Source organism: Eurosta solidaginis, chromosome 1 (genome assembly GCF_040869045.1).
Source record: "Eurosta solidaginis isolate ZX-2024a chromosome 1, ASM4086904v1, whole genome shotgun sequence".
NCBI lineage: Eukaryota > Metazoa > Arthropoda > Insecta > Diptera > Tephritidae > Eurosta > Eurosta solidaginis.
The window spans coordinates 92,298,768-92,442,946 of NC_090319.1; the positions used below are offsets into that span (position 1 = coordinate 92,298,768).

General features: G+C 39.2%; 3 protein-coding genes and 1 long non-coding RNA gene across 9 annotated transcripts in view; 2 read left to right on the forward strand and 2 right to left on the reverse strand.

Moving 5' to 3' along the window:
* The window catches only part of LOC137236477 (mitochondrial pyruvate carrier 2-like), a 12,510-nt gene extending 10,997 nt beyond the window's left edge, over positions 1-1,513 (forward strand). For both annotated transcript variants that reach the window (XR_010948440.1, XM_067759120.1), the window contains one exon: positions 1-1,513. This exon is cut by the window's left edge and continues 1,690 nt beyond it. The gene's annotated coding sequence lies outside the window, so the exon portion shown is untranslated.
* Positions 1,514-7,952: 6,439 nt separating this feature from the next.
* Positions 7,953-46,497, reverse strand: LOC137236485 (uncharacterized). Of its 2 annotated transcripts, none has more exons than XM_067759134.1 (2): positions 46,342-46,497; positions 7,953-10,099 (listed from the first exon to the last, which is right to left on the reverse strand). In XM_067759134.1, the coding sequence occupies exon 2, from the start codon at positions 9,932-9,934 to the stop codon at positions 9,524-9,526; it is 411 nt and encodes a 136-aa protein (XP_067615235.1). In that variant the 5' UTR covers positions 9,935-10,099; positions 46,342-46,497; the 3' UTR covers positions 7,953-9,523. The 2 variants fall into 2 exon arrangements, with proteins under 2 accessions (XP_067615235.1, XP_067615234.1); XM_067759133.1 differs by having other exon boundaries at positions 46,290-46,447.
* A 4,769-nt stretch (positions 46,498-51,266) lies between these two features.
* On the forward strand, positions 51,267-103,371 carry LOC137236478 (uncharacterized). Of its 4 annotated transcripts, none has more exons than XM_067759124.1 (9): positions 51,267-51,743; positions 68,877-68,938; positions 75,643-75,897; positions 78,684-78,748; positions 78,974-79,554; positions 87,199-91,324; positions 91,384-91,554; positions 91,629-91,753; positions 95,052-103,371. In XM_067759124.1, exons 3-9 carry the CDS (start codon positions 75,804-75,806, stop codon positions 95,185-95,187), a joined length of 5,298 nt encoding a protein of 1,765 aa, XP_067615225.1. In that variant the 5' UTR covers positions 51,267-51,743; positions 68,877-68,938; positions 75,643-75,803; the 3' UTR covers positions 95,188-103,371. The 4 variants fall into 4 exon arrangements, with proteins under 4 accessions (XP_067615225.1, XP_067615226.1, XP_067615222.1 ...); XM_067759125.1 differs by having other exon boundaries at positions 51,267-51,707; XM_067759121.1 differs by lacking the exon at positions 68,877-68,938.
* Positions 102,891-104,162, reverse strand: LOC137236479 (uncharacterized). The gene is made up of 2 exons (XR_010948441.1): positions 104,038-104,162; positions 102,891-103,972 (listed from the first exon to the last, which is right to left on the reverse strand). It is a non-coding gene; the product is annotated as an uncharacterized lncRNA (long non-coding RNA).
* Positions 104,163-144,179: the final 40,017 nt, after the last annotated feature.

A 144,179-nucleotide genomic window follows, 5' to 3' on the forward strand; every position in this document is an offset into this window, starting at 1 on the left:
AGATCCGGTAGGTTCCGGTAACAAAGCACCATTAAGTTACTAGCCCAACCATCTCGGAAACGATTAATATTACCACCATTAATCTAGGCCATCCCGCCCCACCTCCTAGTTCCATAAGGAACTTGGGGTCGCCACAGCCTCGCCTGCTAAATATGTGTATGATACATTCATATTTGTAACAGGAGTTCCCTCGCATAGGTGAAGTTGACAATTGGGTTGCGGAAGCTTTGAAGCTATTAAGCTTTGTATTGCGCTTATCAACCCTTTGAGTCGCGTTAAGTTTTTATCGGGATCTTTATCACTGTCCATTGGAACGCAGGGAGTTTGTCAAATGCTGAAATTTTCAAAAGGATAAATATTTACTGAGCTGTTAAAAAGTGTGAACCGATGAAATGCAACTTAATTAAACAAGCAAAATCTATATGCTACTTTTATAAGAGCACTGCTTTTAAAATCTTATTTCCTAACAGGGGAAATCACCCTGCAAAGCACTGCTAAAAAGTTTATCCAAAAATATCGATAGAATCAAAAATCTTTCTTTGAATAACTGTACGAATACAATTTAAATGCATAAACCTTCCCATGAGATCAGAGCCATGGCTACTGTACTATTAGAATCACACCTCGGTGCTACTTTACTGTGTTGGAGGTTCATCTTAAAGACTCGCCGAAACATTGATTCGTTAGCCCGCCTCCAACATTTCGGGTATTGCGACTGCATCTTTTTGCTATGGATGCAACATATACTCCGCCTCCTTGTGTATTTGGAGGAAGGATATATGCGAAGCACTTACTCCTGTCGGTATATTAATGCTACTGCTTTGATGCTGGGACAGTCTGTGCGCGTCCTCCGAGTTCACCAGACATGAGATTTAGCCCTGGTTTTGGAAGCTGGGAAAAACTGCCTTTAATTATTTAAAAGTGTTAATATTCTTGACCCGAAACTTTCTCATCATGACATTAAGCATCTTTATATATTCAGATTTCCAAGTTTCGATAGATATCTGCCCTTAGGAAAACCTTTGATTTAGTATCGTCAAATTAAGGAGCTGAGGAACTGCCGCGTACCTGCTGTTATTTTATTGGTGACAATCGAAGTCGCAGCGTTTGCTTCTTTTATAATTTATGAGTATACCGGAATCTCTTTGTTACCTCCCTTTAATCACTTCGTGACAGCAGCACCCCTTGCTGTGGTAAGATTACTTCGCATGATGTCCAAGGGAGAGAAGGCTGTGTTCAAACAAATATGGAGATGAGAATACAAAAAATGTATATATGTATAAGAGGGCCTTTTAAAAATAGTCATTGAGTATAAATAATGGTACCTCATTAGCATATGACATTGAAATTATTATTTGTTTTACTTTAAATAACTAAAAAATCACGTTATAGATTTAACAAATTATGCAACTGTATGTAAATTCGTAGTTACGCACGTAAAATAAATGGATAAATAAAGCAGCTGGAATACACATATATATGTTTAAATTTTCAATAAAGATACCTAACTATACACCCTGTAGTTATTATGATTAACGACCTCAGCAGCTCAGGTATGAGACATTAATTTGTTTAGATTATTAATCGTTTGAACGAGAAGCAAAGATCCATATATTCTTCGTAAACTGACACACCAATTGGAAACAGAAAGTGAGGATTCAAAGGGCACGTAAGTACAATACATAGATAGCTTCACAGCTTCTCCAAACCTACTGTGACTTCATTTACGTTAGGCGCATGTTAAATATTGTAACGAATTTAGGGAAATTCCGCTTATTCCAAACCTAACTAAACTGTTGAATAAATAACTCCAATATTCAATAATGCAAAATGGTCTTAATTAGACTACTTTGAAAATACTTCACAATAATACATAACCAATTGCGTGTTAAAATCAAACTGATTACAGACTACTCAGCTTCTGCTGCTTTTATACTCTCTGCCCAAATGTCTAGACGTTTCTTCTTGTAGAATTTTCTAGCTGGTCACCAGCCATACGCGCGTGGATTTGTAGTGTGTAACCATATGTGTGTGTATTTGTAGTGTTTAACCATATGCGTGTGTATATGTGAGTACTACTTCGGCTGATGATGACATGCGTTTCTGAGTATCTCTCTGCTGCTTGTATGGATGTGTGTACATGATGATTACTTAATGTGTTTATGTAGCTTGCTTTAAGGTTTTTGTTGTTGTGCATTTATTTAGTGATGTGCATATTCGTCACAATATGAATACAAACGCAACTATATTAAGCAAGCCATCCTCTGGGACTCCAGGTCCCTTACGAAAGGAATGGGTGATCTGATTTAAAGTGGTCATACCAAATCGCTGCCAATACAGTCAGGCTAGTACAAAAAGCGTACCGTATTTATGTCTATATAAAGGACTATCAACACCACCCCCCCCCCCCCCCCCCCCCACCAACTGGGAGTGTATTTATTGCCTCTTCAACAGCACCCAGTAAACATTTGGTCTTGAGTCATATAAGAGTTCAAGTTGAGAACTAAGGACTGGTACAAAAAGTTCTGCAAATTGAAAAATGTTCATAAAGTGATAACAGCTACTTTGTACTTTTTTTTGTGAAAGTCTAGAACAGGAGTCCGCTAATAGGCGTCCAAAAATATCGAGAGAGGTGTCAAAAGACGCGTATTGACTTCGACAACAATAATCCGAGGGCGGAAAAGAAAAATTTTGTCTCTGTCCGGAGATATTTGCAGTTGAAGTTGGCGATTTTCATGTGTTGCTGTAATGTTGTTGTGCACTGAAAAAAATTTTGTATACAAAGAGATTTTGCACGCATTTAATTTTGATCCCACCCCATTGGTGGACCGCCCAGGTTAATCTTTTATAAGCAGAAAGGTGTTCTGCGCAAAAATACTATGGATCCCACCCCCGGTTTCGGAGGGACCCCGGGTTATTTTTCGAGTTTTCCGCCTTCGGATTATTAATACTGATTTCAAGACGCGTCGTTTCACACTTCTATCCATATATTTGGTAGCATTTGGTGTTAGCAGTCGAACCCAGTTCTAGACTATTACCCTTTTTTGTAGCATATAAATATATATTTATTTCAATGACATGCACCTGAGCTCAATATCGCTTAATTTGCCACAACTAAGGCACGTTGGGTGGATTCAAGTTTTTCTTAAGATAATGTACATTGTTATAGTCGAAACACTTTTGGGTGACACGAGCGTTATGTTCTCGAGGCAAGTCCGTCCAAAATATAGATTAAATATTGTGGCGAATGTTGACATCACTAGGCTGTTAGTAAATAATCACGCAACAACAAAAACATGAAGAAAGCCACACTGGTGTACATGAATACATCAGTCATCATTTACACACATACATACAAGGCGACGAAGAGATATTTTACACATACACCTGTTGGCGTCAGTCGAAGTAGTTATTCACGCATACCCACGCATATGGCTATGCGAGAGGCTATACACTACAAATACACACGCATATAGCTAGTAACCAAGCAGGGGATTCTAGAAGGAGAAACGTCTGGACCTTTGGAGAAATATGCGGACAAGGCAACAGAGGGTATAAAAGGAGCGCAAACTGAGGAATGACTAATCAGTTTAATTTAAACACGCTATCAGTTGCGAAGTGAAGTATAATTGTACTACTTCGAAAATAGTCTAATAAGGATAATTTTGCAATACAGAATATTGTAGTGATTCAACAGTTGAACGTTAGCAGGTTTCAAATAAGCGGAATGTCCAAAAATTCGTTACTTATATATACTATGGCGACGTAAGAACGGCAGCAGGCGTTTTTGAAGACACTATTTCACGTAAATTTCTGCGTCAATGGTTCCCAGCGTAGAAAACGGTGCGAACTTATGCTGACATTCACAAACAGCTTGCCAAATCAGATCTTTCTGTCAAACCCCGACTGCAAGCAGTACAATTATGTACCTCGCAACTTTCCAAGGTCCATTTTCAAAGGCGTAATTTGTTCTCATACCGCTTACATGTGAGGGAAATGCTTTTTGACGTCTGTTTTTCACTTGTTGTAGATTTAATGTTCGTGTGACTCGCATAAGTGTGGTTTTGGCTATTTTGGCAACATCTCTTCTTGATATGGATCGGTTTTTCCTAAAAACCCGTTCTTGGGGCAGTGTCATAGTATAATTCTCTGAGTTTTGTCAACTTTTTGTAAATAACATTGGGATTATTCTTCCAAATGTACAGCATATTTACATATTTACTCATGTTCGTTGCAAAGGCTAGACTTCAGATGCTAATACATTTAAAAGAAAATTTTATGAATCAAAAATTCAGAAATAATTAATTCAAAGCCTATATCCTTACTAAACCACTTATAGGGAGTTCTAAATTTGCAGAACTTTCTGTACCAGTCCTTAGTATACTTTTCAAATATCAAGCATTGTTTCGATACAGTGGCTCAACTTGGGAGTAATCACGTTTTAAACAAAAGGGGCATACTGCTGTTTCTCAAGTTGTGAAAACGATAGTTCTCAACTTGTAGCCTTTATTGTGAAAATAAAATAAAATTTGTATAAATGATTCCCTTGGTATTACCAATTGGCGCCAGCAAGCCCAGCGAAGAAGCGACTAGCGCGCTTTTTGGACATCCATAACCATTTATGGTTTTTAGTTTATAACTCTCTTGTTTTTCTCTGCGTTGATAAAGAAGTTCCGATAAGATACCGTCTGAACAGGAGCGAATATGGCCTAGTAACGCAGCTGCTGGGTCTTTTGTCTTTGTAAAAGTCTGCGTAAAGCTATTTTTGCACACTTTTTCGATAACTGTAGCCAACTGATGGAGGTCCATAAATCTTACGAAGAACTTTTCTCTCGAATATCTAAACCGTCCGGATCCGTCTGGATACGATACGTCATTTGCGTTTTACTATTTCAAAATTATGGCTTCCAGCAGGGACGTGATTAACAGGACATATATTCACTAAATCTTTGCTTGTGCCCACGCGTTTAAATTTTTTAACATTTCAACATAGCATATTATGTAATGCCAATTTCACACCGAGGCTTGATGAAATAATTAGTCCAGTTTTCTACATTAAAGCCCTAATTGAACTCAATCTTCCATACAAAATACAAATTGTTAATTATTTCATTATTGATTTATCGAGTGAAAAAACCAGTCGGCTTTGCTTGGTGCTTCGAATTTTATTGTCAATGTAACAATCAAAAATAAATTATTTTCAATAATTTACGAAAAATAGAAAAACACGAAAAAATTTCAAAATTTAATTTTCGATTCATTTGCTGCAAAAGATATGGCTTTTTAGAAAATAGGCACATATTTGGTTAGGTGCAACATCTATGGGTAGTTCGCATGCATTTTATTTTGATTGTATTTATAGTTAAGAAGGAAATGGCTGCTTTCCATTTTAACTATTTTTTGTAAACACGAAATATTTTTTGGGGCTGCTGACAGATGTTCGATTAATGAAGCAAAAGGCCCTGTATGAAAAGGGAAACTTAATTATTTCATTAAATAGAATTGTGATTCGATTAAGTTTATGTAAGAAAACGGATAATACTCCTGTATTGCTACCAAAGGCTAGGTACATTCCCAAACATCAGAGTGCCGATATATTGCTGTTTAAAAGTTTTTTTTTTTTTTATTCAATAACCGAATGTACCTAAATTTAAATTTTTTCTTGTCACACTTATGCTGCTACAAGGAGTCTTCTTGGACATTGCCGGGGCTTTCAATAATGCAACATGGGGGATTATGGATGGTCTTAATTACATTAAAGTACATCCTGCCTTAATCAGATGGATCGGCTGCATGCTAAATTGCAGAAATATTTATATCACAATGGGGATTGTACGAGGCCACGAAATCAGTGGACAGGGGCACGCCGCAGGGAGGGGTGCTATCATCTCTGCTGTGGACGCTGGTCATCAACCAACTGCTCAGGCAATTCGATGAGGGACCCGTAAAACTTACGGCTTACGCAGATGACGTTGCAATTGTCATAAGTGGAAAGTGCCTTCCAACGATTAGTTCTTTGATGGATCGGGCGCTTCGGGATATTCATACCTGGGCATCTAATGTCGGGTTGAAAGTCAATGCGGAGAGGGCGGATATGGTCTTGTTTACAAAGAGGTACAAGGTCCCAAATCGGACCAGGCCTAAGCTAGGAGGGGTGACCTTACAGGAGAAACCTTGCACAAAATATCTAGGAATCATCCTAGAGAGTAAGCTGTCATGGAAGCTCAACGTGGAGGAGAGGGTCAAGAAGGCCTCAACGGCACTCTATGCATGTAAAAGAATGCTGGGGTGTACGTGGGGCCTATCGCTCTCTCTTTCTCATTGGGGTTTTACAGCGATTGTAAGCCCTATTCTATACTATGGAGTTCTTGTTTGGTGGAAAGCCACACAAAAAACAACAAACTTCAAAAAATTAGAGGAGGTATGCAGACTATCGATGCTTAGCATTACGGGAGCCCTGAAAACAACCCCGACGGCTGCACTGTATGCAATTCTGCACATTCCACATGTAGACGTGGTAGCAAAGAACAAAGCATTAACGACCGCAACCAGGCTCGGTGCTTCGGGGCAGCTTGAGAGCCGACCATATGGCCATAGTAGTATAGCATCATCAATCACAAGACGAACAGACTACCTGATTCCCTATCTGCGCTTCGAGGGAGATCTTAAGGCCACAATAGAGGTGGACGGTTGGCGCAAGGGTGCGCAAATGGCGGACGAGGCGATACATGTGTACACCGATGGTTCCAAAGTAATGCAAGGAGTAGGGTCTGCGGTATACTGCGCTGATCCGGAAATAACCAGATCCTACAGGCTGCCAGATTACTGTAGCGTTTTCCAAGCGGAAATATTAGCCGTAACCAAAGCAGTAGAAACCCTGGAAGAGAATAGCTCAAGCTGCAACCGTGTTAACTTTTATATTGACAGTCAAGCGGCAATTAAGGCAATAATCTCGCATAGCACAGCATTTAAATGCGTGTTAGAGTGTAAGCAGTCTCTGCAGAGAATCGGGACAGGGAGAAGCATACATCTATATTGGGTCCCAGGGCACATGGGAATAGATGGGAATGAAAAAGCGGACGAACTAGCTAAAAACGGCGCATCCCTTGAAGCTTGCTCCGTAGACGTCCCAATTAGATTGGGCGACATTAAGCGAATGCGAGAGGTGCACATGATCGACCAAGCGGGAAAGGCGTGGGTTCAAGCGCGGGGCTGTAAAGTGTCGAAGATTATGTGTAGGTCTTACAACCTTAGACTAATACAGTTGCTTCTATCATTAAAAAGATAGGACTGTAGACTCATGACGGGTATTATGACTGGACACTGCCTTCTGGCGTCACATGCCTTTAAATTAGGCTTGGTCAGTGATAGCAGATTAAGAAGTGCGGGTTGGAGGAGGAAACGATCGAGCACGTTCTGTGCTCGTGCCCTGCACTTGCCAGGCTAAGACTCCAGCTATTAGGAGTGATACAGCTGTCAGATCTAGAAGCAGCAAGTGGCTTAAGTCCTAGAAAGCTTCTAGTATTTGCCAAGAGGACGGAGTTATTTTATAACATAGGTCCTGGTTTTTGATAGGGTTTTTCAGTTTGGTCGTTAAAACAAACTTCTGGTAACACTACGGACTCAATCAATGTGAGGTCCTCATAGACCGGCCAGTTCAACCTAACCTAACCTATGCTGCTACAATCACAAAAATCTTGTAGACTGTCTTGTTTTGTTTTCAAATTCAAAACTCATTGCGATCATTTTCTATTAGCAATATAGGAGTATTACATATATGCAACATAGCCATTTTTTTAGTACGTGATTTATCCGGCGCATACCATGTAATTTCCAAATATTTGTTACCGAGGATTGCTCTTTTCCTGTCGTGACTCAATGACGCATCTTGCACAACCACTTCCCATTTCACTCCAAGACAAGGCTTTACTTTTGAATAAGAAACGAAAACATTTTATTTTTAGGATATAAAAAACAAACTTATATTTGTCTTATAAATTTTTAGAAAAAAATTAATTACTACATACATATTTTAAGCAATAGGTATTTCATTTTTCAAACGTGTAATCTCTTATTTTTTTCTTATATTTATACCAAAAAATGTAATAAGTATCCAAATTTTATATAGAAATTGGTTTGTTCACGTATATATAACATACAGAATACATACATATAGTAGATATAGTAATACAAATAATAAAAAAAAACAAAAACAAATCAGTTAAATATAAATGTTAAGTACAAAAGAACTCGAGTGAGAGCGTGCGAAGGCATCATAGCTGAAAATTTACATACAGCTGTCGAGGAATATAAGTAAAATCTTGGTACAAAAATATAAATATTCGAAAGAAATGTAGGTGAAGCGAGCAAATTATAGCTTAGACACTTGTTCCATTTTTAAAGCATATCTAAATTTATGGGTTATGCTGCACAGTGGTGAATTTTCAACAAAACTACAAAGGCAAATATCTATGAAAAGAAGAGTGCAAGAGCGAGAACATCATTTAAGCTATGCGTTTTAGCCACCATGAGATAAAACAAATTTTCGAATTTTTTCGAAAACATTTTCGAATTTTTTCGAAAACACTTGAATATTACCGGAAGCATAGTTGACATAGTTTTCGTTATAATTCATTAAAATTTACCGAACAGATTGAAAGAGGAAAATAACCGATCAGATTTGGTGTTAGAGGCGTAGGTTTCTCATTACAATTGATCTAGGCTTAAATCAGCCTTCAATGGAAGTTTTTTTGAGTTACTTCAAGGCAATTTGAAGATCCTACCCGAACAAGGCATTTGAGATGTGTTTGTATTGGCTTTAGTACATTTTCTTTCGGTGTGTGGCTGAATCGGTTAGACGGGATTGGCATTGAAACTTGTCGTGTGTTTTTTTTTTTGCCTATTCTAATCCTCAAAATTAAAGAATGCTCTCTTTTTTTGCTTGCTATTTAATTAAAAAAAAAAATAAAACAATTCAACGAAATTATTCGTGCTTTCCTTTTATTTCAAGAGAGCTGAATTTGCTTAAAATTTCTGAGTTGTGTAGTTAATGTTTGTTCTTTTTTTGTTATGCTAATAATTATAATAATTTAGTCACATAAAAGGCCATACATAAATATACATATATTTTATATATAGAGTATAAGTAGGAAGGAAGTAAGTATGTATGTATATATTTGAAATTTCTGTTTTATTTTTTGTTGTTGTTGTGGTTCACACTGTTTAACAGCGCTGTTGTAACTAAACAGTTTCTTGTATATGTTGTTGGTATATTTGCAGTTAATACATATGTAGAAGCAGCAAATACTTGATAGAAGTAAATGCATTTTTTTGTTGTTGTTACAATTACTTTTTTCGAATGCGTTAGAAATAAACTTTTACTTGTTTTTTTTTTTTTTAATATCTTAGTTTTGTTATTTGCAATTTTGTATGCATGTAAGTATGTATGTAAATTTATAAGCGCTGTTATCGCCTCATATTGTAATTGTTGTCATGCTTTTGGTGTTGAGCGGCAACCGGCACTTTACCAGAATCCACCCGATGAAAAACCACCTGGGGGCACACGCCCACGCGTAGGTTGATCATTACCGTTTCCACCACCATTACCGGGCTTACTAACCGTCTCACCACCAGTGGGTGTGGTTGCGCCACCGCCTGCCGTTTTATACTTTTGTGGATCTGCTTCTTGTTGTGGTGCTTGCTTATGATGTATAATTTCTTCACGTAATTTTTCAACTTTTTGATTGGGATCCGTTGAGTTCATGCAAGCGTTCATATTCGAAGAGTTTTGTTGATTATATTTGGGACGTGGCGCATTAACGGCAACGTCAGGCTCAGAAAAGATATTCGAATGACCGCCACCAGGTGGTTTTAGGACACGACTTGATGGACGAGTGCTGCAGGTGAGGCCACAACGTGTTTCGGTGGAAGTCATTTCTGTTTTTTTTTTTTTTTCAGTCAGTACGGTGTTTTTATGTATGTAGAGATGTATTAACAAAGGTTAATCACAATGTTTGTATGTCTGGCGCGTCTTGCAGCTAATAAAAATCCCAAAAATTCGATTTGGCTACAATGAACACAATGGTTGCTCGTTTCGATACTGAAATGGAAAATAAGACAAAAAAGAAAGGGAGTTGAATGTATCCGCATAATATCAGCTAAGAGTAATTTTATTTTAAGAAAAAAAAAAGTAGAAATATAATTAATAATACTCAAACGCACACACGCACACGCGAAACACACGTCTGCGACTAATGGATGAAGTTAGAATGAGAAACGTTTTGTGTGCAAACTGTAAAACTTACTAAAAACCTAACCATAGAAACAAAACACTCCAAAGCACAACCACTAACGCCAAGCAAATGACTCTCACTTTACTGACTGCCAAACTGTCTGAGTGCCTAAGTGGCTAACTACTGGCCTCACTCAAGCGTTCAAAGTTTTAGTTGCCACAACGGCGCGTCTACTCTAATCGTCATAATAACAAAAACAACGGCAATAGCAACGCTAATAACAGTTAGAACCTGATCGAATATTTAATCCAAGTCGATGGTTAACGTTCGATGTACAAATCCTTCTATGAAAAATTGAACTTAATCACTTAATTTAAATTGAATTTTGCTATATTTGGAGCCGACTGAAAATGCCACGTGAACTAAAGTCTTTACAGCAGGGCTTGTATAGCTCTTTGTGCGAAGTGGATTAAAACCCAAACAGCCTTTGGCCGCGATTTGTAAAAATAACCCTGGGTGGGTCCAACGCCTTTCTGCATTAGTGTGTACAAAAAATCTGGCAAAATAAAACCACATGGAAATTTGAACCGAAATGACATGACAGAAATTAAATTTTTAATTTTTGTTTTCGGATTCTTAAATCGGAGGTCGAAATGTGTCTTTTGATACCAACTTTGAAAATTTTTGTTAAAAATTACGTGGTGAACCGTCTTCTAAAACGTTACATTTTTTCAAACCAACTGCACAATTGTATGAGACAACTGCTAGTAATCAGTTGTAAGATTTTGACGTCTTTGACAGCTACACCAACACAAGGCTGTAAACGGTAATGCCACAAAAAGTTGTTAGACTAGACAACTCAACCGACATTTTTTTGACAGGTTGAGTTGTAATCTGTAATACCAAATTGCGAAATTTCAACACAACCAGAGTTGAGTTGTAAACGGTAATAGGGGCAGTAATTCCTTTCACACCAGGAGTTAACTCTCTCGAGATCAGATTGCAGAGAAATAGAGTCCTCAGTTCTGGAAACAACCTAGTAAATTTTGAGATTATCAGCATAAAGCAGAAATTTTGCTGATAAGAAACACGAGCTTATATCATTTAAAATAATTATAAATAAAAGCGGTCCTAGGATGCTACCTTGAGGAACTCCTGAACTTGCATGAAATTCCCGAGATATTACATTATCTAGCTGGACTCTACAGTACCCTCCACTTAGATACGATCTGATCCAATCGACAAATATGGAATTAAAACCCATTAATGCTAACTTTTTTAGTAAAATTTTATGCGACACCCTATCAAATGCTTTGGAAAAATCAGTATAAACTGCATCAATTTGAAACCCACCAACAAAACTCTGGATGCAATCTTCTTTAAAAAACGCAAGATTAGATACAGTTGATCTACCATTGATGAAACCATGCTGGTTCGGACAAATCAGTTTTCGAATATCAAAACTAATTTTAATTTTACAATACTTTCAAACAATTTAGCTATTGTTGACAGTTTGGCAATTGGTCTGTAGTTCGAAACATCATTTTTATTACCATTTTTGTAAATAGGCATTATGTTAGCACTTTTACAATCAAGGGCAATGATGTCGTCAGCATACGCCAGTAATTGCATGCTCTTATAAAAGGTTAATCCAGAACGGATTACACCTGCTACTAGTATTTAATTCAATTAAATTGTCGTTATCAGACTTGACAAGCTCAGCAGGAAATCCATCAACGCCCGTGGCTGTTGTTTTGTTATCTGGATATAAATATTCGAACCCGGCCTTAGTCAAGTGGTGGATCATCAATTTAATCTTCTAATTATGGTCGGGTTCATCATCCTCCTTATGCGTTTCAACGCTACATATGTTTAAGTGCGCAAAGAAAATATTCCTCCATAACCCAAGCTAACTCTCAGGCCATCCGAATCTATATCACCGCTCCTGTTTCATAATACATCAAGCTCTTCGCACTTACACTTTTCTGTCCTTACTTGTTTCTTTATAAAAATGAATCTCGCTTTCTGCTTCAATAACAGCAGCGCTGTAATGGAAATACTTCCTTCTCGGTGATTCGAAGTGGTCTAGAAATGCCATTCCACAGAACATGCGCTTCGTCGGCTTCACTTGTAATGTTTTTGTGTTTTTGCATGCTCGGTTTTAGTAGGGGAGTAGAGGGAGTGCATTTTTGCAGCGGTCTATAATATGAGAGAGCACGCCTTCCGTCTATCAAAACAACATCGTCATGCTTTTCAATTGGGAAATAAATAAAGTTGTTAGATCTTTTTATGTTCAACCCTAGTGCTGAATATGTTCCCCGTAGGAAAAATATTCGACGAATATCACCAATCATAGACGGTAGAAGAAAAAGAAGAATCAATCCACGCAGTGCTTTGTTTTGGTAACTAGCCTGACTGCCTCGAGAACGAGTTTTATTAACCACTCGAACCTTTAGTTCTGTATTACATTGCATTACCGATTTAAATGTTAGTGTAAACAACTGAATTGCCATTCTGGTAAGTTTAGCATTTAAATTGTGTTTTTTTTTTTTAACCAGCTCTCAATTCAATATAACGTCCCATTTATTCGTTAACCACGTAACGACACTTTGCGAGAAAATCTGAAATTGGTATAAGGCCGATTGTGCATTTCTTTTTTTATAGAAAAAAATATTAATTTAACGAGTTGCTTCGTCCCACAGCTATTCCTGCATAGAAAGTGGGGGGAAAGTCCCCCAAAACGAGTTTCGCGCTACTGGTGCTAATCGGACGCTGAGCGGGACAGTTGCTAGCCGCACTTGTACCCACAATGCTTTTGTTTGAGCTATATGTGTTTTCATTAATTAATTTTAGGCTGCGACTGTTTCTGAACCACCTTCGAGCGAACCAGTTAAGAATGCCTTCAAAAGGTCTGCAAAGGAGGACAGTTGCCATTCTATAGTACATGGGACAGAATGCGAGGGGACAGAATTAGAACTAGAAACGTCGCTTTATATGATAATTCTGCGCATTTTCAGAACTAGTGCGATTCGCTGCCAGGTTTTTTTATACGCTTGACTGGATTTTACTAGCAATGATAGTAATAAAATAAAACCGCAAATAGCGAAACGTAAATGCAACAGTAAAAACCTTCACAATTTTCAAGATTTTATTTTCAAACGTACAGTGCAAACTCATGACCACGCGTAGAATATTGTGGCGAATTTTAGCATCACTAAGCTGTTAGTAAATAAAGGCACAACAACAATAAAGCAAGCTGCCACTCTTGTGTACATGAACACATAAATTTAATCCATTTACACACGTCCATAAAAGGCGACGAAGAATAACTCACGCACACACATGTATGTAGTCATCAGCCGAAGTTGGGTCTCACACATACAAACGCATATATGTAGCTCAATTACCAAGCAGGATATGCAGCAGTTCTGGAAGGCGAAACGTCTAGACTTTAGTAAAAATATGCGAATGAAGCGACGGAGAGTATAAAAGCAGCGCAAACTGAATAGTAAGTAATCAGTTTGATTTAAACATGCTATTAGTTGCGAAGTATTACTCCCAAATTGTACTCCCCAATAAAGACCATATTGCAATACTGAATATTGGAGTGATTTATTCAACAGTTTAGCGATTCGAACGTTAGCAGAAGGTTTGGAATAAGCGGAATTTCCCAAAATTCGTTACAATATGTATGTACACATATTTATGTACGCATTAGGGATTATATGATTACTCGTATTGGGAAAAATGAAAGCTTAAGTTTTGAAAAGATTATGACTTTTATTTTATTCAGCACTGTGGGCGCTGCCTTCATCAAATATATAGAAGCAGAAGAACGCGTAGAAGCGTTATACCGAACAATATTTTCATAGCACTTGACATCCTTATTTGCATTCGTAACATCCCTGGTAGACATCCATATAGCAAACATATGCCAACATTGATGATTCATTTGCATATATTCTCAAAGTGTATGCTTATACATACATATTTATTGATGTATGTAAAAAGGCAGGTATAGAAAGTATATGAAGAGGATTAGCTTAAAATTTCAAAGAATTGGGAACAAAAAATCGTATCCTCATATCAATTTGCGTACCAGGCAAGCCGGTTGGGTTCATATCTACGCGTAAGCCTCATGATTTAGACTGTTACTATACTAGGGTTTTCAGATGCCCGAGATATGAATCGGGGACACTTCCAACAAAAAAGGTAATCAAATTTAAATAATAAAAAACCAAGTTTAACCTTCTAAACGCAGTCGAAGACGGGCAATTGCACCCAGACAACTGCAAAAAAATGTATAAAGGGTAGGGGAATATTGTAAATAATTTAACAATTCGCACAAACGTGTTTATTCCAGATAATTATTTATACATTTTTTTTCTTACTTCTAATTTCAAGAATCTCGTGCTCTTTTTCTGTCAGCACTTCCCGACATATTTCTGGGCATTGCTGATTTTTTCAAAAGTTCAGTATTCTCAGGAAGGGTTAAAATTTTTTGGAATTCGAGACATGTAAAATCTGAAAAATTAAACATTTTCAGTCAAACGATTTCTTTCTTTTGTCCATTGCGAGCTCATTAAGGAGAAAATTCTTTCGCAGTTCGCATTGTGACATGGTATCGAATAGAAAAATTAGGCAATTTTGAGCACTTGCGAATATCCTTCGACACTTTATTAGCTGAACGCAGCCATTTTGGCGCTTGCAGATTTTTGTGCAAAAAAATCGTGATCATCGGCCTTGGATTCCAAAAATTTTCTCAAATTTATTATTTGATCATTGATGGTCACGTTTTTTCAAGCAAATAAAAGAGGCATGGTTCTACTTCTCTATATTGCTGGTTTTGTTGTTTTGAAATCCAACCATTTGAAAACTCTGAATTCCGAAAATCCTGACGTCCAAGTTTCAGTTATTCTAATGTTTAACAATAAACAATATCGATTTTTGCCAAAAATTCCCATGGTCCTTTCCATCTTTTCTTAAGTGTGCCAAATTCGCCCTTACAGCTAATGGAATAAAATTCGATTTTTGTCGTTCATCCACTTTTGATAGGAGATCATCGTAAACTGAAATTATATCTAGAATGGTATTGTCTTTTTTTCAATAGAAACGATTTTTGAATGGAACAATGCCATAAAACAAATAATAGATAACTTTCGCTGAGGTCATTATAAAAAAAAAAATCAATCATTGCAGCTGGTTTGTTTTGAGATAAAAAATAAGATTTCAAGGCCTAAAACATTTTCAAAGTCCTCTCCACTGCAGGGAAAAGGCTTTACCAGCGCGTTTTACAATGATTGAGCAGATTTTTTAATCTCTCTCAACGAATTCGCAAAAGGATTTCAATTCCGTTGTTCGATCAGTGCAAATAGAGAAGTATTCGTACAATTTGTACACAATAAAATTGATATCAAATAGAACAAAGTGCTCCAATCCATGATGGGCCGAATTGTGTATAATATGTGCGGAACATCCGATCCCAATCAATTCAGCATTATTGAGATTTTGTAGTCTGTGAAAAATGTTATTTTTTCCATTGCGATTGACTCCTCCGAAATTCGTATTCTCGTGTTGTCAGCAACAAAACCCCATATATGCGTGTATGTAAGTATAAGCAAACATGTACTCTACAAGACAGATGAGAATTACATGAGTGCTGGTAAATCGTAAAAGCAGGGACATTTAGAGTATAAGCGGGGACGCTGGAACAAATCGTCGAAATCGGGGACAAATCACCGAAAGTGGGGACGTCTGGCAACCATAACTATACTCAATTTTTTTTCGATACGGTCAAATGCACACAAAACATTAAATAGTACAAAGGTATTGCTAGTAGAAATTTGTTGGTTGCTATCGTTAACACTTTCGATATTATATATAGCGCCCGTCAGCAAAACTTTGGCAGCTGGTTTAACGACTAAATAAACAAGTAAGAAAGGCTAATTTCTGGTGTAACCGCACATTACATACTCAGCTGAGAGCTTTGGAGACAAAATAAGGGAAAATCACCATGTAGGAAGATGAGCCTAGGGTAACCCTGGAATGGAAGTTATTAAAAAGTATTTTAAAAGGGAGTGGGCCATAGTTCTATAGGTGGACGCCTTTTCGAGAAATCGCCATAAAGGTGGACCAAGGATGACTCTAGAATGTGTTTGTACGATATGGGTATGAAATGAAAGGTGGTAATGAGTGTTTTAAAAGGGAGTGGGCCTAGTTCTATAGGTGGACGCCTTTTCGAGAAATCGCCATAAAGGTGGAGCAGGGGTGACTCTAGAATGTGTTTGTACGATATGGGTATCAAATGAAAGGTGAGTGTTTTAAAAGGGAGTGGGCCATATTTCTATAGGTGGACGCCTTTTCGAGAAATCGCCATAAAGGTGGACCAGGGGTGACTCTAGAATGTATTTGTACGATATAGGTATCAAATTAAAGGTATTAATGAGGGTTTTAAAAGGGAGTGGCACTTAGTTGTATATGTGAAGACGTTTTCGAGATATCGACCAAAATGTGGACCAGGGTGACCAGAACATCATCTGTCGGGTACCGCTAATTTATTTATATATGTAATACCACGAAGGGCTTTTGATTTCGCCCTGCAGAACTTTTCCATTTTCTTCTACTTAATATGGTAGGTGTAACACCCATTTTACAAAGTTTTTTCTAAAGTCATGTATATATTGCGTCAAAAAACTAATCCAATCGCCATGTTTCATCCCTTTTTTCGTATTTGGTATAGATTTATGGCATTTTTTTCATTTTTCGAAATTTTCGATATCGCAAAAGTGGGCGTGGTCATAGTCGGATTTCGCCCATTTTTAATACCAAGATAAAGTGAGTTCAGATAAGTACGTGAACTAAGTTTAGTAAAGATACATCGATTTGTGCTCAAGTTATCGGGTTAACGGCCGAGCGGAAGGACAGACGGTCCACTGTGTATAAAAACTGGGCGTGGCTTCAACCGATTTCGCCTATTTTCACAGAAAACAGTTATCGTCATAGAAGCTATGCCCTTACCAAATTTCACAAGGATAGGTAAATTGTTGTTCGACTTATGGCAATAAAAGTATTCTAGACAAATTAAATGAAAAAAGGCGGAGCCACGCCCATTTTGAAATTTTCTTTTATTTTTGTATTTTGTTGAACCATATCATTACTGGAGTGGATTGTTGACGTAATTTACTTATATACTGTAAAGATATTCAATTTTTTGTTAAAATTTGACTTTTAAAATTTTTTTTTTAAGTGGGCGTGTTCGTCATCCGATTTTGCTAATTTTTATTTAGCACAAATATAGTAATAAAAGTAACGTTCCTGCCAAGGTTAGGTTGAACTGGCCGGTCCACGAGGACCTCACATAGACTGAATAAGTCCGTAGTGTTACCAGAAGTTTGTTTTAACGACCAAACTGAAAAACCCTATCAAAAACCAGGACCTATGTTATAAAATAACTCCGTCCTCTTGGCAAATACTAGAAGCTTCCTAGGATTTAAGCCACTTGCTGCTTCTAAATCTGACAGCTGTATCACTCCTAATAGCTGGAGTCTTAGCCTGGCAAGCGCAGGGCAAGAGCACAGAACGTGCTCCATCGTTTCCTCCTCCAACCCGCACTTCCTACATCGCAAAATTACCTTCTTTTAAAAGTGGGCGGTGCCACGCCCTTTGCCCAAAATTTTACTAATTTTCTATTCTGCGTCATAAGTTCAACTCACCTACCAAGTTTCATCGCTTTATCCATCTTTGGTAATGAATTATCGCACTTTTTCGGTTTTTCGATATCGAAAAAGTGGGCGTGGTTATAGGCCGATATCGTTCATTTTAAATAGCGATCTGATATGAGTGCCCAGGAACCTACATACCAAACTTCATCAAGATACCTCAAAATTTACTCAAGTTATCGAGTTAACGGACTGAGGGACGGACGGACATGGGTCAATCAAATTTTTTTTCGATACTGATGATTTTGATATATGGAAGTCTATATCTATCTCGATTCCTTTATACCTGTACAACCAACCGTTATCCAATCAAAGTTAATATACTCTGTGAGCTCTGCTCAACTGAGTATAAAAAGCTAACAATATGATAAACTTTGATTACAAAACAATTAGTGCATAGCCATAACTTAATCCAAAATAGCGGATATATTAATATTGGATATAACAAAATTGGCTAGAATTAAGGATGAGACCATAGAGGATCATTATTATATTTTGCAGCAAATTATGCACATGTGTATATACTAATATGTTTAAATCAACGCTCATATACTATTCACCTAGATAAGCGCTTACGATTTACTATTGCGTCCTAAAATGTACTTGTATGCATGATGAAATAATAAAGGTGATGTCAACAACACAACCTCACTTTTTCGGCAGCTCTATTTGCCAGTATTTACATGTACTCAAAAAGTACTAAACTTTTATTGCTAAATTTTTCGTGCAAATTTCCTCAAAAAATTAAGTTTTCTGCAAAATTGTGTCTATAATCTATTGGGGAATACAAAGTTACGTTTATGTTTATGTCTAAAAAATCCTGGCAGCGGCTTACATAGTTATTATATTTCTAAACGTATAGAAAACTCTACTCCGATCGTAGTAAAATTCAAAGGCAGTTATGTATGATAGACAACCGTCTAAATTATGCAGAATAAGGGAAAACGTCAACGGGATGAGAACACCTGAATATTCATCATGCTCGTATGTAATAATTATCCCGTACATGCAACAAAAGAGAATTTTTCTTTCAACAAAGCGGAAAAATAATCAAAAAAAAAAAATATATACAAAATAAACAGAAATATTAAAAAAAAAGGCTTTTATGATTACTTTTGATTTTTTTCAATACTCGTAAAAAAAATCATACAGTGTAGTCTGGATATAGTGAACTAATTTCTGCAAGGTCTTGTCACAGTATCTAGGTTGTTCACTATATTTAGTTTGACATCTTTTTTTTAACTTGGTTTATTAGCTTTAAATTCATGTTTGGTTATGTAAACAAAACAGATTATTTGTATAAAATAATATTTTGAAAAATACATACATATTATTGAAAGAATTTACGAATTTGCTTTTTGTTTTCGGAAATTGACTTTTGAACAGCTTTTTCGCGTAGGCTTTTCAGTACTAGCATGCCAGCATAGTCAGTGGTGTTAGCTTCAGCCCATGCGATAGCTATATCGAAGCTTTTAATGGCTTCAGTAGCTTTTATTGAATTTCCGATCTGTTCTTCGCCTTGGCTGACGTCACCAGTTTCTTCAGTATCCATGTCTTCCGCTTAGATGCTCAGACTGCCTGGTGGGATATGATACTACGAGCATGTTTTTATTCCCGAAACTGTTGGTTTGGCCACACCATAAATCTTTGCAAAGGATGAAACACTAGCACATTTCTAGATTTTTTGAGCAATTTCTAGTTTTTCTTTAATGGAAGGAATTTCCTCACAGGCATGATAACACTTAATGTATTAGCACATAAACACTACTAAAAACACACAAAACAGGGCATATTCACTCAGAAGCGTTTTGCACCCGACAAGAGACAAATAAAGACCGGTACCAAATACCTACATAGCAGCAGCTTTTCAAGTAAAAAACATAAAATGAGCAATTTTGGGGAATACCCGACTTTATTTCTGTTAAAGTTTTGTTTTTTTTTAACAGTTTATGCTTGCTGTTGCGTTTAGAACTTTGTTCACTATTTCGAGTTTTCGATAGTTCACTCTTTAGAGTACTCAATGTATCGAGGTGTTCATTATACCGGGGGTTCACTATACCCAGACTTCACGGTATTATGTTTTTCTAAGAGAAAACTGAAAAGAAAGAAAGAAACATTTACTGGCATATTGCGATGGTACCATTTCGAAAATCGCCAACGTAATCAGCATCAGGCAATTTCGTAAGGTTATCAAAGGTTTCACCAAGATTCCCACCGCCAATCACACGGTGATACTGCAGTTGCCTTAACCACTAGGCTATATATCCACTAGGATCAACTAGCACTTCACATCATAATAAGAAAATGGACGATAATAGAAAAGCATACGAAACTACCAAAGAAAATGTTTATAGAAATGTTAAAATTTTGCATCGAAGAAAATCGATATTTCAAATTTAATGATAAAATTTACACCCAGCTGAAATGGTTGCCAATGGGATCACCGACCTCACCAGTGATTGCAGATATCGTGATGGAGGAGTTGTTGGAGAATACAATGAAAGTTAACACTAGTACCAAGATTAGTCACAAAGTACGTGGACGACCTATTCGCGGGTTAGGGGATCAGAATATACCCGCGGTTGGTATGCCTGTCGTAAGAGGCGACTAAAATACCAGATTCAAGGGGCTGTGTAGCGCAACCTTTCAGGTTGCCAGCGCAAAATATAGCTTCTCCAAACCCAATTGTCAACCTCACCTATCCGCGGCGAATGCTGTTTCACTAACAGACGAGGCTCTGGCGACCCCAAGCTCCTCATGGAACTTGGAGGTAGGGAGGGAGGGAATGGCCTGAAGGTTTAATGTGGCCACATAAATCGTTCCCGAGATGGTCGGGCTAGCACCTTAATGGTGCTATGGCACCGGAGCGTACCGGATTTGTATCCGGCAAAGGACCATCACATCGATAACACTCCCCAAGCCTTCGGGGAGCAACCTTATCGCTACAACAACAACAACAACAACAACGACCTATTCGCCATAATAAATGAAGATGAGGTACAAAACACCATTGACGCATTAAATTCCTTTGACAAACATATAAATTTCACAACGGAAGTCGAAGACGACGGAAAATTGCCATATCTTGACTCAATTATTATTCGACGAGACAACCAACTGAAGTTAAAGTGGTATAAGAAATCCACATCTACAGGACGAATCATTAACTTTTATTCGAAACACACAAATACGATGATAATGAATACAGCAATGGGCTGTATACGACGTATGTTAAATATATCAGATGACGCTTACCACGAAGAGATCAAAGAAGAAGCAAAAGTATTATTAAAAAGTAACGGGTTTCCTGAAAATATTACAAATACCCTAATTAAAAGATGTACATCACAAGCTCGTCAACGGGAATCACAAAAACCAGACATTTTCAAATCATTATCTTATGTACCAAATTTATCAGAGCGCTTAGCAAACTCGTTATAATCAGGAAAAAGTTAGAATAGCGCACAAGCCAATTAACACATTAAAAAATGTATTTAACAGAAGAAAATCTAAGGTACCTCAGGCGGAATCTATATATATAAAAAGTGTACATTTTGATTGTCACTCCATAACTCGAGAACGGCTCGACAGATTGCCATGAAATTTTTAGGAAAGATACAGGAAGGAGAGATGATGGTTAGTTGATTTTGACATCCCAAATCGGTTTAGCCATATATATTAAAATCAAGTTCTGTGTGTGTGTTCGCTATGGAAACGTATTTCCCACACATCAATCATCACCAAATTTTGGTTATGGGTTCCTTCGATCAACGGGAAGGTTTTAGGCTAAAAATAATTTCGATATATAAAAGGGGCGTGGCACCTCCCATAGAAATGGAATCTTTGGTACTGCATAACTTTGAAGGTATACATGCCAGAACATTGAAATTCAGTAGAGTTATATGAGGTCAATCCCTAACACCACCAAGAAAATGCGGAATTGGGAAAAAGGGGGCGTGGAACCTCCCATTCAAATGGAATCTTTGGTACTGCATAACTTTGAAGGTATGCATGCCAGAACATTGAAACTCAGTAAGGAGTTATTTGAGGCCAATCCTGAACACCACCAAGAAAATATGGAATTGGGAAAAAGGGGGCGTGGCACCTCCCATACAAATGGAATATATTATACTGCATATATCTGGATGTCGTAATGGTAGGATAATTAAAATTGGTAAGGAGCTATGTGACGTTAAGTCCAAAACCTCCAGTAAAATGTAGAATGGGGAAAAACTATGGCTGCCGTACAAACTTAAGTTATTTTAACACCTAAAGTTTGACTGCATTGTTGAGTTTAGCTGTTATGCCTTTTGGACGTTTAGTAATCTGCCGCTGTTAAAAAAATTGTTTAGCTACAGTCTATCTACATCTTCTATAAAAATCAAATTCTGTGTGTGTTCCCTATGAAAACGTGTTTGCTATACTTCGATCACCAAATTTTGGCTCGAGGTTCCTTCGATCAAGACGAAAGTTTTTCATATTTCAGAATTAAGAATTTTAAATTTAAATGTTTTTGTTTTTTGGCTATGCGAAAGAACTATCTTAGCTCCCAAAAATGATCATGTTAACAAAATCAATGATCGCTTTTAAAATCAATTTACTGGTGAAGTGACGAAATATAAATCGATCGACACAGTTACAGATGAAGATAAAATTGTGAATTACCCAAATGAATTTCTATACTCCTTAGAACCAAAAGGAATGCCTGCGCATATATCAACTTTGAAAATTGGCTCACCAGTCATGCTTCTTCGGGATGTAATCAAAGCAACAATCATCAGCGGTAAAAGCAATACAATAATATAAAATAAGATACAATAAGATACAAGAATAAAATGTTTTAACAGAAAATTTCACCAAATATGCGTACAAAATTCAATTCAATTTACAGAACAATAAATTAAATTATCAACAAACAAAACAGAAAAAATAACGCAATATCCATTTGATCTCGGGCGTTACAACGTGCGCCTGGTAAAGCTAGTGTGGTATATAAAATACCATATAATGGAAATGACATGGAATCGTGCAATAATATATATGTGGGTACAGGGCCGTAGAGAGAAAATCCGGGACCGGGACTAAACAATTTACGGGCCCCTATAAAAATCCACTAATACATTTAATACTTGAATTAATGACGTCTCATTCATGAATCATTATTGAGGGATTACATCAAAAAAATGTAAAATTTTCCACATCAACTAAATGATTTTTGGACTAAGAGCTGAAAATAAAATTAACACAGAATATTTACTATTGTAACGAATTTAGGGAAATTCCACTTATTCCAAACCTTCTGCTAACGTTCGAATCGCTAAACTGTTGTATAAATAACTCCAATGTTCAATAATGCAAAATGGTCTTTATTAGACTACTTTGAAAGTACTTGACAATAACACTTATACTTCACAACCAATAGCGTGCTTAAATCAAAACTGATTAGTCATGCCTCAGCTTGCGCTGCTTTTATACTCTCGGTTTCCTAGTTCATCAATTTCTCCAAAGGTCTAGTAATTTCGTGAACTTCATGGTTGGTTACCAGCTATATACATGTATATTTCTAGTTTGTAGCCATATGCGGGTGTATTTGTGAGTACTACTTCGGCTGATGATGACATGCGTTTGTGAGTATCTCTCTATTACCTTGTATGGATGTGTGTACATGATTACTGATTTGTTTACGTACATACGAGTGGCTGCTTAGTGTCGGCTTAGTGATGATAGTATCGCTTAGTGATGATAATATTCGTCACACGTTTTATTGTAACGTAGAAATAAAATTCTCTTTTAACAGCCACATATTGTTTCGAACAATCTTTTCTAGTTATTTGGTGACATTTAAATACATTTATTATAAATTAAATAATGATTATAAATTTTAATTATTCAATATAGAAGGTTCGGATATCAAAGAGTGGCTTCTCTTGCTTTTTTCGCTGAAAATTTTTTTATAATAATATCAAAATTTAACTGTCTTGCCCAAAGGGATTGAACACAAAGCGTGACAAGTCCTGAAACTCGCTCTGGAGATGGACACGATCTATGAAAGTTTTTGATTCTTGAAAGGACGCTGAAGGAACGTTCTGCACTAGATAAAGTGACAGGTATAAAATAAAAAAAAAATAAATGTAAGGCGCGATAACCTCCGAAGAGATCTAAGGCCGAGCTTCTCTTCCAATTTGCGTCGTGCTCCTCTTGATTTTCCCTACAAATTGGCCGGACGGGACCTACATGTTTTATGCCGACTCCGAACGGCATCTGCAAGGCAGATGAGTTTTCACTGAGAGCTTTTCATGGCAGAAAATACACCCGGAGCGCTTGCCAAACACTGCCGAGGGGCGACCCCGCTTAGAAAAATTTTCTTCTAATTGAAAAACCTTATTTCTAAAATTTTGATGTTGCTTTGCCCGGGAGTTGAACCCAGGGCATACGGTGTGATAGGCGGAGCACGCTACCATCACACCACGGTGGCCGCCAGGTGACAGGTATAGTGCAAAAAAATACGTAAAGCAACACAGATGTTGGGGAAAATTTTATACAGATTTTGAACATAGATGGCATTTAGCAATTCCAATGGTGACAGACCTTTATCAAAATTTGCTTCGTAAATGTGTTTCAAGTGAATTAGTTCGCATTCTTATCTTTGAGAAATGTCCGACTTCTATTTTTCGCACATTTTTCTGCGCTCACTAGAACAGTAGTTTCATCCATGTCTTCAAATTGCCACAAAAAGGAAAACGTCTCGCTCAAATCTCTCATAGCTGCAGTCGTTCAGTAATGCCAGTGATTACCGAATCAACGATCACCAGGAATGTATTCAAAATCAGACTCTGATTGATCCGTAATCATCTCATTTAAATTATCTTCAGAACGTTGTTGTTGTTGTTGTAGCAATGTTTCGCCCCACATAATAGCTGCGACCGATCACAAATTGTCATCAATATACTCTAACGGGAGTCCAAAGAAACTTGCTGTTTCGACAGGGGTGGACCATAATGAAAGGTGTGTTAGAGGCGTTGGTTCCACATTACAATTAAAGAGATGGCTGGTGTCATGTGGGACACATTGCAAGCGGGGCATACATTTTGTATGTCGGGGTTGATTCTGAATATGTAAGAGTTTAACCTGTAACACTATCCAGAACGAAGTTGAGCCAGAGTAACTCGCGTTTCCCTGGGGAGTATGCGTTCCTCTTCCGCAAGTTTTGGGTACTGTTCCCCGAGTACTGGATTCACCGGGCAATTCCCGGCATAAAGGTCCGACGCCTGTTTGTGGAGTTCACCAAGGTCCTTCTTGTGTTTTTTTGCTTCATACGGCTGAGTTCTCAGGTGCCGTATTTCCTCAAAATGCTTACGGAGATGACTCCTGAAGTCCCTAGGCGGTGCTGGCTCATCAATCAGATGTCTGTTGGGATGCTCAGGTTTCTGGGTATTCAACAGGAACTGTTTGGTTAGCATCTCATTTCTCTCCCTGGTGGGGAGTATTCTCGCCTCATTATGTAGATGGTGTTCTGGGGACATAATAAGACAGCCCGTGGCGGTTCTGAGCGCAGTATTTTGGCAGGCCTGTAGCTTCTTCCAGTGGGTAGTTTTTAGGCTTGGCGACCATATAGGAGACGCGTAGCACGCAAACGGCTCGCCAATTGCTTTGTATGTGGTAGCGTTTCTTTGTCTTTTCCCCAAGTACTGCCAGCAAGGGATTTGAGGATTTTATTACGGCTCTGGATTTTCGGAACAATTGCGGCTCACCAAAATGTAGATCCTGATCAAACGTCACACCCAAGATTTTGGGGTGTAGGACAGTCGGTAGCGTAGCGCCATCGACGTGGATGTTCAAAATGGTCGACATTTGGGACGTCCAAGTTGTAAATAGGGTCGCGGATGATTTAGTCGGTGATAATGCCAGGTTTCGCGAGGCGAAAAAACTGAACAGATCAGGGAGGTAGCCGTTTATTCTGTTGCAAAGCTCATCGATCTTTGGGCCCGGGCCTGTGGTCATTATTGTGCAGTCATTGGCGTAAGAAACGATAGTAACTCCTTCTGGTGGCGAAGGTAGTTTTGATATGTAAAAATTAAACAAAAGTGGGGATAGGACACCACCCTGAGGCACCCCTTGTTTAATTTTTCTTGACTTTGATATTTCGTTTCTGAATTGCACCTATGACTGCCGACCACCCAGATAATTTGCGGTCCACCTTTTAAGACATGGGGGAAGGGTAGACCCTTCCAAGTCTTGCAGTAACGTGCCATGGTTGACCGTATCAAAAGCTTCTGATAGGTCTAGCGCCACGAGTACTGTTCTATGGTGGGGCTTCTGATTTAAACCACAATTTATCTGGGTGCCAATGGCATTTAGCGCGGTGGTGGTGCTATGGAGTTTTCTAAAGCCATGCTGATGACAGGCTAGCTGCAAATTTGCTTTGAAGAGGGGGAGCAAAATGGCTTCAAGCGTCTTGGCTACTGGTGATAGGAGAGATATCGGGCGATATGACTCTCCTATGTTAGCTGGTTTCCCAGGCTTTAGTAGCGGGACCATCTTGGCCATTTTCCATTTTTCGGGTATGACAAAGGTGGAAAGAGACAGGTTGAAGACATGTGCTAAATATTTGAAACCCTCTTTCCCTAGGCTTTTAAGCATCGGTATGGCTATGCCGTCTGGACCCACTGCTTTGGATCTTCAGAACGTCTTTTGGGCTTGCTCTTTCGAATGTCCGGAAACTTTGGCGCGATGTTCAATTGAATAGCAACTGTTTTGCATTCGTTTAAAATTGTTTCCCATTGGTTCCTGATCAACTTCAAATAAGCTAATAAGGCATCAAGATGTCGGACCTTGCTGTTGTTGTTGTTGTTGTTGTAGCGATAAGGTTACTCCCCGAAGGCTTTGGGGAGTGTTATCGATGTGATGGTCCTTTGCCAGATACAGATCCGGTACGCTCCGGTAACACAGCACCATAAAGGTGCTAGCCCGACCATCTCGGGAACGATTTATATGGCCACATAAACCTTCAGGCCATCCCTCCCTCCCCACCCCAAATTTCCATGAGGAGCTTCCCATTCCCCGGGTATATTCTGACCCCTTAACCCGCTGGGGAGATGTCGGACGTTTCTCTCTCTCTCATCTGTCAGATGTCGGACCTCAACATCTATACTGGCGTATCTAGACCACTTTTCTTTCATTAATGGTAGTCAGTATTTTGAACCAAATTGAGGACAGCGAGATACATTCGAACTTGTTACGTACTTGAGAATGCGGGTAACATCGCCGTATACTTGCGCAGTCAAATTTGGCTTTGTCTGAAAGACTATGAAGAGAGCACGGTACATTTTTTTTGAGGATGTCCCATTGTTAGCGCGCAACAAACCAGTACACCCTTGAGTACCTAAAGTTACAAATTTATTCTACTTCAAAATGCAACCTTGTGTCTGTATGTCAAGTAAATCGCCTACACGAGTTCAACTGACGTTAAGGCATTGCATTGGATCCTTTGCTTTTGCTTTTCGTTGGCGGCGTTGAAGAAGGAGGACAAGCAGCACAAGTATTTTAGCGATCACGATCACGATCACGATCACGACCACGACCATGCTTATAATTAGATTTACAATCATATAATTGCAATATAAGTTAATCATTTCCTTTGTGCAGAATTACACCTGAATTAAATGAATTTTACAAGGTAATACAGCTTAAAATACGTGTTATTTCTCCACCCGCCAACATTCTAAAATACTTGTGGAAAACGACAAACGAAAGCACGTTGTGGAAAATATATTGTTTCTACGCATCCGCCATTTGCTAACACGCCATGAATGACTTGCAAAATTCCGAAGTTTCCCTTGTTAGTGATGCACCTCCGCTTATTGGTGCATGCAGCAGTAATCCACAATCACATGTTTCGGCGGGTAATTTATCAATTGGAACACCTGCTACCACAATGCCAGGGAGTGTGTCCGCAATATTTTCCACGAATAGTGCTTACCAAATGTCACCATACACATCGCTACATGCCGGGCTCGGAGGCCTGGGTGTACCCATAAGTCAACAGCCATGTTATACTAGCACACATATGTTGCATAACCAATATCTTTATAATGGTGTACCCTCTTATATTGGTAAACCTCAGCTAAACTCAACGTTTGCTCACCCATCTGGATGCGTGTACGGTCAGAGCCGTCACGGACCGAATAGTACCATTTTCACATCCATTCAAAGGGGTAACGACCAGCATGCATCGCAATTGCCATTCGATACATCACAGGCTAACGTGGGCACTGCATATATAGGAACATATGGCGCTGCCGCACCATACCAACCCGTCTCACCAGTGCACGGCTGTTCCGGGCAACCACATGGAGGTTTAGCGCCCGTCAGCGACAGCACGTGGGGTGGTCTATACACGCAGCCTCGGTACAATCTGGACGTAAGCCTGACACCATCGCAAGCGGCAGCACGACACGTGCTTAGTAAAGATCTGCCACTCTTCTCTGGAAAAGCAGAGGAGTGGCCGCTCTTCATCACGAACTACGAGCAATCAACTGAACGCTGTGGGTTTACTGAACAGGAAAATCTAATTCGACTTCAAAAGTCACTACGCGGGGCGGCTCTAGAAGCTGTGAGAGGGAAACTAATGATGCCCTCCACCGTTCACCTTGCCATTGCTACATTGCGCATGCTTTTCGGGCGACCCGATGTAATCCACGATACACTTCAGCGCAAGTTGAGACAAATGCCAACAGTAAAAACTGATCGGTTGCACACCCTAATCGATCTCGCTCTGGCCGTTCAAAATTATAGGGCAACGATGCAGGCGTTGGGTCTTAGCGACTATCTTAATGATCCAATGTTGATAAATGAGTTGCTGGCCAAACTTCCAGGGGATATGAAACTAGATTGGGGTCGCCGTCGAATGACCACGGCTCGCGTCGACATTATAGCATTTGATGATTGGCTTTTCGGCCTAGCATCGTGCGCCAGCCAAGTGACACCACTTAGCTCTCCCACTTATACGACTGGGGAAGAAAAAGCGGGACGAAGGGGCAACAAAGAAAGAGTCCTCATTCACGACAGTAATTCCAAAGGGCATGCTAGAACAAAACCTCTCTGTCATCTGTGTGGCAACGACCATAATCTCTCCGAGTGTCAAAACTTCAAGGCAAAGAGCAGAAATGAACGTTGGCAGGTGGTGAAGGACAAAAAACTATGCATCCGTTGCTTCGAAACGCATTTGCTTCGGCGCTGTGCATCCAAGAAAGAGTGCGGAATTGACGGTTGTAGAATGGCCCACAACCCACTATTACATAGTCGATCATTTGGAGCTGACAACAGCAAGGTGAACAATAATGACGGGCCCACAGTCCTATTCCATCAGCGCAAATTCAAGAGAACGATCTTCCGCTACATTCCGGTGACTCTTTATGGACCGAAATCAACTTTAGAGACGTTTGCCCTCATCGACGAAGGAGCATCGTGCACACTGATGGATAATAGCTTGGCCGAGCACTTGGGGCTTGACGGTCCCAGCGAAGAACTTTGTTTGAGATGGACAGGCGATATCACTCAACAAGAGGCTAACTCGAAGTTTGTAGGCTGCGAAATATCTGGCAGAGGAGAAAACTCAACGCGATACCGTATGCGTAACGTGCGCACCATCACTAACCTAGAACTACCGCAACAATCTCTAAACGCCGAAGAGCTGGCAGAGCACCATCACTTGAGACCACTGCCTATTGTACCATACACTAATTGCAGAGCACGTTTGTTGATAGGTTTGGATAACACAAAGCTCTCCATTCCGATAGAGGTACACGAAGTCGAGGGTGATGATCTAGTAGCTGCGCGTTGCAAGTTAGGCTGGTCGGTATATGGCCGTAAAAATTCTGATCATCCAGTAGAGGAAAGCTTGTTGCACGTATGCCCCTGTACGCGAGATAATCAAGTGGACAGCTTGATGAGAACATATTTTTCCATAGAATCGATAGGTACCAGTCCCACCGTCAAACCGCTCAGGTCAAAGGCAGACGAACGCGCATATACCATAATGCAGAATACAGTCAAATATAAACCATGCGAGAAGAAGTGGGAGACTGGCCTCTTATGGAGATACGACATAATTGATTTACCCGACTCCTTCCAAATGGCTTATCATCGACTTCAATGTCTTGAAAGAAAGATGGAAAAGTGCACCGAGTTGAAAGAATTCGTCATTGAGAAAATGAATCACTACATCGACAAGGGGTACGCTCGAAAGCTTTCCGCCGACGAAGTCACTAAAGGAGGTAAGTCCTGGTTTATACCAATGTTCACCGTCATGAATGTTAACAAAAATAAGGGACGAATCGTATGGGATGCGGCGGCCAAGGTGCAAAACACAAGCCTGAACGACGTATTGCTTACAGGCCCTGACCTCTTACGATCGATGGTGGGTGTTTTAATGAGGTTTCGTGAACGACCGGTGGCTATATGCGGGGACATCCGTGAAATGTTCCACCAAATACATGTAAGGAAAGAGGACCAGGTGGCGCAACAGTTTCTTTGGAGGGATGGCGATACCAGCCGGCGGCCTGATGTATTGACTATGACCGTTATGACGTTTGGAGCGTCTTGCTCCCCATCTTTAGCCAACTATATAAAAGACAAAAATGCGCAACGTTTCGAGAAAGAGCTTCCTCAAGCAGTGGCAGCAATCGTTCAAAATACATTTGTAGACGATTGGCTGCATAGCGTAGACGACGAAGATGAGATGATTCGCTTAGCTAATGATGTCCGCCACATCCACGGTGAAGGCGGGTTCGAGATGCGGAGTTGGCTGTCAAATTCTGCGCGAGTTGTGCAGGCACTCATGGGAGGATCAGAGTCTATAAACAAGTGCTTTGACGAGCCAAGTTCGGAATTCCAAAAGGTTCTCGGCATGTGGTGGCTGCCGAACAGTGACGAGTTAACCTTCAAACATAATTTCAAGCCGGATGTTTTTGATGAATCAAGCATACCAACGAAGAGGCAAATGCTCCGAGTGGTGATGACGATATTCGATCCCTTGGGTCTGCTAGGCTTTTTTGTGATCGAGGCTAAGGCAGTTCTGCAAGATGTTTGGCGGTCAGGGGTGGCCTGGGACGAGCCCGTGCATAACAAAGAACGATCGGCGTGGTGGCAGTGGGTGCGTAAGCTGAAATACATTAACGACATCCGAATTCCACGCTGCTATGTCTTGGCGAACCGTAGTGACGATAACCAGCTGCATGTTTTTGTAGACGCCGGTGTATCAGCATATGCGGCTGTAGCATTCCTGCGTTCCAACGTAATCGGCGAAGTTCAGTGCAGCCTAGTAGCATCAAAAACCAGAGTCGCCCCATTGAAGCCGCTGTCTATTCCGAGGCTTCAGCTGATGGCTGCAATTCTTGGGCTTCGGCTCGCTAAATTTATACAACAAAAGATCTCTATACATATTAGCCGTCGTATCTTCTGGTCCGATTCGAAGGACGTGTTATGCTGGATAAGGTCTGACACCAGAAAGTTCCACCAATTTGTGGCCGTACGCGTCGGCGAAATCTTAGAAGAATCACAAGTCAATGAATGGCGGTGGGTGCCATCAAAGCACAACGTCGCGGACGACGCCACTAAGTGGAATCCCAAACTCGACGTTAACAGCGCCGACAGATGGTTTACGGGACCGGAGTTTCTGAGACTCCCGGACACTTCCTGGCACACATCCGAAATACAACAATCGCAATCCACCCTGGAAACGATACAGCACATAGCAGCTGACATCTCGGTTGAAGAGGGTGCATCACCAGATCCTAAAAGATTCAGCAAATGGGAGACACTACGTTCAGCACAGATGTGCGTTCTCCGATTTCTTCGATTGACTATAAGAGCTCCGATTAAAAACCCTATAACTCAGATGCTGCTGTACGATACGACTTGCACAAGTGCCGAGCTTCTGATATTTCGTATGTGCCAGCGCGAATGTTACAGCGAAGAACTCAATCAACTGAAAACCAACGGGGTAAGTCGTAAAAGCTCAATTTACAAACTTTCTCCATTCACAGATAAGTACGGTCTGCTGCGCGTAAAGGGACGAATCGCCGAAGCAAGGGGAGTGCCATCAGATCTAAAACAACCGATAATTCTCCCGCGGCATCACAGCGTTACAAATCTCATCGGAGACTTCTACCACCGCAAATTCCATCACCATCACAACGAGATAGTGGTAAATGAGATGAGGCAGCGATTCTGCATTCCGGGATTACGTGCATTAGTGAGAGCGGTTGCAAAGGTCTGTCAACAATGTCGCAACCAACGGGCCACGCCAAATCCACCAGAAATGGGCAGACTTCCGGTAGATCGTCTTGCAGCATTTACTCACCCCTTCGCATACACAGGGGTTGACTATTTTGGACCCTTTGACGTGATGGCAGGAAGAAGGCATGAGAGACGGTGGGGCGTTATATTTACGTGTATGACCATTCGAGCTGTTCACATTGAGCTTGCGCCATCACTCTCGACTGACTCATTTCTACTCATTCTGAAATTGTTTATTGCCAGAAGAGGCGTTCCCAGGCGAATTCTATCCGACAACGGGACCAATTTTAGAGGCGCCAGTCGAATACTGGCGGAAGAGATCGAGAAAATATCGTCTGACGCTATTATACAAAAATATCCTGAAATCGAATGGTCCTTTATACCACCAGCAGCGCCACATATGGGTGGGGCATGGGAGCGCATGGTTCGCTCGGTGAAATCAGTCTTGATGGACATATTACCAAAAGGTGGTTTGCGCGAAGAAGTGCTGAGAGCTGCCCTAGCTGACGTTGAGAGCATCATCAATATGCGACCACTAACATATATTCCGCTTGACTCACACGAAAGCGAGGCTCTGACGCCAAATCATTTCCTTCTCGGCAATTCCAGCGGCATAAGAGAAAAGGATGACATCGACGTAGGTCTTCCTACACAGCTGAACGAAAGCTTTCGCAATGCCGGCGACTTAGCGGACCGATTTTGGAGAAGATGGCTCCGTGAATACTTACCGGGTCTAACCAGACGCGCAAAATGGTTCGATACGCCCGAAATACCAATCGCTCCAGATGACATCGTCATAATCGTAGACGAGAACACAAAGCGGAACACATGGGTAAGAGGAAGGGTACTAGATGTCATACGCAGCGCTGACGGGCAAGTCAGGAGTGCAGTGGTCAAAACCTCCAGCAGCTTGGTCACCCGCCCAGTGGTGAAACTTGCGCGCCTCGATCTGAAATCGGTGAACCCCACGCCAGAGCATGAAGTTCACGGAAGGGGGAATGTTAGCGCGCAACAAACCAGTACACCCTTGAGTACCTAAAGTTACAAATTTATTCTACTTCAAAATGCAACCTTGTGTCTGTATGTCAAGTAAATCGCCTACACGAGTTCAACTGACGTTAAGGCATTGCATTGGATCCTTTGCTTTTGCTTTTCGTTGGCGGCGTTGAAGAAGGAGGACAAGCAGCACAAGTATTTTAGCGATCACGATCACGATCACGATCACGATCACGACCACGACCATGCTTATAATTAGATTTACAATCATATAATTGCAATATAAGTTAATCATTTCCTTTGTGCAGAATTACACCTGAATTAAATGAATTTTACAAGGTAATACAGCTTAAAATACGTGTTATTTCTCCACCCGCCAACACCCATCGTTGTGGACTGCTGCTGAAAATAGTAAAACATTTTTGTACAACTCCGAAGAAAGTAATTGCAGCCGTACAACATTCTGCAGCATCAAAACCACATAAATTGAGACTGTGGGTTGCACAAAGCGAGTAATCAGCATTCGAGTTTTTGTCCGAGAATGTGACCTGGTACTCCGTTGTAAGCTTCTTTCACATTGGCGCCGTTATCGTACCCTTATGCACGACAATCTTCAATCAAGCATGGCAAATTAGATCAGCGATTTTCTGCTCAGTTTTTTTGTTACAATTCACGAAAGCCAAAAACCGTTCTTGAATTGTAAAATTTGTTGCTTTCGAACTGAAATAGAGTTAGCGCAAAATGAACGTAGTCCACGTGACTACTATCAGGCATAGCATCAACGATAATAGCAAAATACTTGCATTTCTTGCCTTGATCTAATATAGTTTCCCTCACGTGCTTTGCACAAATTTCTATAAACTCGTTCTGAATGTCTGGGGAAAGATAGTGAACTTGTAAACGTTTGTGCTGCTGTTGTGAAATTCTAACTTTCTCCAAATGATCTCTAAGTATCGGATCATAATGGCTTATTACATCTTAGATGCCCAAAAAATGTCCATTGGTGCGTTCACCAAGATATGTTCTTTCGCCTTTGAAAGCTAGGCTAGGATTTCACCAAAAATAAAATAGTGTCCTAAATTCTATATAAAATTTCTTTCCACTTTTGAGTTTCAATGATTAGCTGTTCATTGATGTGTATCAATTGTAGCCTCCTTTTGAATTAGATTTTGAAAAGATCGCCATTGAATATAACATTTAATGTGATCTTGAGTATTTTCGTGTGATGGCAGTTTATCGTATAGCTTCTTCCATACCTGGAGTTTCGAATATCTGCCAGGACAACAAATTTTAGGTCGATTTAAAGTATCGTTGCTTAACAGACGACAGGTAGGCAATAAAACGCATTGCTACTGGCCCTCCACACTAACCAGTCAAGCTCCACTTTCTCTCAATTTGGCAAGATTCTGTTTAACAACGAGGTAGGAAATGCCTCGTCATGACAATCACGTGGAAAAATAACAGGACACTTTTGATGACCTCGAAGAATTATTTCGTTGACTTCTTCAGATCGAAAAACTCATTATTCACGGTACCGATATCGAAGTCGTTTAAATAATCTGGACTTTGATACAGAGTTGGTGATATTGTTGGAAAACTTTACGATTTCGGATTCATGTAAACATACATTTGTGTTTGATGTTCTTATTGTCTCCTCACTGTTCGAAGGCCCAGGCAAAAAATCATTATCAATATTCGTTGCTTTTGTAATTCGGCCTAAATTTGCACATGGAACAACTAAAGACTCTCCTAAATTAAATAAAATGTCTTAGTACCTCTAAATCGCGGGCCCTGTGAGAAACCCCGGGCCCGGGGGAATCCCCCCCATTCCCCCTCCCCCTCGCCGGCCTGTTGGCACAACCAAAGCCAAATTAAAAACTCGACTAGCCCATAAATCAGACTTTAAACATTGCCACGAAACAAATCACCAAAAAACAGCACTTATGACACACTGTTCGACAAAAAACCACTCTCCGAACTTTAACCAAACAACAATACTTCAGGAAGAGAAACAATATAATAAGAGATTGACTTTAGAAGTACTTCATATTTTAAACACACCGACTAACATTCGAATAAATTACAAACTGGACATTGATAACTGCGCGAGCTACTACAAACATTCGATAAATAAAATGCGGACAGTGACTAACTCCACGTTAAATAGTGAAGACGTGTAAAATAATGTATGTTAAGAAATATTCATGTTTGCTTAATTTTTATGTAAATTGTATTTTTATTTTATGTTTCTCTGTAATTTGTTTATAGTTGAAAGCCCTGAAGACGGTTACCGTGTGTAACCGAAATATATTGTTAAACTGAAGGAGAAACAATTTTTGGTGTTTTAATACTAAAAAAATTGGACCTAAAGCCAACAAAACAAATACCATATTAAAAGAGAAAGGTCGCCAAAGAATTTCAATATAATTTTTTTTTTTTTCATTATTTTTTTAATAAATTGGAAAGTAATCATTAAAAATAGAAAACATTCGCAAGTAATCATGAAATGGCTTTTAAAGAAAGTAATCAATTGAATGGGTAATCATTATTTAACAGGTCTGATTAAAAAAAATTTTTATGTTACTCGTCTAACTCTTTACTGGTAACAACATTGCTCTGTAACAATCAGAAAAGATACTTTACCGTTGAACTAAGTTCATTGTTCTTACATCGAAGTCATAGCGTTGTTATTTGTGACATGCAGGTACATAAACCATGTAAAAGGGTTCTATTGTAATCTTACATGCGTATCTAGGTCGATATATACATATTTATTTATATTTATATTTTATTTATATTTATGTATATTTTTTATATTTATTGTTTGCACGAGCTATTTGTAGTAGGGATTGAATGACATTTTGCTAGCCATAAGCTCTTATTTATAACAATAAAATTGAGAACATTTTCAGTTTAAAAAAACTTCTAGAAGCGCTTTTCGAGGTCTTTAAAGCCTGCCTTACACGACTCGATTGTTTGAGGAGCAAACCATCAATTTTGTTCGAATCTCAAAGAGTTAACTAGAAAACCGATTCGCTTAAAAAATATTACCATGATTATTACTTTTGTTTTCATACTCCTGACTAATGCGTATTCCAAGACAATATTAAAAATTTTTCGTTTTAGTAGTACAGGTACTAAATTAGATGCCATTTCATTATGTATGTATGTATTTATTTGAAAATTTGTTCCCAGCACAACAATTTTGACAAATTATTTAACAGTGCTAGTCATGAATAGCATGAGCTATAAAAAATTGAACATTTATAATAACAATAAATTAGATTAATCAAAATTAAATTAAATATAACGGATAATAGTGAAATATTTATGTATGTAAATGTAAATCTTAAAACTAAATAAAAGTAATTAATAAATATTAAAAGACAGCAGTAGTGATGATAACCTTTGGCTGGTTGCAGATCGAATAGTATTTAACAAATGAAGAAAGAAGACACAGAGAAGGAAAAGGACTTAGAAATGAACATTTTAACAACAATTTGAGATCCAGTTTAAGAGTCGTTAAAAAATGATGTTAGCTCTTTTTTGAAGTGCAGAGCATTACTTAAGAGTCGAAGACTTGTAGGTAGGGAGTTCTAAAGACGTATTGCAGTAAAAAAGAATTGGCGCTCAGAGGTTAGCGTGCGGTATCTAATGTGCTTAAGAAGAAGCACCGATCTTGATGATTGCAGAAAAATAAGCTTACGATATAGTCAGGTTCCTTCGTATGTAGCAACTTATGGAGGAAGGGCAGTGTTTTGACTTTTAAAAGATTTTCGAAAGAAATGTTTAGCAACCTTTCAGCGTGTTGAGATACGTGGTAAAGTCTTTTCAACGCATAAACATATCTAGCAATGTTGTTGTAAACAACATTTAGTTTGTTCCTGCACAGATAGTCACAGTTTGAGTAAATCACACAACCATGGAGTAGCGTAGGTATTAAGTACGCTTTAGCGAGAAGTAGTCTTATGTGCAAAGGCGTGAAATACTGTGTTAACCATAGTGTACGAAGCATTCCATACACTTTTCCAACCGTTCTAAAAATATGGTCTTTCCATGTCAATGTTTTGTTAAAAATTACACCTAAGTTTTTCGCCGTATCTACGTATTCTATAACGGAATTGTCGAACACTACATTCTCTAAATCATTAGTGGGAAAAAACCTTCTATGAATAACAATACATTTTGACTTATTCGGGTTTATTCATAAGCCATTCATAGCAGCCCCTGAAAATATTTGATTCAAATCGTGGTTTAAGTTACTTATGCACAAGCTAGTTTGATCACGAGGACAACACGTAAACAACTGCACATCATCAGCGTAGATATGAACATTACAATACTTAAGGACATCGGGTAAGTCATTGATGTACAGAACAAATAACAGAGGACCCAGGATAGAGCCTTGAGGGACGCCTCTTAAGACATGTAGGAAGTCAGACTTTTCACCATCTATACATACTGCTTGAGTCCTATCGCCAAGATATGATCTTATAAGGGCAACTGCATGACCAGAGAAGTTAAATAGGTTTTCCAGCTCCCTACAGAGCAGAGTGTGGTCTAGAGAATCGAAAGCTTTGGAGTGGTCAAGAAGTGTTAAGAAGGCAATGTAATTTTCATCCACTCGCTCACGAATTTCGTCTGTCACAGATAATAGTGCCGTTGTACAGCTCCGTTTTGACCTGAAACCGGACTGACTGTCTGACAGGAGCTTGTATTCATGTACATATGATACGATTTGCCCATGTAGAATACGTTCAACGACCTTAGAGAGGAAAGGGAGTATGGCTATTGGTCGATACTCATTATTTTGTTTACGGATTGGAATAACTTTTGCAGCTTTCCAGTATATTGGGAAGACACCGGTCGTCGAAATTGAGTTGATCAAGTAATGTGGGGAACGATTTTTGGAAGAATGACTTTTAAAAACTTTGAACATATACCATCAAGCCCCATTGCGTTAGACTTCACAGAAAGTATGGCTTGGACAACATCACAATTATCGACACAAACTCGAAAGGGCTAGTATCAACATTAGCACGCGCGGAGTAGTTATCAATGCACACATTGTCGGCTGAGTTTGGTAGTCTTACAAAAGTATTATTTATTTCGTTGATGTCGACATCAGGGCGGTGAGACAGGTCACTTTTGGGCTTACCAATTCCTATTTGTTTGATTTTGTTCCACTTTTCTTTTGTATCCAAAGCAGAACTAAACTTATACTTAAAATAATTTGCCTTGGCCTTATGGCTTTGTTTGCAGTAAGCCGAGCTGTTTTAAAGCAACTATGCGCTTCCACTGTTTTGTACCTTTTCCATCGTGAGTAGGGTTGGTTAAGAAGGTGGATAAGGTGTTTTAATGTAGCATTGAACCAAGGGCTATTCGTGTATTTAGGTATTTTTATTCTTAGTGGAACGTGATCATCGAATAACTTATTTATGTTATCCTGCAGAAACTTTGTCTGGTCATCAACCGATGTCAACGTACGAATCAAGCTCCATTCAACCTGCTCAACGAACTCAGAAAGAGAATAATAATCTGTACTTCTGTAATCGCGATACGCGAACGAACTTGGTCTACATGATGTTTGGAAGTTGTAGTTTGGGAATATCAGGTCGTGTTTTGAGAAGCAGGAGGCGGATAGTTGCGTGTAGTGAATCATTTTATGAAGATCATTGACAAAAAATAAATCTAATAGAGAAGAGTTGGTATTTGTGAAATGCGTTGGTATAGCACAGTTTGTGCCGATTTTTGTAGTCGCTTAAATTTTATTCGATACACGTGGTTCAACAAGGTCCCCCCCACATACACCGCGAGTTAACTCATCTGCCTGTATCAGAATGAATTCAACCGAGCCATACATCACCACATACATATACGATGAGACTGTTGTTGTTGTTGTAGCCCTGCTTTGATCCTCGTTTTGGTTTGAATGGCACGGTTCATAATCATTTCACAAACCAGAATTGGCTGTTGATTTACAGGTACTACCGCTGTAAGTGGTGTGTTGATCAACCTTATTTTTGCCTAGTCGTATAAGCTATAAAGCTGGCATAGGGATTACCGCATCGATTCCCCTGTTCTGCGCTTTCTTCTGAGGCTAACGTATTTATGGTGCTTTGTATATTGCCTTTTGTACGTATTCCTTCATACTCACTTCTCAAATATAGAAATTAGTACAGAAATATGTGAACATGTACATGGACACCAAGCTCGTGCGCAGAAACTTTACATATGGGGGTTTACCATACGAACAACTTTCATATGTCCTGCATAGATATTGTTGTTATTGTAGCGGTAAGTGTTTTCGATATGATGGTCCTTTGCCGGATACAGATCCGCTACGCTCCGGTAACACAGCTCCATTAAGGTGCTAGCCCGACCATCTCGGGAACGATTTATATGGCCACATTAAACCTTTAGGCCTTCCCTCCCTCCCCACCGACAAGTTCCATGAGGAGCTTGGGGTCGCCAGAGCCTCGTCTGTTAGTGAAACGGGATTCGCCGCTCGAAGGTGAGGTTGCAGAAACAAGTCTGCATAGATATTCCAATCGTTTGTTAGTTTTTTATGTTTTTTTTAGTTCTCGAAAATTTATAGGGCTATCAAGATCGATAAAACTGCCCAAAACCTTGGAGGACCTCTTTATCACTGCAAGAAGAAGAGGATACCGAAAGTCTAAGGCTATTTCGACTATTTCTTAAACAATTTAGCAAAACAAAATTAAAAATTAAGTATTTCTGTCATGAAAAGTTTCTAGACAAAGATGCATTTGCATAAAAAACCGAAATTAATTGGTCAGTAGATTTGTGATTTTTTACTTTATTTTCCTCTTTGAAATCAATATTCCGGTCCTGATGTATGATGGACAATGACAACGTCAGATGAAGCGGCTCTGGTAGTGTTCGCGGGAAAAGTTCTTCGAAAGATTTGTGGACCTTTACGCGTTGGCGGGTACCGAAGAAGATTTATTGATGAGTTGTTTAATGATGAGCTGTATGCAGCGGCTACGCTGGTTAGGCCATGTTATGCGAATGAAAGATGACGCTCCGGCTAAGAAAGTATTTTTATCGAAACCCGCCTATGGAAGGAAAGGAAGAAGGCGGCACCACTCCGCTGGAAGGACCATGTGGAAAACGATTTAAACTCCCTTGGCATAACCAATTTGCGCCATTTGGCAAAGCAAAGAATCGACTGGCAAGCCGTTGGACGGCCATAACCGTTTAAACGGTTAAGCGCCAATTAAGTAACAACAACATAATTTATGATAGGTCGCACCTATTGGATGGGGCGAAGCACTGCTCTACCCACATACATACAATACATGTAAGAATTGCTCTGGCAAAATGTCACTTGAGTGCAAAAAATTGGTAGCAAAGAATGTTGTTGACTGAAGATAAATATTTTGCCAAGAAAAAAACTTTAAAGTGCTTTATGTTGTTGTTGTTGTTGTAGCGATAAGGGCACTCCCCGAAGGGCTTGGGGAGTGTTATCGAGTTGATGGTCCTTTGCCGGATGCAGATCCGGTATGTTCCGATACCAAGCCAGACCTTTTGGGGAACGATTTGTTATGACCACAAACAACCTTCTAGGCCATCACGCCCTCCCACTCCCTAGATCCACGAGGAGTTCGGGGTCGCCAGATCCTCGGCTGCCAATGAAACAGGATTCGCCACGGATATGTGAGGTTGACAATTTGGTTTGGAGAAGCTATATATAGCGCTGGCAAGCTGAAAAAGTTGCGCTAGACAACCCCTTGGATCTGTTATATTAGTCGCCTCTTACGACAGGCATACCTACCGCGGGTATATTCTAACCCCCTAACCCGTGGGGGCAAGTGCTTTATGTCACATTGTCTGCTGCTGTTAACTATATACAATTTGTTGTTGGTGTTGATGTGACCGGGTTGTATTGCCACTAGTGTTGCCATTTTTGAATCTATGTAATAATAATAATAATTAACCCAACGGATTATTACCATCCAAACACCGCCTAACCGACAAGTTTGTTAGGCGTCGAGATCTAAAACTACTCAGCTACAGAATAAAAATCATCAGCTGAGTATTATACATAACATTATTATAAATTATACAAACAGTACATTGCTAAATAAGTGAACAAGTGAACACTTTTAGTATATAAAGATTTTTTTTTTAATTTTTTTACGAGTTAAGACAGGATAGGAGAGTAAAAAGTGAATCCTTTATATCAAATGAATTCGGGTAAGAGATAAAATCATACCAAAAAGACCGGAAAGGTTCATTCTATTCGAAATTAGTCCTGCACTGCATCAATAGATGAGGTTTCTAATGTCTGGACGCTTTTGATGGGACATTGAAGTTTACTTGGTTCAAAAGAAAGAGGCTAAAAATCAGTCCATTGAGTAATTTTGCCATGAATAATACGCCTAGCATTTCTCTACGACTTGCGAGAGTTGGAAGATTGATAAGCTTTAACCGAATAGTATAAGGTGGAAGATTATACGCCGAGTTCCAATGAAAATTCCTTAAAGAGAAAAGTAAAAATTGCTTCTGTGTTGTCAATAGTCTATCTGCATAAACTGGATATCGCGGGCTCCAGACTATTGAATGATAGAACACATCTAGCCTTATTGACAGAAGTCATAATATCAAAGTTGAAACTAAGTTTAGAATCCATCGTGACTGCCAAGTCAACAATATAATTTACTGATACAAGATAAAAATCATTAATTACATAAGAGGCTACTGGCAAAGATCTCCGAGAGAGGCACATGAATTTACATTGATTGAGGTTCAGCTGCATTGAATTTGCATTGCACTAAGCAACTAAGCATGGGTCGAATCGTCACATACGATCCGTGCTCGAATGTCGTTTTTAAATCGCAATAGCTCCAAATGGTACAGCGGATGAATGAAATATGTGAACTAAGCACCACGCATACTCACTAGATACACAATATAATTTTTTTAAATAGTTGAATAGCCTAATTTTTATCGGTTGAGTGAAAATAGTTTTCGATTCGTTATCATATGTTACGATTACAAAGCAGGTCAAATCCGCTTGAAGCAAGGGGCGTTCTGCAATAGACGCATAGGACCTAAAAAGTTTTACATTAGCATGCATTAAAATTTTGGAATGTTTTATTGTGATACAGATATTATTAATAAATAGCAAGAACAGAATTTGACCGAGATGACTGCCCTGCGTGTGAGAGTAGGTTGGAAGCCAAGTCGATCCAGCTTGTGGATAAGCAAGGAGTGAAAATGATTTACTGAAATCAGTGTAAATAACATCTCTGTGAAGATTTTCTCTAAATCCATTAGAAACATGAGTTGTGAATTCAAGTAGGTTGGTAATGGTAGACTTGTCTTTGCACAATCTGTGTTGGGAATCTGCAATCAACGTAGAAATGGAAAATGTTAGCTGATTGGTAACAATGGCTTCAAATACCTTTGTATGTATTATGTACTTAGAAAGTCTTATTTTATATATGAATATTGCAGAATTTGTTCCATATTAAACTCTAACGGCTAGTTTGTCATTTTCGGTTTAGCACTTAACACACCTTTCAGGAGAATAAATGGATAAGAAACGCCTGACAGGGTTCGAAGGATTGATAAGCGCAATTCACAGCTTCCGCAACCCAATTGTAAACCTCACCTACGCGAATCCTTTTAAAAATATATATAGGTCATACACATCTATAGCATGTGAGGGTCCTGCGACCCCAAGTTCCTCGTGGAACTAGGGGTTGTGGGTGGGATGACATAGAAGGTTCAATGTCGTCCTATTAAAACGTTTCGGATATGGTTGGGCTAATACCCTAAATGTGCTTGTTACCGGAACGTACTGGATCTCCATCCGGCAAAGGATCATCAAAATCGATAACACTACCCAAAACCTTCAAGGAGTGTCCTTATCGCGGCAATACAACCAAGGATTGTCATTTTAAAATAATTAGCAGATTCCCGTGATTCCTAACGCAATCCTTTTACTTGGTTGCCAACGAAATCTGTATCTTCTCCAAACCACATGTAAGCCTCACCTACAAGTCATTAATCTAGATCTAGAAGGCTCAAAGGAGAGGAGTGTCTTCTTGAACATCCACGTCAATGGCACTACGCTACCGACTGTCAGCCACCCCAAAATCTTGGGTGTGACGGTCGATCAGGATCTACATTTTGGTGAGCATGCAACCGCAATTGTACCAAAAATCCAGAGCCGCAATATCCTCAAATCTCTTGCTGGCAGTACTTGGGGTAAAGATAAGGAAACGCTCATTACCACTTACAAAGCAATTGGCTAGCCGACTGCATGCTACGTGTCCCCGATATGGTCGCCAAGCCTAAAGAGTACTCACTGGAAGAAGCTACAGACCTGCAAAAATACCGCCCTCAGAACCGCCACTTGCTGTCTTCTTATGTCCCCAAAACACCATCTACATAATGAGGCGAGTATACTCCCCATTAGAGAGAGAAATGAAATGCTAACCAAACAGTTTCTGTTGAATACCCAGAAACCTGGGCATCCAAACAGACATCTGATTGATGAGCCTACACCGCCCAGGGCCTTAAGGAGTCATACCCGTAAGCATTATGAGGAAATACACAAGCAGGTCCCCAGTGAGATCCACAATCAGGCGTCGGACCTCTATGCCAGGAATAGCGCGGTGAATCCTGTAATCAAAGAACAATAACCAAAACGCGCGTCACTCTAGCTCAACTTCTATCTGGGTACTGTATCTGGTTAAACTCTTACCTATCCAGAATCAGCCCCGACATACAAAATATATGTCCTGCTTGTAATGTGTCCTCACTTAACACGAACCATCTCTTAAACTGTATTGTGGAACCAACGCCTCTGTCCCTCTGTCTATGGCCCACCCCTGTTGAAACAGCATGTTTCCTGGGACTCCCGTTAGAGGACATTGATGACAATTTGTGATTGGTCGCAACTATTGGATGGGGCGAAGCACTGCTACAAAAACCACAACAGAGGAGTGTCTTTACCGTTAATACAACAACATACCTAGAGAAGCCCTTATGAGCAATGAAGAAAAGCTAATAACAGCTACAACAACAACAGGAGCCGGGAAAGTAAAAGAAAAACTGACCGGCAAGTGTATACATAACATACTATGCATAACAATACATATACATACATAAATATAACAAAAAGTGATTCAGCCGAAAATTAATAATGTAGGTACCTGCGCAAAAAGCAGTCTAACAAAATATGGTAATAGCCTAGTTGAGGGGTCGACAGCTAATACGCTACCAAGAATATCGAGAGAGGTGTCAAAAGACGCGTATTAATATCGAGAACAATAATCCGATGGCGGGAGCGAAAAATTTTATCTCTGTCCGGAGATATTTGCAATTGAAGTTGGCATATTCCATGTGGTTGTTGTTCTGTTGTACCCACAAAAAAAATTGTGCATCACCGTGGCGGTAGCCACGCAGAAAGGTGTTCTGAGCAAAAATACTATGGATCCGACCCCCGGTTTCGGAGGTACCCGCGGGTCTTTTTTCGGTTTTTCGTTAATATCTTTTGAGCGCGTTAAAATTTTTATTTTCCGCCTTCGGATTATTAATACTGATCTCAAGACGCGCTTTTGACACCTCTCTCGTTGGTAGCGTATTAGCAGTCGACCCCTCAACTAGACTATTACCCAAAATATAAATGGTAATAGTCTAGTTGAGGGGTCGACTGCTAATACGCTACCAAAAATATCGAGTGTGGTGTCAAAAGACGCGTATTAATCTCGAGAACAATAATCCGAAGGCGGAAAAGAAAAATTTTATCCCTGTCCGGAGATATTTGCAGTTGAAGTTGGCGATTTCAATGTGGTTGTTGTTGTGTTCATACCCACAAAAAAAATTGTGCATCACCGTAGCGGTAGCCACGGTTATACCACACACCCGGACTTGGCATGGCGTAGCCCAGGGTTATTTTTTATAATCGCGGCCGAAGGCCGCCAACGCAGAAAGGTGTTCTGCGCAAAAATACTATGGATCGGACCCCCGGTTTCGGAGGTACCCGTGGGTCTTTTTTCGGTTTTTCGTTAATATCTTTTGAACGCGTTAAAATTTTTATTTTCCGCCATCGGATTATTAATACTGATGTCAAGACGCGTCGTTTGACACCTCTCTCGATATTTTTGGTAGCGTATTAGCAGTCGACCCCTCAACTAGACTATTACCATATAAATCCACCTCTACCCCTGCGTTACAGTACCCACTTCGTTTAAGGCCATTGTGCGCTTGTGCCCACCTTTTTACCAAAACCTTAAACTGCATGAAGTTGTGCTTGGTAGCTTCCCCACATCATACTGAGCTTAACTTGACCAAACCGATTATTTCTGGTTAAAAGCTAATTTAACAACCAAACCAACAACAATCTTCTTTGACTCACTCACTCCATGTCGTATTGACTCACTGACGAAATTCAACTACATATATATTTGTATCTCACTGCTCCCCCTCGTCGTTTTGGCAGCTGCCGTTAGTGTACATAACAACAGATGGAGATCGTTACCAAAAAAAAAAGTAGGCAGGTTAAAGCAGCCATTCGAAAAAACTAAAATGAAAATCCACCGAGAACGGCATACCGACGTTCAAATATGAAACACACGCAGCATATAATAGAACCAGCATTCTACCTTGGTATTTTAGTTCGGCGATCCCCATAATGCTGTATTTTTTATTCTCATATACGCATTTCCCACATAGTTATTTACTACACATCCATTTATACATACACAGCTCAATCTATTTTTATTACTTTAGTCTGATCAACATCACCGCAAAATATGCAAAACTCAACGGGAGTCACACTGAATACATTTTTAGCGCAACATACCCGCTCCCTGTACCGAAACTATGCTAGTTGATGCACCAAACCACAACTTATCGAATTCATTTATATATGTATGCAGCTCCAACTTTCTCTGCCTTAAAATTTCAAGACAATCGATTTTTCACAAGCATGCAAAAAGTTTTCCACCTAATCCACAGCATTAAAGCATAAATTATTTCCTTCGCAGCAATTTAAATTTACGTTTACCTGCTTTTATTTGGATATAAAAATTGCCTTAGATTATTTAGTTTAACCACACCTATTTCACAAATATTGATGCTTGGAACTCGCGCAGATGCTTTGCCTTGCGTATGCTTTCGTTTTCCGCTTTCCGTTAATAAAATACGACAAAGGAATGCATGAAATTCGAATGCACATGAATTTCGATCCCACATCGTTTCTTTGACAATCGGAGGTCACCCGTGAACGACCGAAAAAATTTTCTACGTGGTCTTTTGATAAACGTGACGGACACGTGCAATCGTATTTATGCCCAAATTATATGTGTAAGATTTCGCCTGCAGTGTCTAATACGCATCTATGACGCTTATGCCCTTTTACCGTTTACAACTCAACTTAGTTGGGTTGTAATTAAAACAACTCAACTTTAAGACAAATCAACTCCTGTTTCGTATTACGAATTACAACTTATTTCAGTTGAAGTTGAATTGAGTTGCCAACTTCAGAAAGTGATGATTTGACAGATAAATGAACAGCTGATCAATTTGTGGCGGAAATTTAAGCATTTGCAAAAGTGATTTTGTTATAAAAAGCAAAACGGATATTTTATGAAATTTATTTTATAATGGCGATTGATATGTCGCGAATACGAAAAACATTAGCGTGATCACTTCAATCCCTGGGAACTAACAAGCACCAAGTAAGAAAATGTTTAAGTGACAAATGATGAGCATCAAATGAAGTTATTTTGCAGCTTTGAAAGGAAGCATTTTGCTCATTACTAAACACAATTGACTATTTCCGCAAACGCGTTCGAGGGAATGCTTTATCTCTATTTTAAAATAATGCGCCACACTCAGATTCCTTGCTGATGGCAGCTATCAAATATGCTGTGGAAATGATTTTGGTGTAGGACTGGTTTTAGATATTATTGAGGAACATATTTGTGCGAAGTGGATTAAAAGCCAAACAGCAAAAATTTTATTTTACTATGAAACAGGACTCCCAGGAATAGTGGGTAGTATCGATTGGACTCACATTCGCATAATTTCACCTATTTTGGCTACATCCGAACTGCGGCCAGCCTCGTCCAACTTCGGAATGTTGCTCCATAAAGTCAAAAAGTTATTCAATGTAATCCTTCGTTTAAACCAGGGATGCACCTTAACGTTAAGATAATCGTTTATCAAAAAATGTCCACCGTTTCCGTTGAAACACTTCGAAATATTATCGATAAAGAAATTATCAAGATAAATTGTATTTGGTTGTTAACCGAAACGAAAAGCTTTCGTCAACGTTAAAAACGTTAACAAAAACGTGATACTTTATGTTTGAATTGTGCTGGCAATGCTATAGCCATGGTGAAACTGTAAGGGGGTAACAGCGAGCGGACATACACACACAAACTCCATGTAATTTGTTTGTCTAATTCGTTGGTGGTAATGTCAAAAATACTCTGAGAAATGTCCGTACTGTCAAAATTCATGAGAAAAGTTGCAATCAGCGTAGCTAATGCTTTCACCTTTAATGACTCCGCCATCAATCAGCTTTGCCAGCATAGTTTGAAATTAATAATCAACACAAACGATTTGATTTCGTTTTGATATGGCAGAAAACGAAACAAAATCATTTCGTTAATTTGACGTTCTTAACGTTAATTATCGTAACGAAATGACATCGGTTCGTTGGTTAAGCATGCCTGGTTTAAACGTTGTCTTTTCTATAAATCTGTACAAAATTGTTGATTATTGTTTGATTAAAAAAGGTTTAACTACCGGCTTCCAATTTTTTGTTTTTATTCGGTAACGTTTTATGAGCCCGTGCACCACCTAACTCTTATCAAAGGTGGTATCGAAAGACGTTTTCGATCGCCGTTTTTAGGATTTGAAAGAGGAAATTAAAAATTTTATTTATGTCGCAAAATATTTACAAAAACCCACAAAATGGCCCCGAGAGGGTCCGAAATATGAGACCCGATCCATAGTTTTTTTTTGCACAGAACATTTTTCTGCGTTGGCGGCCTTCGGCCACGATTTGTAAAAATAACCCTGGGCGAATCCAACTCCTTTCTGCAATAGTGTGTACAAAAAATTTGGAAAAATTCAACAACCACATGAAAATTTGAACCGAAATGATATGACAGAAATTAAATTTTTAATTTTTGTTTTCGGATTCTAAAATCGGAGATCGAAACGTGTCTTTTGATACCAACTTTGAAAATTGTTATTAAACTTTGGGTGATGAATCGTCTTGTAAAACGTTACCTTTTTTTCAAAACAACTGCAAAATTGTATGAGACAACTGCTAGTAATCAGTTGTAAGATTTTGACGTCTTTGACAACTACACCAACACAAGGTTGTAAACGGTAATGCCACAGAAAGTTGTTAACTCAACCGACATTTTTTTGACAGGTTGAATTGTAATCTGTAATACCAAATTGCGAAATTTCAACCCAACCAGAGTTGAGTTGTAAACGGTAATAGGGACATTAGCCTCGTGTGCACCTTGCCTAAAGCGCCCATTACTGATACTTAGCATAGACTTGACTTGACTTGAGAACTGTCACTTAAAGTTCTGTTAAATGAAAATTGCATGTTACTGATTACTCAAAACTTAGCAACACTTTACTTGACTTAGAAGTCGAATTTTGATTTTCTATCTAAGTGACGTTTACATTTTGAGATGCCATTTGTTTGTTTCCATTTCATTTTGACATTTTGTCATACAAATTGACATTTATGATTATGATGCCAGATTGTATGCGCTAAGTGGAGTATAATCGTGGCTAAGTTGCCAAGTTTACGCCAAGTCAAGTCAAGTCTTTGCTAAGTATCAGTAAAGGGCCCTTAAGTCTACATAAACCAAATGTATTCCAAGAATGTTGTATTCAATTCCAAATAATTGTAGGTAAATGATGATATAAGTACAACGTGAAAAAACGTGAGTACTCCATAAATAGTGTAAGGAATACTCCTTTGGGGGTAGGAGTGTTCCAAAACTAATCTGTATTCATAAAAAAATGTGCTCCAATTAACATTGCGATGTCCTAGGAGAGGAGTACGTGATCCCACTCTCGCTTTGTTTGTGAGTATTCCATAGAGTACATACGTGCGAGTATTTTCCGAAGTACCTTCACTGTAGTACTCCATGGAGCACCCACAGAGGATCATATGCCAAAGTACTAAAGAAGAATTGTGTTATCGGAAAGAATTATTGGAGTGAATTTAATTTAAAATGAAAGTAAATGAAAGGGGGCAATACAACTTTTATATTTTATACCACGAATATTCTTATGTTATTTAGCATTTGCGTGAATAAAGAAACAAATATTGCCCTCTACTATAGTATGTATACATAAAGCCAGTGCGCTGATGCTTTTTATCAGAGTTGCCATAGTAAAATTTTATCATCACTTATTTGTATGCAATATTTTACTTTTGGCAACTCTGTTCGATCGTCATCGTGTTGTGATCACGGTCGTTAAAAAACGAGCAATGGTCGGCTGATGGTGGTCCGCAAACGCATTGCAAAGGAGCATTGTTAGAGTACTCCAACATGAAGAAAATGGAACACGTAATCCAACAATTTTTGCAGGGTGGTAGTGATATAGAAGTATTACATATATGAGCGAAAAGTCTATTGATGTAAAAAAAAACACAGCTAATGTTAGGAGCAAAGTAATATCAAAGAGGATAAATACAATAAGAGCCGTCACTCGTTATTTTGTGGCGAGTATCTCGCTGGAAATTGAAGAAATTGATGCCCAATGTTTTCTGAGAGAGACATTTTTAATTGTCTTGCATTTATCCATGCCGTGCAGGCCCCTTGTGCAATTGTGCTTTTTGGAAAGAGAATTAAATACAGTCGAGAAATAAACAAAAATACCCCAGGAAAATGCATAGAAGACATTTATAAACATCTCGCCCAAAAAAAAAGTAGCGACTACCTCTCAGTATACATCGAGTAAATGCCAAAAAAATAACGAGTGACGGCTCTTATTGTATTTATCCTCTTTGGTAATATCAAAGAGGATAAATACAATGAGAGCCGTCACTCGTTATTTTGTGGCGAGTATCTCGCTGGAAATTGAAAAAATGGATGCCCAATGTTTTCTGAGAAGGACATTTGTAATTGTCTCGCATTTATCCATGCCGTGTAGGCCCCTTGTGCAATTGTGATTTTTGGAAAGAGAATTAAATAAGTTAATTAAATACAGTCGAGAAATAAACAAAAATACCCCAGGAAAATGTATAGAAGACATTTATAAACATCTCGCCCAAAAAAAAAAGGAGCGAGTAAATGCCAAAAAATAACGAGTGACGGCTCTTGTTGTATTTATCCTCTTTGGTAATATTCAAAACCAACCATTAAAAATCACGTAAAGCGGAGCCATAGAGCATCCTGCGATTTACAACCAGATTGACTGAATTTTTGTATGTGTGCGTGTCGGGTATTTGACGCTTGCCCCGCGACCATTAAATAAAAATCAATCAACATTTGCATTGAGAAACCGTAGCGTTCGGACGTTAATATGCCGTCATCGGATGATGACTTTTTTTACTTGCAACTACAACAGTTTTATTAAATAATAAAAATATTATTAAATAATAATAAAGGCTTTACATTCCATAAAGCTGCTAAACATTGATAATTTTCAATAAATTTTAATATGAATTGCTGTTCTTCCGCGCATTTATTCATTTTGAATGTCGACACAAACTAAATACAACACTGCTGTTTTGTGAATCACACCCCGCGACTATCAAATAAGCAAGCGTCAAATGAAAAAATCAAAAATTTTTGATTTTCATCAACGTGTAGCCGACAACAAATATGTGTCACGAAGCCACCAGACTGCACTAACCCACACAAAATTCAGTCAATCTGGTTGTAAATCGCAGGAGGTTTATGACGTTTGACGTTTGACATTAACATCTACTCTTTTTGTTTATACTCTACTCTGGTAGCACTGTGTTTTGTCTTTTTTCTGGTGCCATTCTGATTCTAACTCAAGTTTTATAGTTTGTCTGGCCTTTGTGAAAATTTGTTAAACTAATTTGTGATAATTAATGTGAATTAATCAAAAAACATATGCAGAAATCAAATAATGAGAAGAAAAGTGTAAATGAAAACTTCTGATTTGTTAAATAAGCAGATAATGCAGATAGTGATTGAAAGAATTCTGCAGCTCTTTTGGGGTGGAAATTGAATAAAGATAGTAGTAAAAAAAAGAAGAATAAATAAGGAAAGATGAATAACTAAGAGGAGATGGGTGAAGGAGCTGGTGGGGTTCAATATTAACTGCGGTTTATTGCAAAGTAAACGGAAGTGTGTACGGTGTGCGAGAATGCAAATTCAGCATTATATCAATACTTTATTTTGCATTGATCAAGCAAATAAAGCTATATAAACTAAATGTGGCGGGCTTATTTTTAAGACATGACGTGAGTAGACATTTATACACTCAATTCCATACATAGGTAAGTACATTAGCAAAAAGGGGTAAAATTACAGCCATATGTAATGCAAAAACAAAATGCCATGTAATGTATAATTTAGATAATATATGTATGTATACATGTATTAGGGGTGATAACATACGGACCCGGGTAAATTAATCGGTAAATTCCCGGAAAATATGTGGGTAATTCGACGATTAGGTAATAATTTAGATATAAGCAAATACGGGTCGACTGCTAATGCTCGTCCAAAAATAAAAGGGTGTCAAACAACGCGTCTTGACCTCAGTATTTTATAACAACAACAACAACAACCTCAGTATTTTTGGTAAAAGTCTAGAACAAGGGTCGCTTGTTAATACGCGTCAAAAAATATCGGAAGATGTGTCAAAACGTGTATTTACCTCGACTACAATAATCCGAAGGTGAAAAAGAAAATTTTTCTCATTCCGGAGATATTTGCAGTTAAAGTTGTAAATTTTCATGTGGTTGTTGTAATGTTGTTGTCTAAAATAGCGGTTGTTGTTGATGTTGATGTTGTTGTAGAGATAAGGGCACTCACCCAAAATCCTTGGGGAGTGTTACCGATGTTGATAGTCCTTTGCCCGATGCTGATCCGGTACGTTCCGGTACAAAGCCCGACCATCTCGGGAACGATTTGGTATGACCACATGCGACGTTCTTGACCATACCGCCCTCCCACCACCTAGAGGGATTCAAGGGGTTGTGTAGCGCAATATATAGCTTCTCCAACCCAATTGTCAACCTCACCTTCGAGCGGCGAATCCCGTTTCACTAACAGACGAGGCTCTGGCGACCCCAAGCTCCTCATGGAGTTCCATGAGGAGTTCGGAGTCGCCAGAGCCACGGCTGTTAATGAAACAGGATTCGCCAGGGATAGGTGAGGTTAACAATTGGGTCTGGAGAAAATGTATATTGCGCTGGCAACCTGAAAGGATTGCGCTACACAAACCCTCGAATCTGTTTTTTTAGTCGCCTCTTACAACACGCATACCTACCACGGGTATATTCTGACCCCCATACACGTTGGTCGACTGTTAATACGCTTCCAAAAGTATCAAAAGTGTAAAAAGACGCGTTTCACGTCTGTATCATCAAACGTCTTCGGATTATTGTTGTCGAGGTCAATTCCCGTCGGCATCTCTTCCGATATATTTAAACTCGTATTAGCAGCCGAGCGCTCTTTTTTATCTTGCTGTTGTAGTTTGATGCTTTTGGCACATTTACATATGTTGAAATGCGTTCTGTGTCGAAGTAATTTTGAACATAGACCCAGTTTTGGAACCCCCAAGAGTCTTTTGGAGCATTACCAAAGAACGACTATGCAGAAAGTGTGCTTAGCCAGAATACTGTAAATCTCATCCCCGGTTTCGGAGCGGTCCCAGTTGATTTTTCGTTTTATTGGGAAATCATTTGACAAACATTTTAAATTTTTGCTTTTGGGCTCGTGACTCCGGGTCTAAAACGCGTTTATTGGCGTATATTAGCAGTTGTCAGCTAGAGTAAAGAATATTCTATTTTTTTAATAGTTAACACTAATATCCTGTGAAGAAATTGGAACACAAGAATTTAGCTATTTAAATAACAGCTACAGGAAGAGGACAGCCTGCTGATGACAGGCTAGCTGCAAATTTGCTTGGAAGTAGGGAAGTAAAATGGCTTCAAGCGTCTTTGCTACTGGCGATAGGAGAGATATCGGACGATACGACTCTCCTATGTTAGCTGGTTTCCCAGGCTTTAGTAGCGGGACCACCTTGGCCATTTTCCATTTTTCGGGTATGACAAAGGTGGAAAGAGACAGGTTGAAGACATGTGCTAATTATTTGAAACCCTCTTTACCTAGGCTTTAAGCATCGGCATGGCTATGCCGTCTGGGCCCACTGCTTTGGATGGTTTGGCGTGACCAATGGCATCTTCAACCTCTGTGGCAATGATGGTAATTGGTGACGCGCTGAATTTATGTTTATGTGCGTGTCTGTTGGCCCTCCGTCTATCTTTGTCGACCGTAGAATGCATTACATATTGACGGCAGAAAGCGCTCGCGCATTTTTTCGAATCCGACAGCACTTTATCGCCGAAGGCGATGGAAACTTTGTCATTGTACTTAGACGGATTCGATAGGGACTTTATGGTGGACCAAAGTTTACCCACACCGGCAGAGAGATTACAACCTCTTAGGTGCTCCTCCCATTTCGCTCGCTTGTGTTCATCCACAAGCAATCTGATGCGTTGGTTTATGTCCCTTAGTTGGGGGTCGCCTGGGTCGAGCTGTCTTATAAGGTCACGTTCTCTCGCTAATTTTGCGGCCTCCGCCGGGAAGTGAGACCGAATATCGGGAATTCTCCCGGCGGGAATGAAACATGCCGAGGGGGATTCAATGACCTTGCGGAAAGCACGCTCCCCTTGGCGGGCATCAGTGGGGATAGGGAGGGCAGCAAAAAGGTTGTCTGTAAAAGATTCGTATTCCTCCCACTTTCCTTTTTTAAAGTTTATGAAAGTGCGTTTTTCTGTAACGATGAAGTCGGCGGTACGCTCGGAACGAAATAAATATAGGCAAGGGGTCGGATGCCAATGTTACCATCGGTTGCCAGTTTACGAGTTCTGCGCTCACGATTGAGATATCCGGCGAACTGTGACAGCTTCCTACCATACGTGTGGGGGCGTGGTTGTTGTTGTTGTAGCGATTAGGTTACTCCCGAAGGCTTTGGGGAGCGTTATCGATGTGATGGTCCTTTGTCGGATACAGATCCGATACGCTCCGGTAACACAGCACCATTAAGGTGCTGGCCCGACCATCTCGGGAACGATTTATATGGCCACATTGAACCTTCAGGCCATCCCTCCCTCCCCACCCCCAAGTTCCATGAGGAGCTTGGGGTCGCCAGAGGCTCGTCTGTTAGTGAAACGGGATTCGCCGCTCGAAGGTGAGGTTGACAATTGGGTTGGAGAAGCTATATATTGCGCTACACAACCCCTTGCATCCCGGGCGTCTCCGTTTATTGTGCAGAACCTCGTTTCTTCTATTTGATCCGCCAACATCTCACCCCTACTGTCCGCCCGCAAGTTTGAATGCCATAGATCGTGATGGGCATTAAAGTCGCCTAATGTTGTTGTTGTTGTTGTAGCAATGCTCGCCCCACCTAATAGCCGCGACCGATCACAAATTGTCATCAATATCCTCTAACGGAAGTCCAAGGAAACTTGCCGTTTCAACAGGGGTGGACCATAAGGAAAGGGGTGTTAGAGGCGTTGGTTCCACATTACAATTAAAGAGATGGTTGGTGTCATGTGGGGACACATTGCAAGCAGGGCATACATTTTGTATGTCGGGGTTGATTCTGGATAGGTAAGAGTTTAACCTGTTACAGTATCCACAACGAAGTTGAGCAAGAGTGACACGCGTTTCCCTGGGGAGTATGCGTTCCTCTTCTGCGAGTTCTGGATATTTTTCTTCAAGTACTGGATTCACCGGGCAATTCCCGACATAAAGGTCCGACGCCTGTCTATGGAGTTCACCAAGGACCTGCTTGTGTTTTTCCGCTTCATACGGCTGGGTTCTCAGGTGCCGTATTTCCTCAAAATGCTTACGGAGATGACTCCTTAGGCCCCTAGGCGGTGCTGGTTCGTCAATCAGATGTCTGTTGGGATGCCCAGGTTTCTGGGTATTCAACAGAAACTGTTTGGTCAGCATCTCATTTCTCTCCCTGATGGGGAGTATTCTCGCCTCATTATGCAGATGGTGTTCTGGGGACATAAGAAGACAGCCCGTGGCGGTTCTGAGAGCAGTATTTTGGCAGGCCTGTAGTTTCTTCCAGTGGGTGGTTTTTAGGCTTGGCGACCATATGGGTGACGCGTAGCACGTAATCGGCTGGCTAATTGCTTTGTATGTGGTCAACAGCGTTTCTTTATCTTTTCCCCAGGTACTGCCAGCAAGGGATTTGAGGATTTTATTACGGCTCTGAATTCTTGGAACAATTGCTGTTGCGTGCGCACCAAAATGTAGATCCTGATCAAACGTCACACCCAAGATATTGGGGTGTAGGACAGTCGGTAGCGTAGTGCCATCGACGTGGATGTTCAATATGGTCGACGTTTGGGGCGTCCATGTTGTAAATAAGGTCGCGGAAGATTTAGTCGGTGACAATGCCAGGTTTCGCGAGGCGAAAAAACTGGAGAGATCAGGGAGATAGCCGTTTATTTTATTGCATAGCTCATCGATCTTTGGGCCTGAGCCTGTGGCCATTATTGTGCAGTCATCGGTGTAGGAAACGATTGTGACTCCTTCCGGTGGTGAAGGTAGCTTAGATATGTAGAAATTAAACAAAAGCGGGGATAGGACACCACCCTGTGGCACCCCTTGTTTAATTCTCCTTTGTTTTGATGTTTCGTTTCTGAATTGCACCGATGCCTGCCGACCACCCAGATAATTTGCGGTCCACCTTTTAAGACATGGGGGAAGGGTGGACCCTTCCAGGTCTTGCAGTAACGAGCCATGGTTGACCGTATCAAAAGCTTTTGATAGGTCTAACGCTACGAGTACTGTTCTATGGTGGGGATATTGATTCAAACCGCCTAATATAATGCGATTGTTGCCAGTGAGTAAAACGCTAATTCTAGGGTGGTATCCACTGGGGCAACAGGTGGCAGGAGGGGTGTAGATGTTGCTGATTTCTAGGTTTGCATCGCCTGACCGGACAGATAGGCCTTGACGTTCTAAGACATTGTCCCTGCGGTCGATGCCAGGATCAAATATATGATATTGCACAGAGTGGTGTATGATAAACGCGAGGCCGCCTCCATTTCCGCTCATGCGATCTTTTCTGTGGACATTATACCCAGAACAGGTTTGCTGTGTAGATCTTGCTCTGAGTTTAGTCTCTTGAATCGCAGCAATGCGGATGTTGTGCCGCTTCACGAAATCGACTATCTCCATGATCTTCCCAGTTAATCCATTACAGTTTAACTGCAGAATTCTGAAGTGCATAGGGGGAGACGTCGCCACTCTGGGAGTAAGTGACGGGTGACTACGCCTGGGTTGAGGAAGGCCAGGATGCAACTGCTGTTGTGGCCGTGGGACTGGGCGTCCTTGGGCAAGCATTGGGGTACCCGGTAGATTGGGGTTTGTGACCTGGCAACATGGCGCAATGAAACCCGTCGGGGGGCTGCCGTCGCGGAGACCAGAACATCTAGGATAGTGGCACCGCCCAAGGCAGGAGCTGCATTGGGCGGATGTCGCAAACATATATATTCTGTGCTGGCAAACGGTGCAAACGGGGTTAGGGACTAAGAGTCGGTTTCCCTGACCTACACGATTGCTGCCGGAAAAGAGGGGGGGGGGGGGTAGACGGGGCAGGGGCTGATGCTCAGCATTGCTACCGACTCTACTACAAAGATAGTAGTTATGAGTGGTAGCAGCTGTTTGAGTTGTTGGCGCCGCGGGGCGCGAGCAGCAGCGGGCACTAGTTGTGGCTTGCTGGGCAGCTGGGCTGCTGGAAGGTAGTGGGGGGGGGGGGCGTTAAGGCGTAGACTATGGGACGCCCTTGGACGTGAACAGCAAGAAGCCACAAAAGATAAAAGTTATGTGGACGTCGGGTTTTGGGATCAAGCCCAGAACAACCTGTCCGATGCAACCATCCCTTACAGAAGACACACTGAACAGAGTATGACCGTCCCAAAAAAAGTTCTTTTCCGGAAGATGCAGCAAAACCATTTCTCAGGACCGGGGTCAGGAGACGGACCCGGATTGGATTCGATACCTTCCCGGAGCAAGAGAATATGGAGCAGTCCTGTTGCAAGGAACTGCTGGGAGGGACGCAACAAATTAAATGGGGTTACACTGAAATGACAGTCCTCGGTCGGGAAAAATCCCGAGTCGCGCTCCGGTACATAGAACCGACTGCCTTGGGAAGCGATAAAATACCATTCATTAATTACAGTTTTATAAATTTGCAATCAAGATCCCGAGGAAATCTCGAAAGTAGGGTAGGGGATATTAAAATGCCTTGGGAATGCCGGGACTCGTGATTAGGATTGCCGTGACTCAATTCTTTAGCTTTTGAATAAAGTTGAAAAGTAGGGCGTTCTTCAAACAAATTAAGTAGGGCGTTATTCAAAATATATCTGAGATAATGAAAACGAAATAGAGTATTGTTCCACTCACCATTCGATATAGATTAGGGGTGGTTGATTAAGTTTTTCACTGTAATTAGTTACACAGGTATGTCGTTACCCACGTAATCGGGTAGTTTATTACCCAAGCCAAATCATCAGCCCTAGTATGTATATGTACATGCACATTATATACACAGATATCTGCAAATATAATATAAATAAAGGCGTGCAAATGATAGAAGTAGAAGATGCAAACAAAAAGAACAAGAAAAATTGGCGAAAGAGCAAAATACAGCTGAGAGCGCAGCTGTTTTTTGTTATCGTTATTTGGGCCGACATGTTGGTTCGTTGTAATATTGTACTTTACATGATGGCGTACGAGGTAGAGGGAGGCCGGCGGGGGGCTTAAATATACCTAAGTATGCATGTACGTATGAATCTGCACAGTCAATAATGTATCAAATGTATGTACATACGTACACTAAAACCCACTTATGTGGGACTCCCTTACTATGGGCACTCTAGTATTATGCTCCTAGTTATCAAATCCTAGGTACAGGTTAGGCTAGGTTGCAAGGGCTGAGCTGGACACTATGGCAACAGCTCGCTACTTAGGCCACCAGTGGGCCCATTGTAATACCCTATACGGTCTCAAAGAGGACCCCTACCCTGCCTAAAGCGGGTCTAACCACCTCGTGGAAATTATAAATTTTGCTAGAGCCTTTACTTCATAGCCATCCTAGGTACAACAATTAAATAAAATTAAAGAAAAAAAAACTTTTTTAAAAATAAGCTTTTATTATTGGTTAATAAAATCAACTAAAAAGTAAAAAATAAAATTAAAGAAAAAAAACTTTGTTTGTATGATTTAATCGGGGAAAGTGTTTTTTTCTTTAATTTTATTTTTTACTTTTTACTTAATTTTATTAACCAATAATAAAAGCTTATTTTTAAAAAAGTGTTTTTTCTTTGATTTTATTTTTTACTTTTTAGTGCGTTTTATTAACAAGTAATAAAAGCTTGTTTTTAGAAAAGCTTTTTTCTTAAATTTAATTTAAATATCAATTTTTTTAAATTTTTAGTAGGGTAAAATATTGTTTAAATTAGTTATGTAATCTTTACTTAGTTATTTGTAACGTTTCTCATCCTATCCATTTCTTTTAATGCATCAACATTACAAGGTTTCTTCGAAGTCAAGTTTGAACAGTTAAGTTCTTCGATTCGAAGACCTGCTAAAGACCTAACTCGGCTTAAAGCAACATAAGCTTGACCAGCAGCAAATAATATGCAGCCTAGATAAATAACAGCATGATGTACAGTAGTTCCCTGCATTTTGTTCACAGTTGAAGCCCACCACACGACAATCGGGAACATTCTTCTTTCAGCTGTCCCGTGATTAAGTTTAGAAGGAAATTGAACTGATTTAGGCTGTATTATGTGAACGCCATCGTTACCAAAGTCTACGCGAACCGATGGTACATCGTTATGGTATAGTTGAGCACGTCTGTAATATGGCCATATAATTTCAGTGATGTGACCTATTGCTCCATTTACAAGTTCCTTAGCAACGTCAACGTTAGATCTCAACATAACTTTAGCACCAACAAATATTTCTAGTTATTTTGGAAGATCTCCTGTTTTGTTAATGTCTGAGTGTATTATATTATTATCATCAATCTGATCATTGTTTTTTGTTTGTATCAGCTTAAAATTTTTACGCTCACTAATTTGTCGTTAAGTTGCAACTGTGCGTTCCAAGAAGTTATCACTAACCAACTTCGCCAGCAGTTGTGCTTTTGGAATGCGCCCCAGGCTTTGTTCAACTCATTCAAATGAATTTGTATATATGTGCATACACATGTTCACGTGTTCTTGTAACAAAAAACGTTAAATATATACATACATACATATGAATATACAGATTTTCGAAAAACATATCGTATCTGTTTGCCAAAAGTGGATATCAGCATCTTCGGTTGTCAGATCTTTCGCGTTCAACGCTAACGCGGTGTCAGGATGAAAAAGACTTTCAACCAAATTACTGATACGAATCGCTACGTTTAAATAACCCTGACTGAGTATGAGTACACGATTTTTTATATCATGATGCGAATATATTGGGGCATATTCATAATCGAAATAAAATGTGACTAAGTTAGTTGAAGCATTTTTGACAGAGAGCACATATAAAATTGTGTCAAACATCATGTTAAAATCATATTTTATTGTGACTTTGCCTATGTCGCGTTCAGTTTACAACTACTGATTGCAGATCTCTGCTCTGTGGGTTAAATCTGTAAACGAAATCAAGTGCGCAGAAAAGTATGCAACATTGAGCGATAACAGCCTAACTTCTACGTTCGTTGTATACACAAACAAAGGGAAGTTACTTCGTTCTTGAGCCACGTTATTCACCATCCCTCTAAACAAAGGACTAGGGCTTTTATTCCCAAATATTTACCGATAACTCTGTTATCTATTAATTTATCGAATTCTCGCAAAGTAATATTGCATTGTCATCGGAGTAATACATGTGTGCCAAATTTCAGCTCAATCGGACACCGGGAAGTGTATCAAATTTAGCTTGCAAGATTTGATTACAAACAACAGCCAAGTGAAAGTAAATAAAAGCTTATATTTATAAAAATCCCTCTTATGATCAGGGCTACCAACCAGTAGTGGAATTCACTAACATTTTTAACCACATTTGCTTTATTTGCGAATCGATTACTATAACGATTTCGTTATTCAGTAACTATTTTGTATCGATATTTGTTTATCGACGATCAGCTGTGTTGTTAAATAAACGGGAAGTAAATATATTAATAGTAATAAATATAGAAATTATTAAGATTTCTGGCAATTTTAGTTAAAAAAGAAAAGCGGAGCTTTAAATAAATCCTTTCAAACACGAAAATCTGCTTTATAAATCAAATGGCATTTCAGTAGTTGACGTATGTTTTATCACAAGATGAAGAATTACTAAGTCCATCGCCAGCGGACAGACACCTTCTTAGAGAAATAGATAACCCTGCTAAACAGAGCTGACGGAAACTCCAACACATTAACAGAATTTTTGACAACACTAAAACACTCGCATTCCTTTTTTTCTTTTATTCGTATGGAAAACCATGGTGTGTATGTGTTTGCATACACGTATACACAATGTTTACATCAGGTTTGTCATGTCGCTTCTAACAACCTGATAGAAACTTTGCTTTACGCTGTGATGTAAATTTCCATCAGCCATATCTGTCAATTGTTGCCTCAAATGACTGACAGCTGTCTAGCAGGGAACCCATTCCACTTGAATGCAACAGAGTTTCGAAAGCTGTACCGATTAACCCCAGACTTGGCTCATGATATTATTTCTCAACTTGATGGTCAATTAAGGGGTACAAGAATAACTGCGATATCAACAGAGAAAAAAAGGAAATTAATACCTCATTTACTTACCTTTAGTATAAGGAATTTATTTATTTTTGGCATTCCTTTTTGGGTCTTTTTAAAAATAAACATTTATGTACTGAAACAAATGAATCGGCTCATTCAAGCCTTGGCAAACACGCCATTGTTGGCTGACATAAGTTTGAAACTGTGGAGAACTTCGCATAAAAAACGAGAAATTGCTTAGACTCATCAAGTTTGCGATTAAAAGCTAGGTTGTTAAATAAATAAATAAAGGGAGTCAAAGGAGACTGGCAGTTACCCCCAGCGAGTAAGGGGGTCAGAATATACCCGCGGTAGGTATGCCTGTCGTAAGAGGCGACTAAAATACCAGATTCAAGGGGTGTGTAGCACAATCCTTCAGGTTGCCAGCGCAATATATAGCTTCTCCAAACCCAATTGTCAACCTCACCTATCCGCGGCGAATCCTGTTTCACTAACAGACGAGGCTCTGGCGACCTCAAGCTCCTCATGGATCTTGGGGGTGGGGAGCGAGGGGATGGCCTGAAGGTTTAATGTAGCTACATAAATCGTTCCCGAGATGGTCGGGCTAGCACCTTAATGGTGCTGTGGTACCGGAGCGTACCGGATCTGTATCCGGCAAAGGACCATCACATCGACAACACTCCCCAAAGCCTTCGGGGAGCAACCTTATCGCTACAACAACAACAACAGCCTGGCAGTTTCAAAAGGGGCGGACCAATGGGAGATTGGTGTTAGAGGCGTAGTTCTACATTACAACTGAAATGATGATTGGTGTCCTGTGGGGACACATCGCACGCCGAACGTACATTACGTATGTCGGGGTTGATTGTGAACAAGTAAGAGCTTAAGCTGTTACAGTATCCAGAACGAAGTTGGGGCAGGCTGCATCGTGACTGTTGTTGTTGTTGTAGCAGTGTTTCGCCAATCCAATAGGTGCGGCCAATGACAAATTGTCATCAATATCCTCTAACGGGAGTCCCTGTTTCAACAGGGGTGGACCATGGTTCCACATTACAATTGAAGAGATGGTTGGTGTCATTTCGGGACACATTGCAAGCAGGACATACATTTTGTATATCGGGGTTGGTTCTGAATACGCAAGTGTTTAACCTGTTACAGTACCCCGATCGAAGTTGATCTAGAGTGACGCGCGTTTCCCTAGGGAGAGTGCGTTCCTCCTCTGCTAGTTCTGGGTATTTTACTTTAAATACCAGATACGCTGGGCAATTCCTGGCATATAGGTCCAACGCCTGTTTTTGGACATCACTGAGGACCTGTTTGTGTTTTTTGGCTTCATATGGCTGTGTTCTCAGGCGCCGTCTTTCCTCATAATGCCTATGGATATGACCCCTTAAGCCCCTGGGCGGCGTAGCCTCATCAACCAGATTTCTTTTGGGATGCCCAGATGTCTGGGTATTCAACAGAAACTGTTTGTTTAGCATTTAATTTCTCTCTAATGGGGAGTATTCTCGTCTCATTGTGTAGGTGGTGTTCTGGGAACATAAGACAGCCGGCAGCGGTTCTGAGGGCAGTATTTTGGCAGGCCTGAATTTTCTTCCAGTGAGTAGTCTTTAGGCTTGGCGACAAAATCGGGGACGCGTAGCATACAATCGGCCGGCCAATTGCTTTGTAAATGGTAATGGGCGTTTCTTTATCTTTACCCCCAGTGCTGCCGGCAGGAGATTTGAGGATTTTATTACGGCTCTGGATTTTCGGTGCAATTGCGGTTGTATGCTGTCCAACATGTACATAGATCCCGATCGAAGGTCACACCCGAGATTTTAGTACCACTTACAAAGCAATTAGCCAGCCAATTGCATGCTACGTGTCCCCGATATGATCGCCAAGCCTAAAGACTACTCACTGCAAGAAGCTACAGGCCTGCCAAAATACTGCTCTCAGAACCGCCACGGGTTTTCTTCTTATGTCCCCAGGACACCCTCTACATAATGAGGCGAGAATACTCCCCATTAGGGAGAGAAATGAAATGCTAACCAAACAGTTCCTGTTGAATACCCCGAACACGGGCATCCCAACAGACATCTGATTGATGAGCCAACACCGCCAAGGGGCTTAAGGAGTCATCTCCGTAAGCGTTATGAGGAAATACGGCACCTGAGAACACATCCGTATGAAGCCAAAAAACACAAGCAGGTCCTCCGTGAACTCCACAAACAGGCGTTGGACCTCTATGCCAGGAATTGCCCGGTGAATCATGTACTCAAAGAACAATACCCAAAACTTGCAGAAGAGGAACGCGCACTCCCTAAGAAAACACGAGTCACTCTAGCTCAACTTCGAGCTGGATACTGAAACTCTTAGACGCGTCCAACGCTTTTATTGAATTGTCTGATCAACGCTCTAGATTGATGAGGAGTGTCATTACTAGTACCTAGGACCTACCAATTATTTTCTAGCTTTTAGTATTATTATTACTTCATTTAAGTATAGTTTTCAATAAAACCGTTTATCTTAATTTTTTTTTTAATTATCTTAAAACATTAAACGAGCAATTCTTGTATATTTGTATGTTTGTATAGCCCAACGATCTCGGGAACGGCTCAACCGATTTAAATAAAATTTGGCACAGAGATAATGTATCACCTTCTAAGACTTTCTACCTAGGTGTTGCCACTCAGAATGTTTCACAAAATTGCCACCTATTCAAAATTAAAAAAAAAAATGCATGAGATATACCGATATGGGTATCAAACGAAAGGTATTTCACTCCGCATTACAATAGGGACATTTTTGAGTAGGGTTGCCATTTAGGGTTGCCACCTATTCGAAATAAAAAAAATTGCATGAGATATGCCGATATGGTATCAAACGAAAGGTATTTCACTCCGCATTACAGCAGGCACATTTTTGAGCAGGGTTGCCATTTAGGGTTGGGGTAGTTATACGAAATAGTACTCTACTTACTCATATTCTATTAAAGCTTTAAAGGAGAACATTCAAGTTAAAAATCTTCGTAAAAAAATCTTACACATGATTCGACATAATTTTCTTAATTTCAAACACGCTAATAAAATTGAAATGCAATATGAAGGCACCGTGGCAAATTCTAGCAAAATATATTTAATTGCATATTTTTGGCAAATATGAAATGAATAATTGCAATTTCTCACATATTACTATTAGAAAGATTTCTCACCATAGCAAAAAGATATCTCACCATTGTAATTTGCTACCGTTGAACTTTAGAGGCATATGTTCAATTTGAAAAGGACACCTAACCATTTAAATACTTACCAACAGATGGCGCTTAGGGAAGTAAGTTGAAATTTAATAAAACTGACTGATAGTTGTCATAACTGATAGTTGTCATGAAATTTACAAGTTTTTGGAATGTAATAAAATTGTGCGACTTTCATAGTGTATAACTAAAAAAATGTATGAAATTAATAATTCGGTGCATGAAGATACTCGACCTAAATAACTTCGCTTCCCAATGCAGTCGGTTCTATGTACCGGAGCGACTCGGGATTTTTCCCGACCAAGGACTATCATTTCAGTGTGACCCCATCTAATTTGTTTCGTCCCTCCCACAATTGTCATCCTCCCAGCAGCTCCTTGCAGCAGGACTGCTCATTCTCTTACTCCGTGAAGGCATCGAATCCAATCCGGGTCCGTCTCCTGACCCCGGTCCTGAGAAATGGTTTTGTGCATCTGCCGGAAAAGAATCTTTTTAGGACGGTCATACTCTGTTCAGTGTGTCTCGTGCAAGGGATGGTTGCATCGGACAGGTTGTTCTGGGCTTGATCCCAAAACCCGACGTCCACGTAACTTTTATAAATCTTTTGTGGCTCCTTGCTGTTCACGCCCAAGGGCTTCCCGTAGTCTACGCCTAAGCGCCCCCCACTACCTTCCAGCAGCCCCGCTGCTCAGCAAGCCACAACAAGTACCCGCTGCTGCTCGCGCCCCACGGCGCCAACAACTCAAACAGCTGATACCACTCATAACTACTACCTTCGTAGTAGAGTTGGTAGCAATGCTGAGCATCAGCCCCTGCCCCGCCTTCTCCCCCCCCCCCCCCCCCTCTTTTCCGGCAGCAATGGTGCAGGTCAGGGAAGCAGACTCTTAGTCCCTACCTCCGTTTGCACCGTCTGCCAGCACAGAATATATAGGTATGCGACATCCGCCCAATGCAGCTCCTGCCTTGGGTGGTGCCACTTTCCTAGATGTTCTGGTCTCCGCGACGGCAACCCCCGACGGGTTTCATCGCGCCATGTTGCCAGGTCGCAAATCCAAATCATACGGGTACCCCAATGCTTGCCCAAGGACGCCCAGTCCCAGGGCCACAACAGCAATTACGTCCTGGCCTTCCACAACCCAGGCGTAGTCACCCGTCACTTACCCCCAGAGTGGCGACGTCTCCCCTTATGCACTTCAGAATTCTGCAGTTAAACTGTAATGGACTAACTGGGAAGATTACGGAGATAGTCGATTTCATGAAGCGGCACAACATCTGCATTGCTGCGATTCAAGAGACTAAACTCACAGCAAGATCTGCATTGCAGACCTGCTCTGGGTATAGTGTCCACAGGAAAGACCGCGAGAGCGGAAATGGAGGCGTTCTCGCGTTTATCATACACCACTCTGGGCAATATTATATATTTGATCCTGGCATCGACCGCAGGGACAATGTCTTAGAACTTCAAGGCCTATCTGTCCGGTCAGGCGATGCAAACCTAGAAATCATCAACATCTACATCCCTCCCACCTGTTGCCCCAGTGGATACCGCCCTAATATCAGGGCCTTACTCACTGGCAACAATCGCATTATCTTAGGCGATTTCAATGCCCATCATGATCTATGGCATTCAAACTTGCGGGCGGACAGTAGGGGTGAGATGTTGGCGGATCAAATAGAAGAAACGACGTTCTGCACAATAAACGGGGACGCCCCCACACGTATGGTAGGAAGCTGTCACAGCTCGCCAGATATCTCAATCGTGAGCGCAGATCTCGTAAACTGCGTCAACTGGCAGCCGATGGTAACATTGGCATCCGACCACCTGCCCATACTTATTTCGCTTGAGCGTACCGCCCACTTCATCGTCACTGAAAAACGCACTTTCATAAACTTCAAAAAAGGAAAGTGGAAAGAATATAAATCCTTTACAGACAACCGCTTTGCTGCCCTCCCTATCCCGACTGATGCCCGCCAAGGGGAGCGTGCCTTCCGTAAGGTCATTAAATCCGCCTCGGGACATTTCATTCCCGCCGGGAGAATTCCCGAAATCCGGCCCCACTTCCCGGCGGAGGCCGCAAACTTAGCGAGAGAACGTGACCTTATAAGACAGCTTGATCCAGGCGACCCCCAAATATGGGATATAAACCAACACATCAGATTGCTTGTGGATGAACACAAGCGGGCGAAATGGGAGGAGCGCCTAAGAGGTTGTAACCTCTCTACCGGTGTGGGTAAACTTTGGTCCACCGTAAAGTCCCTATCGAATCCGACTAAGCACAAAGACAAAGTTTCCATCGCCTTTGGCGACAAAGTGCTGTCGGACACGAAAAAATGCGCGAGCGCTTTCTGCCGACAATATATAATGCATCCTACGGTCGACAAAGATAGACGGAGAGCCAATAGACACGCACAGACAAACACAAATTCAGCGCATCACCAATCACCATCACCGCTAAAGAGGTTGAGGACGCCATTGGTCGTGGTAAACCATCCAAAGCAGGTGGCCCAGACGGCATAGCCATGCCGATGCTTAAAAGCCTAGGGAAAGAGGGTTTCAAATATTTAGCGCATGTCTTAAACCTGTCTCTTTCCACCTTTGTCATACCTGAGAAATGGAAAATGGCCAAGATGGTCCCGCTGCTAAAGCCTGGGAAACCAGCTAACATAGGTGAGTCGTATCGTCCGATATCTCTCCTATCGCCAGTAGCAAAGACGCTTGAAGCCATTTTGCTCCCTTATTTCCAAGCAAATTTGCAGCTAGCCCCTCATCAGCATGGCTTCAGAAAACTCCATAGCACTACCACCGCGCTAAATGCCATTAGCACCCAGATAAATTGCGGTTTAAATCAAAACCTCAACCATAGAACAGTACTCGTAGCGCTAGACCTATCAAAAGCTTTTGATACGGTCAACCATGGCTCGTTACTGTAAGACCTGGAAGGGTCTACCCTTCCCCCATGTCTTAAAAGGTGGACCGCAAATTATCTGGGTGGTCGGCAGGCATCGGTGCAATTTAGAAACGAAACATCAAAACCAAGGAGAATTAAACAAGGGGTGCCATAGGGTGGTGTCCTATCCCCACTTTTGTTTAATTTCTACATATCTAAGCTACCTTCACCACCGGAAGGAGTCACAATCGTTTCCTACGCCGATGACTGCACAATAATGGCCACAGGCCCAGGCCCAAAGATCGATGCGCTATGCAATAAAATAAACGGCTACCTCCATGATCTCTCCAGTTTTTTCGCCTCGCGAAACCTGGCATTATCACCGACTAAATCTTCCGCGACCTTATTTACAACATGGACGTCCCAAATGTCGACCATTTTGAACATCCACGTCGATGGCACTACGCTACCGACTGTCCTACACCCCAAAATCTTGGGTGTGACGTTTGATCAGGATCTACATTTTGGTGAGCACGCAGCCGCAATTGTTCCGAGAATTCAGAGCCGTAACAAAATCCTCAAATCCCTCGCTGGCAGTACTTGGGGAAAAGATAAAGAAACGCTCATGACTGCATACAAAGCAATTAGCCAGCCGATTACGTGCTACGCGTCACCCATATGGTCGCCAAGCCTAAAAATCACCCACTGGAAGAAACTACAGGCCTGCCAAAATACTGCTCTCAGAATCGCCACGGGCTGTCTTCTTATGTCCCCAGAACACCATCTGCATAATGAGGCGAGAATACTCCCCATCAGGGAGAGAAATGAGATGCTGACCAAACAGTTCCTGTTGAATACCCAGAAACCTGGGCACCCCAACAGACATCTGATTGATGAACCAGCACCCCTAGGGGCTTAAGGAGTTATCTCCGTAAGCATTTTGAGGAAATACGGCACCTGAGAACCCAGCCGTATGAAGTGAAAAAACACAGGCAGGTCCTTGGTGAACTTCATAAACAGGCGTCGGACCTTTATGCCGAGAATTGCCCGGTGAATCCAGTACTTAACGAAAATTATCCAAAACTCGCGGAAGAGGAACGCATACTCCCCCGGGGAACGCGTGTCACTCTTGCTCAACTTCGTTCTGGATACTGTAACAGGTTAAACTCTTACCTATCCAGAATAAACCCCGACATACAAAATGTATGCCCCGCTTGCAATGTGTCCCCACATGACACCAACCATCTCTTCAATTGTAATGTGGAACCAACGCCTCTAACACCCCTTTCCTTATGGTCCACCCCTGTTGAAACGGCAAGTTTCCTTGGACTCCCGTTAGAGGATATTGATGACAATTTGTGATCGGTCGCGGCTATTAGGTGGGGCGAGCATTGCTACACCAACAACAACAACCTAAATAACTTAGTTCTCGATTTCACTAATTGTCATAACAATCCCTTATACTATAAGCTGGAATTACCCATTTCAAATTTTTCATTCCAGTTCATTTTGCGGTTAGTGTTTCATATGTTTTTGATATCTATTTTTAAGGAAATCAAATATTGGTAAGTAAAAATATATAACAGGTATATGTACATATAAAAAGTAGAGTTTTAATGATGACATGTAGAACAAAGTATGTTATGCGGCATACTCGAAGATTGCGAAGCAAAGTTCGGTCGCCCAGGTACTTTTATTTATAACGCTTATCCTCACTAGCTACAGCGGATACACAAATCTCCATTGGCCATACTGTATAACCTATAGCTGAATCGGATGCGGTGAATAGTGGCCACACACACGATTTGTAGAGGTAATACATAGAGGTGAAATATAATCACATATTTCAGTTGCATCTGAGTATAATGCGTATTGAAATTTAGGAGTACTAATTTTCTGCGCAGCATTTTCAGAAGAGTAGATAGATAAAGTTTAAACGCTTAGCAGACCATATAAAGTTTAAGCGGAAACTTATATAGATGTAAAAAAATATAGCTATTCTTTCGCTCTAAAGTTTGAAAATTAACTAAAAGGAAATTGAATGCAACATAAACTTTTATAGATATGAATTTCTATTTTTGGAATAACGCTAAATGGAAAATTTAAATACCTACGAAGTTCGTAGTACGAACCAAAGTAATTTCATCGTAAGTAATTTATTCATACATGGATATGTACACTAAGCGCGTCACGAAGCCTCGTGCAACCATGGCCAGCTAGTTGTCGATGCTACAAGGTGCTAGTTTAAGCTACAGTTAGGGTAAATCTTAGCTTTACTTTGCCACCTTGGTCGTTTAAACTAAGATGAACATTCATATATCCTGTTGGCATTCATATATAGTTGGCAGTATTTTTAAAAATTATGCTTGAATGTATCATTGTTATGTATGTATGTAAAGTTGTTAAGGAATTTTTCAAATTAAACGACATTCTATCATTGAACAAGACACAGATTAGTGTAGTTGCCCTGCAAAAAATGCGATTAGTGTAGGATGAATCCAGAATGAGTCGCAAATGAATATGCGACTATAGACAGTTCTAAGCTCTTTATGTGGGTTGGAGTGCTTCCTTTTGTTTGAACATGTTTTTTGGAGTGACCAATTGTACACTGAAAGAAAAATACTGGTAAAATCAACCGAAATACGGATCAATTCAACCGAAATTTATGTCAATGTTTATCCATCGCAACAAGATGATGAATCAACTGCGCACAAATCGTTGATTCGTGATTGACCGTTTTAGTAGTCAAATGAACAAAAAAGTTGTTGCGACAGCTTTGTACGAAAGTACCTATGTTGCCATATAAATAAATAAATGTAAGGTGCGATAACCTCCGGAGAGATTTTAGGCCGAGCTTCTCTTTCAATTTGTGTCGTGTGCTCCTTTTTGATTTTACCTACAAATTGGCTGAATGGGACCTACTTGTTTTATGACGACTCCGAACGGTATTTGCGAAGCAGAGGAGTTTTCACTGAGAGCTTTTCATGGCAGAAACACACTCGGAGTGCTTGCCAAACACTACCGATGGTGGACTCCGCTTAGAAAAATTGTCTTCTAATTGAAAAACCTTATTTCAAAAATTTTGATGTTGCTTTGTCGGGTGTGAACCCAGGGCATTCGGTGTGGTAGGCGGAGCACGCTACCATCACACCACGGTGGCACCTACTAACCGAACGTCAATTGGGCGCACATCAAGTATGCTGGCACACATTAAACATTATACACTTTATTATTTTGTTTTATTAAACGCCTTTTCACCAAATTTTATATTTTATAATTTATTAATTTATAGGTTTGAACTTCGATTTTGAAATAGAAATGAAAATAGTAGTCACAAAACTGATACTCAATTCTTTCAGTTGCAGCTCAGCTCATTCTCAATTTCTTCTCTCGCATGTAGTTGCCACACTTGATTGTTTCGAACAAAACTTTTGGTATAAATGTTTGACATAACATTTTAAATAGAGAACTTGTAAGTTATAGAAAAGTAAAGAATCAAATCGCAGGAAGGTAATTCACCACTGGAGTAACTTAACATGTAATTCGGCAAGTTTAATTTTCGTAACACTTTATGTTGAAACGATTCCAAAACAACTCGAACTTTTATGTTGTCGGAAACATCAACATTAAAAAGGATGTTTTTATCATGGTATAAATATTACAAGGTAAAACCGTTGAGAGTCGAAATGACGTTTAAAAAAATTTTTAAGTTCTCACTGCTCTCACATTTTTATTTTTTTATTTTGGTTTTGATTTCATAACAGAAATATAACAAACTGTAATTCTATGCGACAGCGTGACACTCTTAATACACGTCCAAAAATATCAAGAGGGGTATCAAAAGACGCATTTTGGATCCGGGATAGCAAATCCGAAAGCGGCGGTAAAAAATTTTGGGTCTGTCAAGAGATATTTGCAAGAGAAGTTTTGAAAATTTTCATGTGGTTGTTGTAATTTTGATGATTTTGTGGTAGCCACAAAAAAAATTGTGAACATATGTAAGTGTTTTGCGGATATAGTTTTGGTCTCCAAACCGGTGTTGGACCCACCCAAGTAATTTTTTATAAGCGCGGCCAAAGGCCTCCAATGCAGAAAGGTGTTCTGCGCAAAAATACTATAGATCCCACCCTCGGTTTCGGAGCACTCCGGGATAATTTTTCGGTGTTTCGTTAATATCTTTTGATCGATCAACAATTTTTATTTTCCGCCTTTGGATTATTGTTGTCGAGGTCAATACGAGTCTTTTGACACCTCTCTCGGTATTTTTGGACGCGTATTACCAGCGTCAAAAATTTTTGAGTTCTAACTTAATATTATGATATTTTATCCAAAACCGAATTTTTTATTGGTGGAAATAACTTTTTTTTTTTGGTGGGAAAGAAATCTCAACGGTCAACCGCATTCCAGAATTTTCAATTCAAGAATTGTATTGTGGTTGCCCGCAAAAAGAAGCATCAGGCCACGATCCTCTTCTGAGGAATTTTCTTCAACAAATTGTTTAGAAATTTATCTGCGTCTGCGCGACGAGAAGAAAAACCCGACTTACCGCCTACTAATAATAACAATTTGGTGTGATATATATTTCTGAGGAGATTAAGGTCTAGCTTTCCATCCAATTTGAAGGCTACGTATCGTGTATTCGTTTTTCTACGAACTGGCTCACCTAAATAATTGTATCTGCTAAGGCGGACGAACTTTTGGCGCCAAGGTAATCCCGAGGGACAATCAATACCATTTATACAAATTTTCGTAAATATTTTTGATGGATAGGCCAACACACTAGCTCTACACCACGACGGCAGACTTTGACCGTTCAGCCGGAAAATTCAGACTCCACGAACTATCATACTCCAACTGGACGATGATGTTTAGCTAAGCTGCGAAGAGCTACAGCGTTTTTGCTGGCGTGGGCAAGTTATGGGAAGATCACTGGGTTCGGAGAAGCAGGTGGGAGAAGGCTTTAATCTCTCTTGGTGTCCCCTGTTGGCGTCAGTTATCGCGAAACAGCGTTAGCAGGAGTGACTTGTTACGTACCGACCAGCATCTCCTAAACGGTTAAGCGCCAATTAAAAAATTTAGCTTCCAACCGCGAGGAAAAGGGCCAAAACAAACCAAAGAATACCTCCAAAATAATTTTTTTCCGCAGTACCGAAGTCATTTGAGACTGCTGATATCTTATAAAGTAAAGTTTCAGCATATTTAAGGGTTAAAGACGTATCAACCAAGTGAAGAGAGATGAATGAAAAATCAATAGGGATGGACTCCAACATTCGCTTCTTAATTAGAAGAGGTTAAGAAGTAAGGTCTTTTCTTTTGTCCCTTTGCAAAAATAGGACGAGGCATCCATTTTTTGCCATATACATAAAAACCGAATTCAAAACTTCGAAATATTTTTTCACTTATTTCATAAGCATTTTATTTTTTTGGGATTTAAAAAAAATTAAAAACGTCAAACCAACAATTTCTTTTGTGTTTACTTTGGTTTGGCATTTCCACAAAGTTTAAGAGAGTGATTTTAAAATTTTTTTAAAACTCAAAAAACCATTATGGCCAAGAAGAGTAAATGGTTTTACCTGGTAATATTTATACCATGGTTTTTTATTATCTTATTAGATTCGTTTGCGTGAGTGAAAATTTGTAAAAACTTTAACAAAATGTTACTAACTTTGGAAAAATCCTGTTCGTTCAAACGAAACTTTTGCAACAAGAGGGCGCAATTTTGCATTTCGCTTGGAGGAGAAGTTGCAAAATTATACCCGATAAATAGGTGTCCCGGTATCTCATCATTTTTTGCACAGTAAATTCAAAAAAGTGTTTTTTAGTTTTGTATTGATAACTGAAAAACTAGTTTTTTGTTGTTTTCCCATTTTGTGTGTTTTTTCGATTTGGTGGTTTTTTTATTTTGGTGTTTTTTTTAACAAGCGGCACCATCGTCATAAGTACAAATAAGAGAGCGCGTACAGCGTAAAATTCTCTTTGAAATTGCTTATGTATTGACCATGGCGCAACGATACAAGGTGGCAGCATGGAACAGCTGATTATAAACTTTTTTTTGATTTGATACATTAACTTCCGGCGCAGTACGATTTTGACATTTGTCCATCGAATTTACAAAAACAAAGTACATGGAATTTTTATGTATGTTTGTAGGTATGTCACCATGCTGCCACCTTGTATCATTCCGCTATGGTATTGACTGTTTATCGCTGTTGAAAGGACCAGTGAGATCAGTTGTGCTAGTAGAAAAATCAGTTAGATTGATTGGGAATCTGTCAATTTTACAGAATTTTGTTAACTTAAGAGCGACAATTTCTCTTCTGTTGAAATTACTAAACTAATTTGTTCGCTTGTCAAAGAACTCGGTCGAATTAACCATAATTCGATCAATTTCACCGAATCTCCGTTAAGTCAAGAACAACAGAACCGATTTGTTGATTTTACTAGCACCATTTCTTTCAGTGTATCTGTTTATGTCCGGACGTTTAATTTTTGACGGGTCCTCTTTATGCCCTTCGAGTACTGTCGGACAGATCGTTTTTCTACTCCCGTTTATACCCTTGTTGTTGTTGTTGTATTAACGATAAAGCCTCTTCCCGAAGGATTTGGGAGTGTTATCGGCGTTGATTGTCCTTTGACGGATATAGATCCGCTACGTTCCGGTAACAAAGCACCATTGAGGTACTAGCCCGACCATCTCGGGAACGATTTATACGACCATTAAATCTTCTAGGCCATCCCGCCGTCCCCACCCCCTAGTTCCATGATTCGCAGTTCGAAGTTTCATTCAAATGGGTCAATTCGTTTTCGAGGTAGTAGCGGAAAAACAAAATAATATATTGTGACGAATATTAGTATCAATAAGTGATACTTACATCACTAGGCGGTTATTAAATAAAGGCACAACAACAATAAGGCAAGCTGCCACTCTACCTACATAAACACATTAATCATCATTTACGCACATACATACAAGGCAACGGGGATATACTCATAAACACATGTAATCATCAGCCGAAGTAGTACTCACATATACACACGCATATGGCTATGCGATTAGTTGTGAAGTAAGAGTTATTGTGATGTACTCTCAAAGTAGTATAATAAAGACCATTTTGCATTATTGAATATTGGAATTATTTATTTAACAGTTTAGCGATACGGACGTTAGTAGAAGGTGTAAAATAGGCGGAGTTTCCCTAAATTCGTTACAATATATAAAATTGAAAAGCACCAAATCAAGATAGGTGGCTAGCTTACTTGGAAATATGTAAAGGTAAGGTTGAACTGGCCGGTCAACAAAGACCTCACATAGACTGAATGTGTCCATAGTGTTACCGGAATTTGTTTGACGATCAAAACGGTACTAGGACTTATGTTGCAGAAGAACTCTACCCTCTTGGCAAATACTAGAAGTTTTCTAGACCTAGCTTATCGCTGACTCGAGATCTGTCAACTCTGACGCTGCTAATAACTGGAACCTTGACCTGGCGAGCGCAGAACACGAACACAGAACGTGCTCAACCGTTTCTTCCTGCAACGCACACTTCCTATACTTCCTGTTACTGACGGGACCTAACTTATAAGCTTGTGACGCCAGAAGGCAGTCTTCAATTAGCATACCCATCACGAGCCTTAAGTCTTCTCTCTTCAGAGATATGAACCTCCTTTAGATTTCTCCCAAACGGATTGCGACGTCTATCGTCGTTTCAGCGAGTGTTGCACCCTCCTTCGCCAACAGGAGGAGGAAACAGATAACGATAGAGTTTTACTATAAAATCGATGACACATCTTTAACCCGGCTATACAAGCCGATAATAAACCGATCATTCGACGATAATAACACAACAATTACCTGTCGGTATCGGTTGTTACAGATAATATGACGACGAAGCTCTTCATCAACAGCAGAGATAAACTGAGCTTATCTCAGCCTCCGATAATGATTTTATTGGTTACAACAAAATTGATGATAGTTTTTATTTTGATGTTTAAAGGAATGCCAAACAAAAACACCTTAGTCCGAAGTGATAATAATATATAAGAAGCCGCCAAACGATTCCTCATCAGACTTCTCTATCTTAGGACTTATGCCATTAATGGTTATTTTTGTGCTCTGAATTTTTACAAATTTTAAAATTCGTATGAGAATAGGATCTGTTTTTCTTAGTTGGGAGAGCGATGCAGTCTAATGTACATACAAACACATATACATATGTATGTAAGTTCTGTCCGTTCTGTAGTTTATTCAATTTCTTTTCCACTATTTTAGTTACTCACTGGCGCAGCTGAGGTGGCTTAGGCGGTTGACGTAAAAAGCGCAATTAATGCATTTATTTTGATTTGTCATTACGATGCTATACATAAAGTGAACTATAACGGGAACAGGTCGCTAACAAAATATTCTGAATAAATAAATAAAAAACATAAAAAATGGAGAATAATGAAGAGGAAATGCGACGACATATGCGACATGAAATAGAAGTTCCAACTTATCACCATGAAATGGATATTAACGGCGACGGATGTAAGTTTGTTTTTGTTTTTAATTATTTATAAGTAAAATATGTATAATAACGCTGCGCTTTTTATCAGTTTTTTAAAAATACTAGTCAAAACAGTACATAAATGTTGTGAAAAGTTTGTAAAATAGAGATCACGAATGTATAGAAACGTTGAGAGCTTCTCCTAAAAAAACAAATTCTAAAACTTTGCACGGTATGGCTATACATATTAGGGTGGATCGATTTGCATGGACGAAAGTTAACCGATATCCCGCCATCGATTTTTCGATAGGATTTGGGCTCAGGAAAAAAGTTCCACTACGCATACCAAAAAAAAAAAAATAATTTTCCAGCCTGCGAAATATCTTTTTTTTTACTTTTTTCGACTTTGATTTTTAAGGTGTTTTTCATGGCGCAATTAGGAGGAAACCCTCGGCCTAAATCTCCTCGGAGGTATATCGCGACTTTTATTTATTGATGTTACTGCGTTAGAGGTGACATAACCTTAAGTAAACAACTTAGAATAGTTAACAGGAACTGGGGCCTTAGGCCAAAAGTAATGATGTGTAGAACATACAGCGGTCATAAGGCCCATCATATCTTACGGAGCGTTAGTGTGTTGTAGCGATGAGCATTAGTGTCGTGGCCACCACAGAATAAGCAATACAACATTAAGAAAATAAACAGAGGGCAGCACGCGCAGGGGTAAAAGGAGCACATAGGTCGAGTCCAAAGGAGGCGCTAAAAGTTATGCCTAACCAGCTGTTAATGACCTCCACATATTTCTTACAGCTACTAGCTCAGTCATTAGAAACACGAAGTCTAGAATCTTTAATGAAAAGCTGTATGGCCTTTGAATGCTCCTCCACGTGGATGCAAGAACAGATTACCTATCACCACATTGAACTTTGACAAGAACTTCGTGGTGAGGTGTCCTTCAAGGACGGAACCTCATTCTACACTAATGGGTCCAAAACGGCCCGCGGTGCTTTTCTCAGTACAGTTAAGAGTCGCAACATCCATCCGTCTTCCAAACTAGGTATATATATATATATATAGAGGCAGCATACCTTGCGCCATCACGCTTACTTGGGTACCCGGTCACACGAACATTGACGGCATTGAAAAAAAGGAAGAACTGGCAAAGGCCGATGTATCGTTAAAGAGTAACACTCCTATCAATCTCAAGACATTTCGACATTCGGAATAGGTACTCTACTAAAATGAAAAACGCCTAGCAACAAAGCTCACCACTGTCAAACAGGTTCAATGGGCCCGGTCTAATTTCAGCCCATTCAAGTCTCCAGGACCGGATGGGGTGTACCCTTGTCTGTTACAGCAAGGGATAAATCGTATAGCCCCAGTCTTATCCACTTTACATAAGGCATCACTACTGCTCGGCCATATCCTAAATAGGTGGACAGAGGTTAAGGTAGTATTTTTACCAAAGCCAGGGAAACCCGAGCAACTCCCTCGTCGTATCGACCAATAAGCCTCTGCTCGTTTCTCCTAAAGAGTATGGAGAAAATCTTAGATCAACATATCAGGGGGGTCAATCTAAATAAACTCCTTCTGTGTAGGAACCAGTTCGCCTACCAGTCAGGGAAATTCACGGAGACGGCTATTAATAGTCTCACGGTAAAAATCGAAAAGGCTCTAGAATCAAAAAATATAGCCCTCTACGCTTTTATTGATATATCAAGGGCTTTCGATAACACAACACATCAAGCTATCGAACAAACTATGATTGACAAGGACATAAGCCCTATAATAATTCGATGGGTGCTGTCCATGTTAAAGAGTAGAAAAATCCATTTGGAACTGGGAAGGACAACTGAATCAATTGCGGCCACAAGAGGATGCCCACAAGGAGGTGTGCTCTCCCCTCTCCTGTGGACCCTGGTCATAGATGACCTTCAGTTATTGCACACCAAGGGATTTGACACACAAGGGTATGCAGATGACCTAATTATTTGCATCACAGGGATGCACGAGGAAACAATATCACATCGCATGAAACAAGCCCTTTATATCATAGAGAGATGGTGCGATACCAAAGGATGGTCTATCAATCCTAACAAAACTGTAATAGTGGATTTCACCCGGAGAAGGAAGCATCACAGCAGCAAAGGCAGCACAGCAAACAACCACCCATGCTACTTGGGATTGTGTCATCTCACCGCATTGCACTACTATCACAGATGTATTGTGCCAGCCCCAGCGGGTTATGTATGGGCCCTAGAATATACTCGGTCGTAAGACGCGAATAAAATACCGAATTGGTTCAAGGGGTTGTGGAGCGCAACGATCTCAAGCGGTTGTCAGCGCATAATATAGCTTCTCCAACCCAATTTTCAACCGCACCTACCCCTGGCGAATCCTGTTTCTGGCGACCCCGAACTCCTGATGGATCTAGGGGGTGGGATAGATAGGCCTAGAAGATTGCATGTAGTCATACCAAATCGTTCCCGAGGTGGTTGGGCTAGTACCTTTATGGCGCTTGTTACCGGAACGTACCAGATATGCATCCGGCAAAGGACCATCAACATCGATAACACCCCCCAAGGCCTTCGGGGAGTGTCATTATCCTTACAACAACAACAACATGTATTGTGCCACAACACCCCATCCGAACCGAAAACCCTCAGAAAGTTTAGTCAATTATGAACCGAAGGTGTATTCTTGTCGCGGTCAGGGTTCTGAAATTTATCTAGAAGTAGTTTTTTTATACGTACTTCCTCATTAAGGCTACGTATGCATTGCAAGTAATTTCCTTGAATTAATTTTTTATCCTTATTTGTAATTTTAGCTGCCGCATATGGGTTGGTCTACGATCGCGGGGAACGTACATCTACACTGGGTCTATCAATCGAGGTACAAATACATATATATATATATATTTATGCATATACAAAACTATATACTACAAATAGCATAGTGGGGATGGTGAACTAAGCGAATTTACTAAGCATCCAAGTGCTGCTGTTTTAAGCAATTCGGTCCGTTCACTTCTACCAATGAAACAAAAACACATAGACCTTTAAAAAGAAAAAAATAAAATAAAACGAAATTAATAAATATATGAACTTTCTTTTGTAGCCAAATCCACTGACCTTCTATATGAGCACAACACCAGCTGAATCTGTTGCTGTTGCTGCTGCTGTCGCAAATTATCATAATATACACAACTATCCATCTGACGTGCTTACGCCAACACCACCACCAAATGCAACGCCACATTATGAAGGAACAGTTACAACAACGCTAGCATACGATCCTACGTCGAATGCACCGCCGCCATCAATAGTGACTCAACCTATTGGTGTACAAATGTATTCACCAGTACAACATCACGTGCATCATTATAATCATGTACATTCCCATCATCATCATGCTATGTCACACGGAGCACATCATCATGTGCATCATACACATGTGCCTGGTGGTCACATTGAGCATGAACATCAGCATCATCACCACCAGCACCAGCATCCACATACGCTCCACTCGCCCCATCATCCAAATCAGCATCAGCATACACATTCAACGTCTATGTCTGCTGTACAAATGAATAGCGACCATTCCGCTTATGATGCTTGTTTAATGCGACGTTATCCTTATTTGCTGTGCAACAAATGTTTGTCCAATACATGCCACTGTTCACACGACAGCACTTCCGGGTAAGTACTGCCTTTTTTGTAAACAGGGTTGTTAATGTCTGTATGAAACAGAAGGCAGTCCTCCCTGCCGGCAACGTATATTCTCCCTGGTAAAATTCAGATGTTTTATAAAGCTCAGATTCCAGTCATGCATGACCTTCAGTTGCTGAAATCTAATGTATTTGACACATAACTGTATGCAAACGACTTAGTAATCTGCATCACAGGTATACGTACAAGGGGAACAATATCTAGTCGCATACATTAAGCCCTGTGCATCATAGAAGATGGGTAGTGTGATACCAAAGGATTGTCTATCAATCCAAAGAAACTGTCCTAGTACATTTTAGCCCGAAAAAAAACTATCCATGCCAGATCCATACCTGGGTGGCACCACTAAAATCCGATTTTCAATGAAAGCTACACTAGACAGAACCCTCACTAACAGACGAGGTTCTGGCGACCCCAAGCTCCTCACGGAACTTGGGGGTGGGGAGGGCGAGATGGCCTGAAGGTCTAATGTGGCCATATAAATCGTTCCCGAGATGGTCGGGCTAGCACCTTAATGGAGCTGTGTTACCGGAGCGTAGCGGATCTGCATCCGGCAAAGGACCATCACATCGATAACACTCCCCAAAGCATTCGGGGAGCAACCTTATCGCTATAACAACAACAACAACACTTGCTCCATTTAAAATTCAAAATATCTCTGAGTTAAAGAGCGGAAACATGACATGGCATATGAAAGTAATAAGAAAATTCATAGGAAATTCCGTATTGCAACTACGTGACGCAATGGCCCCAATCCTCAGAATCTCACAGAATTTAGAGTTGTCCATTGTGGACAGAACTCTTTGAGAAACAGGGAATCTATATACTGACCCCAACTCAGAGGTCTGGTTCACGGATGGCACGGAAGACATTTGATAGCAGAAAAACGGGAGCTGCAATAAAAGTTTGCGGTAGAGAGGAGTATCCTTATTATGTCAGACAACCAGGCATCCTAACATACCTTGCAGTCCTGCACAATTACTTCCAATCTAGTTGATGAATGCATTTGAGTCCTAAATGTCTGGGAGCCAATAACAAATTTTGTTAGAATGGGTTTCCTGGTATCAGGGGCATGAGGGTAATGAACAGGCAGACTACAAAGCCAAGCAGGATGCTGAGAACTTCTTTGGGCTCCCAAAGGCATACTCATGTGATACCATAAGTATCTGGGAACAAAGCAGTTCAGACGACACTGGATTGAGTAAACTGGGTAAAAGAAGGCTATATTGTTTATGCTCTGCGAATGCGTCTCTCTGCAAGACTCTTCCATCTAAGTCGAAAATCTCTTAATCCCCTCGTGATATGGAGTAAAAACCTGAAGAGGTACATACTAAAATATATTAAAATGCCTCCATATAGAGTAATAGGCTGAAAGGTGAAGCACAATAGATCTAAATAAATGTCGCAGTGCAGGCTTAATATTAATAAAAATAATAATAATAAAGCTCAGAAGAGAGTGATAAGGACACTTCCTGAAGGTTTTGGGGAGAGTTATCGGTGTTGTTGGTCCTCCTCCGAATATAGATCCGGTACGTTCCGGTTCCGGATTGATTTAATATGCCCGCATTGAACCTTTTAGGCCAAACCTTAAAGCTCACTTTAGAAAACTGTCCTTAGTCATTTGTATTTGATGCTGATTTGGTTATAATAGGTAGGCAGTTATAATGGCTGCGACCCAGGTCGCGCAAGTAGCTAATGAAGAGTCGTTTTGATGCCATAAAACTCGTCTGAACCTATTAAGTGTTGCATCGGTGTACTACAACAATCTCCATGCAGGTTACGGGTTAGAATATTCCCGCGGTAGGTATACCGATCCTAAAAGCTGATTATAATACCATAGCTTACCCAATCCATGATTGGTGTGTTAATCACATTGCACGACCCTACTGTGATCTGTTTATATTTTATCATTGATCTTTTTATAGGGGTCTCATCTTCTTTCCATCTAATAGGCGAATAGCGGGGCGGTGGTTTCACCTTACTTAGGATAAAGTATTTTCAATGGAGCTGTGCGGTATCTTCTCTACTGAAGTTGACAACAAAGCATTCTCTTCGGAGCTATGAGGACTCTTCTCCACTGAAGTTGACCGTAAAGTATTCTCTTCGAAGCTATGCGGTCTCTTCTGCTTTCGAAGTTGATAATAAAAAATGCAATAGGGTTTTCCCTTGGAGGCTCTGTCACAACAGCTGCCTCTGTACCTATTTTCAGCGATGCATAAATTTTTCAATTGATTCTTCTGTAGAAGGTCAAACAAAAGGTTGATGTTGTTGTTGTTGTTGTAGCGATAAGGTTGCTCCCCGAAGGCTTTGGGGAGTGTTATCGATGTGATGGTCCTTTGCCGGATACAGATCCGGTACGCTCCGGTACCACAGCACCATTAAGGTGCTAGCCCGACTATCTCGGGAACGATTTATGTGGCCAAATTTACCCTTCAGGCCATTCCCTCCCTCCCCACCGCCAAGTTCCATGAGGAGCTTGGGGTCGCCAGAGCCTCGTCTGTTAGTGAACCAGGATTCGCCGGGGATAGGTGAGGTTGGCAATTGGGTTTGGAGAAGCTATATATTGCGCTGGCAACCTGAAGGGTTGCGCTACACAGCCCCTTGAATCTGGTATTTTAGTCGCCTCTTACGACAGGCATACCTACCGCGGGGACGAAAGGTTGATCATATCCCTTAATTGTGACCCCGGAGTATACCTGTTGAGTAAATGAAGACAAAGCAGATGCCCATCGTTTGTGGATGATAATTGAACGAGTGGGGTATGTGGAAATGTTTACAACTGCGTTAGGCATCGGATTTTGTAAATGTGATTAATAGCTGAGACGTTATGTCGTAGACGCGAAGGGACATTTTGATTCTATGTGATGAAAAGGCTCCAATCACATCCCTTAATTGTGAAATTGAATAATGTATCTGATGGCGTCTCAAGAGTCGAAACATGATGTAGATTATTAATAAAATGGAAAAGGTTTTAGATAGCCATTATATCTTACCAAGGAAAGACCTTGTGGTTGTACACCATTTGGTACCAATGACCGTGCACTGATGTGTTTGGCAGGGATCATGGATCCATTGTGTGTTTGATACCGTGAGATTGAGACATACGATGGTAGGTACGCACGTTAAGTATATAATATTATTGTACTGCAACCAGCCTGAGCTGTTATAAAATCAAGAACATTTGGAAGACCTATTTCCGATAATCTGTCCTGATTTTCCAGAGAGGTGCTTCCGAAGGATCTCTTACCATGAGCCGGTCATTTACACAGAAAGTGCTCAACAGTATGTGTGGTAGTTAAGTCTTTACAACTTCTGCAGTGGTCATTATGCAGAATACCCATCTTTTTCCCAACGAACGGGGCCTGCTATAAGTTTATGTGTTTCGGCGCTATATCTACTCAGTAGACCCCTTGTACTTCAGTCATTTTGGTCTGGTCATGGTGCTCATAGTGCTCTTCCACTTTTACTGAACTTTTTACATATAAATACTTCGAATTTCTAACTTGGCTGCCACTGGGGGTATGCCTTCCTCGATGCTGGCTATTCCCTTATTTGTCATCTCATTTCTTTCGATTTAAATACGAACCGGAATCCAGATAACCGATGTTTCTAGAGTTTCCGTTAATGCAGCTTTCAGTGGCTTGCATGTTGCTTCGGTGTCAGAAAAGATAGATACCTTTCCCGTTATCTTCAGGGTCTCGAGTGATTTACAGGTTTACCAAATTGGGAGGACTTCCGCTTGAATAGCACTACAGTATGACACAGATTATATGACGTAGATATTTCTTGAGGATGCGGAGATTCCAGCCCACACACCTGAGACCGTTTTACGAAATTCGTGTTGTTTTGCTGATTTCCCGACAGGGTGGATAATTGATGTATATTGGAACGATTTTCCGTCATCCCGTCAAATTTGGTTTGGAGACAAACCGGTTTCGGCGTTGCCCCATCGTCACTGCCGTTTCTCGATTTTCGATCAGAACGAAAAATGACCAAATTTTACAGGGAATGGCAGGAATCTATTTATTTATTTATTTCTTTATTTAAAGTCGACACAAAAGGAAAACGGTTGACTGGTAAAGTATAAAATTTGTACAAAATGTATTAAACTTATAAATTATAAGATTGACATTAAATAAAAATAAACTTATGCATTTAACAATTCAAATTGATTCAGAGAGAATATCAAACTATAAAATATCAGAAGTCAAATTAGAAAGTATCAGGCGATTTAATGCAGGAAGCGAACATTCGATACTTATACATTTATACAGGTCATTGTAGTGCACGCACCAAATCCCCAGAGGGTCACTTTTTGCGGTAAAAGAAAAGGTACGTAGTGTCTCGACGTCCTAGCGGGAACAGCGAAATTAAGCCGAGATAGCAATTCAGAAGATTCAATCTCACCGACGACCAGCTTATGGATGAACAACACCCCAAGTAGAATTCTACGATTTTCAAGAGTAGGCAGATTGATGAGAAGAAGCCTACTTCTGTAAGGTGGAAGATGAATGCTAGAATCCCAATTAAGACCGCGAAGTGCAAATATTAAAAATTGCTTCTGCACAGACTCAATCCGCGTTATATGATTATTGTGTCCAGGACACCAGACACACGAGCAATATTCAAGTACTGAGCGGACCAAGGAAGTGTATAGGATCTTCTTGAGATAAGGATCGTTAAATTCTTTCGCCCAACGTTTAACAAAGCCAAGTATACCCGTTGCTTTATTTACAATGAATGAAATATGCGTATTAAAGTATAGTTTTGGGGGCGAAAAGTATACGTAAATCATTAACGGCAGATAATCGCTCCAGAGGTGCAAAATTTAGAGTATATAGTGTCAAAAATGGCTTTACTCGGTGAAAAGTCATAAGCTTGCATTTTGAGCAGTTTAAAACGAGTAGGTTCGCTGTGCACCAGCTCTGAAATGAATCCAAATTAACTTGAAGGAGGTTCCGACTAAACAAGTCCGTGGGCAAGTATGTATGGCAAAGTTTTACATCATACGCATACACAAGAGCCCGGGAATGTTTAAGTATTAGTGGTAAGTCATTTATGAAAAGGGTAAAAGGCAATGGGCCCAGATGGCTACCCTGAGGTACGCCAGAGGTTACATTAATTGTCTTAGATGCAATTTTTTTGACCAACCCTATTGAGTCCTGTTTGTAAGGTAGCTTCCGAGCCATAATCAAAAAAAAAAAAAAAATAAAAATAAAAAATGAATCAGTAGAGTGTGGTTGACAAAGTCGAAAGCTTTACTAAAATCGGTGTATATCACATGTGTTTGTTGTATATACAGGAAGCCGTCCCTTACTATGGAAGTAAACTCCAGTAAGTTGGTGGTGGTTGACCCTCGGGCCACAAAACCATGTTGGCAGGAAGATAATAAAGATTTGCACATATGGTGAAGCTGGCAAGTAACTATTTGCTCGAAGGTTTTAGGGATAGCTGAGAGCTTAGCAATACCCCTGTAGTTTTCAATATTAGACCTGCTACCTTTTTTATGTAGGGGATTAATAAAAAACTGTTTCCAAATTGAGGGAAATATCGCAGAATTTATAGATAATTGAAATAATCTCAAAATCGGTTCCGATAAACTCACAGCGCAGTGCTTGAGTACACAACCGGGTACACCATCTGGCCCCGGAGAATTTGTTGGTTTCACTGCTGAGAGACTTTGAAATACTGTGTTGTAGTCAATTACAGGATTCAAAATACAATTTCAACTATTTATGCAATACGGATAATGACTTGAATTGATACTATTAGACGAATAGGTTGACCTTAAGAATTCAGCGAATAATTCCACAGCATCATGATCAGAGCTGGCAGATCTACCACCGTAAGAGAAGGAAGACGGAAATCCCGGGGTTTTTCTTTTCGAATTAACAAATCCGTAAAACTGTTCGGGATTGCACAAAATATCTAGGAATCATCCTAGACAGTAAGCTGTGATGGAAGCTGAATGTGGAGGAGAGGGTTAAGAAGGCTTCAACGGCACTTTATGCATGTAAAAGAATGCTGGGGTGTACGTGGGGCTTATCGCCCTCCCTTTCTCATTGGGTTTTTACAGCGATTGTAAGCCCTATTCTATACTATGGAGTTCTTGTTTGGTGGAAAGTCACCCAAATGCAACCTCAAAAAATTAGAGGGGGTATGCAGACTATCAATGCTTAGCATTACGGGAGCCCTGAAAACAACCCCGACAGCTGCACTGTATGCCATTCTGCACGTTCTACCTGTAGCCCTGGTAGCAAAGAACATAGCGTTAACAACTGCAACCAGGTTCGGTGCCTCGGGGCAGCTTGAGCGCCGACCATACTGTCATAGTAGTATAGCGTCATCAATCACAAGACGAACAGACTACCTGATTCCCTATCTGCGCTTCGAGGGCGATCTTAAGGCCACATTAGAGGTGGACGGTTGGCGCAAGGGTGCTCAAATGGCGGACTATGCGATACGTGTGTACACAAATGGTTCCAAAGTAGTGGAAGGAGTAGGGTCTGCGGTATACTGTGCTGATCCAGAAATAAACAGATCCTACAGGCTGCCGGATTACTGTAGCATTTTCCAAGCGGAAATAGTAGCCGTAACCAAAGCAGAGAAACCCTGGAAGAAAATAGCCCAAGCTGCAATCGTGTTAACTTTATATTGACAGTCAAGCAGCAATTAAGGCATAGCACAGCATCTAAATGTGTGTTAGGGTATAAGCAGTCCGTGGAGAGAATCGGGACATGGAGAAGCATACATCTATATTGGGTCCCAGGGCATATGGGAATAGATGGGTATAAAAAAGTGGATGAACTAGCTAAAAAGTGCGCATCCCTTGAAGCTTGCTCCGTAGACATCCCAATTACACTGGGCGAGATTAAGCGAAGGCGAGAGGTGCACATGATCTACCAAGCAGGAAAGGCGTGGGTTCAAGTGCGGATCGGTAAAGTGTCTAAGATTATGTGTAGGTCGTACAACCTTACACTAACAAAGTTGCTCCTATCATTAAAAAGAGAGGACTGTAGACTCATGACGGGTATTCTGATTGGACATTGCCTTCTGGCGTCACATGCCTTTAAATTAGGCTTGGTCAGTGATAGCAGATGTAGGAAGTCCGGTCTGGAGGAGGAAACGATCGAGCACGTTCTGTGCTCGTGCCCTGCGCTTGGCAGGCTAAGACTCCAGCTATCAGGAGTGATACAGCTGTCAGATCTAGAAGCAACAAGTGGTTAAGTCCTAGGAAGCTTCTAGTATTTGCCAAGAGGACGGAGTTATTTTATAACATAGGTCCTGGTTTTTTCTAGGGGTTTCCAGTTTAGTCGTTAAAACAAACTTCTGGTAACACTACGGACTCAATCAGTATGTGAGGTGCTCATGGACCGGCCAGTTCAACCTAACCTAACCTAACCTCATCGTTTTACTTATTTAGAGTTCTTTGAATTTTTTTGAGTCAAACACAGCACAAATCTGGAAGTTTTTGCCAAAACTTTCGTGTTAAAGAACAAGAATAAAATTGAAGAAATTTGATAAAAATGTCCACCTGCATGTTAGTAATTATTATAATTCTAATGAATTGGGTATTGCAGACCACAAAACCACTTAACTATTTCCCATTTTCAGACTAAGTCATACACCATACGATACGGTGCATAATGCAGAGCAAATGCAAACGACTCTTCATGAAGCGCCAGATCAAACCGAGCAGGCATTAATGGCATCCAATGTCATACCTGAAGAATTGGCAGGTGTTGAACACATGGATATTGGTGTTGTGCCAGATGGTGCGACTGTGAATGTTGCAACCAGCTCTAATGCTATGTTGCATTTACAAGATACAGATGCATCTAATGCAGTAGATGGCGTTAGTGAAGAACATGACTATTCTATAGGCAATTATTGGCCACCACCGCCACCAGCACACTCCAGCACCGAGGAAATATCAAATTTTAGAACAACGCCACCTGCCACTGCTACGCAAACACATAAGACTGAAAATAAATGTAAAAATACGCTTCCCAATTCTAGCCAAAAAAGCGATATATCTACAACTGAAATTATTAATGATTTAGATACCATAGACTTCTGCTCAGTGCAGTCAAGACACTTGCGAATACGAGCAAATGCAGCGCCGCGTTCGTCTCATTATTCCGCTGTATCGACGATAACAAGCAGCGCCACAGCGCACACAGATGGTAGTGCATCTGTTGACTCATTGGATGATGAAATGATTGTAGCATCCACAACAAGCGCATCAAATGCTAGCGATGGAGTGGAGAAGCTAGCAGATGCGAAAGAAATTACCGATGGTGCATCCACAAGTCGACAAGCTCGCGCAGCAGATGAGTCCCTAGTTGAAAGCAGAGCAATTGAAAATTTAAATCCAGTTCCAGAATCGAGTGAGGCATTAGCTCATACAGATTCAACACGTACTACATTGCCCATATCATTAAATACCAGTGATGAGGTAACCTCTGCATCTGATACCGAACGTGCCAACTTTGCGAATACTGGCACTACAAATACAACAACAACAACATATGCTGTAAATAAACAACAAAATGAACCTGGAAATGTTGTAGATTCTAGTAATGCCGAAAGCGGAGGAAATAGCGCTGGTGACAGTGGTTGTGGTGATGGAGCTACTAGGGCTGCTGTAGACGACAGAAGCAGCGTGAGCAGTACAATGAGTAATCGTGGTTCTGTCGATAATATAGATGACTTGAACGATATTGATGCGTTACCTAGTTTTAGTGGAGCAACAAATAACAATCGCATTACACCACCTTGCAATAACAAAGCACATTCTTCCACTAATTTTCGCACTACACTTGGCAGCTCAGCTTTTGCCATATTCAATAGTGATACTAGCGGTGCACAAATAGATGAAGAGATCGGTGAGGATGATGATCAAGAGATTATATGGAATTTGCATAAACCACGTGAACCAAGCAATAATTCTAGTGGTGGCGTTGATGATGTTCCGCACGACAGACATAATCCACATGATTTTTTACGTTGGCGCGAACGTGAACGTCAGCGCATACACGAACGCGAACAACAGCAGTACAGGCCACGTGGGGTTTCAAATGAACCGTGCTGGTTACGAGAGTGCCGCGATGATAGTAGATATAGACATGCGAGAGCATTTTTGCAGGACGAGGAGGACAAACGACCAAGTGGTAGCCAACACACAGCAGAAGTCAGACATAGCAAAGCGAAAATGCCACGTATAAGCTGTAGTCGTGATGGAAGCGCCGTCGTTGGTGATGATATAACAGGGAATGTGAATAGTGGCATTAATGAAAACAATACCACTGATATGCGTTCGGCACGTCGTAAAATCTGGCGTATGCTTAATGTGCACGAATCAAGCGAAGTGGACGAGGTATTGCCACAGCCAACATCTTCGCAAAACTTATCTCTACCACAGCAGACATGTACAACAAGCACATCATCCGTGACACCGCCAAGCACTACTGTAACTTCAGAAAGTGATGCGGTAATAGAATCGGGCCCATATGTTATTACCTATGCTGGTAATAGATTTGGCGACAGTCATTCGACTACAGACAATAACGTGGTGTTGTTAGAGGATAGTGACTTAGATGAACAAACACATTTACATGATGCTGCTGCCGGCTACACAATGTCATCTCGTTCTAACGCAGTTGAAGAAATGAGCTCTACACTTGCAGCAGCTACAGAAGAAGTTGTGATGTCATCAGCGTCGGAAATTCCCACATATATTCATGATGACGAACAGCCAACGTTTTCTGGTGCTGCTGCCGCTGCAACTGCAGCAAGAGTAGAAACTTCAAAACGTGATAAGATTCCACCACATACCAGACCCACAGCTGCCAGGGCCCATGTACGCAATCAAACATCCATAGATGTGTCCAGCAGTGATGGCGATGGAGGTGCTGCTGCTGTGTTGACAGCACCTGATTTGCAATTGGATTGGTTGTCAGATTCAACTACTGGTGATGATGATGATGTCGTGTTTGTACATTCGACACGTGAACCTATACTATCCATTGATTTAACAACGGATGACGATACCATTGCACCGGCAGCACACAATGTGAATAGCGATGCCAGCGTTGCAATTGCCGATGCCAATGAAGGCACCAATGAATCAGTGGACGATGTTCATCAAGCGAATTACTTATGCGGTGGTGTAGTTGGTGATGGCGCAGCCGGCGGACCATTACTGCATCCGTATGCGGTAATACCACCTGGTTATCAACAATGGGAACCGCAACATACAAATATGGATACCAATGAAGCACATGTCGCACATCTACCTCCACACCAGCACGATTGCGTTAGACATGGTGCTCTGTACCAACCTCAACAAGTGCATCAGCCGCAACATCAACGGGTTTCTTCAATGTTACGCAGTCGCTATTACAAATATGTTCCACGGCCAGCGCCAAATCCCTTTTATGAACCACAACAAGCCCACCAATCTCAGCATCAACGAGCCATGATGCATGAGCTGCCAGCGCAAGGCAGTATGTGTCCGGAAATGCGTCGCTTGCGACGTTCACCACAAATGAATATGACTGCAGCGTCGGGCGCTGGTACAGCCATGGGTCGTTCAGCGGTACCGGTATTACGTAATGGTGCAAGTTCTACAGCAGCATCTGGTACAGACTCAACCATAATTTCAATACCCACAATCGAGGAGGTTTCACTGCAAGATATATTTGGTAGTCGTGTGCCCGCTGCTCATGCATCCTTACGTCAGCATCCTAATAGTCGTAATGAGGGTAATAGTTTTCTCTTCCCAACTCGTCATGGTAGTGCTTCACGCTATGCTAGAGGTCTATCAGCTGGCAGTATAAATGATGGCGTTGACATTGCCGCTGATAGCTCAAACGTCGCAGCAGCTGGCAGTAGTAGTGGTGGCTATACAAGTGTGCCAATTAGTGATAATAATAATAGCAGTAGTAATAGTAGTCCACCGATACCACAAATCGCGCCATTTTACCTCCACTGTCGTCGTGGTGAAGATGAAATGCCGCCACTACAACGAAGTACTACACTTCATATGCAACAACCACAACCTCCACAAGACGTACCACACATTCCATCATGTTCGCTCAATCGTTCAAATCGTTCCACATTAGCTGACGCAGCAGCAGCAGCTGCAGCTGCACAAGCATTTGCACAAGCCTCCACCGTTAATATAGATCGTATGCGTGGCGTATCGCCCTCTTATGTGTCCGGCGCTGTACCTCCACCAGCCGGAGCAATGGCTCCTGAAGCCGTCTCAATCGTGCCTGCCGGAACTGGGCATGCAACTGATGGTAGTAATAGTAGTGGTGGTGGTAGTGGTGCAGCTATGGGCGATGAACGTGTTACTGGTATGCTGTCCTATCCGACATTTTCTGCAAATGGACGTTCGCGCCATCCACCTCCACATCCATTCACTACATATATGGGTGGTCGTCATGCGCACGTTGGCAGTAATAGTGGTGGACCGACAAGCAGCACCGGTCATATGCATCATAATGGTGGTGCACATCACGGTGGTACAGCCCCACCATATCCTGTGCATCAGAATCTTTGGTATCGCCAACAACATATACAGGAAATACATCGTCGCCATATGACTCCAACGCCTATAGATCTTTCATCGAATCCCCTAAATTTGACAAACAGTTTTCGGTGGCGTTCGCAGTTGCCAAATGCGTTTTCGTGTGTGCATGCCAGTAATGGTCCAGTGCCAAGTTTGGACCCGGTTAGTGTCAGCGATATTGCAATTGTATCAACTTGTTTAAATTATTTGCTTTCTTTTAGGCTTACTATCCATATGAATCACAGCAACGTCGTCGTTCGGCCGTTCATCATCACATGTTCCATCATTACTCACCGGTTCATCTTGAAATTGGTTTGTCAACACCACTTTCCCACATTGGACCACACATTTTAATCGGTTCGGCGTTGAGACCAAATCGTGGTGCTACTTTAGTAAGTTGATAATACTGCAATACGCGAAAAGAATTCGCTTTACTAATATTAACAAATTTGAACTAAAATTTTAGGAAATTATTGAACGCAATACATTGCCACATAAGTACAAGCGGGTTCGGCGGCCCAGTGAATCGGATGAAGATGCCGAAAAGTGTGCAATTTGTTTGTCACTATTCGAGATTGATAATGATGTGCGGTAAGGGCAAAATAAATACATATTACATTTTCAAATATTCAAATATTTTCATATGAACTTCCAATTATAAGAGCTTCATAAACCTTACTTACTTACTTACTTAATTGGCGCTTAACCGTTTAAACGGTTATGGCCGTCCAACAAGGCGCGCCAGTCGCTTCTTCTCTCTGCCAACCGGCGCCAATTGGTCACACCAAGGGAGTTTAAATCGTTTTCCACCTGGTCCTTCCAACGGAGTGGGAGCCGCCCTCTACCTCTGCTTCCATAGGCGGGTTCCGATTGAAACACTTTCTTGGCCGGTGCGTCATCCTTCATTCGCATAACATGGCCTAGCCAGCGCAGCCGCTGCGTTTTAATTTACTGGACTATGTTGATGTCTGCGTAGAGCTCGTACAGCTCATCGTTAAATCTTCTTCGGTACTCGCCATCGCCAACGCGTAGAGGTCCATAAATCTTTCGAAGAACTTTTCTCTTGAACACTTCCAGAGACGCTTCATCTGCTGTTGTCATGGTCCATGCTTCTGCCCCATATAGCAGGACGGGTACGATAAGTGACTTGTAGAGTATGATTTTCGTTTGCCGAGAGAGGACTTTACTTTTCAATTGCCTACCTAGTCCAAAGTAGCATTTATTGGCAAGAGTGATTCTTCGCTGTATTTCAGAGCTGATGTTGTAGCTAGTGTTGATGCTGGTTCCCAAATAAACGAAGTCGTTTACTATTTCGAAATTATGGCTGCCAACAGGTTGCCAAAGCGCATATGCGCAGATTCTTTGCTCGATGACAGCAGGTACTTCGTATTTACCGCTTCTTTTTCCAGTTTGGAGTAAGCAGAACTAACGGCGTGGGTGTTTAGGCCGATGATATCAATGTCATCAGCATTCGCCAGTAATTGCAAGCTTTTATAGATTATTGTTCCAGATCGGTAAAGTTCTGCAGCTAGTATAATTTTCTCCAGCATCAAATTAAAGAAATCGCACGATAGGGGGGACCCTGTCTGAAACCTCGTTTAGTTTCGAACGGCTCGGAGAGGTCCTTCCCAATTCTGACTGAGCTGATGGTGTTGCTCAACGTCGTTTTGCACAGCCGTATCAGTTTTGCGGGGAAAACAAATTCAGACACAGCGGCATATAGGCAGCTCCTTTTCGTGCTGTCGAAGCGGCTTTAAAATCGACGAAGAGGTGATGTGTGTCGATTCTTTTTTCGCGGTTTTTTCCCAGATTTGGCGCATTGTGAAAATCTGGTCGATGGTAGATTTGTCAGGTCTGAATCCGCACTGATAAGATCCAATCAGTTGATTCACGGTGGGCCTCAATCTTTCGCACAATACACTTGACAGGATCTTATATGCGATGTTAAGAAGTCCGATTCCGCGATAGTTGGTGCAGTTTGCAGTATCCCCCTTCTTGTGGACTGGGCAAAGAACACTTAGATTCCAATCGTCGGGCATGCACTCGTCCGCCCATATTTTGCGAAGAAGCTGATGCATGCGCCTTACCAACTTCTCGCCGCCGTATTTGAATAGCTCCGCAGGCAATCCATCAGCTCCCGCGGTCTTGTTGTTTTTCAATTTGGTTATTGCTATTCTGACTTCGTCATAATCAGGTGGGGGGACATTTTTTCGATCATCGTCGATTGCGGGATCGGGTTCGTCATCTCTGTGCGGCAAATCGTTGTCTCCATTTAGGAGAGCAGATAAGTGTTCACTCCATAATTTAAGTACTCTCTGGACATCAGTTACAAGGTCGCCGTTTTCGTTCTTACATAAACCAATTTTTATGAATTAGGGTTAGTGTAGAACAGCACTCTTTAAGCGGGATGTAAACCGAGTGCATTATTTGATTTTGTTTTTATTGCATGGCTAGCTTTTTTCGGGGCTCTGTTTGCATGACAAAAATAAACGCAAAAACTTCGTGAAACAAAAAATCAAAAATTTCTTGGACCTCGATCTATGTATATGAACGAATTACCAAATTTTATTGACATTATTGTTCCCGAAACAATTCCGAAATAGTCCCTAAACTATTCCTAAGCAGTCTGAAAATGATAATAAACAACATATCAATATGTTCGATATAGTCCTGAAATAATCTGAAGATAGTTTCAAAAAGATCGGAAAACCTACAAAAACCGTTCCTAAACAATCTGTTCCAAAAATAGTCCAAACATTTTTTAATTATCTCAATAGCCATCCCGAAATAATCCTTAAATAGTCCCGAAATGATTTCTAAAACGAACGCGAAGTGGGTTTGAATTAATTTCCACAAAGAATTCCGAAATAGTCCCAGATTATCCTGAAATCGATAGTCTTAAAACAGTTAAGAAATTGTTCCAAAATTATTACACAACAAAACTTGAAAACCATCCCGAAGTGATTCGAATATATTCACGTAATTATTCCAAAATAGCGAAATTATCACTAAATCAATCTCACAGAAAGCATTGAAAAATGCGCTGAAATGATCCGTAGATAGTTCCGTAATCCCTGCACTCGCTATGGACCAACCGAGTGCTCCAAAATTAACCACAATTTATACAAAAAATACGGTCCAATTAACATTGCGATGTCCTAGGACTAGACCATACACTCCACCTCCGCATTACATCAAAGTAATCCATGGAGTACCACAGTCCAATAAACATCGTGTAGTGATTACAATCGTTAAAAACGAGCAATGATCGGCTTACAATATCTTCGTGTAGAAACATGAGTTGGTCCATTTCTGCATTACAGTGGATTATAATGGTAAGTACTCCAGTGGACCATATGATCCAACGATTTTTGCAGGGAATGATCCTGAAATGAAATATACGACTCATAGACTAAATATGTTGGTCAAGGACAATGCTTATATATATACTTATATAACGATTAAAAATAATTAAAAAAAGTCACTTTTAATACGGCGGCCGCCGTTGTGTGGTGGTAGTGTGCTCCGCCTACAACACTGAAGGCCCTGGGTTTAAGTCTCAGGCAAAGAAACATGTATGTGCGTGCGCTCTGACCATAATGCGCCTAGGAATTTAGCGCTGGAAATGTCGTCGCATGCCAGGGAAATATGTTCTGCAGTCTCCACTTACAGGTCACAAAATCAGCACAATAAACTCGGTCGTATGCAAATCAGACCTGTAAAAGGCAAGTATAGGTATAAGTACCACATTGGCTTAGCAAATATTCAAAGCTTAAGCAAAAATTTCACACCCAATACACCCAGACTTATCGAAAGTAATTTCATACTCTCGCTTTAAACTAAACCTTTCTTCATTTATTTACTTAATTTTCTTTTTTTTCTTTTTCAGTCGCTTGCCTTGTATGCACCTCTTTCATACCGATTGTGTCGATCAATGGTTGGTCACGAATAAACATTGTCCCATTTGTCGTGTTGACATCGAGACACATTTAACCAAAGATGCAACAGCAACTAGTGCTTTATGACATTCGTCCACGACGGGTCTACTCATGTAAAAGTAAGAGAAATGAACGTAGCAGAAGAGGGAATATAAAAACTAAAAATCTGCAACGTTCAAAGTCAAGTGAATCAAATAAAATAAAACATTTAACACTAAGTGAAAGCATAATTTGAATATCAATTATCGTTAAACTAAAAGTTGATTGTTATGATTAGCAGAAAAAGAACATAGTTTTATGTTATATATGCAAAAAGCCAAGCAGCGCAATAATATAACAACAAAAAATGTTTACCTATAATGTTTTATATATTGTATGCATCTATGTTTGTATGCATGAATTATAACTTGAATTATTTCAGATATTGTATAAACTAAGTATTGTTTGAATATTATTAAGCTATTTCCTTACCTTTGTAAATATTTATTTGATTATTGTAAATATGTAATTATTATATTTAGCTGTAAGTGTGCTCTCGTTTTTGTTCTTTTTTTTTCTTCTTTTCCGTTGATATGCTTTTCTTTTTGGTAGCGATCACCTTTATTGCGAGTTAAGCTTTCCCCCAAAATTATTCATAGGTTTTGCTCGCCTTTTCGCAGATGGTGGCAAAAAAAATTTTCGTTTTCGGAAAAAAATATCGCTTTACCGGCAATGCTATTTCATGCGAACCGCTGGGAACCCCAGGCGGACAAGGAAAGGGTGGGTGTAACGTCAATAACATGAATTTTTATGCTGGCTGGCAACAGCACAAAAAATGCTGCTGGTAACCATAGCAACGGGTAGTTGTGTGCGTAAATTGTCGCTTGCTCGGCCACCACACAAGCAGAAAGCGTCGAGCGCCATTTGTATTGAAAATTCGTAGCGTGCGAACGTAAACATATAACAAAAAAAAATTACCAAAAGATGAATAACGAATTACCGTCGGCATTTTTTGGCTGTATGTATCGTTTACAACATGCACAAATTTATATACAAACACTTTACCTATATTGCCTTGTAATGTACTCTTTGATGAGCATGGAGTTTCCGCATCGTTTAAAAATTTCAGTTCATTAAAGTAATACAAATTTGACTCGAGCGAATCGGCGGAGCCAGCTCCGCTTCTAGTGGATTCAGCCAGTCTTTGCTTTTCGCGGCGAAAATTAGTGCGCAAAACGTTGATTTTTTACGTCTCTTTTGTTGCATTGGGGTATATCTTTGTTTTTACAATTCGAGCAGAATATCATATTGTAACGAATTTAGGGAAACTCCGATTATTTTACACATTCTACTAACGTTCGTAACGATAAATTGTTGAATAAATAACTCCAATATTCAATAATGCAAAATGGTCTTTATTAGACTACTTTGAAAATACTTCACAATAACACTTATACTTCGCAACCAATAGAGTGCTTAAATCAAACTGATTAAGGACTACTCAGCTTCTGCTCCTTTTATACTCTCTGCCTAAATGTCTAAACGTTTCTTCTTCTAGAATCCTCTACATGGTCACCAGCCATACGCGTGTATTTGTAGTGTGTAACCATATGCGTGTGTATATGTTAGCGAAGTAGTAGCTGATGATGGCATACTTTTGTGAGCATCTCTCTGCTGATTGCATGTATGTGTGTACACTATGATTCATTTGTTTAAGTACATACAATTGTGGCAGCTTGCTTTATTGTTGTTGTGGCTTTATTTACTTAGCATCAGATTAGTGGTGTGAGTATCACTTAATGTTACTAATATTCGTCACAATATTGTTTATTTTTTTCATCACAGTTGGAATATGATTCACACTACATTCCACAATGCTAGTAAGCATTCGTAGGTTTCAATAAACCGCAACGTAAAATCTTTTTCTTCCGCGAACTTGCTCATTTCACGTTCTCACAAAACTAACACACTAATGCTTGTCAATCAAGTTGGCCACGATCAAATAGACCAGCTGTCAAGCGAAAAAATTAAAAAATTTTGATTTTCATCAACGCGAAGCCGAGAAGTACGTGTGAGCACGACTACCGCCGCTCACGCCGATTGCTATGGTAACCATCCGTTGCTATGGTTACCAGCAGCATTTTTTGTCCGTTGCCAGCCAGTATTAAATTGCTCTCACTTACCTGAAAAGCCATTTAATCATTGCGGACAAAGCACGGTTCCAAAATGCCTCTGAGGCCCCTCTTTGAAAGCAGATTGGCTAAGATCCACCTCAGGGTTCTTTCCAATGCCTTTTTGAGTCCTGCCTCTGCGAAAAAGCGATTTTAACTGCTTGTCGAACAAAAAAGTGAAAGCGAACTTGGCGATAAGGGTGGATATGTGTTAGTTTAGTTGACATTTTTTTTTTCAAACCGAATTTGTTTTACACCATTTTCTTTGATAATTACAAATATTGGCCTTTCACCGGAAGGTCATTTTACGGCGGCCCACAGTTACCAAACTTAAATTTGTAATTCACAATTACGCAAATACGTAACGTTACACAACACGAAAACAACCTAAATGCTTACTACCCAAAGCACGCCACTTATTCTCTGATCTCTAACAACAGTTTAGCACATCAATAGTAACAAATTCGATTACGAACAATATACAGGCTTTATAATTCTTGTAAACTCGTAACTTTTCTCGGATTGCTATTCAGAATTCCGCAAACTTTTTTATGGCACTTCACACATTTTTACTCATCTTTCAATTACATTCAATTCATTTCTTCAAAGCTAAAATCGAAAAATTTTGAAAATTAAGAAACTCAACTCGAAATTTTTCAATGAATTCGAAATTCGAAATATGGCTGATACTTAATATTGTAAAAAATAAATCGCCTATTGTGAGTGTGAGTATATCGACTGCTGAGTGAAATTGCACCATGCGAGAACAAAAACGTATTAACTTTGTGCTCAGATATGAAACAAATTCTGAGATTAGGCGTTTTTGAATAAAAATTCTGGGCTCGTATTACGTTTTTCGATCCGTGATCTAAATTTAATTTTTAAATCACAATAGCTTTGAAATGGTGGATCGCTTAATGACATATATGACTAAGAGACAAATAGTACTCGTTAGATCCATAAATTATTATAATTTTTAGAAATAGTTTGACCTTTGCATAGCTATCGTTTGAGTCAAAAGTAAACGGGCCCTGGGCTCGTATTACTTTTTACGATCAGTGGCTGAAAATAATTTTCACTCCAACAACTATGCAACTGTCAAAATATTTCCAGTATTAAGCCATTTGCCGCTGGTTTACATATGTCACTAATCCGATCTTTTTCTTCAGAGCTATTGTGATTTAAAAAACAAATTTCGATCACGGATCGTAAAACCAGCTAATAAGTGATGTTTCTTTCAAGTACGGTCTGGTGATCAGGCAAATAATAAATAGTTCGAATGATTCACTAAATCGACATAGAACTGAAAGTTAGGAAGCTCCTGAAAACCTTGGGGTCAGCTGTATGGGAAATTATTAATTTATTTGATTTTTTCCAAATTTGCTACAAATGTAGACTACCGTTTACATGAAAGAAAAAATATTCTGCGTGAAAGCGTTTTGAACTGGCAGCTTAGATAGGGTGATCTTACAACTAGCCTGCAATTTATACAGATATACGCTGCCGAGTTTTTCTTCTTTTTCTAGCTTACGAAAGACGTTTTTCAGAATTTTTTAAAATTTTTTCATCCAACTCAAAAAAAGTTATGAATTTAAAAAAAAAAACACCGTTTTTGTTTTCAAAATGCTATAACTTTTTCAAAAATTGACCGTTTGGGATCTTTTTTTTTTTAATTTGTTTTTAAATGTACTTTTCGGAAAAAATACAAAAAAAATGTTTAAAGTTTTTTTTGTAACTTCAGTTTTTCGAGATTTTTCGAATTTCGCCATTTTTTTTTCTCATAAAAAACTTCAATCAATTCTGCAATCATCCCTACTAATCCCGGAGTGGGCCGATCATTTTTTTTCTTTTTTTATTTAACTGAAAAAAAACTTTAGCATTTTTTTTGTATTTTTTCCGAAAAGTACATTTAAAAACAAATTAAAAAAAAAAAAGATCCCAAACGGTCAATTTTTGAAAAAGTTGTAGCATTTTGAAAACAAAAGCGGTGTCCAACTCAAAATAAGTTATGAATTTAAAAAAAAAACGGTTTTTTTTCAAAATGCTATAACTTTTTTAAAAATTGACCGTTTGGGATCTTTTTTTTTTTAATTTATTTTTAAATGTACTTTTCGAAAAAAAAAAAACAAAAAAAATTTTAAAGTTTTTGTTCTTCATTAAAATAAAAAAAAAAAAATTATCGGCCGCTCCGGGATTAGTGGGGATGATTGCAGAATTGATTGAAGTTATTTATGAGAAAAAAAATGGCGAAATTCCAAAAATCTCGAAAAACTGAAGAGTTACAAAAAAAAAACTTTCAAAAATTTTTTCAGCCCGATTCTGCATTTCGACTTGGATTGGAATTTTTTGGATTTGTCAATTTTGGTATTCTGTGTTCCAATCTCTTTCGATCCAACTTCGAATCGTTCGATTTTGTGTATTCTGCATTTCGATCTTAGTTCCGTTTTTCGAAGTTGAAAATTTCTTGGCGGAAAAATATTTTCTTTTTATTTTTTTATTAATTTATAACAGAATTTTAACAAAAATGTAAGTAAAACTTGTTAAGAAACGTAACAAGCTTGATGATGATTGTTTTTTATATGTTTCCAGATCAAAAACAACATGTCTATGTCGAAGTCCTTGGACGTATTTGCCCCGCAAAAGTATCTTACACATACTTGAAAGCATCCTTGTTAAGTCGAAGTTTTTTTTGAACCTAAATAAGAAAATAAGTCTTTAAACTTTACCACTTTTAAGTTCAATTTCTTACAATTCGTCACTCATCTCAAATGGATTACACAAATCTTGCAATATTTGCCTTTCCATTCTCGCCTGGCAATTTTCGTATGCGTTGTTTTCCAACTCCATGAATAATGCCGCGGCTATTGATTCCATTATAATAGACAGCTATAATTTTTGTCTGTTCGTTGGGTCTAGTTATATGCCAAAGCAAGCTGCCGGCATAGAGGAAGGTGAAGCGAAAACGTAAACAATTCTTGCGTAAAGAATAAATAAACCTTTATAAAGTACTTTAGGCCAGTGCAATGAAATTAGCATCCTTAAAATTCAGAAAATATCAAATAAATTCGTTCAGGAATCCGTTTTAACAAACCTCGGTGGCCACAGCAGGGAATTGCTCAAAAGAACGACAAAAACACACTTACAATTATGAAAGCACTTCACTCAAAAAAATATAACACTGCGGCAATATATTCTATTGCTTTTTTTTGTACAAAATGGCTTGGATAATAAAATATAAACGTTTTTCAGTGTTTTTTACAAATTTTCTTTAATTTATTTTGTTCCAAAGTTCACACATTCCGTACCAACAGCTGATTTCGAAAAATCATTTGCTCTTCCTCTTCTCTTTACGATTCCGTCGTAATGCAGAATAACAAACTTCGATTAAAGCGGAGCGTAGAACGGGAACGTAATCGAAATGCAGAATAGGGGTGTTTGTATTTTTTCCGAAAAGTACATTTAAAAACAAATTAAAAAAAAAAAAGATCCCAAGCGGTCAATTTTTGAAAAAGTTATAGCATTTTGAAAACAAAAACGGTGTTTTTTTAAAATTCATAACTTTTTTTGAGTTGGATGAAAAAATTCTGAAAAACGTCTTTCGTAAGCTAGAAAAAGAAGAAAACTTTCAGCCAATTCTAAAGGTGTCGGGTTCAAAATTGGTCGAAATGGGATGGAATATCCCATATGTATATTTACCAGGTGAGACTTTGTCCTTCGCAAAAACACTCAAAGTGGTAAAGCAAAAGCTTTCCCAAGACAGTCGAACAACTGAACGGGTCTGCTACTACCGTAACGTAGTGTACAGTCGAACTAGGTTGAAAACTGAAGCTACGAGGTTATTCATAATAAACTCTTCAATCATGGCCGGAAAACAACAGCATATAACCCTTGCATATTTCAACTTAAAATCGGTTTAACGATTTTGAAAATTTTATCCAGGGTCCCTGTAAAATTTAAATTATGTAGATGCGCCGAGTATTATACTGTACCGAATCCTGGGAAATTCTGCTTATTTGCAACCTTTTGCTTTGCAACGTTCGAATCGCTTAACTGTTGAATAAATAACTTCAATATTCAATAATGTAAAATGGTCTTTATTAGACTACTTTGAGTGTACTTCACAATAACACTTATGCTTCACAACTAATAGCGTGCTTAAATCCAACTGATTCCTGGCTACTCAGCTTTCGCTGCTTTTATACTCTGTTACCTCGTCCACCCATTTCTCCCAAGGTCTAGTAACTTCGCGAACTTCATGCTTGGTTACCAGCCATATATGTACATATTTGTAGTTTATAGTCTCTCGCATAGCCGTATGCGTGTGTATATGTGAGTACTACTTCGGCTGATGGTGAGTATCTCTCTGCTGCCTTGTATGTACATGTGTAAATGATGATTGATTTGTTTACGTACATACAAGTAGCTCCTTAGTATCGGATTGTGTGATAGTGATGTGAATATTCGTCACAATACTATTTTTACCCATGAGTTACGCATTGCCATCCACTTGGACTCCTTATGATGTCGAAGGCCGTTCAATTTTTAAATAGCCCAAAATATTTTCTAACGAAATTAGGGAGGCTCGAAATTCATTACAGACCTATGGTCCCATGGACAATATTACTCAGTATGTCCCATAGATTCAGAAACTGGATGTGCCTTTTCAACAATAAATTTGACCCACCCTAATATATATGTATTATGGAGATGTACAACTCGAATCTAAAATCATAAGCTTTGGACTAAGATATCTTGATGCGTTTGTAAATATAAACAGAACTCAATGAACAGTGATCCAAATACTGATAAAAATTTAACATGCAAATGCAACAACAATGTGATCCATATGTATCAATTTGGAACGCGAGGATAGCCAAAACAAATGTTAAATTCTTCTTGCCTGTCAGATGGCGCTGGTGATCTGTTATTTGTCGCTCTCTATTCATCTGTCAGCGCAGGATGTTGCATAAAAATTCGGTGATGTCGGGTCTATACAAATGCAATTTCCTTGTATTTTTGGTACCACGGAGCCAAGTGTCTCCTTTCAAAAATAACATTTAGAATAGAAATTTATCTTATCTTGGCTGCTGGTTCAAAAACGCACTAATTTAGTCTATAACGTAATCTCGACTTACAGAATATTGCAAAAAAAAATATTTAAAAAAAAATGCTGTTTTCTACAGAACGCTCTAATTCTCAAGTTGAGTCACTGTTTAGAAAGAACGCTTGAGATTTGAGAAATTTGCTAGATCTCAATTTGAGAACTCTAATGTAACCCAATCGTAAATCATTTTTGCAAGCCATAGCGGCCACCGTGGTGTGATGGTAGCCACACCGTATGCCCTGGGTTCAACTCCCGGGCAAAGCAACATCAAAATTTTAGAAATAAGATTTTTCAATTAGAAGAAAATTTTTCTAAGCGGGGTCGCCCCTCGGCAGTGTCTGGCAAGCGCTCCGATTGTATTTCTGCCATGAAAAGCTCTCAGTGAAAACTCATCTGCCTTGCAGATGCCGTTCGGAGTCGGCATAAAACATGTAGGTCCCGTCCGGCCAATTTGTAGGGAAAAATCAAGAGGAGCACGACGCAAATTGGAAGAGAAGCTCGGCCTTAGATCTCTTCGGAGGTTATCGCGCCTTACATTTATTTATTTATTTTTTTTTATAGATGATTTCCCTAAGGTATCTCAAATTATTGGGATTTCCCATGTCATGTTAAGTGATCAGTATTTACCCTTATGTGGATTCTTCGAAAAGCTTTAGTTTTTGTAAGTCGGCATTATAAAGTGCTCCTACCAAAATTCTCCTAAATCGAAAATAGTCAAATCCCATTACCGTCTTATTTGAGTTGAAACGAGTTATATTTCTAGTTCATTAATTTATATTTGTCAATTACTTATCTGCGTAGAATTGGTCAACGTAATTATTAAAACATTTTTAAGTTGATTTGTATATATGCATGTTAATAATTAATTTTATGGTAATCCAGCATTAGCTCTAAAATTAGGTATGTTTACGTATTTGAAAAATTTTGTATCTAAAACATAAAAATAATTTATGAATTAAGAATGCCATACACAAAATAAAAAAAAACCAAAATCTTCCACTCATAAAATACAGTAAACACATTTAGTTTCAATATGCCCTCGAAAATAGCGCAACCATGTTACCAGTCGAAAATCTTGCAGCGCAATGCGGCACTAGTTTTGTAAACAAAACCAAAACCTCACTAGTCAACCAAGCCGAATCGGTTGCAGGACGCCAGGATATGCTATGTCAATAAAGGCAAGTTCCAGTAACAAAATTAACATCCTTCCAGCAGTGCTCTAACACCGGCAAAGCACAACTACAGGGGAGGAATAATGGAAGGAGCTCCATTAAGGGGAGGGGACTATCTGAGATGGTCGTCAAGCCCCTCATGGAAAATAAAACTCCATTTCCCCACCTTAATATGTTAGGAGATTTCCTGTGATCATGGATAGCAAATACTTGCCAATAAATAAATGCAGGATCGGGCGTTTCGGGATATACTACCTGAACTTCTGACGTCGGGTGGATCACCCACGCAGTGAAAACGGATCTGGTATTGTGAAGAGTTTGTTTGGACCAATTTTAAATCTTATGGTTTGCTGGGTTGAGCTTATTGGTCGTCTAAATAAGCAAAATTTGTTTTTGTTTGATTTGCTTCAACGCGTTTCAACGCTTCATGCGTCATCCTCGGGAAACTATTTATTGAAATATTTTAATAGTTTAAAATTTGTTTAACAACAAACATGAAATTATTACTTACATTGATTAATTTACATAAACAGTATCACATTTTTTTACACCGTGTACAGAATACATATATATAGGTACCTTAATGTTGACATTTACTTGTTTTTTTCTTTTCGCACAACCGCCGTAATGCCTAACTTATGTTGTTTATATCTTCTTTGAAGTTCATTACATTGTTTATCTTTTGCTGTATTCTTAAGCTCTCTAAAATTAGTCTTGTCTTTTCTCTTTTTTCTATATCTAATATTTGTGCATTGTCAAAGTCCGCTATGTGGTTACTCTTAGTCAAGTGTTGCGCGAGAGCTGTGGTCATTTTCTTGTTTTTTGCATCCGCTCTGTGTTTGTTTAGCCGTATACCCAGTTGTCGCTTTGTTGTGCCCACATCTGGTATTATTTACCAAAAGATACAAGGTCCTAAATTGGACTAGAAGCTAAGAAGGATAATCCCGCCCGGGACATATAGTTCAAAATATACAGGAGTTGTTTAAATAGCAACTTGCCATAGATGCTGAATATGAAGACGAGAGTGAAGGAGGTGATTACTGCAATGTATCTATATATGCATACATGGTGTATATCGGGCCTGTCCTTGTCCTGTTATTAGGCCATACAAAAAAAACTTATGCTAAGCCACATGACTCAATACCTTTGCGCAACTTGAGCGCCGATCATACGGTCATAGTAGTGTAGCGTTATCTAATATTGCACGCACAGACCAGCTGATCCCATATCTGCGATTAGATGGAAACCTTAGAGCATCCATAGAAGTGAAAGATTCGCCAAAGAGGCGCTGCACTAGTGGTTCCAAACTAAAGGAAGGGGTAGGGTATGCTATGCTAATCCGTAAATAAATAGATCCTACAAGCTGCTAGTTGCGCTATATTGACAGCCAGGCAGTTATTAAGGCAATAAGCTCGCATATCCTGACATTTAAAAATGTGTTAAAGTGAAATCAATCCTTAAAAAGAATAGGGAATGGAATAGATGGAAATGAAAAAGCGGATGGGCTAGCTAAAAGGGTACATATCTTGAAGCTTGTACCGTAGACATTCTTGGGGGAGAGAAAAAGCAGGACAGAGTTGCACATGATCGACCAAACAGGAAAGTCGGGGAATCAATCGCGGAGCTGCAAAAAGCGTCGAAGATATTGTGCACGACCTTAAACCAGTCGAAAGGCTCCGAAAAACTATTCGGCATTCACCTAGATGTCGTGTTAGCGTAGCGACAGATATTAGGGCTGATCACATTCAACACGGCGTATACAGACCACAACCACAATAAAGCAAGGCTTGACGACAACCGTAGCCAAGCATTGGCTTCTTGATTACTTTGAAATCGGCAGTCACCAATATAAAGTTCAGCAAACAGTAGCGAAAAATTTAGAAAAAAAATATTAATTATATTTTAAAAACGCCCAAAAGACTGATTTTAGCTTTTATTATCTGTTATTTACTTCTATTTTAGTTTTTATTGACAAAATAAAAAGGACGCCACTCACTGTCGCTTCCCAAAAATAGAATTAGGTTTAATCTGGCTACAACGGCTTTCGTGATTAATTGTCGGGCTGCTCCGTCGCGCCGAAAATAGCGACGCTCATAAGAACATGTGTAAAAATAATATGACAGATGTGGCGCCTACACCGCCATCGTGAATGTAGTCAGCCCTATTCAGTTAAGCAAGCTGTCAATCAGTTTTAGCTTATACTTCAAGCCATTGTTTACTATATAGTTTGGCAGCTTAAGTAGAGGTTATGTTGCGAATAGAGTGGAAGGCAGTGGACTAGCCAGTCGAATGTCATATAATGAAGAAATGGTGTTCGGAGTTTTTTCAAAGTTAAATAAAAAAATGATAAAAGCTTTTATATAAATAAAACTATTGTTTTAATAACAACAAAAACGCCTTATATATTCTATATACATAAATTCGTAAGGATTATCTCACTTTAAAATTTGAGTTAAATAATCTAAAGTTTTTTTTGAAACTGAGTCGAGAACTGTGCGTGTGAATGTGCGAATTTTCACCGATCAGCTGTTAGTTGCGCTACTTGGTAAAATTTACAATGCTTCAAGCAGTAAACATCTCATGAATGAATTCCATGCTGAAACATTCACACCGCCTTATACTAACAAAGTTACTCTAACACTACTGCTTTTAAATTAAGCCTCGTCAGTGTTACTATTTGTAGGAGGTGCTGGCTGCTGGAGGAAGTGATCAAGCACGTTCTTCGCTCTTGATCTGCGATTGCGAGGCTAAGGCTCCAGTTATTGGGAGTGGCCCAGCTATCAGACCTAAAAGCAGAAAATAGATAAGGTCCAAGAAAGTTTGTAGTTTTTGCCAAGAGAACGGATTTATTCAATAAAATAGGCCCTGGTCTTTGATAAAGTTTAAGAAAAAATCTGGTAATACTATGGGCACAATTAATCTATGTGAAGACCGGCCAGTTAAATCTAAGTTAATGCACTTTTCTAGGTAAAAAAATATGCAATTTTTAATTACTTCTTTACTTTTATTTATCTTAACATGAGTTTTCTATCACCTCTGCTGTGAAATTTGGTCGCCAAACAAGTGCGAAGACGGTTAGATTACGGATCTCACGGGCGTACTTACCTGCATACTCGAGCTAATAGTTTTTCCAATACACCAAGTTTTTGCCAACTAATTCTAATAATAACCTACTTCCTACGGCGTTTCTGTTATGAAGTCAATTTGAAGGCCGAAATGTGCGAAAATTCAATGGTCGTGGTACCATTAAAAATATTTCATTAACTTACATTTTCATCCAACTCGATACGTTGCTAGTCCGATACTCGTTCTTTTAAAATACCGTTATACAACTATCAAGTAAAAGCAAAGAGGATAAATTATGGTAAGAGACGTCACTCGTTACTCGCAGCCATTTGCTCGATGTTTTCTAAGAGGTAGTCGCTGGTTTTTTGTTGGGCGAGATGTGCATAAAATGTCTTCTTTACATTTTCGTGGGGTATTTGCGTTTATTTTTTCGACTGTATTTAATCAATTAATTAATTCTCTTTCCAAAGTCACAGTTGCACAAGGTGCCGCATGGATAAAAGGGAGACAATTCAAAAATTTAGAAAACATTCGGCATCAATTTTTTGATTTCCAGCGAGTTACTCGCCACTCGTAGCAGACTGGTGGCTCTTATTATATTTATCCTCTTTGGCAAAACTATCGCTGTCGAGTGTAAAAACCATCGTTATATGTACATACAAAGATATATGAAGAGTTCGATATCAAAACGCCATAAATGCACTTCGAATTTTTTCCGTTTTTTTCTTTTTTCTTGATGTAAGATGTGAATATAATCGGTATAACCTTTTTTAAATTCCCATTAAAAATTGGTTTTGTACAAAGATAGTGTAGTTTATTTTTATTATTTCAATTTTCTAGGAACTGTTCGAGTGTAATTATAGCGTTTTGGTATGGAGCTCCGAAGCACCTTAGTCATACCCAGAATCCGAAACACCTCAAAACATTTTAAAAGTTAGTATGAATAAAGTTCCTCCAAGCAATTTGCAACAAAAAATAAATAATAATTGCAATTTGTTCGTACACACATTTTAAGTAAATTATAATAACAGAACATAAAAAAATATTCAAACTTAATATATTATCATATAAAATATAACAGTATAACTATATTCAATAGTTACATATTATACCTCCATACATCGTATGTGATTATGAATTGAGTAGTAGTATATAATAAAAATGATATTCTAAAAATAAAAATAAACATTTAAATAGTTAAATACATTCAATTCAATACAATTGTGTATGAACGTTTGTTGTATTAATGCAATGTTATTGTATGAAAAAAATTGTATGATTCTTCCATTTGAAATAAAAGGAATACAAAAATTATTAATAAAAATACGCAGCTCAATTTTAGATACAAATTCCTGCCGGTTTAATTCGCTTCTCTTCTTGCAAGGAAACTAAAAAAAAATGACTTCTTAAACTTCTGCATTTGGTTAAATATTCGAGAAGTGCTCGGAAAAGGTAAGTTCTAAGGAAGCAAAATAGTGTGGCGAAGTTTAGCATCACTAAGATGTTAGTAAATAAAGGCACAACAACAACAAGTAAGGAAGGTTAAGTTCGGGTGCATTACATACTCAGCTGAGAGCTTTGTAGACAAAATAAGGGAAAATCGCCATTTAGCAAAATGAACCTAGGGTAACCCTGTAATGTGTTTGTATGACATGGGTTTCAAATGGAAGGTATTAAAGAGTATTTTAAAAGGGAGTGGGCCATAGTTCTATAGGTGGACGCCATTTCGGGATATCGCCATAAAGGTGGACCAGAGGTCACTCTAGAAAGTGTTTGTACGATATGGGTATCAAATGAAAGGTGTTAATGAGTATTTTAAAAGGGAGTGGGCCTTAGTTCTATAGGTGGACACCTTTTCGAGATATCGCCATAAAGGTGGACCAGGGGTGACTCTAGAATGCGTTTATACGATATGGGTATCAAATTAAAGATATTAATGAGGGTTTTAAAAGGGAGTGACCCCTAGTCGTATTTGTGAAGACGTTTTCGAGATATCGACCAAAATGTGGACCAGGGTGACCAAGAACATCATCTGTCGGGTACCGCTAATTTATTTATATATGCAATACCACGAACAGTATTCCTGCCATGATTCCAAGGGCTTTTGATTTCGCCCTGCAGAACATTTTCATTTTCTTCTACTTAATATGGTAGGTGTCACACCCATTTTACAAAGTTTTTTCTAAAGTTATGTATACTTTGCGTCAAAAAATCAATCCAATCACCATGTTGTATCCCTTTTTTTCATATTTGGTATAGAATTATGGCATTTTTTTCATTTTTCGAAATTTTCGATATCGAATAGGTGGGCGCGGTCATAGACGGATTTCGCCCATTTTTAATACCAAGATAAAGTGAGTTCAGATAAGTACGTGAACTAAGTTTAGTAAAAATATATCGATTTTTGCTCAAGTTATCGCGTTAGCGGCCGAGCGGAAGGACAAACGGACGACTGTGTATAAAAACTGGGCGTGGCATCAACCGATTTCGCCCATTTTCACAGAAAACAGTTATCATAGAAGCAATCCCTTACCAAATTTCACAAGTATTGGTAAATTTTTGTTCGACTATGGCATCAAAAGTATTCTAGACATATTAAATGAAAAAGGGCGGAGCCACGCCCATTTAGAAATTTTCTTTTATTTTTGTATTTTGTTGCACCATATCATTACTGGATGGAGTGGGATTCAAGGGGTTGTGTAGCGCAATATATAGCTTCTCCAACCCAATTGTCAACCTCACCTTCGAGCGGCGAATCCCGTTTCACTAACAGACGAGGCTCTGGCGACCCCAAGCTCCTCATGGAACTTGGGGGTGGGGAGGGAGGGATGGCCTGAAGGTTCAATGTGGCCATATAAATCGTTCCCGAGATGGTCGGGCCAGCACCTTAATGGTGCTGTGTTACCGGAGCGTATCGGATCTGTATCCGACAAAGGACCATCACATCGATAACACTCCCCAAAGCCTTCGGGGAGTAACCTAATCGCTACAACAACAACAACTGGATGGAGTTGAATGTTGATATAATTTAAAGATATTCAATATTTTGTTAAAATTTGCCTTTTAAAATTATTTTTTTTAAAGTGGGCGTGTTCGTCATATTTGGCGCACATATACTAATAGGGGTAACGTTCTTGCTAAATTTCATCATGAAATCTTTAACGACTGCCAAATTACAGCTTGCAAAACTTTTAAATTACTTTCTTTTAAAAGTGGACGGCGCCACGCCCATTGTCCAAAATTTACTAATTTTCTATTCTGCGTTATAAGGTCAACCTACCTACCAAGTTTCATCGCTATATCCGTCTTTGGTAATGAATTATCGCACTTTTTTGGTTTTTCGAAATTTTCGATATCGAAAAAGTGGGCGTGGTTATAGTCCGATTTCGTTCATTTTAAATAGCGATCTGAGATGAATGCCCAGGAACATACATACCAAATTTCATCACGATACCTCAAAATTTACTTAAGTTATCGTGTTCACGGACGGACATGGCTAAATGGATTTTTTTGTTTCGCCCAGATCATTTTGATGTACAGAATAGAAATATACGCCGCCGATAAACGCCTCCGCCGATTAGGGCCGTTTTTCGCACGCCGCCGCCGAATGTCAAAAATATCGGCGCGGCGTCCGGCGCGGTACTATATTTTCTACTCGTTTAAGACTGTTTAGGCCATTTATTGTTCAAGTCGAAAATTGGTCGGATATGGTCGAAAGTGGTATCAACGGATACCCATCACTGCCAGTTATAAGAAACTAATTGCGAAATTTAACTCTTTCTAACTGTTAAAAAGTTATTTAAAGAAACAGGCGTTTTCGATGTCAGCATAACACGGACTTTGCATCAGCAAATTCACCAAGTTATTAAAACAAAACACTAAAAGAAACGTTATATAATAAATTTATATAATCACTTTGCATATTTTTTTCAAAAAAAAAAAAAAAAAATTACCCAAGGCGTTTCAAATTGTTTTCAAGTTGTTAAAAAAAACAAAAAAAGTGTCGATTTTTTTAAAAATTTTATATTACGATTGGCTGCAAGAATAAGCGAAATCAGTGATGCATAATCCTTTAGTAGGTTCTAGAGGCATAAACACTCCTTTGCAATGTTTTTACCTCATACTTAAGTTGAGAATATATGTACATATGTACGTATGAGAAGGGTTTGAAAAATCACTTGGGCTTACATTCAAACATCTGTTGTTTATTTGCGAAACTATACAATAGCGTCTGAAATGTTAATTTTAATTTTAACAATTCATCCTTCAACACCCAAGTCTCCCGGTTTGACATAAAGTTGGCGGCCCTATTCAAAACTATTCCCTTGGAGTTACATTACATTGATTATAGCCTATCAACCAAGTTTAAATATCACGGCTCCTTTTACAAATGTGAATACGTAGGCACATATATGTATTTAGCAGGTGAGGCTTTGTGCTTCGCAAGAACACTCAAAGGGGTGAAGCAAAAGCTTTCCCAAGACAGTGGAAAAAATGACCGTGTGTGCTACTACTCTAACGAAGTGGACAGTCGAACTAGTCTGAAAACTGAAGCTACGCGGTCATCCATAAAGAGCTCTTATATCATTAGGCAGGAAAACAGCAGTGAACATCATTCAACTTAAAATCGGTCGACTTTCATTCTAAAATATCGTTTTGATTTAACGAAGACTATTGAAATCAATGATGTGAACACAAACGTCTGCAAACTCTGGTCTACATTTTAAAAATTTTATCCAGGGTCCTTGTAAAATTTTAAATATATAGATGCGCCGAGGATTATACGATTTTCACCCATTACGCAATGACGGCATCCTTGGCCGAACTCCCAAACGTTTCAATTTGTTTCTCTGGTGTAGCTCGGCAAAAGCATCCGTTGGAAAGTCTTCGTAGCTACACCTAGAGCTTATAGGAAAATGACGTCGACGAAGGTATGAGTTCGAAGTCGCAGTCCCATAGCTTCTGTGCTGGCATATGGTGTGAGGGTCAGAAGGCCTGGTAGCGACTGGTGGTCGGGATTACTACTGTTCACACATCGGGAATTGTAGCTCTTAAAAACAGCCGAAAAAACTGGAGGCGCCCTGTGCCACGAGTTTCATGAGTATTAATAGACCATTAATAGCAACCGTAAGTCAACTTTGTGCGTGGCCGCCAAGGAGCCACAAATGATTTAAAGAATTTGTGTTCTCGACGTTTATTAGGAGTTAACCCTAGGTGAAACTACGCTTTGCACGGGATATGCAGACACAAGTGTGGCTATTTTATGTATCTCTATTTCTTTTCAGCAGACGCAGCAGTACCAATTCCAAAGACCGGGGCTAGGTTCGAAGCCTCTCTGGAGCAAGTGAACGAGGGACAATCCCTCCGCAAGGAGCTACTCCTGAAAATGTTTGAACAGTCTGCGAGATCTTGAGGAAAAAACCTCGGATCTTTCCGAAATGGCCAACACGTTGATTTCCTTAAATACATACAAGCAAACCCTTTCATAAATACTATTTTTTTTAAATCGAAAAATCAAGCTTTTTAAAGTAAGAACACCGGCGTACGCCGGCGCGCCGCACACGCCGGTATATAATACAGCCTGCGCCGCCGCCGCCGACTAAGTGATCGGCGTAAACCTCTAATATAGAAGTCTATATCTCGATTAGTTTATGCCGTTACGGGGTACCGTTATGCGAACAAAATTAATATACTCTGTGAGCTATGCTTAGCTGAGTATAAGAACATTAGATCAAGCTACACTTGTGTACATGAACATTAATCATCATTTATACACATAGAAGGCGACGAAGCCTTCTGTAGTTGTCGTTGTTGTAGCGATAAGGTTGCTCACCGAAGGCTTTGGGGAGTGTTATCGATGTGATGGTCCTTTGCCGGATACAGATCCGGTACGCTTCGGTACCACAGCACCATTAAGGTGCTAGCCCGACCGTCTCGGGAACGATTTATATGGACACATTAAACCTTCAGACAATCCCACCCCAAGTTCCGTGAGGAGCTTGGGGTCGCCAGAGCCGCGTCTGTTGGTGAAATAGGATTCGCCGCGGATAGGTGAGGTTGACAATTGGGTTTGGAGAAGCTGTATATTGCGCTGGAAACCTGAAGGTTGCGCTACACAGCGCCTTGAATCTGGTATTTTAGTAGCCTCTTACGACAGGCATACCTACTGCGGGTATATTCTGACCCCCTAACCAGCCGAAGTTATTACTCACACATACGCACGCATATAGCTCAATTACCAAGCAGGAGATACAACAGTTCTAGAAGGCGAAACGTCTAGACCTTAGTAGAAATATGCGGACGACGCAACAGAGTATAAAAGCAGCGCAAGCTGAGGAATGATTAATCAGTTTGATTTAAATACGCTATTAGTTGCGAAGTGAAGTATAATTGTACTACTCCCAAAGTCTAATAAAGAGAATTTTGCAATGCAGAATATTGGAGCTATTTATTCGACAGTTCAGCGATTCTAACGTTAGCAAAAGGTTTCAAATAAGCGGAATTGCCCAAAATTCGTTAAATTAGGTATGTATAATAAAAAGGCTATGTCTATACAGAAGATCTAACGACGAATTTCGATATAAGCTGTAAAAATTTGGGTTTGATCAATGAAACTTCAGATCTGGTCGACCTTTGAAAAAATGGTCACGAAAGTTTTCGGACTTTAGAGCTTAAGGCCTCAGGGCAGCTTGTGTGCTGGTCATATGGCCATAGCAGTATACCGTCATTAAATATAGGGCGAACGAAATAAATGGAGGGACGGGTCTGCTGTTTACAATGTCGTTCCAAAAATATGTAGATCCTATAGGCTGCCAGACTGCTGTAGTCTTTAAGGCGGAAATCGTAGCCGTGAAGAAAGCAGCAGAAATTCTAGAAGAAGCATCTTTAAGCTACAGTCGCGTTAATACATATATGTACATAGTGACAGTCAGGCGGCGATCAAGGCCATAATCTAACAGGATTTCAGCAAGAAGTGTCGTGTAATGCAAAAAAGCGTTGGAAAGGTGTCGCTTAGGCCGAACCACACATCTATACTGGGTTCCCGATCATTAAGGGATAGACGGTAACGAAAAGGCCTATAAGTTGGCAAAGGAGGATGCAGCGCTCGATGAATCGACGGTAGACGTCCCAATCCTATCGGGAGAAATCAAAAGGAGACAGGAGTTGCATATGATCCATCAAGCAGGAAAGTTGTGTACAGAAGCGCGGTGTTGCGAACCTTATTAGATCATGTGTAAATCTTACGAGTTGGACTCATATCTCTAAAGAGCGAAGACTTAGAGGATATTATGGGCATACTAACTAGATACTGTCGTCGGCCGTCACATTCTTATAAGTTAGGACTCGTCAGTAACAGCATATGTAGAAAGTGCGAGCTGCAGGAAGAAACGGTTCAATAAGTTCTGTGTTCGTTTCCTGCGGTCGCGAATACCAGGGGTGGCAGAGATAACAGATATCGAGGCAGCAATTAAGCTAGTATTTGTGCCAAGAGGACGGAACACATTCAGCCTATATGACTGGCCCGTTCAACTTAACCTTCACCCCTATCGCGAAGTTCACACGAAAAAGTGTTCGCCTTCCCTTTTTTGTTCAAGTGAACTTTTTCCGCCTATCGGCAATTTCGGGCGAACAAAAGTTCACTTCGCAACAGCTGATGCTCTATTGTGAATTAGCAGTGAACAAATAATTTACTTGAAATTGTGTAAATTTTGTTAACAAGCACATTACCTTAAAAGACAGCAAAAATAGATAAAAACTGTATAAAAAAATGTTTAATATTGCACTTAAGTTGGTATTGATTGAGCGCAAGGAGAATATACATAAATGTGAAAGCGATTCGGAGTCAATTAAGGGACTGCTCTAACCCTTTGGAGCTAATTGAGCCACTCTAATTTATTTTCAGTACTTTTGAATAAAAAGTTAACTTTTTTTTCAATTAGCTTTCGGCAATAATACAGGCCAAACAAGCCGGCATTCAAATAATTGCTAGATATTCTTAATAACTCCTTGCCACCATTGAAGCAAACATTTGGAGTTCCAACAGTTGTAAAATTGAGCGCATGTGTTCGTTTTTTTTGCAAAGGGAGGACATCAGAAAGGCGTTGGAAAGGACCATGAGGTGGGGCTTAGCCAATTTTGATTCAGTGAGGTGCTGAACATTTTGGAACCGTTGCTTTGTCCTCAATGGACAACTTGGTCGACTTTAAAAGAGCAACGTCAAACTGCACACGATTTTTATAAAAAATTCGGAATACTAGGAGTTGTATGATGTTTGGCCCGCCTCCTGTCCCCTTCGCATAAATTGCATTTTTAGCCGCCTTTCGTTCATATCTTTTTTGGTCATTCCATACTAGAGGTTTACGCCGATCACTTTATCGGCGGCGACGGTGTAGGCTCTATTATATACCGGCGGCGGCGTGGTGTTCTTATTTTAAAAAGCTTGATTTTTCTATTTAAAAAAATAATATTTAGGAAAGGTTTAGTTTGTATGTATTTAAGGAAATCAACGTGTTGGCTATTTCGGAAAGATCCGGGGTTTTTGCCTCAAGATCTAGCAGACCGTTCAAACATTTTCAGGAGTAGCTCCTTGCGGAGGGATTGTCCCTCGTTCGCTTACCCAGAGAGGCTTCGAACCTAACGCCGGTCTTTGGAATTAGTACTGCTGCGTCTGCTGAAAAGAAATAGAGATACATAAAATACTCACACTTTTGCATGTATATCTCGTGCAAGGCGTAGTTTCACCTAGGGATAACTCCTAATAAACGTTACGAACACAATTTCTTTAAATCATTCCTGGCTCCTTGGCGGTCACGCACAACGGCGACGCTTTGTATAGTTTCGCAAATAAACAGCAGATGTTTGAATGTAAGCCAAAGTGATTTTTCAAACCCTTCTATACGTACATATATCCTCAACTTAAGTATGAGGAAAGAATCATTTCAAAGGAGTGTTTACGCCCCTAGAACCTACTAAAGGATTTTGCATCACTGATTTCGCTTATTCTTTCAGCCAATCGCAATATAAATTTTTTTAAAAGTCGGCACCTTTTTTGGGTATTTTGCTTTTTTTAACAACTTGAGGACCATTTGAAAATTGAAAATATGTTCGCCTTGGGTCATTTTATTTGAATTAATTGTTTATTATTAATTTTTTGAAAAAAAAAAATATGCAAAGTGAGCATATCAGTTTTTTATAAAACTTTTTTGTGTGTTTTGTTTTAACAAGTTGTTGAATTGGGTGATGCAAAATCCGTGCTAAGCTGACATCAAAAACCCCTGTTTTTATACTCAGTTGAGCAGAGCTCACAGAGTATATTAAGTTTGATTGGATAACGGTTGGTTGTACATATATAAAGGAATCGAGATAGATAAAGACTTCCATATATCAAAATAATCAGGATCGAAAAAAAATTTGATTGAGCCATGTCCGTCCGTCCGTTAACACGATAACTTGAGTAAATTTTGAGGTATCTTGATGAAATTTGGTATGTAGGTTCAGGAGCACTCATCTCAGATCGCTATTTAAAATGAACGATATCGGACTATAACCACGCCCACTTTTTCGATATCGAAAATTTTGAAAAACCGAAAAAGTGCGATAATTCATTACAGAAGACAGCTAAAGCGACGAAACTTGGTAGATGAGTTGAACTTATGACGCAGAATAGAAAATTAGTAAAATTTTGGACAATGGACGTGGCACCGCCCACTTTTAAAAGAAGGTAATTTAAAACTTTTGCAAGCTGTAATTTGGCAGTCGTTGAAGATATCATGATGAAATTTGGCAGGAACGTTACTCCTATTACTATATGTACGCTCAAAAAAAATTAGCAAAATCGGAGAAGGACCACGCCCACTTTTAAAAAAAAATTTTTTTTAAAGTAAAATTTTAACAAAAAATTGAATATCTCTACAGTATATAAGTAAATTATGTCAACATTCAACTCCAATAATGATATGGTGCAACAAAATACAAAAATAAAAGAAAAGTTCAAAATGGGCGTGGCTCCGCCCTTTTTCATTTAATTTGTCTAGGATACTTTTAACGCCATAAGTCGAACAAAAATTAACCAATCCTTTTGAAATTTGGTAGGGGCATAGATTTTATGACGTTAACTGTTTTCTGTGAAAATGGGCGAAATCGGTTGATGCCACGCCCAGTTTTTATACACAGTCGTCCGTCTGTCCTTCCGCATGGCCGTTAACACGATAACTTGAGCAAAAATCGACATATCTTTAATGAACTTAGTTCACGTGCTTACTTGAACTCACTTTATCTTGGTATGAAAAATGAACGAAATCCGACTATGACCACGCCCACCTTTTCGATATCGAAAATTACGAAAAATTAAAAAAATGCCATAATTCTATACCAAATACGAAAAAAGGGATGAAACATGGTAAGGTAATTAATTGGATTGTTTTATTGACGCGAAATATAACTTTAGAAAAAACTTTATAAAATGGTTGTGACACCTACCATATTAAGTAGAAGAAAATGAAAAAGTTCTGTAGGGCGAAATAAAAAACCCTTAAAATCTTGACAGGTATTACATATATAAATAAATTAGCGGTATCCAACTGATGATGTTCTGGGTCACCCTGGTCCACATTTTGGTCGATATCTGGAAAACGCCTTCACACCACTCCCTTTTAAGACTCTCATTAACACCTTTCATTTGATACCCATATTGTACAAACAAATTCTAGAGTCACCCCTGGTCCACCTTTATGGCGATATCTCGAAAATGCGACCACCTATACAACAACCACCACTCCCTTTTAAAACCCTCATTAATACCTTTAATTTAATACCCATATCGTACAAACACATTCTAGAGTCACCCCTGGTCCACCTATATGGCGATATTTCGAAACGGCATCCACCTATAGAACTAAGGCCCACTCCCTTTTAAAATACTCATTAACACCATTCGTTTGATGCCCATATTGTACAAACAAATTCTAGGGTCGCCCCTAGTCCACCTTTGTGGCGATATCTCGAAACGGCGTCCACCTATGGAACTAAGGATTACTCCCTTTTAAAATACTCATTAACACTTTTCATTTGATACCCATATCGTACAAACGCATTCTAGAGTCAACCTGATCCACCTTTATGGCTATATCCCTAAATGGCGTCCACCTATAGAACTATGGCCCACTCCCTCATAAAATACTCTTTAATGCCTTTCATTTGATACACATGTCATACAAACACATTCCAGGGTTTCCCTCGGTTCATTTTCCTACATGGTTATTTTCCCTTATGTTGTCACCATAGCTCTCAACTGAGTATGTAATGTTCGGTTACACCCGAACTTAACCTTCCTTACTTGTTTTAAATAACTTTTGAACAGTTAGAAAGAGTTAAATTTCGTAATTACTTACTTACTTACTTAATTGGCGCTTAACCGTCTAAACGGTTATGGCCGTCCAACAAGGCGCGCCAGTCGCTCCTTCGCTCCGCCAACCGGCGCCAATTGGTCACACCAAGGGAGTTTAAATCGTTTTCCACCTGGTCCTTCCAACGGAGTGGGGGCCGCCCTCTACCTCTGCTTCCATAGGCGGGTTCCGATAGGAACACTTTCTTGGCCGGAGCATCATCTTTCATTCGCATAACATGGCCTAGCCAGCGCAGCCGCTGCGTTTTAATTCGCTGGACTATGTTGATGTCTGCGTATAGCTCGTACAGCTCATCATTAAATCTTCTTCGGTATTCGCCATCGCCAACGCGTAGAGGTCCATAAATCTTTCGAAGAACTTTTCTCTCGAACACTCCCAAAGCCGCTTCATCTGCTGTTGTCATGGTCCATGCTTCTGCCCCATATAGCAGGACGGGTACGATAAGTGACTTGTAGAGTATGATTTTCGTTCGCCGAGAGAGGACTTTACTTTTCAATTGCCTACCTAGTCCAAAGTAGCATTTATTGGCAAGATTGATTCTTCGCTGGATTTCAGTGCTGATGTTGTTGCTAGTGTTGATGCTGGGTCCCAAATAAACGAAGTCTTTTACTATTTCGAAATTATGGCTGCCAACAGTAGCGTGGTTGCCAAGGCGCATATGCGCTGACTCTTTGCTCGATGACAGCAGGTACTTCGTTTTGCCCTCATTCACCATCAAACCCATTTTTACCGCTTCTTTTTCCAGCTTGGAGTAAGCAGAACTAACAGCGCGGGTGTTTAGGCCGATGATATCAATGTCATCAGCATATGCCAGTAATTGCACGCTTTTATAGTATATTGTTCCAGTGCGGTTAAGTTCTGCAGCTAGTATAATTTTCTCCAGCATCAAATTAAAGAAATCGCACGATAGGGGGTCACCCTGTCTGAAACCTCGTTTAGTTTCGAACGGCTCGGAGAGGTCCTTCCCAATTCTGACTGAGCTGATGGTGTTGCTCAACGTCATTTTGCACAGCCGTATAAGTTTTCCGGGGAAACCAAATTCAGACATAGCGGCATATAGGCAGCTCCTTTTCGTGCTGTCGAAGGCGGCTTTAAAGTCGACGAAGAGGTGATGTGTGTCGATTCTCTTTTCACGGGTTTTTTCCAAGATTTGGCGCATTGTGAAAATCTGGTCGATGGTAGATTTACCAGGTCTGAAGCCGCACTGATAAGGTCCAATCAGCCGGTTCACGGTGGGCTTCAATCTTTCGCACAATACACTTGAAAGGACCTTATATGCGATATTAAGAAGGCTGATTCCACGATAGTTGGTGCATTTTGCAGTATCCCCCTTCTTGTGGACTGGGCAAAGAACACTTAGATTCCAACCGTCGGGCATGCTTTCGTCCGCCCATATTTTGCTAAGAAGCTGCTGCATGCGCCTTACCAACTCCTCGCCGCCGAACTTGAATAGCTCCGCAGGCAATCCATCAGCGCCCACGGCCTTGTTGTTTTTCAATCTGGTTATTGCTATTCTAACTTCGTCATAATCGGGCGGAGGGACATATATTCCATCATCATCGATTGCGGGATCGGGTTCTTCATCTCTGCGCGGTGAATTGCTGCCTCCATTTAGGAGAGCACAGAAGTGTTCCCTCCATAATCTAAGCACTCTCTGGACATGAGTTACAAGGTTGCCGTTTTCATTCCTACAGGAGTTTCGTAATTATCTTCTCATAACTGGCAGTGATGCGCATCCGTTGATACCACTTTCGACCATATCGGACCAATTTTCGACATGAACAATAAATGGCCTAAACAGTCTTAAACGAGTAGAAAATGTTGTAACGATTTTGTTTGCAAATCTTCTTATTTGCTCTTTTGATAAGTTGGTATCACTAAACTGTTGAATAAATAACTCCAGTATTGAATAATGGAAAAAATGGCCTTTATTAAAGTACTTCACAATAACACTTATACTTTGCAACGAATAGCTTGCTTAATAACCAAACTGATTGACTTTCAAAATAATACTGCTATTGCTCGCTAGATATCGTCTTAATCGAAACTGCTTGACAATTCAAATCAAACTGAATTACTTTTTACTCGCTTGTGCCGCTTTTATAGTTTACGCTGCATACATCTAGGCTCTTCTATTTTCAGAACTTACCAACTATTTCGAGTGTTTATAGTTTTCATATAGTTTCTATTTGTTTACAATTTTCTACTTTTCAGCGTCTCTCAGATGTATGTGAGTTTGTAGTTTACAGTCTCTCCCACACACATAGGCGTATAAGTAAATGCATCTGTGTGTAACATCTCTCGGCTGCCTTATATATGTGTATACATGATTTGATTATTGACGTAAACACCACTTAGCATGGCCTTAGCATCGCCTTAGTGATGTTATAGCTTAGTGATGCTAATATCCGTGACACTGCCCTCCACCTAAGTCTGATCGTCCCGATCAGGCAAATCTCTCGATCTAAACGCTGCTAATCTCTCCAAATGAACCACCCTTCTATTTCGTGGTTTCCCAATTGTTTGTATGTGGTAGGCCAGGCATCACTGATCCTTTTTACAACTTTGTACGGGCCTTCCCAACTGCACCAAAATTTGGAAGGAACACCTTTCCGCCGGCGAGGGTTGTACAACAGTACCAAATCTCCCTCCAAGAAACCCTCCGAATTATTGTTCTCATCGTACCTGCGTTTTATCGTACTACTCATTATCCTGGATCGTGCCCTCGCACTCTGTTGTTTGGCCAATGAAGAACTACTTCGCAGAGCTTGATCTTGACGGATTGACTTTGCATCATCAGTATCGTCTTGACGTTTCACAACATTAGTGCGCGCTGACTTGAAACCACCCTTGCATTCTTTCAGGAAAATTCTTTCAGTCGTTTCAGTGCGTCCATTAGGGTTTGTCAATGCCAGTGTTTTTCTCGGAGGTACCTTCGGTTTTGATTTGTTTGGCCCATTCGTTCCATCAACCCTTGCTCGATCTGCTGCCTTTGACTTTTGTGGTTTGTGTCGAATCTCTTTCACCAGCACTCGCTTACTGCTGAACCCTTGCTCAAAACTGAAGTTAAGTGGCACATCCTTATTCTTATACTGCATAATCCTTCTCTGCATATCGATCCTGATGTCATAGTCAACAAAGAAATCCACTCCCAATATGACTTCATCAGCGATCTCTGCCACAACGAATTTGTGTAGAACCATGACCTCCCCAATTAAGACTTCACATACCACTTCTCCCTGGACTTGGTTATACTCGCCAGTAATCGTACGCAATCTTGCTCCAGCTAATGGCTTTACTCTCCTGTTGACCAAATCGGATCGGATTAAAGAATGAGATGCGCCCATACCTACAGTCAGTACACGCTCCTTGCCATCCACATTTCCTTTGACGGTAAGACTGCTCGATTTCCTTCCAGTTTGCGAGATAGGTTTCACACGACATTCAATAGCTGGGGCAAGTTCTCGATCTTTACATTTGGCTCGGTCTTGCTTATCTCCTCCAGCTTTGCGTTTACGACCAGCCAAGTTGGAACTACCATGACCGGTGTTGCAATGACGTGCAATGTGGCTTGGGTTACCGCACTTGAAACACTTCATAACTCCGGCATTTTTTTGTTGTAATCCCTTCAGTGCTTCCAAAATTGTGTCTACCCAATCTGGCCTTTCCACTTCCACGCGATGAGTTTTGTATGCGGGCTTACTCAAAAGTGACGCTGTTTCCTGAGTCAGTGCATGGGATACCGTTTCAGCAAATGTTGGCTTGGGTTCGCATATGTAGCTCGTTTCGTTTCGGCATCCCGTATTCCATTTATAAAGCTCTGAAGTTTAACCCTCTCGGTGTATTCCACGGGTGCGTCTGCATTAGCGAGATGAGCCAATCTTTCAACATCCGACGCAAACTCCTGCAAAGTCTCATTCGCCTTTTGGTAACGATTTTGCAACTCAACTTTTCCTATGCTCGCGTAACGTCTCTCTAGAGCGCTCATCAATGTTTCATAGTTGTTCCGTTCGTACTCTGGAATTGTCTGTAAGATTTCAGCTGCAGGCCCTTTCAATGCCACGAACAGTGCAGCAACTTTATCTTCAGCATTCCAGTTGTTCACTGCTGACGTCTTCTCGAAAGGAACAGAGCCGTCAAAAGATGGAGTTTTTACCTTCGGATTGCTCGCTGGAACAGCTGGGCGATTTAGTTGTAACTGTTGCATAAGACCTTTCAACGCTTCTATCTCGGCATCAATTTTGTCCTCGAGTTGTAAAATTTTTGCATCCTGCTCTTCCAGTTTCGTAGAGCTGCGATGATACCTGTTCCGAAATTTTTGTCGACATTCCAGATATACGTGCTTCTTGCGCTTCCAGTTGAGGTGACATATATGCCTTCTGTTCTTCCAATTGAGATGACATTTGCGACGCCATTTCTGAAATGCGTGCCTCATGTGACTCCAGCTGGGATGCCATTGTCGCTGTTTGTGCAGATATTGTGCTCGTCACTGTCTGCGGTGTTTCGTTTTTTTCTTCCATTTTTGTTGTTGTTTTGTCGCTATCATTATGAAAGACATACTCCTCAGCATTGATTCCTTCAAATACCATGGCTACACTTAGTCGTCTTTGTAGCTGGGATTTATCGCCAAAAGTAGCCAATCCACGGACTTCCAACTGCTCCTTCAGAGGCTGGATCGTCAATTCACTCAACTTTGCCATGTCCAAGTTGTATTCGAAGTCTTCGGAATTTATTCAACAATTCCTTTTCTGACACCAATTGTAACGATTTTGCTTGCAAATCCTCTTATTTGCCCTTTTGATAAGTTCGTATCACTAAGCTGTTGAATAAATAACTCCAGTATTGAATAATGGAAAAAATGGCCTTTATTAAAGTACTTCACAATAACACTTATACTTTGCAACGAATAGCTTGCTTAATAACCAAACTGATGGACTTTCAAAATAATACTGCTATTGCTCGCTAGATATCGTCTTAATCGAAACTGCTTGACAATTCAAATCAAACTGAATTACTTTTTACTCGCTTGTGCCGCTTTTATAGTTTACGCTGCATACATGTAGGCTCTTCTATTTCCAGAACTTACCAACTATTTCGAGTGTTTATAGTTCTCATATAGTTTCTACTTGTTTACAATTTTCCACTTTTCAGCGTCTCAGATATATATGAGTTTGTAGTTTACAGTCTCTCGCACACACATAGGCGTATAAGTAACAGCATATGTGTGTGACATCTCTCGGCTGCCTTATATATGTGTATACATGATTTGATTATTGACGTAAACACCGCTTAGCATGGCCTTAGCATCGCCTTAGTGATGGTATAGCTTAGTGATGCTAATATCCGTGACAATATAGTAACGCGCCGGACGCCGCCACGCGCCGATATTTTTAAAATTCAGCGGCGGCGGCGTATATCTCTATTCCGTACTAAGAAGAATATTCGTTGTCATAAAAAATAGAATTTAAATACTCAGCAACAAAGGAATTTTACTGTTTTCCACTCAACTTCACTCTTAACAGGTGGACCAAGGCTATTTAAACATAAAGTAAACTGCTTCCAGAAGCCCGGCACTTTTACCCGACAATCTTGCCAACCAGTATTTCCGATTGTGCATTATTTATTAATTTACTCCTAATAACAAAAGGAGAAGAATATAAAATTTCAAAACAAAAAATTACTTACATTTTGTTTTTCTTTCTTTCGCCTGTAAAATATAAGTGAATAAATTTGGGTTTTCCCCGCAGTTTATTTCGCCTGAACAAAGAGTTGCAAATAAGGCGAAATCTTTTTCGAAAACCAAAAATTTTTTCGCCACTCTGCGGTAGGGTGAACAAAAACTGAATATTTTCGGGTGAAAATAAAACTCGCAATAAGGGTGCATACCTTACAAGGTTTGTGCAAAAAAAAATCATGTTCCATAAAATGTCGATAGATTATTTTTTAGTTCCTTTGCACGTTGTAGATTGCCAGTGTCGCAGAATATTTAACATTGAGGCATACAAACTTTGAGCAGCTATTGATACCTAATCAGGATTCACCGGCCGAAAAAACTTTATCAGCCCAATTCTAAACAAAAATTCCTTGGGAGTTTTTTCCCTTCTCCCATTCCCCGTATTCTAAATAAAATTCCTTGTTATTTTTTCACTTCTCACTTTCCTCTTATTCTGAACAATGTTCGAAAAAGCGGCAACCGGTTATGGGAGAAAAGTAGGTATTATGAATGTGAGTGAGAGGGAGATTTCTCTGAAATTTCTTAGGAGTCTTTTCACTTGTTAAAGGGAATGCATCAAAATAGTTAAAGTAAATTGGTTCTTTTAAGAAAGAACACTTACTTGTACATATTTGTGCTAAAATATAAACATTCTACCACAATATTCTTTATTTTAAGTCGAAGAGTACTCGTAGTTCATAAGCAACGGAAGAGCTCTTGGTATATTTGATGCAGCCATCCAGTAATTGCGCAAGGATTTTTTAAGAAGGTTGAAATAGATTTTGGCATATGACGAAAGACGAATTTAACTCGACTTGGCCGCCAGAAAATTGCTTTACTTAATGGAAGCAGGCAATTCCGGCGGACCAACCAGTGGCGCTTAGTAGGCGTAGGTTGGCCATCCTTGGTAAACCTTTTCTACATAACCTTGCTGAGGTCTCTATGTATGAAGTCCAGGCTCTAGCAAAATACATAAATTCCACGAAGTGGTTTGACCCGCTTTAGGCAGGGTAGGTGTTCTCTTTGAGACCGTATAGTGTATTAGTAGTGAGCTGTTACCATAGTGTCCAGCTCAGCCCTCGCAACTTAACCTAACCTAACCTACCAACCAGTGGGAAAAATAATTTCACTTGCAACGTGTGCCAACACCTTTGGCGAATGCCAAATTCTTCTTATGATTTGCTTGCAACAAAATTTGGGAGTTGGCTACTTTTCCATATCAGATGGCGCCAGTGTCGCTCAATCTACCGTTCTCCATAAAAATACGTGCAATCTACTTATAATGCATAAGCTTGTGTTAAACTCATCTATATAAAAAACTGTTTATGTTACGGAGCTATTATTTCAGTGAATACCATATGGAATGCAATACTGTGCATTGTTTATACTTTATTTCTTAATTTCAAACAAATTCCCAACAATAATTAGCCTTTTCAATTTTTTAAACAAAATAAGAAATGCGCAGCGAAATTTCAATTGACAATACAGCTGACTTCGAAAATTCGAAATTCCTATACCCCAATTATTGTTTTTCCTAGGAGAATAGAATTGGAGGAATTTTTCCGTGAGAATAAAAAAACCGCGAGAACAAAATTCTGAGGGAATATTTAGAATTCGGCGGTATATGCCTACACCGTTTTGGAAAGAATAGGTGTTGAATGGCCTAGCTTGCTGAGTATATCTAATTGCGGCGGGTATTATTTCACTTCTGATTTTATGTTTGCCAAACTCTGGTCTTTTAGAATAGCTATTTTGTTTTTCATAAGTAACATTTATCTTCGCCTTGTAATCATGATGCTGGCTTCGCTATATTATTCCAATTCTAAATTTATGTTTACAAAATCTTGATGTCTTCAGCTATTTTTTTTACTAAAATAACACTTAAGTTCGAATTGTAATTAAGGCGCTGGCTGTCTAATTACGGCGGATATTATTTCACTTCTGATTTTATATAATTATTTTAGTTATTTTTTCTTCTTTTCTTGGCAATGTAAGTATAGCGCAGAGAAATGACACCATTTTCGTAAAAGAAATACCTCCGACGGATTATATAAAACTATAAAATAAAACATATAAAAAAACTTTAAAAAATTTAAATAACTTTACTTACGGTTTTTTAGTTTATATTTACTTTGTTCTCTTTTATTTTAGGTCGTCTTTCAGTTTTGTTCATAAAGTTATTTTATTTTACTTATCTCTATAATAATATAAATTTATAACAGTTTACATTACAATCTTTGATTTAATCGTCTATTCATTTATTACATTCGTAAATTTAATGAGTTTGATACGCATTCACAATAATTTCTCTTATTAAATTATTGTAATTTTATTATGACGGAAAAATTGAAAGAAATTAAACATACTTACAACATACATTATAATAAAAACAAGCAATACTTATTATAACTTTTTATTTTAACTACATATTTGTGTAAATTCGTTATTTTGCATTATCTTTATTAGAAAAATAACAGTTACTTTATGCTTATACCTATATGACACCACTTTATTTTCGTGTATTTTTTCTTGTATTTTATCTTCAATTTTTTGTCGCACTCCCTCCTAATACGGCTTCAGTACTGGTGTAAGTGTGTAAACTATATTTCAAAAAACTAACGAAATACAAAGAAAATACAATCTAGTTCATTAAAAACAAACGAGCCAGTTTGTATTTCGATAGGTTTTTTTGACATTCGGCCGTTTTTTCATTATTTTTTTCTGACACATGAAAATTTTGTTTTTAGTTTGAAAATTTAGTGCATAAAAACACAATTAAAATCAACTTTCTTGTGAAAAAAGTGAACCATTGGAGGCCGAAATAATTTTCGTGCGTTATTTGCATTGTTTTTATTGTTAAAAGTGTTAATGTAAAAATAAAATGTAAAACATAAACCAAAAACATGTCAAACTCACTAATTTTTGTGGTCTCGCTTTTTCATGATAGAAATTGTTTTTGTGTTTTGAAGTTCCGATAAAGTTTCGTCAGTTTTTTTAGCTTGGAATCCAAGCAAAAATAAAGTAGTGTCATATATGCTTTATGTGAGAGCAGTTTCTTAAATAATCTTAAGTAACAAATAACAATTACTAAAATTTTTACTTTCCAAAACCTATTTCAGTTTAACAAATCGTCTCGGCTGTAAATGCTGTTATCTTCATTATGCGAAACTTTAAAGTGGAACGAAAAAATTTCATAATTCATTCTTGGGCTTAACAGTTTTTGTTTTAATAGTTTTAAGCGTTCTGGAACACACCATGTGCAGTAATCTCCGCTGTCTTCATCCGGCCCAAAAATTACCTTTCAGCGAAAGATGGACATAACAGCTTTTACCGCGGAGATGGTGAAATTTTGAAGCTTATACTAAGTATATAATAGACTAATAGACAACAGAAACTAACCTCACTTTTTTTTGGTGTTAAATATAAGAATCATTGGGGTGAAAAAATTGCAGATTTGAAAGCAATGCAAGCTTTTTGGTTTGTAACAAGTAGGAATTCGATTTATGTAAGTATTTCTCGAGTTCCAACACTTTAAACAATGCTGTAAAGTAATGCATATAAACGTAATAGTTTCTAAAACATATTTTAATCAAGCCAAAGTGTAGGCTCTAAAAACCAATTTATTAGAAATATGTGATTGACTTTTACTAACTAAAATTTGTTATAGGATGTGGCAGATTTTTTCGTTACTTAAGTAAAGAGAATTATATCTTGTATTTTGAAGACATAATTTATAAAATGATAGTATCATCTAAATAATTTATTATTAGTAGTGGTACCAGAGATTTTTTTAAGTTTTTTTATTTCATTAGCATATGAAAAGCAATCATTTCGGTAAGTTTCTTTGAAAAATTTTAGTGTTTGATTAGTGTCAATAATTACAGAAGCGGTGAACAGAGATGAAGTGGATAAGTGAGGAGTGGACCAGGATTTCGACACTGGATGGCTATTGACTCATTTCAGCGGGGAAAGTTAAAATAAGTGCAACCGGGACAAGTTCTACTGAAACGAAAGAGTATCGAGCAGGGAAGACATTTTTTGGTTGGTGTTTCTTCCGAATGCGCAAGTCTAAAGCGGTTCCAGTCAAATAAAAGATTTGAGATAAAAGGATACTCAATTCATATCCGTTTAAAAATACAAATTCAGCTGAAAAATTTGTGTTGCGAGGAAAAATCAAACATTTGTGTTCTTAATCCCTTAGTTCCCAGTGCTGCCCTGGTAATCTATGGTGTGATAGATAGCATCCTACATGCTTAACCCTAATCTCCTAAAGTGAGCCTTTCAGTCTCACTTTGTAATTTAAGTATTGATTATTCCCGCACCAAATAATATTTTGATTATAATTATTATGACGTATTTATTATATTTTGGATTTTTACCATTTTTGCAATTGTAACGTTAATCCTAAACTGAGCCTGAGGGTCTCACTCTTCGCATAGTACGCCTATCATTTTTAAATAACATGAAAATTTGAATTCGTAAAACGCAGAAAGTTATAGTACGCACTGCATGTTTTAGCTGTTACAAAATTTGAATCCATTGAACGCAAAAGGTCGTAGTAGCCACTGTATTTTTGAACAGATGAAGAAATATACATATTCAAATTCTTTATAGTTTTGCTGATTGTGCTCACGTGTATACTTGTCGTCTGTTATTGCTCATTTGTATAAATACGTAATTATATAACTGTGGCAAAATTTTATTTTACGATGGCTAAAAAACGGTTGAATGATTTGGAGTTGGAGGAAATTTTGGAATATTGGGATGCGGAAGATGAGTCTGATGATGGTGAAGTCAGTGACAACAATGATGATGATTATAATGATTCCGAAGTGGACCAGATGACTGAAGCATCTGAAGAAGATGAGATTTCGGATGAAAACGAAAATGCAGATATGGAAGACAATGAAGCCAACTTCTGCGTTGGTAAAGATATTGGTTTTTGCGGGAATTAGGAGAAAGCCTTGTGGAAAAAAAATTTGTGAAAAATGTAATGAATAATTTGTCCTTAATTACTTTATAAACAAAATTTTTTAATGCTATGCATTTAAAATTTTTTAAAAAACGAAATAAATATGATTGGATACTGCTATTGATATTAGAGAAACGTTTTGGAATTCGTTACTTCATCTGTACATATATAATAAATTACCAAAACTATGTTTTTAAGCACTTTTCTCTATACGAGCTTCGAAGTCTCACTTCAGGATTTGTGTAACTTTTTAAAATTAGGAGATTAGGATTAAAAAGGGACATGCAGACTACAATTCAATGCGTTTTGTCTGATAACTAAGGACATTAACCAAAGGCAGAAGTGTTATACATTGGAAAAAGAAAAAAATTGTTAGTTGCATGAAGGTGATGCTAAATTGTCAACAAGGGCGGTTGTAGATAAATACTATGCATGGAATAATAGATTCAGCATTTTTGAGGAAGAGGAGGAGATTTTAACTGATGTCACCAAAAAAATATTGTCAACAATAATTTTTCTAAAATATCCATGTCAATAAAAAAAAAACTAGAAACAATAGATCAAATCAAAATCGAGTATTTCGATTCATATCGTTACCAAATCGACAATCGTAGTAATCTAGATGTTTCGGAGCACAACTAATGGTGAACCACAAATCACAAAATCTTTACTGCTAGAGCTGGATTCCAATACTTTCTAGATTTTACCCTCATCTCGCTTCTTCAGACGCTCAGCAAACTCATCCTTCTCTTTCAAATCCTTCAATCGATCCAATTTCAGACCTCAAAAATAAAAATTTTAAGGCAACTGTATGGTATGGCGGTGGAAGTGTGATGGTTTTGGGCCAACTTGGCTGCCTCTGGAGTTGGCAAAATAACTTTCTTTGATGGCACAATGGACAAAAATTTGTATTTAACCTTACGAAAAGACACTTTGTTGCAAAGTGCCCCTAATTTAGGTGTACGTGATCGATTTCGCAATAACCACGACAAAGACCCTTAACACAAATCCGGGATTATGCAGGCATGGGTTATATGGAACTGACCACACCTCATGAATCCACTTCCACAATCTTTCGCCTTGAATGTCATTGAAAATTTGTGGTCAATTTTGGAAACGGATACACAGCAAAGGCGGATTAGTAAGATTAGCGATTTAAAAACTACTCTTGTCAAAGAAAGGGATAAAAACCACGCGAAGTCGCCCAAAAACTAATTGCATCTATGGAAAATCATCTTGAAGATGTCATTTAACAAAAAGGTGGTCATACAAGGTACTAAACTAATAACAAAGTAATTTTTTCTAAGGCACGAAATAAGCTGTGGCCTTAGTTTTTGAGATAATTTTAGTTTTTATTAAATAATTAGCACAAACGTATAAAATAGGGATGCCAATCCGGGATCCCCGGATCCCGCCCTTTTTTAAGTCGCCGAAAATTCCGGGATTTTTGGAAGAAATTCATTCGGGATGTGCAACATGTTACTAAATATTGGAATCGGGGAAAAATCCCTCTTTTATAGCAAAGAAACCACACTGAAATTATGTTAGCGTTTACAACACTGTTGAGGTAGAAATCAGCTGGCTTCGTCGTGATTTTTGTGTGTGGCAGAATTATAAGTTGCATGTTTTTACTTTGTGCAAAAATAAGTTTTATTAAATCAATTAGATTAAAAAAATATGACTGAAAAGCCATCCACTTCAGGTACATATACATATATAAACTCGGTAAAGTGGAATACCTCGCATACGTAGTTTGACTAAAGAATAACTATAATGCGAGTGAAAATTATTTCGTACAGGTTTTGTTTCGCATAAATCAAAGGCGGAAGACTCCTCTTCCGTATGGTCCTATTTTTTCACACGCATTTGAAAAAACGCGACATCGTTGTATGTTATGTTTTGTATGCATTCGCCATAATGCAAACGCAGTGCAGTGTTACCACGCATGTATCGATTTCGATACCTTTAGAAACTTAGGTTCATCTCTAATTATCATATAAATAAATTGTCCACCAGAAGTTTCAATCGTGACTTTTCTTTAAAATTAGAACAAAGTAAGAATCGAACGGTGTATCGTTATTCCACCTACATTCAATAGAAGGAAACGGGAACAAGCAACTCAAACATTGGTCCTTACAAGCCGGATTGCTCTTAAAATTCGTTGGAAGTTTGCTTAAACAAATTACACTGAATCGTTGCACGTGCTCACCGATCGAAACTTACATCACAGAATTTAATCGTACATCATCCACGACTGGAGCCATCACCTGTATAGTCACTGGGCATTTTTATATAACCTGTGGGGATAATTACTTAAAAAACATTTGATTTGGAATATATCTCGATCTCCGTGCAGGACTATTGGAATAAAGGGTAAGTGATTGATTTGCATTTGTTTGGCTATTCGAATAGGTAGTATGTCTACAGAAAAAAATGATCAAGCTGTTACGCAGCAACGGGAAAGGTATGGTCGCCTAAAAAAGGAATTTACAAATTTCAAAAAGGACGGATCTGAACGAAAATTACAACAACATTTTAAAATACGTTTAAGTCGAATTGAAACCCTTCGTTCGGACTTCCTTGCAACGCATTACGAAGTTATAGGCATTGAAGGAGCAAATGAGTGTGACTATATTAAAGAAGACCTTTGCAATCAGTTCGAGAACTACCATGTCGACATAGTTGCACAAATTCAGGCAGCCTTCGAAAAGTATTATCCTACACAGCCTGTAACTGCTTCACCTGATCAAAATACTTCGGTCACATACCAAATGCTTCCGCCAACACAATCACCTTTTAAATTGCCGAAATTAAGTGTTCCAAAGTTTAACGGAAATTACATTGAGTGGCCCTCTTTTCATGATTCCTTTCTTCAGATTCATGAAAATTCGAAGTTAACCCTACATGAAAAATTTCAATATCTTAAAGAAGCTCTTGACATTAAGGTAAAAACCCTGATCGGTCATCTAACTATTACAGCTGATAACTACGATACAGCATGGGCAGCTTTGGTTGCACCTTTCAATAATAAGCGCGTTTTGTTTAGCACATATATGGAGGAATTTTTAAATCAGCCTAGCATAGTCAATGAGAGTGCGGAAAATATTCGACAATTGCATGATCTATCTAGGGCATGTGTATTTAATTTGGGAAAGTTAGGCATTAAAACTGAGGAATGCGATGAATTGTTCGCTCATATTTTAATTAAAAAATTACCACATTCCTCTCGTCTAGAATGGGAGAAGCACCTTGGGAAAGAAACAAGAATTCCAGTTTTCGACTCATTAATTGAATTCATTGACACACGCTTCCGTACACTTGAAGCTCTTTATCCACAAACAGGTAAGCCGTTGCCATCGAATCATTCATCATCAAGTAAACCTTTCAATCGTAAAGATGTAAGAAATTTTCATATCTCAACGAAAAATATTTCATGCGCAATGTGCAAACAGTCCAATCCTTTAAGAAGATGTCAGCGCTTTCTTGAGCTAACGCCACTTAACCGAAAATCATTTGCAGAAAAGGCTCACTGGTGTACAAATTGCTTAGGTCATTCTACTTTGACAAAATGTGTTAGTACTAAAACATGCTTTACTTGTGGTAGAAAACACCACACCCTTCTACATCACGATGCATCAACTCCATCGCCCATTGCTCTGCATCCGCAAGCAAACAGCTTTAAACCATCTCACTCTGAGTTGATAACGAAACCTGCAAATGTTTCGTTCGCTTCAAACAATTTAGTTCATTCGAATCATACCGTGCTTCTCGTCACAGCGGTAATAGACATACCCGATGTCCACGGTCAGCTCATACGTCTTCGCGCCTTAGTCGATCAAGGCTCACAGCAGACGACTATCACAGAAAGAGCAGCTCAACGTTTAAATATACTCATTACTCCAATTTGTATAGGATACCGACCAATGGGTGAATCACAGTATAAAATTGCTAATAAAGGAATCGTTATTGAAATACATTCCATTGTCGACTCGAGTTTTAAGCTGCAGTCACTGGATGCTATTATTCCTTCAATTTCTTCTGCTTTACCATTAAAACCAGTGCAAGTACAATCATGGAATCATCTCATAAACTTGCCCCTTGCGGATCCGTATTACGCTGAACCCGGCCAAGCGATGTCTTGCTTGGTGGGGACGTTTATGTAAAAATTTTACAAAGTGGTTTATGTAAAGGCCAAGAAGGCGACCCCATTGCACAAAACACTTTTTAGGTTGGATTTCGTCAGGCGAACTCAAGCAGCAGAATCATATAGCAGCATTTCCGTTAACTGACTGTTTTCACGTTTCGACCACTGAAATAGCAGAATACATTAAGAGATTCCAAGAATTGGAACAAGTACCAGCAGAAAGGAAAAGGTCTAAAGAAGATGAGTGGACAGAACAGTTTTATGAAAAAACCACTATTCGACAATCTAATGCAAAGTTTTTGGTTCGCTTGCCATTCAAGTCGTATTTTGATTCATCAATGCAATTGGGATCGACTTTCTCTATGGCGCTTAAACGTTTTCAGTGTCTTCAAAGGCGCTTTCAACATGACAGTGACTTTCACCAGGCGTATGTTGAAACGTTTAATGAATATAAACTCTTACGCCAAGTAAAAGAAGTGAAAACGATAAATGATGACTATCTGTCACCCGACGTGATTAGGCACTTTTATTTACCACACCACGCGGTGATGAAGCAAGACAGTCTCACCACGAAACTACGACAAGTCTTCGATGGATCAGCACCTTCATCCAACGGAAATTCACTTAATGATGTGCTCACGACAGATCCATCGCTGCAATCTGACATTGTTTCGATGATTTTAAATTGGCGAACTCATAAGTTTGCTTTTGTTGCTGACATTGAAAAAATTTATCGCTGTATTGATGTTCACGCTGACGACACAAACTATCAACAAATAATTTGGGAAGAAGACAATCAGATCAAGACATACTCTCCTAAAACAGTCACATTCGGACTTAAACCTTCGCCATTTTTAGCAATAAAAACATTGCATACATTAGGAAAACTGGAAAATAAGCGATATCCACTTGCTTCCGCAGCTATAATCAATGAAACTTACGTTGATGATGTTACATCGGGAAGCGAAACATGTGAGCTAACGATCGAACTAACTAATCAACTTATTCAAATGCTTCGGGGTGCTGGTTTCGAGCTCAGGAAATGGGCCAGCAATTCTCCAGAAATTCTCCGTCATATCCCACTTGAGTATCGCAATCAAAACACAACATGTTTGTTCAATTCGAGCGATAACGTTAAAGCCCTCGGTCTTTGTTGGTCAACAAAACAAGACTGTTTTTCATTCAACATAAACTTTTCTTTAGGGGATTCTCCGCACACCAAACGAACGGTACTTTCGCTCATCGCTCGTCTCTTTGATTCATTAGGGTGGATAAATCCATTTGTAACTCGAGCGAAATTGTTTCTTACCACATTGTGGGAGCAGAACATTGATTGGGATGAAACATTGCCACCAAAATTAAATTCAGCCTGGCAAGAAATTATACATCAGTTAAAGTATCTAAACAAAATCAAAATTCCTCGTTTTGTACAAACAACAAGTGTCAATACAAGCAATGAATTGCACGTATTCTGCGACAGCTCTCAGAGGGCTTATTCAACTTCAGTGTATCTACGTACAGTAACATCGTCGGGAAGGGTTCATGTTAATTTGCTCGTGGCTAAAAGTGCACTGGCGCCCGTTCGTAAGCCCATTACCATCCCCAGATTGGAACTGTGCGGCGCAGTTTTAGGTTGTAAACTGATAGAATCCGTAAAATTTAATTTTCGACTTAATATCAATCAAACGTATCTATGGACAGATTCTACAGTTGTGCTGTCATGGATACGTGGTGACCCGAATAGATGGACATTTGTTTCAAATCGTATTCATAAAATCCTTTCGTCCACCGAAATCGATCAGTGGAGACATGTCACTTCGAAGGAAAATCCGGCTGATTGTAATAGCTGCGGCTTATCCGTTGAGCAACTACTGGCATTCGATTTGTGGTGGAAAGGCCCGAAGTGGCTTTCGCAGCCCTCAGAACAGTGGCCCTATTCGCCATTCAACGTTCTCGATGACGATCCCCAGGAGCTGCGGCCAAAATTGAAATTGGTCCATGCTACAATCAAGAAAGTGAATCGTATTGACTCCATTATTAATCGATTTTCAAATTTCAATCGTCTTCGGTATAGTATCGCATATTTTCTTCGCTATGTCCAACGGCTACGAAACACGGTTAAGAAAACCCAGCAACTGACGCTAATTTCAAAGGATTTGATCAAAGAAAAAATCTCAGAAATTTCACCGCCCTCCGTCCAAGAATTAGAAAAGGCGGAACTATCCATCATAAGATGGATACAAAATGAACATTTTCATTCGGAAATCAATTAATTACAACAAAATCAGCCACTTTCTAAATCAAGCCAGTTTATAGATCAAAATGGTATTCTGCGGGTAAACGGTCGGCTACACAACGCACAAATATCATACGACGAGAAATTTCCAATCATTTTGCCAACGAAATATCGAATAGTTTCCTTAATAGTGGATTTTTATCACAAGCAGACACTGCACGGAGGTCCTTTGGTTACCGTTCATCAAATACGGCAACGTTATTGGATTCCTAATATTCGAAATTTCGCACGGCATTTCATACATAAGTGTGTTCGATGTTTTAAAAGCAAGCCTATTGCTTCCAATCAATAAATGGGGTCTTTGCCGTTTCATCGCCTTAATTATCAATCAAAACCATTTTCTGCAACTATTATTGATTATGCTGGGCCGTATAACATCCGTGCGTCAAAGGGTCGAGGTCAATCCTCCTATAAAGGGTATGTAGCCATATTTACATGCATGGCAGGAGTTCGAGGCAACAATAAAGGCGGATATCATTCCACATTTAGCTAACCGCCATATACAATGGCATTTTAGCCCACCTGCGGCACCTCACTTCAACGGACTAGCAGAAGCTGCAGTAAAGTCAATGAAATTTCATCTCCCACGTATCATCGGCATTATAAAGCTAACCTTTGAAGAATTTTTAACAGTACTGAAACGCATAGAGGCAGTTCTTAACTCGCGTCCTATTTCGCCGGTCAGTGATTCACCAAATGACTTCACGGCTCTTACACCCGGACATTTCCTTATTGGCAGTCCACTACTTGCTCGACCACAACCACCAACCTTTGAAAACCCAGTCAAGTGGCATCAGCTAATGGAACAATTAGTGCAACATTTTTGGACCCGATTTCGAAGCGATATTCTCTCCAGCATGCAAATCCGTAACAAGTGGCAAAGTCAACAACCGAACATCAATAAAAATGATTTAGTCATCATTAAGGACGACAGATTTCCAGTCAACCAATGGCTTTTGGGTCGTGTAATTGATCTTCATCCAGGCGACGATGATCTCATTCGCGTCGCTACCGTTCGAACATGACATAGTGTGCTCAACAGACCGATTACGAAATTGTGTAAAGTTCCTACACCTAACCATGCTTAGCCAACAATATGCCGTCAATCATTTAACTAACCACTTACGTATTCCATAGTTCGGACGGACGTGCCGACAAACTTCGCCATAACCTAATCAGCCTCAACTCATAGCAGCTATAAGTAATTAATATAGCTCTTCACTTTATAGTAATTACTTTCATATACATTTATTAATTGAAATGATTTGTATTTATATTGCATACACCTGAAATGTATATTTAAGTTCATAACGAATTTCATTCGTCATCGGCGGGAGAATGTTATGTTTTGTATGCATTCGCCATAATGCAAACCCAGTGCAGTGTTACCACGCATGTATCGATTTCGATACCTTTAGAAACTTACTTACCTAGGTTCATCTCTAATTATCATATAAATAAATTGTCCACCAGAAGTTTCAATTGCGACTTTTCTTTAAAATTAGAACAAAGTAAGAATCGAACGGTGTATCGTTATTCCACCTACATTCAATAGAAGGAAACGGGAACAAGCAACTCAAACATTGTATGCCGTAAAACAAAAGCTCTAGAAGCCGATCCTGTGCCTTTTAAACAGCAAAAGTTGCATCAATTCTTTGGTAGTAAGACGGACAGAAGTATGGAAGCTGTTTTAGCTAGGAGGACGGCTGTTGACGGCTTTGCTTTTTCAGCTTTTACCAAATCACAAGATCTGCGCCATGTAATGCGAGGCAATGGCTTCGATTTACCCAAATCCAGAACTACTATAAAAAGTATTGTACTCAAATATTACGAAAATATTAAAGTAGGAGCATTACATGAAATTGAAAAGTTCGTAAAAGAAGGTGAAAAATTTAGCGTAGTTTTTGACGAATGGACATCAACGTCAAACAAACACTATATGAACGTAAATATCTTTGCGGCATCGAAATTTTGGAACTAAGGTCTTGTGCGATTCCGGAGTTCAATGACAGCTGAAATGTGCGTCGAAAATTTGGTGGAACGCTTGAGTGAGTTCAAAATCGATATAGCAAATGATGTTATAGCTATCACAACAGACGGCGCAAGCACTATGAAAAAAGTTGGCAGGCTCATAAAGCCTCATCAGCAGTTATGCTTTGCCCACGGACTTCAATTGGCAGTCATTGATGTGTTATATAAACCCGCACTAAAACAGTCAAGCAAAAGTAAGTTAAAACATTAATGTTGTTAATCAATTTTATTTAATGAATAACGATATTGCTAGACGACGACATAGATTCGGAAGAAGAGTCAGATGATGAAGATGAGTTAGTGATCTGCCAGAGCGACGAATTTTCTGTGTGCAGTGCACTGTGCACGGACAAATTTAGCTTCAACACCATAATTTCAAAAGTGAGCCTTTAGAAAATCGCCAACCAAAAATGAAGGTTACGTAAAAGCTGAGCTTGGAAAAGAACTGAAATTATTGTTAGACTGCAAGACCTGATGGAGCAGCCTGTTAGACATGCTACAACGTTTCGTTCTTTTGAAAAATTGTATAAGAAAAGCCACAATTGATTTGAAACTCACTTCCCTTAAAGAAAGAAATTGAGTTTGAAATCATTGAAAGAGTAACATGTATTTTAAAACCAATTAAGGTAACGATAGAAGCGTTATGTAGCCGTGACATGGATTTGCATAAAGCCGACATTGCTTTGCATTTCATGTTGGAGGAAATTAGAGCAGATGGCTCAAATTTAAGCGCCGTCATGCATAGCAAATTAGTAGAGAAGATAAAGCAGCGGCGCACTATGTTTTCGGACGTTTTTAATTTTTTAACAGATCCTAGTACTTTTTTTGCAAAAAAATATGAATTTTGTGAAAAATTATCTATAGCCAATGTAAAAGAGGAGATGAAGAAAATACTTTTAATATTTCAAGATTCCACTGATGTCGAAAATAATGGCGATACTGAGACGGAAGTAAGTATTGTTAGCGAGCCCACAGATTTAAAAGAAAAATTAAATAGCCTTTTAATGAAAAGTACACAGACATGTAATAATAAAAAAAATACAGTATGGCGTTACAATTAGCTAGGGAAATAGACTTGTTCTCTAATGGGGGAGACAGAGGCCTGTTTTTGAAAAAAACTTAAATATTTATCGGCATCTCAGCCCACAAGTGTAGACGCGGAAAGATGTTTTTCAACGGTAGGATATATTTGCAATAAGTTCAGGTCAAGACACGCAGACAATACATTAAATGCTTTAATAATCTTAAGATCATTTTTTAAAAATAATCAGTAAAAATGGAGATATAAGCTCTGTTTCAAATTTTTTTTTAATAATACCATTGTTCACCTGTTGAATACTTTTATAATCATAAGTTAACAATATACTTTGAAGATAATAAACTCACCGAAGTAGCTATAGGGCTAGTTTTTGCAATTTTGACCAATTTACGTTGAAGTAAAATTATTTTAACTAATTTCATATAAAAAAATGTACTTATCAGGATCTAATACATACATTTTAAAAATGTATGCAAAATTCGCAAAATTGCTCAAATTTTCATAAACATTTTTAAGTTTTTTCTCAGAATTTTTTTGAGTATGCAGTTTTGTTTTAATTCTAGTATTGGGGTGTTACTCTTAAATTCGTAAAAAGTTTCCCTGATTTTTGGCAATTTTTTTCTGACGAACTTAAGTATTTTAAGCACACTCCAAAATATTCTAAAAATACTGAGAAAAAACCTAAGAATTTTGGTCAAAATACATTATTTTATAAGAAATTAGTCAAAATAATTTTTCTGAACTAAAGTTGGTCAAAATTGCAAAATCATGGTTGCACTTATAGAAACTTCCGTGAGGTATATAACATGAATTTGAGCATGTAGTAGTTTCAACTACCAACAAAAAATAATACTAAATAAGTTATTTATGATTTATAACTTTCTATTTATGTATAATATATTTTTTTTTACCAATGAAATACATTTAAAGTAAATAAAAAATCAAAGTGATAATCCAATTCTTGGTTATTTATTTTAAAGTTAGACAGTGTCACAAATTATTTCTTCAGTTTTTTTTTTCACGCAGACTTGCTCGAAATAATGAGTACCCAAATCCCGGGGCTAATCCCGGGATCCCGCGACTGTAAAGTCAGATCCCGGGATTGTAAAGTCAGATCCCGGGATTGAAAAAACCCAAAAAATTGGCATCCCTAGTGTAAACACATGAAAATTAAGTATTTGTTAAAATAAAAACATATTTTTATTAAAATTGTGCATTTGAATTTTTTTGACACCGTTACTAGTCTCCTTTCTATATAGCTCAACAGTTTTGCTCTGTAGCTGCACAAAATAAGATGTGAGCCACTGTATATTAACAAAAAATGCAAGAAATAAACTTAATATCTTAAATGCCCTAAAATACAGAAATCGTTTGGCAAATAGAGTTTAGATATGTTAAAACTATAGTTGCTGGGGCATCGTTAAGTAAAGTTAACCGATAAGAACGATACATTTTTCCTATAAAAAAAAAAGGGTTTTGTAATTTTAATTTCCATGTTAGGTGGTGTTGCCCCTAGCCTGGGCTAGGCCATGAATTGCGACTTTTAGCAGTGCGGAGCTTTACTAAAGACTGCCGAAATTAACCAAACAACTGCTAATTTTCGAAAATTGGTAAATTCGGCCAAAACAACAGTCAGCAATATTTGGTGAATTCGATCAAAACAACAGTCAGCAACAATTGGTAAATTCGGCCAAAGAAATAGTCAGCAACAATTGGTCACATGCTAGTGCAACGTGACGTACGGCCAATAGTAGGTTGTGATGTGTGCGATTATTATTTCTGAGATGTAACTAATTATTTTTGCCTTTACTGTAGCATTTTCCTTCACTGTGCTGCAAATTTTATTATGTTTCCCCAAATGCCCAAACATATGAAGTAGTATGACTATCACTACGTGAACGCATTTGCCTCCACTGAACTGTGAGAGTTTTTTTTTAAACGGGCGAGGCGAACGTTTTTTATGGCGAAACTCGTGGATTTTGGGTTCGAGACGTTGATCGAGATAGATGGGGAGAATACGAGTGCAATTAAAATTATTTTTATAAAGCGGAAATTTATAAAGGAACAAATAAAAGAAAAACTAGTTTGGTGTAATTGGTTGCACCTTATCAAAAGCAGTACCCCTGCAAAAATTTTGGATTACGTGTTCCGTTTTTTTCATGTTGGAGTACTCTAACAATACTCCTTTGCAATGCGTTTGCGGACCACCATCAGCCGATCATTGCTCGTGTTTTAACGACCGTGATCACGACACGATGACGATCGAACAGAGTTGCCAAAAGTAAAATATTGCATACAAATAACAGATAATAAAATTTTACTATGGCAACTCTGATAAAATGCAACCGCGCAACTGGTTTTATGTATACATGTTAGCACGACACACATTCAAAAGAGATTTATTCAAAGTTGGCAAATCCAAGAAGACACCACATTCCACAGAAAAGTAAATAAAGTAAAGTCACGTACTGAAATATAACTCCCCGAAAATAAGCAATTGTGAATGCAACAAATCATGAGATGCGCACCGTCAGCAAAAGGCCATCTGCAACAAGCGATGGAAGTCGTCAAGCGAGTAAAACAACAGCAGAGGCAGCGGCAGAGCTGAGTGGCGGAGCGAGTTAGATTTAAGTAATAACAAATTTTGTAAAGTTAGTCTTAAGCTGAAGTTGAACCAATAAAGGAGCTAAGCTCCCGAAAATATATTTTTTTAGAAAACTTAATGTGAAATAAGTTAACTGGCGCCCGAGGAGGACCATCGCGATTGCCGAAAAAGTCAAGTGCCTGAAAATAAAAAACTAAGGCCACGCGAGTGAAAGGAAAAAAATAATAAAAATTTGTCGTTTCACTAAATATCCGATCGTAGGATAAAGAACTACCAACAAGCGGCAAGTAGAAGTGGAATACCGAGCGAAAGTTTTTATAATATTGTAGCAACAACACTGTGCTTTTGAAATTCTTTCATAATTATAGTTAGTTGGCATTGATTTTTAATTATAATAGTTTTTCTTACCATCAAATTTTTTCTTATATTGTCATATTACAATTAACTTATTTATCGTGTAATTTTTAAATCGTTATAAAATTAAAATATTTTTTTGTATAACGGTTTTGTTTTAACTTAAACAACGCGATAAAGTGGTGAACCCGAAAAAGTTGTATACGCTATTTAAAAACGTTTTAAAAACGGAGCGGTCATTGTCGCATACGCATCACGAAACGCTACGCATACGGACTACGAAACGCTACAAACAAAAGCTTTTGGTTGGTTGTGCAGTTCCGCATTAAGTTCATTATCAATCAACAATTCAAAAACAAAAACTTTGATCATAAATATTTAAAATAAAATAAATTGTATACAATTTTTTGCGCAATTTAATCGAACTTAAACATTACATTATTTAGATCACCAACACAAAATGAAAATTTGGAACATCATGAACAGATCGTGCCAGATCTTGCATCTCCAACACAATTTTTTCACATTTTTTCTTATATTGTCATATTACAATTAAATAATTTATCGTGTAATTTTTAAATCGTTATAAAATTAAAATATTTTTTTATATATCGGTTTTGTTTTAATTCAAACAACCCGATAATATCATTGAAACAAGTGTATTGCTAGAGAGGCAACAAAGGAAAATTAAAAATTCATATGGTTGAAAAGGAATTTATTACTAAATAAGAAGGAAAAAAAAATAGGTAAATACCTTACGAAGTTTTGAAAACATATAGTAAATGTGCAAAGAAGTACTAAATCAGTGAATCTTGCAGAGGATTAATTAATTAAAAGTCATGCGAGGGAACTTTCCTTATTTTTAAATAATATCGAAGAACAAAAGTAATAAAACACATAGTTAAAATGCCAGGTACAGCAGAAGAGTTAGTAGAACAACTAAACCAGCTCTGGTTAGAGTACAGAACGGCTAATCCTGAAATCCTACAAATCCTGTCGTCTCTAACCCTGCTACTAGTGCGCGAGGTGCTCGACCGAATTAGCCAACCTAACGTTACTGATTTTAGTGGTCACGATTGTAATAAAGCCCTTAGCCGAGTGAATATGAATGATTTGGACAGGATTATCGACATGGTTAAATGTCTACGGGAATTTTCGGTTAAACCGGGAGAATTCAGCTCATGGCGAAAGAGTGTAGATAGAATTTTAAAAGCATATGAAGCATTGAAGGACCACATATTAAAAGAGGTTCACAAGGGTAAAAAGGAAGAGATGGAATTATTTTTTAAAATTAAAATACAAAGTGGAAATTCTGAAAGAAGAAATTCTAAATATTGTGTACGCAATACATTGGGAAAAAGCCAACATAATTAATGCTTACATGTTGTCAAATGAAGAAATACAAATTGCAAAAACAATTTTCGACAGAGATAATATTCCTTCCATTAATTTGGACGAAGCTTTAGAATTCGCAGAAATAAAAATAGCAACTAATGGAAAATTGATAATCTATATTATGAGTCTACCCACGGTAGAAGACCAAATTTGTAAAGTAATAGAAAGAAAAGCAGTAAAAAAGAATGGAAAAATTAATAGAATAAAGTTTAACTCAATTCTCAGTTACCAAAATAATACTTTTGGAATTAAAAATGATTGCAGAGCATATAACTCCTTCCGAATATGTCCAAAAAATAGGTTAGTAGATTTAAACAAAGAATACTGCATAAGTAACCTTTTAAAAAGCCGCCTGCCATACTGCACTGTGACCAACAGCCAACATATCCCGGAAGTCGAACAAATATCACCGGGCATTCTATTCCTAAATGACTTTAGAGGAAACATACAGTCTTCGTTTAGAAGATCTTATACCACTTGACTGTACTTTCCTAATTCATTTTAATAACGCTTCAATAAAAATTAGAGGAAAAAGCTTTTCTAATGCGGAGATACTTTCATGCTATACTCCAGCCAGTTTCGGCATCAACCAAAGACGAAGAAATACTCTCCCTGCAAATGCTAAAGCAGCTAAACCTAAACAATACAAAAGAGATAGATTACGCAGAATCAGCTAGTCGAATAAAGCATACCATTAGCATCAGCATTTTTTCAATAATTCTGATAATCATTCCTCACAAAATCAATTCTGTCAAAAAAAGGGCTGGAGAAACACGGTCTATTGAACTAACAGAAGCCGCAATGGACGGATTTAATCAAATATTCCAAAAAAGCAGCACTTCAAACGCGGACGTTTGAATCTCAGGGGAGGAGCTGTTAGCACGACACACATTCAAAAGAGATTTATTCAAAATTTTCAAATCCAACAAGACACCACATTCCACAGAAAAGTAAATAAAGTCACGTACTGAAATATAACTACTCGAAAATAAGCAATTGGGAATGCAACAAATCATGAGAAGCGCACCGTCAGCAAAAGGCCATCTGCAACAAGCGATGGAAATCGTCAAGCGAGTAAAACAACAGCAGAGGAAGCGGCAGAGCTGAGTGGCAGAGCGAGTTAGATTTAAGTAATAAAAAATTTTGTAAAGTTAGTCTTAAGTTGAAGTTGAACCAATAAAGGAGCTAAGCTCCCGAAAATATATTTTTTAGAAAACTTAATGTGAAATAATTTAACTGGCGCCCGAGAAGGGACCAGCGCGATTGTCGAAAAAGTCAAGTGCCTGAAAATAAAAAAGTAAGGCCATGCGAGTGAAAGGAAAAAAATAATAAATTTTTCGTTTCACTAAATATCCGATCGTAGGATAAAGATCGACCAAGAAGCGGCAAGTAGAAGTGGAATACCGAGCGACATCAAGGACCCAAGTACGGAAAGGGAAATGGATAACTCCGAAACATTAAAGACTTCCACATGCACAAAACAAAATAAGCCCGAAGAAATATTTTTTTTAGAAAGTTTAATGTGAAATAAGTTAACTTACATACTATAGTATAGAGAAATATTCAAAGAGGAATTGTATCGGAAAGAATTATCGGAGTGAATTTAATTTAAAAGACAATTTTATTAGTGAAA

Coding starts and splice junctions, on each gene's coding strand:
- LOC137236485 (XM_067759134.1), bottom strand. CDS start 9,934: ATGACTTCCACCGAAACACGTTGTGGCCTCACCTGCAGCACTCGTCCA.
- LOC137236478 (XM_067759124.1), top strand. CDS start 75,804: ATGGAGAATAATGAAGAGGAAATGCGACGACATATGCGACATGAAATA. Junction 75,898..78,683: donor GGATATTAACGGCGACGGAT/GTAAGTTTGTTT, acceptor TTGTAATTTTAG/CTGCCGCATATGGGTTGGTC. Junction 79,555..87,198: donor TCACACGACAGCACTTCCGG/GTAAGTACTGCC, acceptor TCCCATTTTCAG/ACTAAGTCATACACCATACG.